This window comes from Anas acuta, chromosome 3, assembly GCF_963932015.1.
Source record: "Anas acuta chromosome 3, bAnaAcu1.1, whole genome shotgun sequence".
Classification (NCBI taxonomy): domain Eukaryota; kingdom Metazoa; phylum Chordata; class Aves; order Anseriformes; family Anatidae; genus Anas; species Anas acuta.
In genome coordinates, this window is record NC_088981.1 from 81,067,295 (window position 1) to 81,203,408 (window position 136,114).

A 136,114-nucleotide genomic window follows, 5' to 3' on the forward strand; every position below is an offset into this window, starting at 1 on the left:
CGAGGCTGGCATTTCCCTGAGAATTCATTAGTTCAGAAGAGATGAGCTATGCTGGTCGGTATCTGAGGGGCAGTCTGTATTTGGGGCTCTTGGTTTCCAGGAAAATTTAGGTGATCAGTCTCAGTGCTGAAGACTTGATGAAGCAGCAGGAGCAGGGACACCTTGAAAGCATCTCTACAGCCCTGCGGTGACAGACCCCAGCATCGTCAGCCTTGTTCTCTCCAGCAATTCAATGAGGCTGCAAGGCCTATTGTGTTAGGTATTCATGAAATATCCTAATGCTTAGGAATAATATTGATGCTTCAAGTGACTGAATGGATTAAATCCCTATAATTTTTCTTCCTTCAAAGCTATGAAAAATCTTTAGAAGCCATGCTGAGTCATTACAGCATTACCTAATGATTTGCCCCAAAATATAACAGGTTCTGAGACAGCCTCAGCCAGGGCTAGTGCCAACAGAGACTATGAGATTTGATGTTGTACTTGTCAGCGGCCACATCCAGAAGAACTGTGAATGCTGAGGCAAAATTAGTAATGCTAGAGCTGCAAGGGTTTGTCACAATGATGTGGAAGAAGCAGCACGGAGTTACGTCCCCTGTTTTGCAGAGGTACATAATCTTTCATTTTTATTTGTTTTTTAACAGCTGCAGGTTCATCTTTTTGAATTTAATTTATTACTCTCTATTTGTGTGTCACCATTCAGTTGAAGTTTAAGCAGTGATCTGGAAATACTGCTCCTGGCTCAACTGCAAGCAGTTTCTCTATTCTTAAGTGAGTACAGTTCCTTTAGGCTCCCTATTATCAACTCAGTCTGGTGGTGCGAGCCTTGTTTTATAGCATTTGAAAGACGGAGTCATTTGTGTTGATTTGATATGCATTAGTTTTCTTTAATCTTGCACACACCAGGTTGAGAACACCCAGAGATTTTACCTGCCACCTCACTGGAAACCATAGCCTGAAGACAATTTAGCATTTAAATATAACTGTGAAGCTCAGGGTTTCACAACTTCTTTTCAAAGTTCAATTAGGGATAGGACGAAATTGAAAATGTAAGTAGCCTGCAGGCTGAGGTTTAGAAGACAACACACTTTGACACAAGTGGATTTCACAGAGGCAGAACTCAGGATCTGACTTACAACCGGCAACGTAGTTGGTTGTATATTTCTAAAAAGGGGCACTTTGAGCAAAGCGAGGGTTTTCATGCCAGCTCCGCCACTAGTGGCTGCACTTGATGCAATTCTTTGCTTCAGAAGATATTCGGCCCTTCCAGCAAGGTCTACTGCTCTGCAAAACAACATCCTGGTTTACTCTATGCTGAAGAATATCCTCTTTCTCCACAAATTTCTGAAGGAAGGCCTCACTGGCATTAAAGACAGCTAATTTCTAACGTTTTTGGACAATTGTGAATGTAGAAAGTGATCTCAGAAACACCTGTGAAACTCTGGAAGGATATTTTGCTGGAAGACCACTGGACATTTCCTTGGGCTCTCGCTTAAACTTCCCAGATAATGGACATCGAAACAGGTAAATAAACACAAAATTCCCAAAGCAAGCATGGAAGTTTACAGGCTGCTGAGATCTGTATCCTCCCTACATCAGCCTTGTAGGAGTGCCTGAACCCCAAACCTTGCGTTAATGACTCCATATCAATGGGCATATCTAGCAGTAAACCTGTTTATGCCTCAGTCAAGCAGAGCGTGCTCAAGCCACACCTTAAAATATGAGCAGCAGATCAAACATTTACACGATACCAGACTGGAATGTTATTGTACTCAGGGCAGGCATGAAATAGCCTCTCGCTTTGTTCCTGCCCTGCACCCCTTGATTCTAATAAAGACAGATATTCCCAGCACCCACATCGGTGGTTATCTAGGGGGTGAGGCAGTCATAGGACTACATTGCTTGTAAAAAATTTCCCATCCTGGTAGCTCAGAGCAGCCTTGCAATGAGCTGCAGAAGGGGCTTCTGACCAGCACGTGAAGGAAAAGGCTCTCTCCATATCCCATGAAAGATTTGGGTCTAGCAGGAGGCCTGCACCTCAGGAAAAGGTGCTTCCCTCTTATCCGTCCTGACAGCAGCAGAGTGAACAATTCCACCACGGGGAGCTGAGAAGAGAAAAATGCAACAGGTAAGAGAAATTGGCTACGCATACCTCTTGGGGTGGGGGTGAAATATGCTAAGAGATGACTGTATATGTGTATTGTAATTCTTCCAAAAGTCTTGTTTGTTAGCTTTCACACTTCTCTGTGCTTGTTCTGCCTTCCCTTGACTCCAGTAGATCAGACAAAACCATGGCAATAGCTTTAAAATTTTAAGTTTTCTCCCTTCTGCGTGAATCTTGTATGCACACAGTGACATTGCAACATGGTCACTTCCAGGAGGAAGGAGAAAGAAACCACTGCCAAGTACTGTTCAAGTTCTTGCCTCCAGCATAGGTTAAAGAAAGTGGCTCTTAGACTGTTATCAACCCTTTTAAAAGCCTCCACAGATCCACCACTTCTCTGGTCCACGCACATCAGATTCATTAGGATAGCTTGCAAGGAAAGGGGAAGGGCAAAGAGTTTTGCCAGCTTCTGTATAAAGTCACACTGATACCAGCTGACATCCAGCTTTTCCAGCACATCGAGGTCAGTATCACATCTGCAAGGCTTTTTACAGGATGGACAATTCCAATTTTTAAAAGGATAGTTCACAAGAAGGTGCTGTGAGAACATAAACGCTACGAGTACTGGAAGGAGGTTTGAGGTCACACGTGGAGTATTGCTCGCAGTGATAAATCCACACAGCATCTTTGAACTTAGACGTGCCTTAATGCCATAAATTGGTTTTACCAAGACTTGGCATCCAAGAGGAAAGAGGTTTGAGAGGAACACGTTGAGATCCAAGTAGAGGTCACCACCTAACACCAGCCACTATCCCCCTGTGGGGTCATGCTGTGTCTCTCAGGTTTTCCATTCTGTGTCCTGTGGCAGCATCTGGGCTGGAACAGGTCAGTAAACTGCAGAAACACAGATCTTTTTCTCCCACATAATGCTGCAAGGCAATTAAAATAAAATGTATACTGAGTTTATGTTCAGGATTACAGTGTTCTAAAGCCAAGTTTTTACTAGAAAAAAATGCAGGTTTAGTATTCGCAGAGGAAAAGCGATTTTAGCAAAGGAAAACAAAACAACAACAACCAAAAAAAAAACAAAACAAAACAAAACAAACAGCAGGAACTTCAGAAGCAGCTTGTAGAGCTGAACCCATACTACTCACTTACAAATGAGCCCAGTTCTTTCAAGCAGTCTTTCAGCAACGTGAATGTCCTCTCCCTCTTCCAGCCTTTCAAGCCCCACTCCAAGTCACTCGGCATATTGCTGCTTAGACAGAACCCAGCACAGGAACAGATGAAGCTAAGGCTTTCAGGCTTTTAATATATGAGGAGGTTTTTGTTCAGGAGAATCCCTGAGCGGCGTACGTTCCAGCATCTTAACCTTGAATGTAAAGCCGCAAAGGCGGGGGGCATGTACTGAAAGACTTCTGCTGGTGTGCACAGAGAATCCCAGGCTATTTTCCTCCTGAATGGAACAAAAGAAAGTTTGGCCGTCTTTTTGGCGGCTCTCCAGGCATCCTCTGGAGGGATCACGCTGGTCCCACGTCACGCTGCCAAAAGGCTGCAGTTCCTCATTGTCCTTGCTGAAAGCCCGGCAGAGTTCGGTCTCCCTGGGGCTCCGTCCAGGACTGGCAAGCCTGCAGGAGCTTGTGTCAGCTTGTGCAGCGTAGGCACGGCTCGAGGTCTCGGTCCCGGGGCTGCACCTCTAATTGACCAGCAGTAATCATGTCAGGCATTACGGGTCGTGCCCCCCATCACACTGGGTGGCTGATGGTGCCTGTAGCAGCGCGGGGTTTTCAGCAGCCAGCCAGGAGCTCTCCAGTAGCCTGCCAACGCAGCCGCTTTTGGCAGCAGAGTTAAAGGCACAAGACCTTTTCCTTGGCAGGAAAATCACTAACTCCGAGCTTCCACTTGCAAAGCTCGGCTCACTGAACCCAACCAAGTGCTGCAGCTTTTTTCATCCAGCCACGCTGTGAAACAGTTTCTGTCACGTGGTTTGTGAGAAGCACGGGAATTTTCTGCTCTTGACTACAGCAATCAGTTTCATCTAGCACGGTGTGCAGCAGAGGGAACTGCTCACGTTTCTCAGCTCATGAGAAAGGTTCTTCTCATCAACAAATAGTTTTCCAAACCATTTAGGAGTCCCTGTCCAGGAGAGGTAAGTGAGTCATGGATAAAGCACTACCAGTTTAATAACCAAGAGATGGCCATTATTCAGTGCATTTGTGTTCTTGAACGTTACTCCATTTCCATTCTCAATTATCTATAGAAAAAAAATACTGTTTCTATTTAAGCAGCCACCAAATGAAATAGCTAATGTAAGCAGGTGATGGAATAACAGCTTAGCAGCTGCTTTCTGATAGTGACTCAGTGCATTGAGGAACGGGAGAGGCAGCTATTTTTCATTTCCTTGAAGAGCCTCCTCTTTCCCATCACAGGGATGGAGTCTCATCTTTACTTTCTGCTTCCTCATTATTAGCATCTCACCGCATTGTTTGCATTAAATGTATTTATAGATCACAGTCAGAAGTCAAACACACTTATAGTTTGTTTTATTTTCTGCTGGGGAATTTAAGAGTTGCCCTTTAAAGGAAGACACCTGAAGCAGTTCGTTTAAACCTAGCCTCATCCATGCTATTACTCTTGAGTGTTCACTGGCGTGACGTAGTTTCTAGTGGAGAAACAAGTTTTGTAAAACAAACAAAACCAAACAAAAAAGAGTCAATCCCGGAGATGAAAGAGTTTAGGAAGAGCTTACCACAAACATTGCCACAGCATCCAGCTCTTCTACATTCTGCACATGGCTGACGATAATGCATAAAACATGCCAGCGAGCGTTTACCTTGTTCTCTGTCGAATCAAGAGCAAAGGTCCTGTTTCATTACAAACGCTGTTACATAAATCTGTGTTGTCTAAACTCTCCGCTCCCCCTTCTCAAGAGGAATCGGGTCCCTGAGTCAGTTCACTGCACCACAGCAAACAGCTGGGCCAAAATAAGAGGATGGGGAGAACAATAATTTAATAGTTTTACCATGGGGTGCTTTGTTCGGTGAAAATTTAGCCTTACTTGAAGATAATGCTAATGCCTGTTTGGCAGGGAGTGGGTACTGTTATCACCTGATTCTGAAAGTGAAGGGGAGAAATGTTTCAAACGTAGCTCCAAGGCCAGAGTTATTTTCCTTGTACAAAACTCATTTTGTGTAAGTGGGGAGAGTCTGTATGAAGAGTTACCCCAAATGATGCTACCTTTAGCGCTCCCTTGTAGCCCCGCAGTACCCTGAATGACATTGACAGCCGAGTTTCAGGGCTGACCCAAGCCAGCGTTGAGATGCTAGCTCTGCCAGTGCTGGGACCTCAAACCTCAAGCCCAGGTCAGAGGTTTGACATACCTGGGACACGTGCACCCTGCCTCTTGTGGATCAGTGAGTTTGCAGGCCTCTGAGATTTTCTGACGCTCTCCTCTTGTGTTTGCCAGCCACTCTTCATAAAGGTACTCTTTATAAGTGCCATAAGCTACACTTTCCTTTTTCTAGGACTGCCCATCTTCAAATAACTTGTGTGCACGTTCAACCATGACAGCTCCTACAGTAGCCTGGCGAGAACCTCCACAAGTTTCTGCTATGGATTCTTCACACCTTCTCTGCTGAAGTACCAGGTGAGCAGTACAGATTATTCATGTCTAACACCTTATCTTGCACACCATCTGTGTTATTGTAAGGACTTCAAAGCAACTTCAGCCTTAGGGTGCCTTAAATATATCGCGAGGCAATGACCAAAAGCAGAAGTGCATTTTTTTTATTTTATTTTTTTTTTTAATCTAGCTAGACAAGAATTGAGAAAACATTGGCTTGGAGAGTGCAGTTACACAAAACCTTCTGTGTTATGGTTTGGTTCCACTAACTAATAAGCTAGTGACAAGACTCAAAGAAGCATTATGATTTTGCAATACCTTTTCAGCATTGTACCTTCCTCTTCCTCAAACACAAAATGACACAGGACTTTTTTCTTGTGTATCGCATTTCATGGACAACTTTGACTTAAAGCAAAATTGGCTTCACACACAGTCTCTTTGTGTATTAGGAGCACCTCCTGAATACCACTGAGCTAAGCTCTGAAACTAGACAAGATGGTTAAGGAGGCCTTCTAGTTAGTTTATCTGAGTTATCAAGTGCTAGCAGCTAAATTCCTCTGTCCTTGCAGCCAGGGAAAGTTGTAAGTCAAGAAGAACAAGTATCTGGCAGTCAGAAATGTTAGACCTTAGAGGAACATTCAAGAAACACGTTCAAGAAACACTTTCCAAGGCTATTTAAAGCTATGTCTGTGAACAACAGCTCGTGCAGATCATTTATCAGCTCAGGCAGGGAACACAGGACAATAGGTGTCCTGAGGGTGTTGAGGCAGGCAGCTCTAAAGGTTTAATGCAATTGGATGCTCTAGCCAGGTTACCTTTCAAAGAACTCAACTCCTCTTATTACAATAACATTTATTTTGAAACTCTCCAGTTCTCCTTCCCGTATAAAAGGAGGTCTTTATAATATGACAATATACGTAGTCATTTTCCTCAAAATATAGGAAAGGATACATGCCAGTAGGGATCATTATCGCTGTTAGAAATGTCCTTCACAACTGAGAAATGAAATGAAATATCTACATGTAGAAAGCTACCAAGGTGAGGTTCTTCAGCTAGGTGAAGGAGGGCAGCAGACACGTTTTATGGGTGAGATGGAACTGTCTAGTCTGTTGACTCAGAAATAAGCATTTTTTTCAGACAGACAGACCTAGTATCTTAGAGGAATGTCACAGAAGGGCATCAGGTGCTCAGTGGAACAGCTAAGTGTCTTGTTATCTGAGTCCTTCAGATATAACAGCATTGCAAGATTTTTCTAGGTGATGTTTCAGGTTGAGGGTCCAGGTCACTGACTTTTAAATCCACACTGAAAATCAGAACTAGGTATAAATCGGGATTATATACCTCATACTAAAGAGGGATAACCAGAAACATATCAAAGTAAAGGGACGGTTAACACCTTCAATACGGAGTCAAAGTAGCTCAGATGCTAGCCTCAGTTAGTCTGTTTGCAGTACTTTACAGGTAAGGAAAACAAAAGAAGAAGAAAAGACAACAGAAAAATCAAGAACAACTGTGGGATGCCATAGATAGCACAGGGAAGGGACTGCACCTTTAGAGGCAGTGGTACCCAGAGCCACACAATTAATCTGGCAGTTTAGAGACTAATCTAGAGACTGATTTAACAAAGACCAAGACAAATTGCTGATGATAACTAGAAAAAGAGCCAAGGTTTGGGCAGGCCACGTCACAGTTGGGGTACAGCAGTTTTATTTACCTTTCTACATGGAATTAGTTCTCTAGCCTTTGTTAGTCGAGCTGCTGATCTGGTTCTTGGTTTGCTCACTGGCCCAAAGCAAGCTCAGGTGATGTGCTAACTGCTAGTCCCACAGTCTACACTCGAGGAGGCACAGGTTTCCTCACCCTCCAGGCTGTTTCTGTCAGTGTTGTTGGCCCATTTCTCCTTCTAGCAGTTGTCCTTTGGTCACTGTTGTCACTTCCACAGCCCAAATCCTGTTCTAAATACCCCCAAAACACTCATATAATATCTCTACTGGCTAGCATTAATGCCAGTTCTTCCAGCATCTGCATCTTCCACAGTCACTTGATGCATTTTGTGCTTAGTCACCCAAGTTCCTTTACTCAACCTGTATTTCAACTAGCAACAAAACTAACGCTGAGCTGTTGCTAACTGTAACTAAACACAACAAAGGAAATCACGCCAGTAACTTAAATCTCAGTTACCCTTTTATGTGTGTGTGCACAGGCTGGGTGCATTCGTTCTGCGGTCTGTCCCCTGGGAGGCCTCCTTTTAAGACACCACAGAGCTCTTCTGCAGACCTTTGAGGGGCTAATGAGCAAGATGTCTCCAGTTTAATAATTAGCTGCTTCTCAGCCATACTCCACAGCTCCCTGCTAGTTCAGCTGCAGCAATTAGACAGCCCACGTTTCAGTCTTTCAGAGCACTGCCACTGACAGAAAGTTTCACTGTTCCCGAGACACAGAAACGATGGGACTTTCTGGCAATTTCAGACACAGCTTGAATGACTAATAGAGATACCCTGCTGCCTGGATTATTCATTGCAGCTCCCCATTCTAGATTTTGTCTTGTGCACTCGGCTGTCAACATGTGCCATCACCAGTACCCCAGTGCCCAGATGTTATCTGAAAGCTTCTTTATTTGCATCACCCAGGCAGTCAAACCCCGTGTATTCATGCCCTCTCTGATTCAGAGTGCAAGTAAAGTGGGCAGTGTGATGTTTCAGTCACTAGTCCTTCTCAAGTAGCAAGAAAAACAGGCCAATGAGCATATGTTCTCTCTGCTTCACACAATAAAAGGCTTCCCTGTGTGTCTGAGCTCCCCGTTTTTACTACTTACCCACAGCTCATGTGCTCACAGATTTCACTAGGTCAGTATCTGACATGCAGAAACCTATGGAGTACGAAAAGGAGGCTTTTATTCCTAGTTTACCAGTCACCCATGATAAATATTGTTCTGTGAGTACAACTAGAAGGGAAAAAATCTCCTTAACCAGGCTTAGTTAGATACTTAATTTTTAAAATATTTCAATTAAATACCAAATAGTGTTAATTGCAAATGGTTCTCCAGGTCCAACGCTGATCCTCCTGCTAGCTACCCTGTCTGTCCATTTATACTGCAAAGCTTGGCACTCATGCCAAGCTGTGGTTCTTTCCATCTCCACACAGTGCAGGCTTAAGAGGACACGTTGCTTCTGAGGAGAGCCATCACAATTTCAACTACACATTTAGAAGCACTAAAAAAAAACACATTTTTTGCCTTTCCCAAAAGCTAATGAGAAGCAACACCACTGCCCAACAGGCAGCGTTGCACATACACTGAGTAAGTTCACCCCCAGGGCCTTGGCCTGGTCTGGATGGCCGAGGCTCCCAGGACTGATGTCCCCCACAGGGTGCTCTGACCACGGTGTAGACAGCCCTGGTCTGTACCACCCAATTCACATATCACTAGATCCCAGACAGAAGTGGGCTAACCCTACAAGACAAGGCGATTTCTCTCCCCCAGCCCCCTGCTTCTCATGCTGCCTCGTGCACAGACATGCAGCAACCAGCGTGCCTGGTAGCTGGACCAGGCTTACAACCTTACCAGCAAACCTCAGACCTCTCACGGTCTCCTCAGGCACTGGCTTCCATCTCCTGGTTCCTCAGTAGCCAACTTTCAGACCCTCTGTTCCTCTTCAGTATCTGGACAAGGTTTGCAGCCTCTTGGTCACTTGGTGCCTGTGCCTCTCATCCTGTTTTTTGGCTAATCTGTCTTGATATTTGCTGGTGATTACGCACTGATTTATGTACCCACACAATATGCACTCCAGTCTCTCCAGCTGCTGGCACACAGCCCCTGTGATCAGAGGTCCAGGACGACCTCCATACACACACATGCACACAGGGAAAATTAGAAAAGGAGTTTAATGAGAAGACAGGGCAGGCTGCACTCATCAGGTGCAGGGCTTGGCCATGCATGACCAACCCTTGTTTATGTGTGCTCAGCCTCATTTTTCCCCTTATCACTCTATTTTCCCAGCACTTTTCTTCCCCAGAACAACTTGATCTTTTGTTTTGTCCTCTAAATGTGCCACAGTAAGCCTTGTACAATCCCGAGATGCTCTTCCCTACATCCTAAGGAGTCCCATAGCTCCTAGGTAGTACCTACCCTCAGTCTGCAAGGTGCTCTAGAAAGCCTCCCCCATTTACTCACGGTGACAGGTCTCACTCCTGGTCCATGGGGATCTGCTGTGTGTGTGAGATGTGCCTCCAGCCAGCTAACCCGCCAGCACTCCCCAGCTTCAGCTATTTCATGGAGCAGCTGCTAGTGCTCCAGTTAGAGTATTTTCGTGGTGCGGTTTCAAAAGACTTGTATGTTTATCACACATGTAAATGTTTTTATAAAATCAGTTGAGAGACTTTATGGAGTGTTTCAGGCTGTTGGAGAACTTTGAGATGTAAACAGGAGTTTTATCTCGGGCTCTGAGCAGTTTATGCATTCGATTAGACAACTGTGAAAGCAAGGCTTGGATTCTTTTCATCTGGATTTCAAGAGGAAAAGTGAGCAGCCAGCATTAGCTGTACGGAAGGAGCTTCCACAGTTCTGTGGGGTAAGGTTTTATAGGCAGCTAGGTTGGAAATAGTATCAGAACATGCCAAACATCTGCTCAAAGTGCTTCATGTGAATTAAGCTGTTCCACAACAAACCAGTGACTTCATTTGTCTTTGCTTCTTGGTTTGGTAGAGCGATGGATTTTCACTCAGATTATTTTTTTGTTTTGTTTTCTGGGGTTGTTTTTGAGCATGAGGAAAAGAAGGCTGCACAGATTAGTCTTTTAAATGTTCTCTTAAACAAGATGCATACAGATTTCACGGTATTACACTTTATGTCACCTGCAGTAAAGGGGAAGACCGGCTTGTTTTCATTCCTCAGCTCACTCTCAAGGAGTTTTACTGAAGTTCTACATTCATAATGTATTTTTTATGACTGCCAGCTTTCTGTCTTCTCTTTATTCATCAACACAACGGAGGCGAGCTCTAAACCTGTCCTACCTCACTTCCCTCTAAGTGACAGCTCAAAAATTGTGCAATAATCCACCTGAACAGACAAGAGGATCCACTTTACAGAAGAAGCATGGGTTGGGTCATCTTGCATAATTAATTACAGAAAATTATCAGATTCTCCCAGTGAACCCTCATTCTCACACTGTACTGCCTCAGGCCGTTTTTACTCCTCCGAATGACCAGGCACGAATGGATCCAGAGATAATGAGTGTTTTTGATTAAAATTGCATAGAATAACCACCATGTAAATCTCATAACAAAAGCCACAGGTGTTCAAAGCTTGTCTGTGTGACTCCGTGCATCAGTATCCAGGGCAGAGCCACCAGTCCTCACAGCCCTAGTGCTGATGCTTTGCTACAAGACAGATTTTCTGGACTCTCTGCAGGAAGGAAGGACTCAGTGGGAACCTCCTCAGGTGCTACATGTTCTAACCTTTCCCCAGCATTTGTAAATGAGAGATTAATGGATAATTTTTAAGGCTTATCACTCCCGATTATTTTTCTCTGAATCATTCCAACCACGCTCACGTAATGCACTGAACTGACATGACTTTATTTTTCAGCATCACCTACTTGAAGTTCTGTTTACCCATGGCTGTGAATCTCACACTTCCAGTACTCCTTCTCTCACATTCCTTGTCACTTCCCTCTGTTTCTTCTAGGGTGTCCCTCTGCTCCAACATTGTTCTGAAAGGCAGAATAAAATCTGCTTGTCCAGGGGACAAGTCAGGAAATGTGGCATCAATATACTTTTGAAAAGCTTCTCTTGTTGCTTGTATTTCATTTTCCAGGCTGTCCTTCCACGCTGTCATCTTTTCCAGCTTTTGCATGAGAGTCTTTACCTGTTCTTCTGCTGCTTTCAGAGTAGCCATCACTTTTTCCAGCTCATCAAGATGTAGGATCTCTGCTTCTTTGAGCTGCTTTTCAATCTCAATCTGATTCTCTTTTTGTTTGATGCTCAGGGCAATATTAATCTCATTACATTTTTCTTTGTTTAATTGATCTATTCTCTTACGATACAGTGCCTCAGCTAACAGGCTTTCTTCTTTGAGTTGCTCTAGGTGCTTTCTATTAAAAAAAAAAAAAAAAAAGGAAGAGAAAAATGGTAGAGAACACCTGCTATTAAATATTATTAAAAATAAAACAACTTAAGTCTATCCTAAAAACCTTTCTTATTCGACTACAAATATACATGAAATCAGAAATTATGTAACAAAACAGTGTAAAAGAAGGACACTGGTAATAGAGAAGGGTAGCTGGTATCCAGATGCAGAATATTCTGTTTCTGCAAGTGTTTCCAGTTATATTTTAATCACGATTGCTTCCAAATGAAAAATATTACTCAAAGGACCAGTATTTCATGCTTCATTCAGGTCTCTCTTTGAGCTGGCATTTAAGTTCACACTAATTTTCATATAGAGATTTAGCAATTCTGCCCCTACGGTAAAAATGCTGTCTTGAAGTGAAATCTGAGAGCTGATTTCTAGACTGCAGATTCATCCACAATTTTTGATTAGGTTGCCCTGACAACATTTTTGTACAAGCAGGTCAGTAATAAAGGGCAGAATGTATAAGCCAAAATATTATGGGTGCTGTTCACCAGAGCTGGCGTTCTACTAACATGAGAAATAAAGAGGCTAGCTAGTTTATGCAGAATGTGATTTCTCTCTGTCAGGAAGGGCAGGTGTTAATAGTGAAAATGCAGGTACTATGAAGGTACTATGTAGTGGATAAAAATTTGAGTGTGACTCTGTCCAGAAAAAGTAAAAAAAAAACAAAAAAAATCTTAAAATGGAACACTCTGGAAGAACCGATCTTTTCACTATGAAACTACAGTTATTTTGTCATTTGTGCTCTCAAAAATGAAATGCATTCATTTTTGTGTATTGGGGTGTATTACTATTACAAAATCAAAACTGTTTGATTCACAAAACTTTTTCTATATTTGTATATCCTGCTCCACCCTGCAGATCTCCTTAGAAACACCTTTTTTTCCTCTCCAGTTTTGCACAGTTGTCATAAATGGCACAACAGGACCATGACCCATTTCCAATTGACTGCAAATGAGCTATAAAAAGAAAAACTTTGGGGTCCTCAATTTGATTTAGGATACTTGCATTTAGGAATAAAAATATGTTTCACTTTTACATGGAGTCAGTGAGGCAGAGGGAGCCTAGGACTCTTGCTAGTCACTTGATATTTCCAAGTAGTTTTTTTTTTCTGAAGAGTCTATTGATCTTTTCCTAGAAGAGCTGCTACACTGATGAATTTTTTGTTGTTTCCTTTAGCACATCCACCAGCCGAGTCAGGAGAAACACTAAGAGCACCTGTGCTGCCAGGCTGCTTCGTTCAGTGCCGCCTCCCGCTCCTGCTTCCTGGCTTCTGCCACCGCTTGAATCTTCTCCTTCGCGCACTCCCTCAGGGCACACTGCAGCCTGTGCGCCATGCGCTGCTCTGCAGCTTCGGCCTCCCTCCTCTGCTGCTCCTCCATGTACTGCTGCATCTCTGCCTTGGCCTTCCTCACCGCTTCCTTGAGCAAAGTGAAAAGTAGGTGTGAGCAACAGGATTGTTCAGTCGTCTTCAAGCAAAGCCCAGCAGAACAACACCCTCCAGGGAAACATTACAGGGCAAGTGCAGTGCCTCGTTGCAGGGTCTTAGCTTACGAGTGGCCAGAGCTTAGTCAGCAGCTCAGGACTGGGGTGTAACAGGGGTAACTGATACCATCACCTGGCAGTTTTGTATGGGAATACCCATAGTAACTAACACACTGAATTATGAGCGCCCCAAATACGATTTTGGAGCTGCTTTTTAAATGTTTTTAAACATTCGGGTATCCTTATGACTGCCTGGTGCCAGATCTGGAAGTGAAAACTGCCATTTTAGTACCGTGCTTTCCACAAAGCTTCCCAGTTGCATGCCCTCTGCTTCCACGCAGCCCCCCTCACCACATCAGTCCCATTGGATATCTGTGTAACGCCTTGCTTGGCATTAAACATGCTTCTCTGCATCTTTGATCTCCAGCAAACAGGGCACTAACGCTCTTGCTCTGTCCTTAAGACATGTCCTTAGGACGATTCCACATCGTCCATGCATTCAGCTTAAGGCACTAAAAGGCACTGATAGATTTTTTGTTTCAGCTGTAGAATTCTGCCTCTGCTCTGTACTTGTACTGTTTGTATGGGGGGGAAAAAAAAAAAGCTCATGTTCAGACCCTGAGCACTCAGGTCTGCAAAGGTATGTAATGGGCTTATGGCAAGTAATTGAATGGTTAAACACGAGGAACCGAGCCTCTGCCAACTATTGTTGGCAAGCGCTGTGACAGCAAAAGACAGAGCTGCCTTGGAAAGCAGCTCCATAAAAAGAACCCTGCCAGAAACTTCAGACCACTGTAAACCTTGCTGCTTTTTCTCTTGAAATGCCAAGCACACTGCTTTGACTGTCTGCAGCATAAACAGCTAGCTGTTTAGAAACTTGCACACGATAAAATTCCGAAGGAAAATGCTCCAGCGAGCAATTCCCTGGGGGCACCTCATCCACTGGCAGGATGGCAGGTGCTGAGCAGTGCCTGGCCGAGGAGCTTGTGGATGCTGTGTCTTTGAGTCTTCTCTCAGACATCCGAAGAGCCATATAAAGCATGTGCTAAGTGTATATAGAAATATAAAGCTGCACTTGGTGTGCTTAATTTAGAAATATACATATGCTAGCAGTTTTCCTTCTCCTCCGCACCATTTAGGCTCCAAGTTCAGTGAATCAGATAAATATCTAGCTTCGTGGGCACAAAGCTTCAGAACAGAGTTAAAGTTAAGCCTGTATTTAATTGCCCTTTAACATGCACCTCATCAGCTTAAGCAGCTAGGGCCGTATGGGGAATTTCCAACAGGGCCCACAAACTTCATTCAATAAAAGAAAAAAGTGGAACATGCTGAAAGTGAACTAAAAATCCAGCCAGCCCAAGCTGGCACAAAGGAAACCCAGTTATCTTTCACACCAACCACTTCACCTGACGCTGGAGTTCAAATCTCAAATGGTCTTGGTTATAGCAGGCATAAGAAAAATACATATTTTAACGTGGAATGACATGCCTGGTTGTCAAAAAAAATGTTTTTTGTCATGATGGCTATTTCAGAGGTAATAAAAGCAAAGCAGTTCATACCCTTATTTCCTTTCCAAGTTTTTGTTTAAGGTCTTGTACAAATGTACTGTGGTTAGCGGCTGCCTCTTTGAGAGCTTTATCCACTGCATCTTCTTTGTGCATTTCAGCCTTTAAAAGAAGTTATTATGTAAGTATAGCTGCTCGTGCCCTACTAATGTCCTATTAAGATAAAGCAGAGGTTATGTAATCAATAGTTCTGTATCTTCTCTTTAAAAAATCAGGGCAAGTTAAATTTAAAGCCAGACAGCAAAGCGCATTTTGGCCCCTCTGGCAATTTAATCAGAGCATCACATTTAACATTTTAACATCTTGTTAAAAATGTGCTCAACAGCAATAGCATTGAGCTGCCACCATACGTACATATAACACAAAGGGCAGTTTCAGAGTCTTACACAGCACTGTGGGGAACGGCGTTACCAACCATTAACTTTCGTGCTTTTTAAAGGCCATTTTCTGGCCAGATGTAGAATTTGGTGTTGATTCAGAGTAGGCTTTGTTGGGATCAGAAACTGGGGAAATATGTGCACAGAGAAATCTGTGAGCAAAAGATGAGCAGAAATTAATGACAGCTCTGTAGGAGTGACCTCAGAGGTCTCTATTAACTGTCTTTATGCTAGAGCAATTATTCCAAAGCATCATTGTAATTTAAATGACAATGGTGCAATTTAATTTACCTGAGACCAAAGTTCAGCTTTCATTTTTTCGATGCGCTCTTGTATCTCTGTTTCCTTCCTTTCATGCTGCTCCTGTTGAATGCTCGCTCCAATCTCTGTACAACCAACAGAAGCAAATCTTGCTCAGTAAACAAACGAATGCTGAAAACTCTGCCCTGGCCCCTTTGGTCCCACAGATAAACACTAAAGCTCTAAAAGGCTAAAACCCAAGCAGTTTCATTTCACATATATTTAAGAACTGGTAAATACATTATTGCTTACGTAGTTCCACAAATGTAATTATAGAAGTTTGGTTTTAACAAAGGGCCTTGCCCATGGAGTTAGGATAGGAAATGCACAAAGATGTAGGTCCTTGGCACAGGTCTTCAGAATAATTCAATTTTCTTTCTGAAGTTGCTGATTTGAACTTTTCAAAGCTGAGGAAGGTGCTCAGGTGCCCTCATGCCACTCTTGGGGCACATGACAAATACTCCTAGGTGGACATTTTTTGGGTGTTTGGAACAGAACGTGCACAAACAAAACTCCTTCTCTGTCTCTGGGGCTGCTGTGCTCATGCAAGACAAGACCCAAGGAAGACCCAGTGCTGTGGGAGCACAGTGAATCCCTTCTGCAAAGGGGGAGTGGAGCAGCATGGAAGCGTGCCAAGGTGCTTCACAGGGTCCAAAACACCAACTGCTTCCTTTAACATGGATGGAGTCTAAATAAAATAAATACCAGCGCCACCATCTCTTGCTGCGGACACACTATGAAAGAAAGTAGGTAGCTCTTCTAACATATTCTAAAGAATGGTCTTCAGCACTGGTGGTTGCCCCCAAGAGGAGAAGTGGGTAATGTTGACTTTCTGCAACCCCAAACTCCCCCCCAAAAGTGGGATTTCAGATTCTCCCCTCCTACTCGGTGCCTGGCCTGAGCACTGCTTTGGATCCCATTCTCCACGCTTGGCGGGGCTAAGAGTCACATATTGTTACCCCATGTTATTAGGAGAACGAAAAAGCACCAGAGCCACGAGACCAAGCTCTCAAACAGCCTCTGGAGGCCTGAGTCTTGACAGTCTTCTTCCCCACTCCACTTCTTGGGCGGGCAGAGCCCTTTTGTGGAGCTCACACGAAGCACACGCGGAATGGCAGCAGGATGGGGCACAGGGGCCAAGTGACTGCAATCAGCAAACTGAACAAGTCCAACAAGGCAGAAACCTTAACGAGCATGCTGGGCCCTGCCTGCATCGCTTTGCCCCGGTCCAATGCGTTAAGCAGCAGCGAGAAAATAATGTAAGAAGACTTTCTGTGGCCTTCTGCATGTGGTTTACGTTGTGTATGTCAACACAGGGCTGAGGATTTGTCTCCTGAGGAATGTCCGGCATTCACCCAGTCCCTGGGGTTCTCAGCACACGGATCGATGATTTCTGGGCATTGTTTAAAGCACAAACCAAGCATACTCCTCGTGCACCACACGGTAATTAAAACACACAATATAATTTCTACAAAACTTTACACCAGTGATCAGAAACCTCTGGGATAATTCGGCGTAGCGTATGAAGGTGCTGCAGGCTCCTTTTAGATCCTCGGACACGGAACTGCTGCCACATGCTTCCCCTCCTCATTGTGTGGTGCCAGAAAAATCAACCCACAGCTCTGGAGAGTGTTCCTATCAGCACAGCACGCTTTGGAGAGGTTTGTCAGCTGCTTACCTCTTTCCAAAAATTAAGACAAAAATTACGCTTATTTTTATTTTTCAAGTTGTGCAATGTGTAACAGAACACAGAGATTTAGGATAACTATGCTAAAACTAGCATGATGAAGGATATTTTTGGTCCTTATTCCATTGAAACTTTGTTGACTTAAATACAGTTTGAACCTGGGCTCTTTAGAGGCTCAAGCTGTGGTCAGCAGCCAGAATCAGGTGTGAGAAGTTAGGAATCGGGTTTAAACATCCCAGCTGTGTCCTATTGAAGGATGAGGGGATGATCTTTGCAAATGCCAGACAGGCGTAGTTCTTTCCAAAGTATGTGAGCTTTGAAAAACATTTGCAAAGTCTTACAGTGAATTCTGTTTTGCACCTCATTATGCACAAATCTGAGTGCGTTCATGCCCCACGGGACAGCTGACCCCGCCTCCCTCTGAACACGCAGCATTTATTTATGTTCAGGAGGTCGGTGCAGTTTCCTTCCCAAGATTCGGGTGCCTTCACGACTCTCAACAACACGTGGATACTGCCACACTTGGAGTTTTCCTAAATCTGAGCTCGCCAGGAAAGGAATTCAGAAAGAAACTCACCCAGTATATCACGATGAGTGTAATACCGTGTCCTGAAGGGCTTATACTCCCGGATCCGATCAAAAGTGGCATTGGAAGGCGGCGGTGGTATTATTTTTGAACATACAGCGCAACAAACAAAGGATTCCAGATCCGGACTTCTAATCATCGTGGTGTTCTAGGATCTTTCCGTAACACACTCACGAAAACGCCAGGACTCTGCTCCAGAGAGATCTCTTGCTCGCAGGCGCAACGCTTCTTGTTGCTACAGACAACACGCAAGCCAGAGAAGGGAGACAGATCACCGCCTGGTGTTTTGTATTATATGAAGCTTTTGCCTTCAGATTCAGTCTCGCACATGCTGAGAGCTCGGTGGCAGGCGGGTGATGCAGGCGGATGATGAGGGAGGCTGGTATGAGGTGACCCCTTTCAGCCCCGAGGCGTAGCAACTGTTACCAGGCGGGACTCGGTGCTCACAAAGCTCCGGCAGCGGGCTCTGGGCTCTGTAGTGCCTTTTTTTTGTTGTCGAATTTCCACGATTCCCGCATAAACCATGTCCTCGGAGGAGGTTTGAGGAGCAGAAGAACAGCCACTGCTTCAGATGTTTTAATCATAGCGTGTTGTTGCCCTTACTGGTAAAGATGTGAAAGCACAGATGATGAGGGACTGGAAAAAGCTGAAAAAGCCTCTGCCCAGGAAATCATTTTGTTGCAGTTCCTGTCAAGCCAGCTATCATGCCTTGTAAATATTTATTGCTATACTGAAAACTAAATTCAGAATCAGGGAGAAAACAGAGAAAACAAGGAGAAAACAGGGAGAAACAGGGCAAAAGAGGCTGTATCAGTGCTGTTTACTTACCCTCCAGATGCATAAAGGGAACTGTCCTGTTAAAGTGAACAAATTGTTACTGATGTAGTTTTGTTTGGTGTATTTTTTTCGCTTAAATCCCAATTCACACACAGTTTTTATGTGCGTAAATAGCGTTAAGAGAGTCACCTGTGCAACAGCTACCACAAATAAATACAGAGAAGATCCTTAAAAATATGAGCAAGTCTCAATATTAATCCTTCCTCCAGGCTGGCCACCAAACATACAAGACTCATGAATTTTAATGATCTGAAGGGAGCTAAAATCCTGTGTAACCCTTTTTACAAGGCTATTTGTAATGATCCATCACATCCTACCCCAAAACAACATATTTTATGGGTTATGCAGAGCATCTGATAGTTCTGAGTATTTAATCAATTTACCAGGAAATTCTTTCACCCATCACAAGGCAGGTAGTCTGCTCACCTGCAAGCCTTTGGATGTGCCCCAGAGCCTTGCTGTTGTGACGTTTCTAGGCTCACGGAGGTGAATATGCTTTTAAAGGCTGCAAAATGCTTTTATATAGCTTCAAAGGCAGAGCTCACTTCCCTTCCTGCAAGGGAAGCAGCTAAACCAGGGCCAAGCTGAACTTTGGATACTGATAATTATAAAACATGGGCAGGAAGAAAAACAGCGAGGCTCAAAACAAAGGATTTAGATGGAGATAGAGAAATCCCACAGAGCTACTGCTGTACCTCAAGGCAGCCAGTCACCTTTTTGTTATCTTCAATTAAAAAAACAAACCACTTTCCAAACAAAACAAAACAGAAACAACTCCCAGAACAGGAAAGCAGATGCCCTTCACATCTTCTTTCTTCTTTGGCCTGACAGAAGCCACCTTGGCCAGAAGGTTCAACAAGGAGGACTCTTGAGTTCTTGGCCACCTGTGGTGACGGTGTAAATAAGAGTTGCTGAACGGAAAAAACGTGACCAGTAAGGGTGTGAGGTGGAAAGGGCCCGGCCTGGCACGCAGCCTCCCATCACGTGCTCTGCCTAGGAAGCTTCTGACACACCGAAGTCGCTGGAGAAGCGGAGGTCAAGAGACCAGCTTTTGCTTTTCACACAGTGCACTATATACTCGTGCTTAAAAAATAAAAGACAAAGCCCCGCTTTCACTTAAAGGAAAGAGAAATGACTTGAACCATTATATGAATTTATGAGGCATTTACCAGTCTAGACTGCACATCCAAGTTAATCGTGTCTCTTCTAACATACCGTAGAGATTGCAGATGACAATTCTTAAAACCAGTTTTATGTGTGTGTATATCATAATTACAATTTATTTGTACAGGCACAGTATTTTATAATGGCACCTAAATTGGATTAAATGCCAACAGAGATATTTAAGCATTATTTTAGTGGGCAGATGAAAAAACAGCAGTTGCCTCGAAAAGTTCTGTGAACGATTTGCTTCTTTCTTTCCTTACGTCATCAGTCCCACTTGGAAGTTTTCCTCCTCATGTATCTGGACCCCTCACTGTCGACTGCTTCATAGAGCTCCTTTTTATTCTCTGCTGTTGCATGCAAGTAACCAAGGTAGGCCACGCAGAGGGTAATTGCTACGAGCCCGAATGCCATCACAGGTTTGTTCTGGCACGAAAAAATAAAAAAAAAGAACACATTTTAAATCAAAACATTTTTCATTCACCGCAAACATTACATTCTTCAATCTTAGCTTACAAAGAGAAGAGTGAATTACTGTGATATCTGCAACAATTACCATGCCTTCCTTCAGACTACTCCAAATGGCTTTGACCAGCAGCAAGAAGAGAGACACAATTTTCACAAGGCACAATGAATTCCCTGTGAAAAAAGAGGGCTCTCCATTTCTGGAACATCCCAGAACATCCCACTGCCACTGCACAGGTCCCTGTGCTGCTTGAGCACGGATGAACTGGCCACAGCCAATTTCTAAGGGTAACTACTACAGACCTCTACCAGAATTTATCTGGATATACTGCTGGGACAATGCGCACTGCTCCTGCCAAGTAACCTTGATTACATTTTTCTAGAACAAATCACTTATCATCACCAGATCTGTTATTATGTGCACAAAATTTCATCAGAGCTAACGATACTAGTAGATTTTCTAACAGCACAGAACCAGGTGACTCAGTCCAACAAAATGTGTGAAATAACTTATGCTACCTCTGGTCAACCAAGATGAAACTGACTATTTTACAAACAGTTAAATTAACTCATTTATTAAATGAAAGAAAAACTGCATATACATAGACGGTAATAGAGTTTTATAAAGGATATAAGAAAGCGCACCAGAATTTTTGGATTCCTGAAACTTTTGGCATATTAAAAACAGAGGAAAAATCCAAAATAATGAAAAGCTACCCAAAAGCCCCTCCCTTCATATCAAAAAGTTTCCATTTTCTAATTTATTCCTTTTCAAATATTAAAGAAGACTCCTGGTACTTAACCTGTGAAATCATGAGTAATGACAAATTACTTTCTTCCTGAAGTAACTCAACGAGGTACAAAATAATCAGACAACCTAACAGTGAAATAAAAGCTGGAATAAACAATGCAAATTCTGGGCTCTTAACAATCAGAGTGGAAAAAAAGCAAAAATATTTTTAGTTATGTTACTGGGTGGTTTGCATAACAAGAGAGTTATATAATGCACAAAGCATTGTGATTATTATTTTAAAGCAAACGTGTCTCTCTAAGCACATTCAGTTTCTCTCCGAATAAGCCTCTTACAGGTTTGATGAAAAGCTCGGGGTTCACAGCTCGGAACAACATAGTTGTCTGAACACCCCTCAGTCCTGGATTCCTCCCTTTGGGTTTTTCATTCTCATTCAGAGGTTTGCTGGAAGACATTGTAATTGATGTTGAACACTTCCTAAAAACAGAACGAAAAATAGACGTCATTTGCATTTTAGAAATAATAACAGAAATACACTGAGCATGACTGCTCAGCTTGTCTTCTTCCACCGTGAATTTTAATTTGTGTACGTAATACTGACTGCTTCTGGTGTTAGGTCTAAGATTCCCTGCTTAAGCACACTGATTTTCAATCTTGTCAAATTTGCACATCCTAAACCACACTTCTGGCAGCGTGTATTTTTATATACTAAACGTGTGCCTGGGCTTGTTTTTGTTTCTTACCTTTGGCTAACGCGTTAGCTACCTGCACCCCTAGCAGCAGCCTACAAAACACAGTCCGAAAGAACCTTGAAAGAGCTTTGCCACGAGAATCAGTGTCATGGCAGATTGTTTTATTTTTTATTTTTTTAATCTCACGGGTGACAGGACAGCCGGTGTGGGGCCACCCCAGCGAGGCAGCCATGCCCCCCCCCCCCAATGAGCCCCCGGTGTCATTTCCAAGCACAAGGGCACGTCAGACTCGGCGAGAGGCCACCACCAGACCCTCGGCCAGGGTCTTCTCAAGAAAAAAAATAAATAAAATAATAAAAACCCTGTTGGAAGCGACGCGCCTCAGCGCCCCCTCACACAGCGGCGGGCGGCCGTTAACGGCCCTCTCCCCCCGCCCTTCCCCCACCGCTCACCTCCCGCCGCTGCCGGGGCCCTCCCGGGGCGGGAGGAGGGGAGCGGGGCGCGCATGCGCGCTCGCGCCCCCTGCTGGGCGGAGGCCGCCCCGCGTCCCCTGAGGGCTGTGGGGGGGGACACAAAATGGCGGCCCCAAACCCAGCCCCAAACCCTCCCCAAATTCCCCTCTGTGTCCGTCCTTACCGCCCCGATCGGGAATCACACGTGCCTCTGGAAGTGCAGTCCGTCTGAGCATAAAAAAAATAAATAATAAAGTTTTGATTAAAGCTTCCCCTTTCTGTTATTTTGGGCACCTCAGTGGTGCGGTGTTTTGTTAAAATAATCCAGATGAAGCCTCCGTGGTGAAAACAGGCAGGCAGGAATGCGGTGCGATGCTTAACATTGAAGCTTTGGTATCAGGAGAGAATTCAGTGGTTAATATCTGTGTTTTCTGTCAACATTTAATTCACAACATACCATCTGCTAATCTCATAGCTATTGTTTTGTCAGCATATGCCGCACAGCTGATTTTGTTCAGACTCCACTGGGTAGAAAAAAAAAAAAGTCACTTCTGGGTGAAGATGATTGCTCTCACTTGTTTTGGTTTGTGTGTAATTTTTTGGTTTGTGTGTAAGCTCATATCAAGTTTTAACATGACCCTTGTTTTTTGGGGGGTATCTTGCTTTCTTGAGGTAAATCAGAGTTTTTACAGTACTGCAGGAAACATTCTGCATAGATCTCCAAAGTAATCGACACGTTTTACGTGGGGACACAAAACTTTTGCATCGCCACGATGAGGCATGCTCCCTTACCAGCACATGCACCCCTTCACAGCAGTTCATGCCATTAACTGACCCCATCCACACAGATAAAACTCCTGCCTCAAAGTCAGCCTGGGCCATTATAATATTTTCCAGGTTGTGGTAGGATGGGTTTATGGCAGAAAGCGCAGCCACTTGGCCATGCAGACAGATTGTTAGGCTGCTGGTACTTCTCCGGCGCTTCCCGTCTTTCCTATAAGGGGAAAACTTACTTTCCTGTAAGTCCCACAGACATCGCTGATGGGGGAAGAAAGCACACACCGTACAAAGAACACCCCTGGCTGGAGGGAAATAGTTCTCCATAGGATGAGTTTTGGGATGAAGCATTACGCATACAAAGAGAGGGGCTGAGAAACGGGGTTGGGCTTCGGTGTGAGTGCTGGTGCTCAGCATGCATTATGCAGGTGCTGAATATCCAAATTAGCTCTGCAGCGGAGGGAAGCTCGGGCTGCTTACTGTTTCTAGTTTTGCTCCATTGGCTGTGGGAAAGTGTTTTATTTTGTCTGCAGTGTGAATATTATGTTGGTGTATGACACTACAGCATGTTGAAAAGCTCGGTCCATCAATGCTTATAAAGTTGTCTGGCATTTTTTTTTTATAGAAGGTGTTCTTTAAAGGGTAGAACTGTAAACATCTGTGGTATTTCTGAATCCTTACAAGTCAGCCATCATCTTATTATCTGAGTATCTCTCCTGTAAAGTCAGCACACACACACACACACAAAACCTTCCTTTTCAAAACCCAAGGCTCTTACTGAGATTTATTTTCCTTTTAAGCGAATTCCTTCGGGATTTCGCTTTCGCTATTGTGCTGTGTGCTGTGGCCATTCAGAACTTAATAGCAGCTCCTGCTTTTCCCGAGACTCGCATCCCCTTATCGTTTGAGCCGCAGAAGTCTCTGCGGAGGACGGAAGGGATCTGATAGCGCAACCCGCAGACATGGTTAGCATGCAGTAGCCAGCCTAATGCAGCACTCGGCACGGCGGCCTGCGCCTTTGCTGATTCACCTCACAGCTCCTGCTCCTTTCAAGTGCCACACAAAGGGGAGAGCTCCGCGCTGTCTTCCGAATGAAGATAGGATGCCTCGAGCTGCCGATAAGCTTCGCCCTGTTTTAGAGACACACGGCTACAGATCTGCCAGGGACACAGAATTATTCCTTCTGTATAAACACTGGGACTTCAGCACGGGTGGGACTTGCAGAGAGAGGCAATTTCCACCATGAATTTGTTAGGATTTTCATACGTGACTGAGTACTGTGCAAATGCATGCCTGTTTTACCTGCTTTTTGCAATGATTTAGACACTGTGAGTTTATATTTTAGAGCTGGCAATTGGGACCTTTTTTTTGGCAGAAAAAGCTAAACAAGTCTGGAGGAAAGGACAGTGGGTGCGAAGGAAAAAAGCAAAAAATTAGGAATTACAGGTACTTCCTCTGCCTTAGTCACTGTTAATGGCAAGGGGAACAATAATTTCACTCATATCGAGGAAATAAATGCTGAAGAAGAAACAAACCGATGTGCAGCTAGACAGAGGTGCCATTGAGAGCCCTCTGTGTGCGCTGCTCAGCTCGTGTCAGTCTCAAGAGCCCTTATGCTGCTTTTCAGCGGCTGCTGCTCATTCGTCTCATCCTCGCTGAAAGAAAGCAGAGTTTTCAGACAGCAGCATGCCTCTGCTGGGCCCCTACCACTGGTGATGCAAAATAGTTTGAAGGCAATAAACTCTTTAAAAATGAGAATCGGTTAAAGGGAATCTTTTGCGTTTCATAGCATTATGTGTGTGTCTGTTAAAACACTTGTTAACCAGCTTTGTCTCTAGGAGACAGAAAAATCCCCCAGCCATGCTTGCCAGCCAAGATTCAAGCAATTGTTATTCTTCAGCTACTGATCAAGGTTATAAGTCTGTTGAACTGAATTGAATACAGAAGAGAAAATGCATTCAGTTGGGTTCTACTTTCATTAAGGAGTGGACAAATTGTTTCCAGTTGGAAACAGAATAAAACAAAAACCCAGACCATCCCCTCTGGAAGGAGAAAGCCAGTTTCTGCTGAAAAGGAGGGGCAGAGGAATATCACAGAGGTGGGATTTCTCTGTTGCTCAGAGCTGGGCACCCTTCAAGTTGGAGTCAGGGAACGCAGCTCCTGGCAGGAATTTCGTAGGTTTAACAGAATAAAATCCATCTGTCTCCGTAATCTGTGTGCTTTTTGACTTTCTGCACCTTAGAGTTGTCTTTTTAAATACAAATATCACCGCATACCGAAATACATCGGGGAGCAGCAGTGCCTAACATTTACGTACTGGTTAGGTTGGAGATACAGCAGCCAGTGGCACGAGACACTTAAACAACTTTGACATTTAAACGACCCGATCACAACCATGCATTTCTGATTAATAAAGAATGGGCTGCCGGGGCTTTTACAGCTTTCTTTTCCATCTCTGTAATTGCTCAGGTGCCTTTAATGCTGTAATAAAGTCTAGCTTTAAAGTTAAATTCTAACTTTCTCGCTCCCGCAGCGACTGCCCTTCAGGTAATGACGATATTCGTGCCATCGCTCTGGCCTTTCAATCACTGATGTGAATGAAACTCGGCTTGGCTGGTTGTGGCTTTTGTCGGGCACTGAGCTGCGTGCCCGGAGGCTTTTTTGGGGCCAGGAGCATGATGCTAAAAGGCACATGTGTTAGTTAGTGACACCCTGCCTCCGCCAGCCTAAAAACACGAGGTGTGCAGCCAGAGAGAGCGCTCAAAGGATGAAAATAAAGTTAAACAAATGCCTGGGTTTCCTGGCATCTCTCTGCTGATAGCGGCCGCGTTAGGGCTCCGGGGTGAAGGGTGTGCTGGAGGAGGCGATCACGTTTCACTGGGTTAGTTTGCATTGCCCGGGAGACGGGTGGTTTCCCTTCTCAAGGCTTAGAGCAGCGACTCCCTTTCTGGGAAATGAACTGCTGCTGGTTAATGCCACTAGAAAACGGGGATCCAGCTGCAATCGCTCACAGCCACACAGGTGAGTTCGGGTTTCTTGCTATGAAATATAGTCTTACCAAACCAGAAGTTGTTGTGTGTTTTTTTTTTTTGTTTTTTTGTTTTTTGTTTTGTTTTGTTTTGTTTTGTTTTGTTTTTTGTTTGTTTGTTTTTTTTGTTTTTTTTTAAGGTTGAACAGGTTTGATAACAGCCTCATGGCAGTGTCCCATCTGCCAGCATGAGACACCGATCAAATCCCAGTTTTGGTGCCTTGCTTGTACCTACTAACGAGTTGCAAACTCAGTGTAGCCACGGACAAATGACTTCATTTCTAACACTTGCTGGTTATCTGTTTGGCATGAAGTTGATGGAAAATGCTCTACCAGTTGCACGGGTGAAATATGGGTGCCATTTCTTTTAAAGTCCTTTTGGCTTCTTCTGAGTTTCTATTTTTAAATTATATGATTTACCCAAGTAACAAAGGCAAGAGTGAACTGCGTCTGCCCTCTCTCAAAAAACATTCATCTGCTGTGGAGGAGAGACCACAGCAATTAGCAGCTGGCACAGCAGCGCTCTCAGCAGCTGCTGGGTTATTAAGTGGGGTTTGTGGTTTTCCCAAGCACAAAACAAGATGGGATTTTGCCACTGCTGGCTGTGAAAAAGAATGCCACACATTCTTAAGGTTACGGAGCCTACTGAAGACGTAATTTATATGGGATGCTTTCAGAGAAGTGAGTGTTTGGCAGCTAAGGTAGTGAAGCCCAGAAAGGAAAGGGATTTGTCCCAAGCCACTCGGAAAGCCTGTGCCAAAGTCAGATGTAAATCTCCAGTCAACCAGATGAACTCTCTTCCATCTAGCCTTTTCTTTTCCTTTTGTAGTCACTTGGCAAATAAATATCTAGGCTGATGTTTTTACACACCACGTCTATTTTAAGCAGGATTTAATTGTTTACAGAATTCTGCATTTAGTATAACTTATTGCAGTACCCCGAGGCTTACATAGGGACACATTTCTTGTTCTGAGGAGTTAAAAGTTAATAATAGGCATGAAATAGCAAGAGCCTAAAATCAGTAAGCTAAGGAAGATGAAGGCAATGTGTCGGGTGATGTTGGATAAACCCCATCACCTCCCTTATGGACATCTCCTCCACAGCACGGGTTTTCCCTGTCTGTATTCTTGACGTTTTGAGCAGAGGACTCAATTTTTTATCAAGTTAATGAAGGATTTATGCCCGGGAAGTTCAGTCCAAAGAACCTACAGATTGATCTTAAGTTGATCTGTGAGAGGAAGCAGACGGGTTATCCAAACCACCAAAGGCTAGGTTTTCTAACCTCTATATTTTTTCATTGTCTCTTTCATAAGGACCTGGAAAACCACTCACGTCGGCGCGCTGACTGTTAAGCAAGAAGCAAAGGCGCTGCAAGGTGAGTGACCTGCAGCAGTAGTTCTTCAGCTCCTGCTGCTGATGCTCAGCACCGTGAATAGCTGGTGCAGGCCCAGCTTGGCGGGGTGGCTTTGGAGCTGCGCTGTCCCTCTGCGTTCCCAGGAGGTTTCCTGCTGCCTCTTCTCCTGCAGCAGAGAGCTGGAATAGATGCACCATGGTAGGGTGGGAGCGGAGCTTCCATAAATTTCAGGGCAGGCTGAACAAACACCTGTCAGCAAGAGTTATAAGCGTGACAAAGCCTTCTTAGGGGAACTGGTGAATCGGTGCTGCTCAGCCTGCGGACCTCAGTAAGGAAGCAGTGGGTAGTCCACGAAACAAGCACAAAGGATCAGCAACAGTAAAACTTCCTTATACCACCAAACAAAGAAAATAAAGGGAAAGTGAAATTACAAAACGAGAATCTGAAGTTAAGTTTCATTATTTGTATGGTCATTTATAGGAATCATCATGCCAATGCTTTTATTCCTTTTCTCAAAATGCAGAACTGACAGCTGTTTTAAAAGAAAAGGGCTGAGATTACGTTTTGTTTATATATATATATATATGTATATTTATATATATATATATAAACCCTACATATATAAAAGCTCCAGAGGATGACCTCTCAAGATCGCTACCAAGTCTGCTTTATTATGATCCCCTACTCTGTGATCCTCTACTACTGTTCTCTGATTTATTTTACACTATTTATGATTCTTTCCTTACCAAAAAAAAAAAAAAAAAAAAAAAAAAAGACAAGGTTAAGTCATAGGTGCACCAGAAAGCTCCCATTAGCAATGTTTGTATCAGAAGAAGGAATTGACTTTCCATCTCTCAGCCCGCAAGGCTGGTTGTGTCCGCCTGCGCGAGCGCTAGACCCGCAGTGCCCAGACCCATCCTTTCTGCTCTTTCTCACCCTTCCATTTCCATTTTCACTAATGCAGCACCTTCGACCTGTGATGTGCCTGCTTGCTCCGAGCTGCCTGCCCCCTGTGTGCCTTTAACGGTGTGGATGCTTTCCCCTCTTCCTCTCTTTCTGAGTAGGTGGTTTTTGCATTTTCATACTTTTTCCCCCAATTCTCCTCTACACAGAGATACCTTTTCTGCTTTTAACGTCATTAAAGTAGCAGAGCTGACAGAAATCTAGATGAACTCATTCTCTGAATGCTCTTCAGCGGATGCATTACTCCATGCACATTAGCCAACCTTCCGTAGACCTCACTGAAGGATGGAAAGGATTATTGGGTATGTTCAGCAGCAGTGGCGTTACCAAACACTTTACACAATGAATTCAGTTCCTCACTCCTGGAGCTGATGGAGCACTCGGCGTGCTCTGTCTGCTCAGCAGGGCAGGCTTGAGGCAGAACTGAAATGATGTCCATATCTGAGGGAAACAAGGTGTGCAAGAGGTCTTCTGGTCACCTGTGTCTCACCAGGGGTGTCCAAGTCACATCCAGGACACACATTTTGTATGTGAAGAGGAGATAGATGTGAAGAGAGGGGATTACCTGCTCCAGTTCCTGGCAGGGAGCAGAAGCTGCCCAGGAATTTGTTTTCATTCTCATCCCTGCTACATCAGGCAGAAGTGAGCAGAGCATGTCAAGGTATCTCTAGCCTTCAGCTTTTGTCCAAGCTGGGGTGTGTGTATGTGCACGGAGAGTTTGAGGTAAATCTAACCTCAAATTCCTGCTCCCCTTGCCACATTCATCTTCTTCTTGAGCACTTGGAGCAAATGATCTGACTGGTTTAGACTCTCTAGTGTCTCCTTTGCAACTTCCAATAGAAGCTTTTCTATTTTTGGTGGTGGTCTTTATTTCCTTTGTGCCAAACAGATTCCCCTATGACCCATTTGTTGCTGTCTTTCTTGAACCTTTGACTCATTGAAGGGCCGGATTTCTAGGTGCCAGCCTCTGTTGCTGTATTTCTCAATAGCTCTGAAGCAATCCCACCCAACCCATCTTCCATGGAATAATAAAATTCAGTCTTCCCTTCTGCAGCGCCTGTGCACATCTAAAAATCCCAGAAAAAGGCCTTTGAGGCTTTCCTTCAGCAAGAAATCCATTCAGGAGGACAGCTTGTTTGTGAGTATTGATGTGTATGAATGCTTGTACTTGCTCGTGTGAACGCTTTGTTTCCTGGCCCGTGCTTTATCGAATAGCAGGGTCGGTAGCATCTTCACCCTTTGCTACTCAGCCCCTTCGAGGCTAATACACATATTACCTGCCTAGAAATCGTTACAGGCATAGTGCTCATACCTCAGAGGGCTTGATTTAAACATCTGCTTGAGCTCTAATTGCAGATGTAGAGGATAGAAATAGCTCCTTAATGAAGTCACCAGTCTGCCAAATATATTTAAAAGCATATGTCTGATAGGATACAAGCCAAACGGTATTCCTGTTACTCCTTTACACCTACAGCATAAAAGAGTAGTCTGGTAACAAGTCTTGGTGAGAACATCTTTTCAGCATCCTTCCCAGTGTGAATTGGCCATTCCTCAGCTCCTCCAGGAAGTCCCCAGCTCTAATGGTGCAAATTATGGTGCTCCAAATTTGCGCCTACAGCACCGGCAGGGGGGTTCCCAAACGCTGGGGCAGCCATAGGTGGGTGCATTTTCTCTCAGTAGATGGGACGAGGCCATTAAGATCTAAAATATGGATCTGAAGGCTTCTCAAAATCCCCTCCTGATGTTTCCCAGCCATTCTGCCTCCCGTGAATGGATCTACTTCTTGCTCATACGCAGGGGCTTGGTGTCCTCCGTGCAGATCCCAGGGGTGGGAAGGGGACCATGCGCTTGCTCTTGGTGCCTCTCTTGGATCCTCGCTTGACTTTCAGCAGAGTCTGGCTGCCAGTGGCTCCTTGAAGTATCCCTTTGCAAAAGAAAAGCTCCAGAGCTAGGGCAGGGGAAGACTCACATTGAAAAAAACCTATTATTATATATATACATATATATAAAATCTATAAATTCTGGGAATAAAGTTGTGCATTTCTTAAACGATAAGAAATTGAAAACAAAGCAACAACAAAACAGCAGTGCAGCAGTACAGGACTTAAAATACTGCATAAATTTACTGAGACAAAAAGAAAACAATTTGCATCCTGGTAGTCAATTTATTCTGGGATACTTGGCTCCTATGCATAAATCTGAAAGTTAAATGGGATTTGGTGATGCCTACTGTTTGCAAAATGGATGGTGCTACATGGAGCGTGCCTTGGTGGTGGAGCACTCGTCTGAAATTCAGCCAGGGATGCTCTGCCTGGTGCTCAGGAGGCCCTTGCTAAGAACAGGCACATCTACCTGCAGAGAGGACAGCCTGACAGAACAATTAGGCTTCAGCCTAATTGACAAGAGCCTACTTTAACAGCAAACAGTTTTCATATGATAGCCTCAGAAGGTACAAGTTATTAGAGGTAGGAGAAGATTGGCTGTTTATTTTTTCCCTTTTTTTCCCCTTCCTTATTAGCTGCTTAGTCAGTTTAAATTGCTTCAACTCCTGGCTGCATTTCACCTTGAACACACTTCCCATTCTCTTCAGCCAAGAGGAAGCATCTCTGATCTTGTGCTTCTTTTATACAGCACTTCCTTCCTCCCCCGAGGAGAAAGATGAGCTGGGCATTCCTGTGTGACCTGCTGAGTGGAGTGAATAAATATTCAACAGGAATCGGAAGAATCTGGGTAGCAGTTGTGTTCATATTCCGCTTGCTGGTTTACGTTGCGGCTGCAGAAAACATCTGGAAGTACGAACACGATGAATTTGAATGCAACATCAAGCAGCCTGGCTGTGAAAATGTTTGCTTTGACCATTTTTTCCCTGTCTCTCACATCAGGCTCTGGGCTTTGCAGTTAATCCTGGTCTCCACCCCCTCGCTCTTGGTTGTTTTCCATGTTGCTTATCGAGAGAACAGAGAAAAAAAGCACAACCAGACACTTTACAAAAGCCCAGGTGAGATAGACGGTGGGTTGCTGTGCACTTACCTCATCAGTCTTGTTTTAAAAACAGGATTTGAAATAGTTTTTCTCATTCTGTTTTACAAATTGTACAACGGATTCAAAATACCACATCTCGTCAAATGCGACGTGAGACCGTGTCCTAATACTGTTGACTGCTATATCTCCAAGCCGACTGAGAAGATGATTTTCCTCTACTTTCTGGTGGCAACTTCATGTCTGTGCATTGTATTAAATTTAAGTGAACTGAGTTACCTCCTTTGCAAATACTCTGTGAAGCGTTATCTGAAGAGGTACACCAAGGAACATCGAGGCTCAGCAAGCGGCTGCCACAAATCGGGAACCATCAGTCACAGGAGAGCAGCAGCTGCAGGACCAATCCACGACAGCCCCCCGTCCTTGCCTCTGAATGAACAAGATGGACAGGAAAATATCTCCCCACTGACTTGAAAGGTCGGACAACACCTTCCTGTTACACCTGCTGTATCTCGTGAATCGCTCTGTTCCCATCAGTTCTTCACAGAAGCAAACGGAGAGTTATCTAGGAAGTATTTTTCCTCTCTTAGTTCCCGCCCTTCGTTATACAAGCAAATAAATCCACTTGCATTATGTATGTCACGCATAGAATTACCTAGATCTGTTCATGTTGAAGAGGCCTGAAAATTCCACGGGGTTTTAATATCTACGCAAATGTTTATGATAAATCACACTGAAACAATTGCTCAAACACCTGTGTTTTGCGTATTACACGGAATTGTTTTGGTACAAGCAAAAAGGGGATTTTTATATCCAGAGATGGAAGAACCTGGAATTAAGATACCATTATTATTAGAGAACCTGGAATTAAGATATTGGACGGTGAGTGGATTTAGAGCGTTTCCCAGGTAGGTGGATCTGATAAACATTGAGATAGTGACCAGAAGGTGTTGGCGTACAACAGCTACTCGTGTCTCAAAGCGGGCTGGATGATCCCAAGCCCATCCCAGCTGTCCTCCTATGAAGCATTTCAAAAAAAAAAAATAATAAGGGGTAAATACATCTAGCTACGCCAATGGCGATAAAGGCAGAGCAGGTAATTTAGCTATTTGTGGAACACCTCCTCCTGTAGGTACTTGAGCCCTTCGCAGTCTGTAGGACCTTTATCAGCAGAACACATCCCACAAGGAAAGGTCCTCACTCACACAGGCATTGCATCCTGGCGCATGGATTTAACTCCGAGCAGCACCCCAGCCACCACACACCTCATCTGCCTGGTGGTTGCAGTGGGTGAAGGAAAAAAATCTTCCACAATTCTCTAGGATCCAAGCAGAGAAATGTAGACTCCACATGCAGCAAAACGTGGGCCAGCGGTCCTAGAATTCAGTAGCCCCAAACCCGGTCCCTTTGGTAGGGCTGAAAACACCACTGCTCCTTCAGCACATACCTGCTGTTGAAGAAGATGTGCAATGTAAAGACACTCGCAGCCTCCCATGGAAGTTAAGTAGACAATAACGACTTCCTGCCCCCCAAATTTCAGAACGTCTCTTGAACACTGCACATCCCCGCTCTTTGTTACAGTTGTAACATGGGCTAACAGGGAAGGGACAGAAATGAGTCTTCTTTTGAACTCAAGGTTCGGAGATGATAGAAATCATTCCTAAAAAGACTTATTTCAGGCTAGTGTTCTCCTTCCTTTGCCATGATCAAAGACCTGACATCAGTGCTGAGTCTGATCAAAACACACACTTTTAGAGAAAAAGCTGCCTGCAATAAGCAGAGCTGCCAGGATGTTGCACCGATTTCATTCCAGGATAGAGGAGGAAACAGTAGCGAAAGCACGTTAACTGTTTTTTCTCTCCAGAAACGCCAGCTGTGGTTACAAAGAATTACTTTTATGAGTACTGAGGCAGCAATTACACAAGTAAATTTAGGAAATATTGAAAAAATTATGTACTTTTGACCATGACTTTCAAGCTCATGCGAGTTGGCTTTTTTTTTTTTTTTCCTTTCTATAAACCTGATTTTATAACAGGTGAAAATACATTGCCTCTGCTGATCTTGCAACAGCAGTGTGTCAGATACGACTAGCTTGCCAGCTTGCGGCCAGTTAAAGTTTTACATCTCGCACGGCGCGGTAGCAGTGTGTCTGTCGAGACAACGTGCTTTACAGCTCCAAACGTCTTCTGTTGAGTCTCTACATAGGCAGAGTGGCTCAGGAGAGGGAAGCAATTACAACGTCTTTTACAACTACTGCACAAACCCCGTCAAGCACTGCGTGAAGCAAAACCATTGCTGGTCTGCTCCGTGTAACGGTACTGCCACCCTTTCGGTAACTGAGAAAGGAAACCAGAATTATCTCGTCCTTCTTGTACCTTAATGCATCATCTCTTAAGACAATGGAACACTATCCAAATGAAAAATGCTGCCATAAAGACTATTTTGTAATTATCGAGGACAGATTTGAAGATAGCACGTTAATGAAAAAGCTCTTTATTTTTTAAAGCAGGGTTTATTTGAGAGCAGAAGAAGCAAATGCAGCTTAACTAACAGGTTTCTGATTAAATTTGTCATAGCTGCTCTCTAATACAAAAAAATACGTAAAGTCAGGGCTTGAAGGGCTTCAGAGCATCCCTCCAAACTCTGCAGCTGGCCAGAACTTCCTGCTTGGACCAAAAATTTTCATGTGATACAAGAACTTCTTTTAATGCATATACAAGTTTTTATTTCTCGCTAATTCCTATCCTCAACAATCATGAAATAATAAATTGTATTCCAGATTATAGCGTTTCAAGTCTTGGAAGATATTTCAGGTTTGATACAACTAGAAATTATTTCTCACGTAAACCACTTTATTCTGACAAAGTATTACAGGCCAGCTGCGTAAGCCCGGACTCCCTGGTAGCAAACACCCAAGTGGCTTTTGCATCAAGCTGCAAAATTAGGAGTATTTAGCAGAGCCATTAAAGTAAAGGAAATGAGCATCACACAAGTCAGCTCTGCCAGATTTTACTTAACATATGAGAGCAGGAACTCCTCTACTTTCCGAAACCTTGCTCTTGCCCAACATTTGGTCTTTTACTGGTTCCTTTCCTACCCCAGCCCGTTCCCCACCCCTATCACATTTACATTCCTTCCTCTCTAGGTTAAATCTTCCTCATCCACCCATCTCTGAAGTCACTCATCCTTGTGTTTTTGGTTCAAATGAGTTTGTAGACTTGAAGCCTAAACTCAAAGGGCTTTTTTTCCCCTTCATATATCAAACTTCCATGCTACCCAGACAAAAATACTTTTTTTTTTTTTTTTTTTTTTTTCCCCATTCTAGTGCTGTATTTCTCTTTTTAAAAGCTAAAAGAACTGTCTCCTTTAACACACAGCAACTGGTAGGAAGCTGACCTCAGCCCTTACCGTAATGGAAAAATACCACAATCCCTCCATACACATTCACACAGAAATATTTACCTCATGCCTTTTTTTAAAGCTTCTCCTCAAACATTGAGAAGTTCCAAACCTTTTGTAAACCCTTGTGTCCTTTAAAACCCAAGAAATCTTGTCTTGTGAGAGATAAGTTTTAAAAAAGTAATAGGGGAAAAAAACATCTCCCTATGTGCTGGTAGTTTCAGCACCCGCAGCCTCCTCACGCCCTGCGGCTCCCTGGGGCCTGGTGCCCGTGGGACCCAGGCCTGGGGGCTCCTGTGGCACAGAACCCAAATACAGGAGTATGGCCACTTGCTTCTCCTTACCTGAGCTGAAATCTGCTTTTGGTGTTTCTTAAAAGCTTCTCTCCCTGACCTCATAACAGCCGTGGGCAGGACGTGCCTCCAGAACATCAATGTCAGCCATCCCAAAACACGTGAGGACCTGCACTGCACTCGATTAGGGCTCAGACAGTGCAAGAATTTCTTTTTAGGAACACAGTTAACCACAAGAGAGGCTAAAGGAGAGAGCAAGAGGGATAAGGAGAGAGAAAGAGGTGGGAGAAGAATGGCGAGAGAGGGAGAAGCAGCAAGAGACAGGGATGGAGCGGGGAGAAGAGAGATGCTGAGGTAGAGAGGAGGCGAGGGGGAAGCAGGGAGCGCTCTGGGCACCCCACAGGCTGAGGAGGCATCAATGGGGTCGGCCTCGGCCACCCCCAGAGCCCTGTCCTGTCCCACAGGCAGGGGTAAGGCCTGTTGGAGCCCTGAGGGGCTGCCAGCACGCTCGAGCAGGAGGCATGATACATCACTCACGGGGAAAGGCCTAGATGTGAGCACCAGAGAAATTTATTTCATCAGCAACTTTTGCAGGTGGCTTTAGCAAACTACAGTACCCTCTGCAGTCTGTGACATCTCATACCAAACCCTCCTTTCTGTCCCTGTTAAAATTATATATATATATATATTTAAAAAAGGAAAAAAATACCATACTAGATTGCCTGCTGGACAGGCTGTCAGTACCTGTCTAACAGGGAATGTGCCATGAAGCTGGCTATGCTGGTCCTCAGAAGTGTGGATTATTGGGCTAAGAGAACGTTAAAAATTTACTTCTCAGAAATTCAGGTCCTACATTCAGATCAGAATTTATTTTTTGGATGTTTATGACATTGGATTTTTTTTCCTTTTTTTTTTTTTTGTTCTGTTTTATAGCATCGTAGTGTAACACTATGTACCTAAATACTTTTACGCTATTCTCAGTCTAAAAAGTGCAAATGGTGCAGTAACTCTAACAGGGAACGTTATGGTTGGAAGTATTTTACTTACAGAACAAAAAAAGGGATTAACATCTAAAAAAATTAACAACTGTGAGGTCTGTCGACAGCGCCCAGCCAACTGCCTGACAGCAGCGGGTCTCACGAGAGGCTCCGGGATCCCTCTCCGGAGGTGCTCTGCCCTCTCCTCCTGCAGATCCTCTCTTCTCCACACCCAGCTGCTGCCATCCAGCAGGAGCCTGCTCCTGAAGTCCATGTACCTACAACCATCTCTCCTAGAGAGAAAACCCAAGCGTTTGTTTCACCTCTATCGTTCTCAGATGGCACTTCTGATTTACTGACTTGTTGGAGCCAGCAGGTCAGTCGCTCGGGAGGGACTGAAAGTTGCAGCAGCAAACGGGCCCTGCTCGAAAGGAAGCCTGTGCTTTGTGGGAAGGCGAGCAAGTTAGCACCGACAAACAGGAGCTACTCCCGAGGCTGAAACGCTGCCGCCTTTCTGCTTTCAGAGGTAATTTTCACTCTCCAAACAAGTCACTTCGTGTTGTCGGAGGAATGTGCCCTCTGAACTGGTATGCAAGTCAGCTGTCAAGGACTCCAGGTGAATAGCTTACAAGCAACGAAGCGTGGCATTTAATGCAAAGCGTTACACGGCAAGACAAGTTGATAGAAAAAAAAAGCAAGCCGATCTCTCCCAAGATAAAGACTATTTTATATTACTGAAGGTAGGTCACATCCAGTAACGAGAACAATCCAACAAAAAATTTTTGGTACCGCACAATCCAGCTGGCTTGTCCCACGGGAGTTAAGCATAATCCTGTCCTAAAACCAGAATCCTGGATACCGACAGCTCCCACTACCGCCTTCGCTCTCTGGCTTACTCAGCCAACTGGACGCCTGTCGTTTCGGTCAGCAGCAAACAGAGAAATCACTCCAAACCCGGGTGCTTGCTACGCGCGGCGCTGTTTCTGGGGCTCCTTCCAGTGTGGGAAACACCGAGGTGGCAGAAGGGCTGCCGAGCGCAGCCAGCGAGAGGAAAAGGAGTGCAGGGAGAGCCCGTGCCATCGATAGAGCACAAGCACCTCGGTTATCTGTAAGATCACAATCTCACTTCCCTTTCAGAAAGTGCCTCGTTTATTCAGTTTGTAACGGTATGGCATAGGACTCATGTATTTTATAGATAGATAGATACCAAAGTGGTATTATCAAAATAAACCATCTGTTTTATAAACCCACTATTTACAGAAACGGTTTCTGAAGGTTTTTTTCTTCTTTCTTTTTTTCTTTTTTTTAACAAAAATTAAACTATACACCAATCTAAGTTACAGAAACAAAAATAACCTTTATAAGATCACATGTATAAAACAAGAAATGAAATGTGATTTTATTTAAGGCAATACTGGGCTACTTCACAAATCACCACCTCAAATATATACACTGCTCCACACTACTAATTTTCTATCACATTCACAACGGATTCTTTAATACCAAATATTGTTTTAAATCTCCAATGTAGCAAACTATTTTTATTCACATTTCCATTTTTATTATGGAATCATAAATGCTTTGTATCCAATTAAAAGCAATGAAAAATGTAGCTATAAGAAAACTATTATATTTATGAGTTAACTACATATGAGTATCATCCATAGATACTGGATGTTAAATTTACAAAAATGAGTGTGTCAGTACGTTTAACCTATGAAATGTTATCTTATCCAGCTCCTCTCCTGTAAAGAAATGCTTTATGCAAAATAAACTGGATATGGCAGACTTACCTAGCTTTAGTTCAAAAGGTCTTAATTTAAAATGACTAAAGGACAGTTTTAAAAACTCGATCACTTAGTTACAAATTAAAATTCCGAATATAAATGTGTCATTTAATAGTTTAGACTTACAGACTGCTGGTGGCAGCAAATGATTTACAATAATAAATATATACAAAAAAAATGTATCTACAAATAAAGAGTACTGTTATACATGAGCAGTGACCTGGTGAAAGATACCAATCACAGACAATTCACAAAGATTTAGTTCATGGAAAGGACAATTTGATAGAAAGTTGAGGTTTTGATCAACTATTTACAAAGCTGAAGCAATTATTCTGTTCTTCAAGTCCCATAGGGATAAAAACAAATAAGAAATTTACATGACTGATGCCATGTTTTTTGCTAGATTAGATCACTTCAAAATAAAAAGAGCTCCACAGTTACTAGCATGCTTGATGGCTTCCTATTCAAAATAAACTTTATTACAGATCACGGATAAACACACTAGGTTTTCAGTTTTGATTCCCCTTCCTCGTTACCCATAGCAGTTTCTTTTGCAGCTGTAACATCTGGATTATTCTCCCAGCGTCCATCAAGTTTTCTCAAGCTGACGGTAGGTCTCATTTCCTGAAGCTGCTTCAACACGCGCTCAGTGCAGTCTTTAAGAGCCTTGTCCAAAACAATTTTTACATTTTCACTACACTGAAGCTGGGATGGATTGGCAAACTGTACAAGGGTTTCAGTTTCCGAACACGACCAAGTGACATTATTACTTGCTAGGGAGGAGGTCTTCTCGGTAGATTTCCGTAAGTTTGAATGAGATCCTTTTTTGGTTCCGCTGCCATGGTAGTCTCTTTCAGTGTTTTTCTTTTGCTTCACAGCAGACTCTTCCAGGAACTTGAGGAAGGAAACTTCAAAACCCATAGGCTTAAATGAACTCCAGTCGAAAGCTGCAGGTTGCTCTTCAGCTGTTTGAATAGCGACAGCAGTCTCTTCCTCCCTGTGCGTGCTACTCACTTCGACTGGTGGTACTTCCTCTGTTTTTTCGGTTCTCCTCCTCTTACTCTGAGACACATTTTTCTCTTTGCTTGCTCTTTTTAAGTTGTTTGATTTTTGCTTCTCTGCCGGGCAGGAGTTGGTCTCCTGTGAGTCACTATTTACACTGGAAGAGATTTTTGCTTGGTTTTCAGCACTAGAACAATCCTCATTAATCAGTTTAGTAATGAAGAGTTCTGTCAGTTCGTCCACCTCGTCCTTCTCACCTTTCTCACTTTCATTTTGTGGTAACGTAGATGTGCTTGAATCATTATTGCTTGCTAACGGAGCCGGTTCTGCCTCTTTCACATCGCTTTTTTTATCAGTCTCCTCTTGCTCACACGGTGTTTCCTTTACTGGTGACACAGGGTGCTTTTTAGATACAATAAGAAGATTTCTGTGCTGCGAAGTAAATGCCTTGGACAATTTGTGACATTTATAATGCCGTATGATGTTACTTTCACTCGTAACCACAGACGAACAGCCCTTAATCATACACGGGTACTGAGTTAGAAACCTGCTCGTACATTCCGATAAGGCATCGTTCCTCGCCTTTATTGAAAACACGTGCTTGCCACGTTTCAGTGAATACGCCTTATTTTCTTGAATTTGCATTCCTTTGGAGTTTTTGTTTTCTAAGTTAATGTTTTTCTTTCGTTTTGTTTTCACCGACAGCCTGCTACTTTCTTTCCCCGATCTGTTTTTCAACCCTCTCTGTTTGGACTTCAATGGTTTCTCCTGATTTGCTTTGCTGGAGATGTTTTCCTGACCTGGCGTCAGCCTCCTGGGTCTTATGAGGTGATCTTTATGCCTGTCATTATGTTTATTAAAAATATGCCGGAGGAGGTTAGATCTAGTAGCATAAATACGGTCACAGCCTTCGCAGTCACACTTGAACACGCCATCATCTTCTACCTTGTTTGGCCTTATCTTAACACCGTGTTCTGTCTCAAGATGCACGATGTAGTTAAAATATGCTGTAAACGAGGACTTGCATTGAGACTGATCGCAAGAAAACCTTCCCACCTCTGGAGCCGCTTTCATGCTTCTGATTTCCTCGGGGGTCATGTTATGAAGCTTCATGTAATGCTGTATCAAGCTGGGCACCTCCTGGAATATCCGAGAGCAGTCGTTCACCTCACACCTGAATTCCCTGACGGCGGGTTTGGTTTCAGCCTCTTCCCGGTCCTCCTTGCCCGGATCGTTCTCCTCCTCCACTTCAGCAGAGAAGGCAGGGAGGTCTGACTTGTGCACAGCTTGGTAATGAAGGATCAGGTTTTGCTGAATCGTAAACGCCGCGAAGCAGCCCTGATGGACGCATCGGTATGGTCTGTAGGGGCTGTATCTGGTAGGAAACTCCAGAGATTTTGCTACGGGCTTCCGACGTTTCCTCTCCTCTTTTTCCTTCCTGTGCCTCCTCGCTTTGCGCACTTTTGACTGTGCCTGGGAATTACCAAAAGCAGCTGCGTTAGGCTGCTCAGGCTGAATGGAAACCACCTGGGGAGGTTTTTCCAGTCTTTCGGGAATACTTTTTTCTGGTAGTAATTTTTCTAAGACCTTCACAGGCTCTACAGCTTCCTTTATCTGAGCTTCTTTCACCAAGGGAGCCGGAGTTTTGTTTTCTATTATTAGTGTCTGCACATTTTTTATTTCAACAGGGCGCGGGGCTGCATTTGCAGTTTCATTTTGAGATCTTCTGCCATAAGGCCTTTTAATTTTTAATTTGACCATCTCCTCTGTTGTAAAGTGATGTACAAGCTGGCAGTGTGCTCGGAGGTTAGAGTTTCTTGTGAATGTTTTTGGACAGCTAGCGACAACACATTTAAAGGGAGCGTACTTCAGTTGATGTTTCTTAATTTCGAGTATCATTTCTGCAGTGTACTGATGAACCTTGCCATAGTGTTTAAATAATGCATCTTTTGTCATAGCACTATAGTTGCAGCCTTGGTCCTGACATACAAAAGGCTTATTAACTTTATCACTGAAGTGAATGTGAGTTGTCTCTGAAGCTGTCTGGACCAGGGGTTTACTTTCAGTTGATACAACAGGAACTGCTGGTGCTAGTGTATCTGCTGGAGGACACTGGGAAACACTCTCAGAGACCTGGATGGATGAATCATTTTCTAGTTTCAGTTTCTGCAAGCCCTCCAAGATTTCCAGTATTTGAGTATCATCTTTCTGAGATGTTTCAGACTGAGCAGAGTTGCTCTTTGCAGCAGTGGCATTGCCTGCATGCACTGCAAACTGTGCGTGAGTGGGCAGCATTACATTATTGGAAGAGTTTCCTGAAGAAGCCTGTGCGTTACTTACTTGCGAGTTCTGTCCCGAAGCAGTGCCAGCATCCTGAAATTCCGTTTTCACCTCGAGTATCTGTGAGTTCATGGCAGTTTTAATTATTTCGAGGGTTTTTTCAAAATTCTGAATAACGTTGTCTTCTGAAATTTGTTCCTCCGAATTTGTCTGCGTACACGAATTTACAGCCACCATTTGGGAATCCCCATTTTCAGTTTTTACTGTTAATGGGGTATGAGCCTCGAGATTTGTTTTGAAGTTCTCTTTGATACTGGCCATGAACAACTGATTGTCAGCATTACCGAGTTTCTGCGTGAGATTTTCCACCACTGCTTGAGAGTCACAATTTGCCAGCAAGTTGGACTGAAAATTATCTCCCTGTATTTGCACATTTCCGTCAGTGCTTTTGGTTACAAGTCCCATCGTTGTGATATTATTTACTGCTACTTTCTGTGCTGTGTTAGGTGCAAGCAAGGGTGTAGTTGCTTTTCTCTTCCTCTTTGAAGCACTGGTTCCCTTCTTATTTGAGTTACTCGATCCTGAATTATTGGGACTATTTATAACCGTAACTCGTGAAGTGTTCCCTGCAAAGGTTTGTGCTGCTGCAACAGCATTAGGAAGCGAGCTAGGACATAAGCCATTTTCAATTGTCTTTAGCATTAAGTCATCTGTTGCAAAACCAGGCAAATTCTTGCACTCGTTTATTGAAGGTATTTTGGCATTGAGGGTCCTGTTTTGGTCTGTTAGCAGGGTGCTGGGGTTGCAGACTGTCTGCAACAGAGGTGACGCGGTTGAATTGGGGAGAACAGCTGCATTTATTTGCGTTGTACCGGTGACACAACTTGTGGTCACTACATGTGGAAGTACTTCTGTGTTATCAAACGTACTTGAGATGCCTGCAGTTTCCAAGGCCTGTTTTATGATTTGATTCCCTTCCTCATTTCCACCGGTATTAAAGTTAGTCACGTTGGCCCGCGGAAACATCGTCTGCAATAAGGCTGTGGAACGATTTTCAGCTGCAAGCAACTGCAGGAAGGATGGGTCCTTAAAACACGACTCTGGATTGAAGGCTGACTCCTGGGGCTGCTGCAAGCTTAACGAATTTGAGGAAAGAATCATACTGGCGAGCAAAGACTGTCCATTAGCCTGCAGAGCTTCCGCAGAGATTTCTGACCCTTCCAGAGGCTTACAGTAAGACCTTTTGGATAAGTGACCACCAAGTGATCTAGGATTAGTAAAAACTCTGAAGCACCTACTACAGATAAATTTGCCATCCCTAATTATTGCTGGCCATTTTGCCCGCTTGTTATGTTTTGGCTTCCTTTCTTTCCCATTTGGGCCCCGGCCACGGTCCTTTTTTACCTTGTCTGAGGTTGGATGTTGAGAACCAGTTTCATTAAAGTTATTTTCATTGCTCACTCGCAAGGGAAACATTTGATCAACAGTTTCTTCTTTTGGGAAAGCAGAGCTCGTGTTTCCTTCTAGCTGAGACGGAAAGTTACTTGAACTATTTTCCAGTTGTGAGAAGACTGAAGTTGGGGCAGTCTCTGCTGGTGAAGGAAAGAGAGACATAGAACCATTTTCCGCGGGCAAAGGAAGAAAAGGATCTGAACCACCGTCAATATTCAGAGGCATGACTGTTTTTGCCAGATCTTCCAACTGGGAAGGTAAAGTTGCACCCGACAGATTTTCCATTTGCGAACACAAAACACTTTCAGGCTCACTTTTAATACGAGTAGACAAACTTGGATTCATCACGCTCTCCACTACAGGCAGCATAGGATTAGCCAGATTTTCTAAGTGGGTTGGGAACAGCGGACTTGAGACATGCTGCACTTGACTGGAACAGGTGGGATTCACATTGGTTTTGTTCTGCGCAGTAAAAGCAGCACCACTGGGATTGCCTGCTTGCGGTGGCATCAGATAGACGATCTTCCCATCATTTGCCACGGTTGGTAAATTGCTGGATTTCCGTGGTTTCTTGTTTTTCCGCTGCATTTTAAAAGCAGCGTACTGATCAGGGTGTGCTGCCTTCATATGCTTGCCAATGCTCTGCGATGAGTTGTATGTTCGAGTGCACCCCTCGACCTGACAATTAAATTTCTGAACTGGGGCTGCTGGTGAGGCAGCTGGAACTAACGAGCTATTTATGTTAGGCTGCGATGGAATGAACGTAATACTTTCTAAAGTTTTTAGAGGCAGGTTATACAGATTAGCTGCAGCTTTAATACTGTCTTCAATTTCAAGCTTGGAAATGGGTACGCTGTTTCGGTACCCGGCCTGATTCTGCACGCTGAAGGGATTTACAATGCTCACTTGCCTTTCTAAGCTTTTGGATTCAAGGGCTTCTGGTTTTAGTGTGTCTGCACTCACAGAAATATTTTGACTATTTTGGGACTGACTGAGACAATTCTCTTCCTTTCTCTCCTGGAAAACTGGAAGACAAGAATCAACTGGTGAGCACAACTGCTGGGCTCCAGGTTTAGTGGTATCTACTTTACTGGTAGCAGCAGCCAATTTACCTCTTTTTACAAAGTTTTCTCGGACCTTCTGGTTAACAGCAGGCACCTTAACACTGCCTGCTGGAGCTGCTACTTCTGTCTTCACCGAACCTGCAGCAGACTGCTCTGGACCAGCATTTGGCAAGGAATCACTCTGCCGCAGAGCGCTTGCAGGTGCGCTTACGCTTCCATTCCCCATGGGTTCTGCTTTGATTGGATTCCAGATGTTGTTTTCTCCTTCAGTGAAACCGCTGCGGTTGTCAGCCGGAGCAGATGTCAACTCCTCTTTAACAGCAACTCCAACAGTACTTTCATTAGCATTACAAGGTTGACCAAGATCAGACGGATTAGTCTGGCCTTCGGGCTGCTGCACTTTTTCAGGCTGCTTGCTGTGATCTTCAACGTGCTTTTCCAGTTCGTTCTGGGAACGGTACACTTTTCCGCAGCCTGTGAATTTGCAGGTATAGGTATTATAGTGTTGTGCTTCATGATCATACAGTAAATAGGCTTCAGAAAACACTCTGCCACATTTAGGAAACATACACTTGGCTCTGAAGACTTGATGCTCCTTCCTGTGAGTCAGCAGCTCAGCGTAACTGTTGAAACCAGCCTTACATTTCATCTGTATGCAGATGTAAGGCTTGCTGCCACAGTGCATTTGTAAATGATCATTCAGGTGAGTAACACTTACAAAATGTCGCCTACAGTACTGGCAAATCACTTTTTTGCTTTGCATTTCAAGAAAACGCTTAGCCTCCTCATTATCTTTATGCCCCTTTGCATGTGCTATTAGGTTTTTAAAATACTTAAAGCCTTTTTTGCAAAACGTTACAGGGCAAGTGAATTCATTAACAGGTAGTGGCTTTTGAACTGGCACTATCTCTGGTACATAAGGTTTATCTTTGTCATCGTTTTCATCATCGGAGCCGTCATTATCATTGAACACAATGAAGTCTGTTGAATAGAGACTGTTCTTTTTAATGGGTCGCTGCTCCTGTTTGGATACAGAATCAGTTTTCTGATTCTCGTTGGCAGTTGCTACTTTTGGAGGCCTTCCCAACCTTCTCAGTGGTTTCATAGCAGCCAGTCTCTCTTTGCTGGATTTTTTAACATGCAAAGTTACGTGGGGAACAAAGTTTTCTTTAGAATTAAAATTTTGGGCACAAATAGGGCAACTGTAAATTCCATCTTTATAATGTTTCTGTGCATGCCGAACTATTCTATGACCTAGGAATTCTTTGTCGCATAACACACAATACTGCATATAAGCTTGCCAATTCCTAAATCTAGCTGATATGAACCCCCTCTCTCTGAGTTTTTTAATTTCTCTCTTTTTCTGCTTTTCGTCTCTGATACCCTTAAGAAGGCTTGTAGCATCATCAAAAGTGCCAGCAAGCCCATTCACAGAAGTTTCCTTAGTCTCTTCTTGGCAATCCTCAACCTTCTCATAAACTTCGCTGTCGTTAAGTTCGTCTATTGATGACACGATCGATGCCTCCTCTCCCATCAATGCCAGACACTGACGCTTTAGAGTTTTCCAGTCCCAGAATTCGGGATCAAAAGGCCACTGAGTTTTCAGTACAAGTAAGAGCTCACAGCGCAAGGAATTTGGTATTGGAAGATTCTCTTCATCGTACTTCTGGTCAGGCTGATTATAAAGCATTTCAACAGCATAATATGCATCCACAGTGGGTTCGAGAAGAAATTCGCTCAGCTGACAAGCACGTTTAACCTCCAAATCATCTGGAAGCAGACAGGAGATAGTCTTGCAAATAGATATCTTGACATCCGCATTTTCACTGGATTCCAAGCGCAAGGCTTTCACGCACAGCTCAATGCAGGTTGCAAGTCCAGCACCATCAATCTGTAAAGCAAGATTAAACTTAGTAAGTCAGCTTATCATGACCCTTCTTATATTTGTAAGTAAAAGGTATCATTATTCAATCCTCAGTGTCAGGAAAATACACTTATAGAATACTTTTTACTTTAAAAAACACGGTGGTTTATCTTTAGATGCTATTCTTTTAAGTTATGTCATTTGTCTTCATGCTGCTAAAAACCGTGGAAGTTTTCATACAACTAAAATACTTATCAGTTTTATGCTCTGCCTAGTTTGATGACTTTTGGCTTGCATGGTAAAGGTGTTCAGTTTATATTAGAGCAGTACTGAGACTTTTCAGTAACATAAAACCTGCCAGTTTTGTTACAGTTATTTGAGATAAGCTTCTATGGAGCACTAAGTTACTACTAGGTAGAATTAAATGATTAAAAGTGCTACAGCTACAGGAAGAGAAGCACATCATTTTCAAAAAGCTCTACAATTTGGAAATCCTTTAAGGTGTAAGGGTTTATTTTTGTTTTTAAAGATTATACCACTTCAAAATCAACTGACTATAACTGAACACAAGGGCTCATTCCAACTGAAAGTAGTAAGTATAGGTAAATGTTCCATCACTTAAGTGTTTCAAAGCTCATGTAGATAGCCCTTTATCATTTATGCCCTCCAGCAAAGAAAATTACATTTATGTTCACTTTACACTTCCTCTATGCTGCCAAGGATGCATAGAGAGGCCACAGTATACATGAGAATAAAGACAAGTGAATTTATGAATGCATATGGCTTCTACACATATGGCTTCAAATTTCAGCCATCAGTAAAATAACCTACAGTTCACTAGGGAAAAATCAGTATGGCATGGAGCAGGCAGCTCTTAATATCACAAGCCTTTGCAAAAATCATCTCCCCCCCTCTGATTTAGTTCAGGTCTTGAGGAAAAATCATCTTTAAGATTAGAAGCCCATGATGAGCCGTGCCAGAGCACTACAAAAAGAAAAAGCAACTTTCACACTTAAACTGTATGGACTTACAGAAATCCTCCAACTAAAAACTTTTGGAAGAGTTAAACTTAGCTATAAACCTGAAATAATGCAACTACTGATAAGAAACTAGGAAAATGAGATAAAAAGGTAACTGAGATATATGAACTGAGTTTTTAATGCAACACTGGATCTAAGTCCACAAAAGGTAAGTACTGCATTTATCAAAACAAACTGTATTCTTTGTGGCTTTGGCTTTTGTGGGATTGACTTTTTTTTTTCCCTCTTTCAACGATTTTCTTATATATTAATACAGAGCCTTCATTTAGTCTCCATCTTTTAAAATATTTGAAATATGGAAAATAATGAAGGGGAATATTAGGACCTGGCAAAAAAAAAAAAAAACGGATATAGACAATTGCAGAAGTATACAACTTCACCTTTACATTTTATTTCATCTCAGTTGTGGCATCCAGATCTTTTGTTTATCCTTTTTTTTTTTTTTTCATTCCACTGGAACGAAGAGTTCTAATGATTTAAAATGAATCAACTTAAGAGTTTACCTATGCAAAGAGGTTGCTATGGTCTTTCCTAAAACCAATTATGATTGCTCCACAGCTGATTCTATACAAAGAGACTGCATGTCTAAAAGCAGCTATCATTAATTTTCCTGCTTACAGTTCCATTTAAAGTCCCATCAAAATATTCTTTCAGGATTGTCCTTACCTCTGAATTAATTACTTTAATCAGGAAGAAAATGTGATAAACAGTCTTAGTTAACACAGAAAGTTGACGACATCTCTCTAGATACACTTGAATAGAAGGCTCTACCCTTTGCTGCAGTTTACTCCAGAAAAGAGTCAGTTCCCTAGAACAAGAGAACAATATTTCAAGGCCAGCAACACAACCACTAATCTGATCAGAAGAAATGCAAGGTTGAGAACAGTATCTGTTTTGTGTTTGGGAAAATAATAATATGAATTTATTCACACCTTATCATATAGAGAAAAGCTTTTATACTCACATGATTAATATTTAACTTTCAAAACTATCACAATGGCTCAATTCCAGAAGAACAGATCAGAAGAAAAGCAGTAATGCCACATATTATGCTACAGAATTTGCAGACTCATGATGTTGTCTTGAAAAACATCTTGCAAAGTAGTTTATTCTTTACTAACTGGAATTTTATGTTTCTGTATTCTTAGTAATAACTAATAGCTATAAGAGGATGGCTTTTCTCTGTGGTACCAACATTTTTCTTGATCTGCTCTGCTTTAAGAGCTGAATTTTACTCTTTTTTAGTGAGAAATTAGTCAGAAAAGACAAACAGTAATACTGTAGCTACATTAACACACTACTTCACCCCTTATATTAGACATTTCCTAAATAAAAGGCCCTCCTTAGGTGCAAACAGCAAGGAGTGCTTAGTATCCTACAGAATGGTGTAACCCACAAATATTTATTATTATCTGTTAATGCAAAATCCTGCATGAACAGGTGCTCTGCTGCTGCTGCACAAGGAAAAGAGGTGCACAAACGGAGCACAGCAAATCCTTCAGGAACTGTACAGGTTTGGAAGCACAACCACGCTGTGAGCAGATGGGAGCTCAGACTAGCAGCTCCAGTATCTGCCAACAAAGACCAGTTATTTGTTCCCACATCACTGAAAGCAAGCCCTAAACAATAAATATTTTAATCTAGCTGCTTACTCCAGTTATAGAGTGAACAGCACCTCCTTTTCCAGAAGTTTGACAGAGGAAGAAATATTGTGTTATGAAATAAGGACAGAAGGGAAAAGTACTTATGCGTTGAATTCATCATAATGCTGACTAGCTGCCTGCAGATATTAAATTCCTCATTTCTACAACACAAGATTATTGTCAAGAAAAATGATTAGTCAGCTACTAGTATTTGTTAATGCCTCCTCATACAGTACAGCCTTCAACCTCCCATAGTGGAAGCTAATCTGATCAAAATCTTTTATTTTTTTATTATTTTTTAATCATAGACTGGTTTGGATCGTAAGGGACCTTAGAGGTCATTTAATTCCAACTCCCCTGGCATGGGCAGGGACACCTCCCACCAGCCCAGGTTGCCCAAAGCCCCATCCAGCTTGGACTTGAGCACCTCCAGGGATGGGGCATCCACAGCTTCTCTGGGCAGCCTGTGCCAGGGCCTCACCACCCTCTGAGTAAAAAATTCTTCCTAACATCTAATCTAAACATACCCTCTTTTTAGTTTAAAACCATTACTCCTTATCCTATCCTTACACTCCCTGACAGAGTCCCTCAACACTCTCCTGTGGGCCCCCTTCAGGTATTGCAAAGTTGCTCTAAGCTGCCCTGAAGCCTTCTCCTCTCCAAGCATTTTTTTTTTTTTTAAATTCAAACTTTCCAACAGCATTATCTCCTTCCTGTTTAGCTCAGATTTTATCAAATAAAGAATGTTAACCTATGGCTTAAGCATCAGTGCTATCTTCGCAAAATATTTTTTGTTGTTGCACTAGACATAAAACAATACCCAAACTCACCAGGCACAGTACATCTCTCCTTGCTGCAGTTGGCGAGACAAAAATGCTGCACATAAAATTAGAGCACTTTTCTCATCTCCATCAGATTCTAGGTTACAGATCATTTCTAGAGCATCTTTGCAATCTACTTCTGCAATCTGGGAGGAAAGAAAACAAGACCAAGACTAAGCAAGTGGTTTCATTTACAGACATACATGAAACTAAACCTTTACCAAAAAAAATTTAGAACTTGGTGGACAGTAAACTATCAAATTGAGATACATTTGAAAGCAAATCAGAGTGTTTCTAGACAGCATCAAAATTCATTATGCTAAGAGAATTTTTTTTTTTTTCCCTGAATTGAATACAAACTTGTTTCTCAAAGACATTAGTCGTATGTCTGATGTCCCAGTTACTTAAACTTTTTGAAGTACAGCATTAGTTTTTCATACATACTACATGCATATGGTAAACATAATAATAAGCAGATTTAGAACATTAAATCGCAGCCTAACACAGAAAGAGTACTATTACCTGAAGTTCTAACCCAGTCACTGATGTTACTACTGTTTGAATACAGCAGGTGGTCGATAAATGAAGTTTAATGTGAGCATTCCAGCATTTTTTAAAAATGAAAGACAAAAAGAAAAGGGAAGCTATACAGCAAGGAGCAGATCAAGTGAATGCTTTCCTACAGGAATACCGCAGTCTGTGCCATGTAATTTAAGCCACAATGTAAGCACTTAGTTTCATAGCACAACAAAGCAAAAACCAGTCACTCAGTAGTACTAGGCAATTGCATCAATAATGAATCAGCATCGTTGTTGTAACTACTACTGTCTATTTTGATTCTCAGCAGACTGATTTGATTACATCAATTAGCACATCTGGCAGGACATGCTGGTATTTATTCTTCGATGTTGGCAGCTGAAATTAAACTTGGCCATTCCAACAGCACTACTGAAAGTCTCTTTTGAGTAATCAGAAGAAATCCCAAAGCAAGAAACAAAAGCCCCAACCCAAATAACAAGATACTTTAGTACTTTGGATATGGTGACAGCCCAGCTTGGTTCGGCATGATGGTTATCTAGCTATTTCCCCAGCAATTAAGCTACCATTCTGAAGAGTACAGCAACTCATTTTTTTCCTCTAAATTGACACTGTAAATCTGCTAATAACCCTTCACTGAACATCATCTGAGGCTTAACAATCTCAAATTCATCTTCTAAAGAAAACCGTTTCTCTCAAAACCTCAGAGAGGATGGATAAACATAATTGTCATACCAATTCAGACTGAAGGTCTGCTTCACTCAGCACCCTCTCTCAGACAGAGACTTTCAGTTAAAAGCTTAGGGAAGAATACATGAAGCTGGTTTTAAAAATAAAATGATGTTTGTTTGTTTGTTTTTTTCTGATATGTTTTTCCAGCCTCTCTGGATTTATATGGACCCAGCTTCTAGCAACAGTCTGTACAGATCAAGCCACTAAATCTGTCAGTCTAAGCACTTCAACGTCCTGCAGATTAGAATTCTCCACGTTTTTTAGCAATTTAAGCTGAAAATGATTGCAAATGCAACTTTTCTGCCTATTCCGAATTGATATCAAAAGCTCTATAATGTTTCAGAGTGATCTGTGCTTTTTGTATTTACCTTGAATTTCCATTTTCTCCTACCATTCTCAGGCTACGGAAGGGCTATGAGCCCTTTCAGTTCAGAAGCCCACTTTGACACATTAATAGTGTACCTGCCTTCTGTTTGTAATACGTGAACTTCCCCAAAGAATTAGTACTACTGCAAACAATGCTGCCACTGAAGCTTCAAAGCTAAGCAAGCCAAGCTAAGCAAGCCAAGGTTTGGAAATACCTGCATTAGGTTATCTGGGATACCTCAGTTCTAACTCTTCTGTGTGCTAAGAAACACGAGATTCACGATTCATTCACTGAGCCCAGTCTGCTTTGGGAGCGTGGCAGGGCTGAGTAATGAAGGAAGCATGTTTGCAGGGTCACACATTCCAAGTTTAGCACGCTAACACAAGTACAGTCCTGTCACAGCCTCTCCTACGGAGTTCCTGCTGGGATCCCTGAGCCTGTTCTGAAATGGCCCCCTGCAGCCAGAGGTGGGAGTGTAAGACCGATCCTACCTCCGTCAGAAGAACATGCCCAGGGAGATGCTGTCATCTTAGAATTTAGTCTATATCTCGGGTAGGAAGCTCTTCCAACTCTAATCATTGCATAATTTTCATCCCTTTAAGACCAATTTCAACATGCTTAATACTTATTATTAACATAAAAGATGATAGAGACAAAAAACAGCAAAGAGATGCAGACAGACAAAAAAAAAAAAAACCCTGACAACTGAAGTTAGTTTTCCTTTATTTTCCTTTAAGAAGGAAAAAAAAAAAGCTCCAGTAAAATTTTGGGGTTGAGTGAGAAATGGAGATGTCACCTGAAAGAATGCAGAATAGCAAAGCTGTCATCTCTTTTTTGACTTTTGCATTTAAAAATGAAAAGAATTTTGTATTTCAAAACAGATCAAATATCTAATTTCACCTTCAATTTCACCTTCTATTAGAAGTAAATTGTGATCTCCTGACATGGGTCAAAACCATTCAATTCAGAGGAAGAACGTACAGTAGCACCTAAAGGGCTCCATTCTACGTGCTAGATATTATGCAGAAAGTTACAGTTAAATCGGTAAGAGTAGAAAAATCATTATCTCCACTTCAGGAACAGGAACTGAGGTACAGATTTAAAATACTCTACGCAAAATTAAACGTAACGTTGTGGCAGAGGCAGAAAATGCCTTGTAGTGACCTAATACTGCACCTCCACAAGCGTTCCAGTCAGGAATTATTTCTGATCAGTTTAGAAGTGCCTCAAACACAAAGAAAAGCAGAACACCCAAAGTATGTTAGATCATATTTTAAAACTAAACATCTTCTACATAAAAAACAGCCTAACTATATCTAGTGAGTTTATTACTATTAAAGAAATAAGTCTAAAAAAAAAAGTTCTTTCAGTTTTTACTTACTTCTTCCATTAGCTTTTCATTTGGTGATCCTGAACAAAGACAGACCAGGTAGGTTTGCTTGAAATTGCCTTTTGCACTAATTTCTGGATGATCAGAGCACAGTTTTGCCAGGGCAGTAGCTTGCATTAATTGCTTTGTTTTCATTAGGTGCTTAATACGCATATCCAGCAGGACAGGGCCTTCAAACACTAAAAATTCATTCACTTCAAAGAAAAACAAGCCAAAATGTTACATACACGTTTCATAGCAGATTACAGAATTAACAGATCACATTTACTCATTTGTGGTTAGCCCAGAAATTCTATGCAAATCATAACAGGTACAAAAGGTACGAAGCACAGACGATAGAAAATCTGAGAACTGTACTTGTTTATTTATTACAAGGACTCCCTGCTACAGCAGACTTTTTATCTACCTGCAGGTTCCAATTCATTCTAATTTCTTGGTAAACAGCTGCACACAAAACAGATTTAGGAAGCATTTAAAAATTAAAATGATTAGGTACCATTTAATTATAGCTCTACAGAAAGACAACAGAAAGTCCCAGCTCTCACATCCTTCTTCATGCTTTTCTGCCATGCCATTACTAAAAGTTGCTTTTCAAAGACCTTGATAGAAGGATAAAGGTGACAAATTATCTGAAATGCTGTTAAATACTGCATGTTAAGCACTTACACAGTGCAGTCAAATTCTCTTTTTTTCAGTCAGGTTTTTTACAAAAAGAGGCATGTCTTGGATGCATACATTTGACTGTATATAGGTTAAAATTCAAAGAGACACGAAGGGCTAGATTTCATTCAACTGTATCGTGTAGATACTCTGTTACCAGAGTTAAAACTCCAGTGTGCTGCTCATACAATCCAAAGCTAAGTGCTTCAGTGAAAGGCTTATGAATCCTACAGAAAAGGAGAGCACAGAGCACGGGTTGTTCCAACTCTTTATGAATACAGCTTGCCATCAAGGTCTTCAAGATCAAAATTACTCGAGCTCTGAAGCTTAAAATATAATACTACTTCCAAAATATTTAAAGCTAATTATTTAATCTAGATAGACACAATCAGTTTTATTTAATCCTTTTGACATCAACCACTACCCTGTGACAACTGTTTCCACAAGCCAGTTATGTACCGCATGATTTTTTTTTCAATTTCCCATATCTTAATTTAATGAAACAGCATTTTAAACAATAAACACATGCTTTCCCTAAATACCTCCTCTGTACCATTCTTTTGTGAAAAATATATGATTCATGATATTCTCCCAATGTTAGGGTAAACTCTTGGTCTTTACTAAATAGGACTTTTTCCAGCCTTTGAGTATTTGCATCACCCCTTCCCGAAACCTTCTGGGCATTTGCAATGCTCATTTTTTGATACATATTGGTAGAAACATTCATTATATTCTCCTGAATTTACTTGCATTGAATTTCACTTGCATCGTGTAGCCCATTCACCTAATTTATTATATTCTCTTGATTTCCAATGTCCTGTTTGGTCTTGATGAAATAATTAAATAATTTCAGCATCTGTAACATTGATTGATTCAGTCTAGTATTTGAAATTTTAGTATATTGAACATGATGTTTACTGAAAGGAAAAACGATCCATCTTTTATTCTTTACTTCTTCCCATCCTAGTCAGCTTTTGATTCACGACCGTCTTTCATTTTATCTCATGGTTTCTCCTTTGTCTAGCTGCTTATACAGGATATTACTGAAAGACTATCTTGCAATCAAAATTAGGTCAACTATTTTTTTTAATCATTTTAGTGCACAAAATTTTAGGGCAGGAAATACTGCCTTTTGCAAAGAGCAGGCCTGCTACACCCCTTCATTATTTTTACGCATGAAGATTTCTGGTTGAATTATCTCAACCAACTTGGTAGTTATTTGTTCAGGATTCTTGTGCAACATGACAAATGATCATCCAGGGCTCACTGATGCATAAGAACATTCAATCAAAAGTAAGACTTCTTTCTTCCCTTCTCTCTGTTGACGAAGATATAGCCAGTTTTTGAAGATATAGCCAGTTTTTTATCCACATAGAAACAAAGTAAGACTACATAGCACACAACAGACAATTGACAGATGGTAACCATTTTCGTGTTTATTATAGGGCATTTCTGTTTTAAACAGCAGAAGTGTTCTTTCAGTGTCCTTTCAGGTACCTTATTACAAACATTCACACTCTTGTCAACCCACACCTGACCTACTGATTAATTACAGCTGATAGGCTTCGCTTTGCTCTTCCTCCTACCAGGTAGGACCCGTAATCCCTTCACCCACAGTGTTTACGGTCAGCTAGTCTGCTTGGAATAACACTGGAACATTTTACCTTATTTCTGTAACACAAGACAGGAAGACCATAGAGACTTTAAGCTAGGTTGGTAACGCAGGACATTTCATTCTGATTTAATTACTACACTTAATATTTTAGAGACTTTGTTCTATCTACTAATCCTCAGTAATCCTTTCCTTTAGTGTTTACTGCTTCAGTTAGCTTACCTTACGTAATCATTAGAACATTTTCTGTTATCTCCTCAACAAGACACAGGAAGACCTCAGGGTTAAAGCTACATATTAGCTCTTAAGTCTTTATTCTAATCCAACTGATTATAATCATTACAGTTAACGTTTGACAGCTCACTCAAAACATAAGTTTTAATTATATTTATTTCGTAACTGAACTACGTGGTGTATTTAAAGACAAAAGACAGGACCAAGGTTGAGGGAATAAGTCCATGGTGGTGAACAGCCTCAAGTGTAAGATTTTATTTGTTCCTGGATTTATTTTTTGCATTTTATAAATGTGTTTTATAGTATGACGTCTTGTTTAAAAGTTATTGCAGACAAATTGCTAGTTTACTGTAACAAATATAACTTTATAAAAATACTCTGCTTTACATCTTTACAGGTCAAGGCAGTTAATCTGTGAGTACAGAACTTGAAGTATTTAGTAAGAATGACAGTTTAATGATAGCATCATTCTTTGAAGAATTATTAAATGCTGTTTCTGAGCACTGTTCACTGAAATTCACAAACTTGTTTGTACAAGCCACGTGAAACATTCATTTAAAATATCCAGTTAACAGGAGAAGAAAAAAAACAAGCAGGTGACATTTGATGGATGGTACTCTGACCTGGGAACTCTGTCAAACCCGGAGATGCTGGAATCTAACCTTTTAGGGCAGTTTCCCCGTTATTCCCTTGCATGCCACAGTTGCTGTCTCAGGTCATACTACCAAGTGATTCTACAGTAAGTTCACAAGAGCTACTATGAGCTTTTATTACAGGTAATGCTTATAGCATACACACAAAAAAAGAGAAGAGGTAATCCTGAGATTAGTAGCACACAAGAGCACACTAGCTGTGAGCACAGTTTTGTAAGTAAGAAGTTCTCCATGTGGACAGTCCACATGTATGTCACATTTTGGCTGACTGGAAGACTTGTAGAACACAAAGCAATGAACATCTGCCTTAATCAAAGCACTCATAATCCTACTATCCTACCCTTCACCAATTCTCGAGTAGATGTAAGTTGATCTACCAGAGACCTTTATTTCTTCTCAACTTTGCTCTGGCCAAGAAGGATGAAGGCAAGAGGTGAACGTACATGAGGACTATCCATCTCAAAGCACTTCAGTTTCTAGGGAAGTAACCTTCTTAGTCATCTTCACGCATTAGCCCACGTGTGCATTCACACTGGGGGTGACTCTGATCTGTACTTGATGCTTTGTTAATTACCTGGAGCTGAGTCTCAGAATCCTTCATGCAAACAACACCTCAGCACAATTCTGCTGAATGCAGCACCCATCCAGACAGTGTGCCCTCGTAGAAGCATCCTGGTGAAAGGGTAGAAGTTCCAGGTGGCTGCTTTGCATATACCCGGGATGAAAACACTTTTTTTTTTTTTTTTTAATTTTAAGTGATGCTGTTGGTATCATTTGACTTCTGGTAGCAGCGCTCTGATTACCCAAAATAGTTCCGTGCTGGCTATTTAAATTCTAGCCTGCCCTTTATCCACCTTGATATTCTCCGAATAGTGATGGTTGTGTCCTTGAACATCTCTTCAGTGGGCTGTACTTCAGAAGTCTGCCTACTACATTTGAATCTATGAAAAATTCAATAATTTCATTCTTGACATCAAGGTTTAAATCTCTAAGGATAATCAGAATGAGATTTAATAAATGCGGCTGCTTCACTTTCTGTACTGTTATCTCAGATCATTTTCCTCTGGACAATTCTTCCACTCACCCTCAGTACCAGATGAGGCGATACCAATGACAGCACAGCCTTAGGTTTTGGAGGATTTCATGATCACTGCAAGGAAATGACAACCTCTAGGATGGAAAGAAAGTTCATGCTGAAGAGCACAAGTCACACTGACAGAAACTGGTAGCGGAAGTGTAATAGTAGAGCATTTTTAGCCATTGTAAAGGTTATTACATAACTCAAAATACTTAAGCCATATTTCAATTTTCAGTCTTTCGGACACTAAGCATTAAGACCAACCAGATCAAACACACACGTACAACTTCAAGAAAGGTAAATTCTGGTTGTGTAAATTCTAATTGTCATGAATTCAGGTGAGTTTTGATTCAAGATCAAAATCAGTATTGACCTCAAATTAAAATCAGTAGTTCATTCAAAATTAAAATGGTAGTTCAGGAGGCAGTAAGACAAAGGACTCACTATCACATGAAGAATTACTACTGGACTGGTTAGGTAAGATAATGAAGCAGGGAAACAAGAAAAATTCCTTACTCCAGATATAAACACTGGTTGCTCATCAGCATTCTGATGCAATCTCAAAAAAAAAAAAAAGCCTTGCAGTTGAAACCTGAAGTAGTGACAGGTCCAGTCATCTTGAATTTCATGATGTGGAGGAGATTATATTTTCACATCTAGTATGTATCTCCCAATTTCTTCCTGCTTTGGTGCTGGGACTGGTTACTCCCATTATCTGAGGGATATGGGAACTGGTTGAGCGTTGGTCCACAGCAAAGACTGTTAGCAACACATTCACAAGGGATCCCTGAAATGTTGTATGAGAACACTGGTACTTTGCTATTGTCATGGCCCAATGGGTTCATGTAACTCTGAGTGATCTCCAAAGCGTCCACTTTAGAGATTATATGTATGTATGGTGCTACATAACCAAAACATAAATTTGACGCATTCTTTAAAGGCACAGGAGACAGGTTTAGGTAGAAAAAGAACAAGAAAATTTGCATGAGGAATTTACAGATCCCAAGCACACTTTTAAGAAGTAATTCTCTTGAAGAACCACAATTTGAATCAAGAAGTTGCAGGGCTGGTCACATAATTGTTGTGCATCCGCAAGGCTCAGGAAAGAGAAGAAATTCATGGAACTGATGGGAGAATCTCTTTTTGAGCACTGAACTGCTCTGAGGGCAGTGGAAGATTGTGTGGGTGTTCTCCAAATGACTGTAGGTTGATTCATGACAGACCATTCCAAGCAGATTCAGGAAACTCAAAAGGAGATTCTCACAGCAAATCTCATGTGGCAGCCAAAAGCAGTGCTATCAACTCAGACATCCACCTAAGGGGCCCCACAAATGACATCCCAAGTCCCTGTTGACACTTCAGTTTCTGAAAATAAGTTACCTTTAGAGTCAGTGGTCAACAATAACAAAAAAATATACCCCTCAGCTCATTAGGAATCCAAACTCCCATTTCCAGCCTAGGACTCAAAGGCATAAACAGAAAGCAAAAAGACAGTGCTGATGTTCCAGTTGTAGGAGGAGAGATTTGTTTTCTTCAGAAACAACTCAAGTGGGATTTCAGCATTGTAGGGCTTCACTAAGAGGAAATTCTTTTTTATTTGGTAACATCTATCACACAGAGTATGGTAACTTAAGCCAAATTTGCCAACATTCGTAATCACCAATGGACTAATAAATTAGGGCAATTCCAATGTTTGTCACTCAAACAGGTGACAAATCAAGCACCTAGAGAATATTTACAGTTTGCAAAGATTTTATACTCATATACACACAAATTTATGTCCATATCTCTTTTCCCAAGTGACAGGGCACAATAAAACTGTCTCAAATTGCATCAGGGAATTGGACACTAGAATTTCTTTGTGGAGAGGGTGCTCAAGCATTGGAGCAGGCCACCCAGGGAAATGGCAGTCTCCTTGCCTGCAGGTATTTAAAAACATGTGGCCATGGCCCTCAGGGATGTGCTTTGGTGATGGGACTCGGTAGGTCCAACTCATGGTTGGACTTGATGATCTCAAAGGTCTTTTCCAACCTATATGATTCTACAATACCGAACAAATAAATGCGTACACTAATTGTTACTTAAAGGCTGAACTGATCAAACTTGACAAATGATAACATCTCAGTGTAACAACACTTGGGTACTTCTGTAATGTTCCCTTTACTGTTTGGTATTAAGAACAAAAACAAGATCTTGTAAAGAAAGTTTACAAATATTCTGAAGATTGTTATACAGAAATTAATGTTGAAAACTGCTGAGAAGCAGCTGTCCAGTGAAAGAGTGCTAATTGGTACCCAGTGGGAGTGCTGGATTACAGACAAGGAAGAAAACTCCCTGTGTTTTTATATTACTAAAATATCCTTCAAATTACCAAGAGAGCACAAAACAATGCAGCATTACAGAACAGCAGTAGCTAGAGAACAGCTTATCCATATTCTTGATATTCAGTTGATATGTAATATTACAATCTTGCCACTGATAGAAGAGATTTAAAAAAGCATAGCAACAGGACCAAATGGTTCACATTGGTTAAATAGATGAGAACATACTGTAAAATGATGGGAGGCAGGCTGACAATCGCCAGACTACAAACCTACCAACCTGGACCTTCAAGTTGAACAGAATGAGGTTACAACATGAAAATAACTTGGAGTCACTAACTCTTCTTTAAAGCATTGTTCACCCTCACTCAGATGATGGTTCCTTCACGTGGCCTTCTCTTAGAAAAATAAGCCAGCAAGATTTAATCATTTATTTTAAAAAGAAAAAAAAAAATATTCTATGCACTTGTGTCTTCAGTTCTTTCACACAAGAGCCCTGGTAACTACAGCTAGGAGTCAGCACTGGTCCAAGTGAGATTAACAGCACACCTAGGCAGCTAATTCATTCTAAGTGAGTTATACTTGCATCCAGGCTTAATGATCTCAAAGCCACAAAAACTACTAGTACAGATGTCAAAAATGTTTTGCACATTGGAACCATTCCCTGAATGCGGATGCAAACACCCTCCAGTACAAAAAGTCAGAGAAACTCATAATCACTAAGCACACTGCTATCAATGGCTTTTTTTAAAAAAATAAATAAAATCAATTTTAACACTGAACAGAATTCAGAAACAGAAAACTCATCAGTAGCTTCAGAATTCTCCCTCTCCTGAACGTCATGTACACTGCTGTTTGGCTCTTTGTGGAAGGGGTAACTCTTTCTTTTGATGAGATTTTATCATGACATGTAATCTTTTGTAATTTAGGTAGGTACCATTTTCTACCATCAAGACAAGTAACGACTAACAGGAGTTGCTCAAAAGAGCAGTCAGTCGTAGGAAGCGATGTCCTTGAGCAAAAAACGTTCAGGACTAAAAGGAATCCAGAAACGTCAGGAGAAGTCTTTATAGGAAAACACTGATAAAACAAATACTCATCACAAGATTCACAAGCGAGTTCTAAAGGAACTCGAATATAAGACAAATATACACTAATTCCACATCTCTCATAGAAGTACCCTATTGTTGCTGAAAGACTCTTGACACGAAGCTAGTAGAACAGTATCCTAGGGGATTCTGAGAACTGTGTAACAATCCAACAACTGTATGAGGTACACAATAAATAATTAAGTGGCAAAATGCAAATCCTGCAGAAGACTAAATACAAGCTTTTTTTTTTTTTTAAACAATCGTGCTATACATTTATTGTATTTATCTGAGGGAGTTAGGAGAATGAGGATAAGGGAGATCCAATTAATTTTCTAAGGGCATTAAAAGAAGTCCCTCAGAACCTGTAAATATACCAAGAAATTAGAAATTAGTTACTAGAAAAATTAGAAATCAGATTGTTATATGGATAAACTATTAGTGAAATGAAAAACAAGAAAAACTCTCAGTGGGTTCTATGAGGATCTATACCAGGACCTCTGCTGTCCAGCATTTTTTGTAAGTATTTGGAAAAGGGGGAAGAGTACAAGCTGATAAAATCTGCTGATAAAGTTTATTTAAAAAGTCAATTGTAGAAGACCGGAGGACCACAGTACATTAAGTGACATAATGCAAAACGCACAGAACCACAGTATGTTTTGTGTTGAAAAGGACCTTGAAGACCATCTACTTCTATCCCCCCTGCCATGGACAAGGAGACCTTCCATCAGACCAGGTTCACCAGAACCAGACCAGGTTGCTCAGAGCCCCATCCAGCCTGGCCTTGAGCACCTCCAGGGATGGGGCATCCACAGCTTCTCTGGGCAGCCTGTGCCAGGGCCTCACTGCCCTCTGAGTAAAGAGCTTCTTCCTAATATCTAAGCTAAATCTTGCCTCTTTTAGTTTAAAGCCATTCCCCCTTGTTCTATCACTATACTTTTTGATGAAAAGTCCCTCCCCAGCTTTCCTGTAGCCCCCTCTAGATACTGGAAGGCCACTATAAGGTCTCTCCAAAGCCTTTTCTTCACCAGGCCTAACAACCTCAACTCCTTCAGCCTCTCTTCACAGGAGAGGTACTCCAGGCCCCTTGACCATCCTTGTGGTTCTTCTCTGGACTAGTTCTAACAACTTGTTCTATCAACATTCAAATGTTAATAAAACGCTAAAGTGATTTTTGTAGGGTAAAAAACACAGTAACAACTTTACATGCAGAAAAATAGGCTGTGTGTCAGGGAAAAAATCTAATACTGTAAATTAAATACTCAAGAAACAAAGTGGTACTAAACCATTCAGTTCTAAGAAAAAACTGGTCTCTTGTATCTCAAGCAAAAAGCCAGTCTAAAGTTAGGAAATAACATGATAAGAACACAGAATGAAGCAGGAATTCACTACGTGTACATGTTGACTTATTTCAGAAATGGGACAGTAGAAGACAGTGTGAAAGACTAAAGAAACTACAGGAGAAACAGAAGCATAGGGATATGATAGCAGTTTAATGAATCATGTCTTACTAACAGGATGCATTCATTAGAAGATCTGAGTAACAGTTCACTTTTTTTTTGTCAGTAAAGAATACCACACAAAATAAGCAAGTGTCGGGCTAAAAGGAGGCTGACAGTAAGAGGAACTGCTTCACTTGATGTGAGAACTGTGCAACTCTGCCACAGACACTTCTGTACGCCAGTTCATACAGATTCTAAACCAATTAGGCAGCCTCAAAGAATCAAACCAATCAGCCAAGACTCATTAACACAAGGACACCAACTCTGAATTGCAAATCTCTGGCACCTGAAATAAAACATTGGGAAAATATCATTGTACACCTAACACTGTTCCTATACCTTTCTCTTTTCAACTGCTGGGAGCTGATCTCAGAACTGTGCTGTAAATTAATTTTCAGTGCTATCCCACTTTGCATTTCATAGCTCAGTAAATGCCACCTATCTTAAATATATTTTATGTAAAATAGTTTTTGAATACCAATACTGAACTAATCCCATCACAGAATAACCTATATGCAACCTCCCTTTCACGTACGTTATAAAGAAAATGGCAAGAGATACCCATCTATTATTACATTTTATGCAAATTACTAACATGAAATTATTCGTACATTCTTAGGAACATACTGTTTTAATAATTCAAAGAGTCATACAAGTGTATTTTATTTAAAAAGCTTATAAATTATCACAAGCTATGTTGAAGACTAATTTAACAAAATAATATTCCAGAGTATTATAATAACAAGGCATATTTTTTTCTAATCATTTAAAATTTTACCTTTATCTGGATCCAACTGTTCCTGGGAAAGAATGCCACACAATATTGGGTTCTTCCACACTCCCTTCTCTTGAGTAAGTGTAGTTAAAATATGCAGTTCCCGGCTGCCATTTTCCATCAAATTTTTATGAGCCACCTGAAGGATACATTTTACAAAATGAAATATTGTTAAAAAAAAGTTAAGAGCATGTCTTTAATATTCCTTTATACCTTACGTTGATAACAAAACATCCACCCAGCTACCAGATAAAGACTTGAATGTATATCAAAACCACCTTAACATTTAGCCTATCAGCGTTACTTCTGCCTCCGTCTCCTAAGATTTAGGCAGAAAACCAAAGAGATGGCGCATCCCAAACTCACAGTCATTTATAAACTAGAGATGCTACTTACATTTCTGAAACTAACTTTTGAAATATGCCCCCCTTTTGAAAATGGAGGTTGAGAAATCTCTTGCCCACATCTTTGTGTGGCATCAGCTGCCTCAGCTCTTCAGCACTTGACTGTTTTTATGCACTGGGCACACCGAACAAAGTATTTTTGTAAAGGCAAAGTCTTAAGCTGTAAGACTTCACTCGATGGTTCTATACAAGGCAGACTGAATTCCTGAATTCAACCAAAATACTTTTTACTTCACATAGATAGCAGGATTGATTCTGGAACCAGAGTTGCATTTGGGAGCAAAATAAATAGCCTAAATACTCCGTGGATCAAATAGAAATGTGCAACTAACACTGGTCCTAGAATGAAGGGCTCAATTCAAGCTCTTCATTTTTCTTTTACTTCAAACTCAATCAGAAAGCTACAGAGCTTCCTGGCTCAAGCACAGCTCTTAAGAATTAATTTACATTAGGCAGATGCTAGTAAAAAGAATTGTTCTGAAAATCACTTTGATTTTTTCTGCATTATTTAGGCTGAGAATCCTGTGGTAACCGTATCTCATCTTTTTCACTGTCATTATTTCATTCTCCTTACATCTCCCAGCCCCCGTATTTCCAGCAAATTGCAGAACACCTCGAGTTGGAAAGGACCCACAAAACCGCCTGAACCCCTCTCTGCAGGGCTGTGCTCCAGCCACTTGTACCCCAACCTACAGGTACACATCCAGGATTGCACACCACCTCTGGTGCAGCATCTGGTATTTGTTCTTGTCTATTTTCATACAATTTGTTATTGCTCAGTGTTTTTATCTATCAAGATGTCACTGTGAGGCTTCTTTACCCTCAAGGGAATTAACAACTCTTCCTAATTCAGTACCTCCTAACTTAGGCACTCAAACCCAGTATCCAGGTCACTGATAGTGACATCAGCCAGTACTGATGAGTACTGGCTCTAAAACTGAGCCCCGGAGAACACACTGACTGTCTGCAAGCCTGATCTTACCCCATTTACCACAACTCTGTGAGCCCTACCCATAAGCTAATTGTTCACCCGTCACACCGCGTACATGTCTAGCTGTACCTTGGACATTTTGTCCAAAAGGATACTGTGAGAGACAGTATCAGAAGCTTTGCTAAAATCCCCCCAGATCCATGTCCACTGCCTTCCCTTTGCCCACTAAGTGGGATAGTAAGATAGTAAGGCATGACTTTCCCTTCATGAACCCATATTGTCTTTAACTGATGAATTCATTGTTGTTCAAGTATTTTGCAATAACTCCCAGAATAATCTTTCCCATAATTTTGCCGGGCACCAAAGTGAGACTGACAGGCCTATAATTACCAGGGTCATCTTTCTTGCCTTTCTTGAAAATTGGAATAACATTTTCTAGCTCCCAGTCGACAAAAAAGCAGAACTTGCTTCAACGCCCTTCTCTGAAAGCAGAGCTCTAATCATTAACCAACTACTGCCCTGTGGAAGATCTAAAAATCCTGAAGCATCTTTCATTCATAAAATAAACCTCAAATGAACAACAGCAAACAGTAAAAAAAAAAAAAAAACAACTTCCACAACATTCAATTTCTAACAGCATTAAAAGACAAGTAGCTTTTAAAACATGACTTCCTTTGAAGCATCTAAAAATATTTTTTCTCCAAAGCTGCTACATGAACTATGACATAGAGAAGTGATATGATTGACAGCAATTGCTTTGGAGTACATTGAATTTATAGCTGAAGGGCTTGATCTTTGTCATCCAACAGGAAACAAGTCTTCAGCCATATTACATAATGTTATTTCATGACCAAAACTCACCTGTACAAAAGCCTGAAATTCTTCCCATTTAGTTTCAGGTAAATCAAGAGGCAGACACAGTAGAAGTTCAATACAGCTTCTGGAATGCAAATGTAAATATTATTTGAGGCATCTTTTTTTAAATGGATACTAAAATAAAGAATTGTTTATTATACAAAATGTCAAAGTCGCAAAAGAATTGTCTGAACACATAAGAGAAGAAGGTCCTGCGTACTCTTGCAGAACCTATAAAAGCAGGTTCTCTAAAAAACTAATTCCAACAAAAAAAAATGGATTTGTCACTGAATTCCAACCCTGTAATAACCTTTGTAAATTGATGCATTTTCAGACCGCAGGTGGATCAGTAGTGACAAAAATGCTTCAAGCTAGAGATGCTGGCTTTTCCTACATCAGGGGAGTCCTTCTGAAGACAGCTCCATTTCTAACAACCAGAGACATTCTTTCTCAGATACACCATTCACCATGAGGAATGTTTTTCCAACTGTTGTTGTGCTGGCTGGGATAGAGTTAATTTTCTTCACAGCCACTTGTATGGTGCTGTGTTTTAAGAGCTGTGACCAAAACAGTGCTGATAACACAGCCATGTTTTAACTATTGCTCAATGATGTTTGCACAGCATCAAGGCCCTCTCTGTTTCTCACTCTGCCTCCCATGAAGAGACCGGGAGGTGTGCACAAGGTTGAGAGGGGACACTGCCAGGCAGATGGAATGTTCCATGCCATATAATGTCATGCTCAGCAATACAATAGGAAAAAAAGGAGATTTACGGAGGCTAGTTGTCTTTTGCTGAGAAACTGGCCAGGCATCAGTCTACCAGGGGGAAGTAGTGAGTGACTGCCTTTACATCGCTTGATTTCTTCTGTTTTCTTTCTCTCATTCAGCTTTTCCTTTGCTTATTAAACAATTATCTTGACACACAAGTTTTCTTGCTTTTATTCTTTTCTTCTTCTCCTGTTACATTGGGAGTGTGTGTGGGGGGGAAGTCAGCAAGTAGCTGTGTGGTTCTCAGCTGTCCAACAGGGTTAACCCACACCACCAACCTATTTAGATTTTTTATAGATTGCAAACTGAACTGAGAGTATTTAGGCAGTGCAAAGTTAATACTATACAGGTTGGTATTAGTAACTGAAAAGAATACTCACAGTGCTAAACGTTCAAGCACAAAGGCTACATTTTCACACTCAGAGGTAAGATAAGGTCGTGCTTTGACATAGCTTCGGATAGCCACTGTATACACCTCTAAGAGGGGCAGAGGATCTTCTGATGTTTTCCATTTTTCTGCATATTCCAGCAAAGTCTGTTTAGGAAGAGAAACAAACACACAAAATTCAGGAACAATTAGAGGTTTTTAATTTCATACTCCTCCCTAATAAAAAGTAACCATCAAGAAAGGTTATCCATCTCCTTAATATGAATTACATGTTCTCAAAACTTACTTTTTGCTTAAAATGTATTGTTTCATTAAAGATTGAAACTTAACCCCCACACCCCCTAAAAATCATTCTCTGATAATCCAATAATATTATGTCTGACACTTCCCCCAGTTGTATCACCGTGTAATTCAGTTTACATTCATTTTTGTCCAAATATGAAGCCTAAAGAGCACACCTGGGAACGATATTCCCGTCCTACCCTCTTCAAAATTCACAATTGACGGACTGAAAAAAAAATATTTTTTAAAGACACTCATCTCTACAGTTCAGCTTCTAAAGCAAGTAAATAACTTCTACATTTTTGGTAAGTTTTAATTTTCTTCTCTATTGCCATTTTGTTAATATAGGTATTTTCAGGATACTGCTTTTTATGAACTAAGCATTTTAAAGACAGCATATACACCCGAAACTCAGTCAAAAAGCTGTTTTCCTATTTGCCACGTGAATACCTACAAAGGATGACTTAGAAATAAAACTAATTAGAGTGATGCATACCAAACTGCAAGAGATGGAATAAGCACCACCACCAGAAGTACAAAAGGCTTCCATTTGTTTCAGACACACGTTAAGTTGAATTAGGCAAGCCTCAGGCAGTGCCATCTGACTGCAAGCCAATTCCTATGCTGTTGCATGTTGCCAACTGATGTAGTAAGATGATCAATGTTGCTGTATGCTTCTTGGGGGTGTAACAGGTAGAAAAATCACAATTTAGGTTGTCTAACAACCTGCTCAAATCAAAGCTATTAGAGTAAGATGTCTGGAGTAACATCCAATGGATCTGTGAGTATCCTGAAGGACATGATCCTACAGCCTCTGCGGGCAACCTGCTCCTGTGCAGGACTAACATTTACTGTGATTCTTCCCCACCAGTACCCAGACGCAGCACCACAAGTGCTGAGTAAAGGGATTATTTCTCTCAACATGCTGGCTGTGGTGCTGTTAACACAGCTCAGGGTGCAGCAGCAGCTGTGCGGGCACACCGCTGGCTGTTCAGCTTTCTGTGCACCACCACTCCTGGGGCTGTCCCCTCCTGCACGCAGGGCTCTGTATCAGCCATTCCTCCAGGCTGCTGAGGTCCCTCTCGAACAATATCCTTGACCTGTAGCATACTGAGTGCTTCCACCTAGTTGGTATCACCTGCAAGCCTGCTGTCAGCATACTGGTGAACTGGCTGAGGGGGCACAGCAAGTCAGTGGGACAGGATTTTCACCAGTGTTGAGCCTTGACAGGACGCCACAAGTAGCCTGCTGCCATCTGGACTTCGTACTACTAATTACAAGTCCTGGAGACCCACAGTTCAGCCACCTCATTATATTGCCTGGGTGAGTGGACTATTTCACAGTTTATAAGGAGACTGTGGGAGACAAAGTCCAAGGCATTGCTGATGTCAGGTAAAAAAAAAAACATCTGCTGCTGTCCCCCCATCCGCAGAACCAGCTGGTTCAGTGTGGAAAGAAATAAGGTTTGCCAGTGTGAAAGCATTTTACATAGCTCCTACCATCAAGGCCATTTACCAAAATTCATGCTTTCCCTTTTTTTATTAAGGTCTCCTGTAATTAAAGCTTTTCTAGACAATATTGGTTCAACTCTTACAAGGTTTCTTCTGGCAAAGAAAATCAGCAATCTTGTCAGAGCCCTCTGCACAATAAAGCTCTTCTGCTACAAAAAATTTCCCATATACCTGAATAAAAACCAGAACCAAGTGTTCCTCAGCCAATTTGAAATATGCAAATATTACATTTTTATTTTAGCATGCAAATATAACAATCTTAATGAACTCTTTATGCCTGGGATATGATGCAATTCAAACTATAAAATCCAACTTCGAGCAGGCTGAATCTGGCGTTACGTGTTAGGAAGAGAGCAGAACATTAATTCTTCAGCAGAGACAAGTCCATCACTTTAAGAGACAGGACAAAACAAAACTAGGTTTATTCCAGTCTTCAATTCTACTAAATTGAGCATGAGTTACATTCAGTATTGCCTTGTCTACGTTATACATCTGCCCTCAGTTAGCTAGCAGTACTACTCAGAACATGCTTAAAATTCTTATTTGGTGGTATCCAAAACAAGCTCTCTCAATAAAAACTTTATTTGTATTAAATTAAATCAAAAAAAAAAAATGTTTAATGTGGTTATTTGCAGTCATAGTACCAAAGCCTGGTTACAGCACAGACAAAACATAGACCCAGGGTATTCCAGTCAAGGATATAACAGAGAAAAACATGCATTTTTTGGCAAACAGCTGCATTAAAACTGATTTTATCTTAAAAGGAAGCCTCAATACAAAGCCACCTTTAGGAGAAGTCACACACTCTACCTTCTGCTGCAGCAGAAGATAGCTTCTGCAGCACCTAGTACTCCCTGCTGGAGCCCTGGATGCTACCAGAATATTGTCTGCTTTGCGATAGCAAACAATCTGATCCTCTTACAACAGCAGCTAAAAAGCACCACAGACCATGGCAGAGCAATCAAGGGAAAGCAAAACACAGCAGAAGCAAGGAAGAGGCAGCAGCAGCAGAGGAGGACAGGATAAACGAGCCACCAGTGCTAGCAAATGCCTATTCCTGCATCATTTGGCAAATCTGATCAATGTACTAGAACAACAAGATCATAAGAAGTCAGCTTCAAGGAATCAGAAAATCACAGAACAGTTTGGGTTGGAAGGGATCTGAAAGATCACCTACTTCCAGCCCTCTGCAGTGGGCAGGTCCCACTTGCCCGGGTGCTCACAGCCCCAGGCAGCCTGTTCAAGGCCAGGAAGCCTGCACATCCTTGGAGGCATTCAGCCTCCTGGGATCCACAGGATGGGTGCTGCAACCATCCACAGCTTCTCTGGGCAACCTGTGCCAGGGCCTCACCACCCTCTGAGTAAACAATTTCTTCCTTTTAGCTACACTGTCTCCTTCTTGTGCTGGGGCCCCAGAGCTGAATGCAAGGCTCCAGGTAGTCTCACAAGAGCAGAGCAGAGGGGGAGAATCACCTCCCTTGACCTGCTGGCCACCTGCTTTTGATGCAGCCCAGGATATGGTTGGCTTTCTGGGCTGCAAGTGCACACTGACAGCTTCAAACTTCTCATCAACCAACACCCCCAGGTCCTGCTCCTCAGGGCTGCTCTCAATCCATTCCCTGCCCAGCCTGTATTTGTGCTTGGGATTGCCCTGGCCCAGATGCAGGACCTTGCACTTGGCCTTGTTGAACCTCATGAGGTTTGCACATGCCCACCTCTCAGGCCTGTCCAGGTCCCTCAGGATGGCAGCCCTTCCCTCCTGTGTGTTGGCCACACCACACGGCATGGTGTCATCGGCAAGCTTGGTAAGGGTGCACTTGATCCCACTGTCTGCGTCACCAACAAAGATCTTAAATAGCATCAGCCCCAATACTGAACCCCAAGGCACACCTCTTGTTACTGATCTCCACCTGCATCTTCTAAGAAACTCCAGCAAAGAGTCTCCCTCTTCCCAAATACTCACGCAGCCAGACGTATTGTGATTTCTATTACTGATTTGTCCTAGGTGACACGTTTAAGGATACAAGTGGTAAAATTGCAAACCTGAAGAACAAGAACTGTAAGAATATCTTTGCATCATTCACTTTTTGGGTCAAGGAGCAACTGTTTGGACAGTATGCACAACATTACATCCACCTAGTTGAGTTGATAGAAGCATCCACATTAAAAGAATGAACTGGATCTGAAGCTTTATATGAATGCCACAGTCTTGCAGAAGAAAATGTTTTCTCATTAACCTGTTTCTTTCTTAAGAACACATCAGAGAAATCAATGCAGTATCTTTCACAGAGTATTACATTATAGCATACAATGCACAAAATTTAGAAAAAGCATAACTGTGTAATCCTTTTTTGAAAAGGAATAAACTTCTCCTTTTAAGCACTCAGCGATGCCATTTTTGCACTAGAAAAAACACGCAAGCACTTTGCATTAAAAACGAACAATATGGCTTAACTAATTCTACACTTTTTTGAAAGAAGTGAATCTCCCTCTCTGGTGAAAACGTGAAAGTTGTTGGTGACATTATGAGTAAATGAGGAACAAACATGGTAATAAAGCATCCAGCACTGCTTACTGTTCACATGGATTCTTAAATTAGCCAGGAAATTTGCCTGCATTAGCACCGAATGCAACCTCGCTGAAACACTGAGGCAGCTTCATAATTAGGGATGAATTATTAAAGCTAATGTTGTCATGAATTACATTCCATTTTGATTAATTTGAAACAAGCTATTTCTCCTTTGTTTTGACTTAGAGTAAACAACAACAAAATACAGCTTGGTGGTAATCACCATATCAGATCACAGCAGTAGCAGGTTGTTGTACCACTGCCCTTTACTTTTATTCAGCTGATAGTTTAAACCCTTTACAGCCAACTTGGCCGTTTTAAATCTGCCAAATAGTCTCTGCCTGCAAGATAAGTTTGTCTTTAGGCATTTGATACATCAAGTTTGGAATCCTGTTTAATACCAGAAACATTAGGTGTACCTGCTAAACATCGATCTGACTTTGAATGTATGGCCCATCTGCATCTTCAGCAGCCCACAGCAAGCACCAAGATTAACACAGGCTTTGACATAGGAAAGAAGAAAGGGAGTGAGGAAGCAGGGAGATGTAACTTAAGCAACTGGTCATCTGAGAAGCACGACTGGAGAGGATTCTGGCCAGCTGCTGCGAAGAGACAGCAACACCTAGAAGAAGAAATTAACTGTGCTGGTAGACAGAAACTGAAGCAAGCTGTGAAAAGCGACCACGCAGACAGCCCCGTAACAACTAGATCAGATCTCAAGTTTCATGAGGCAGGAAAGAGCGAGCTTGTAGGTAATCAGGATGCTGACAGATCTCCAGTAGGCACTATCACAGTCTGATCTGAGTCAGGGAGGGTATTTAAGACAGCAGGCCTATTATGACAGAGCCCAGCTGGGATTCTCCCAGGTAATTAGGAACTTCACAGAAATATCATGTAGTCATTAACACCAGAAAACTGGACTGAGGAGGAATCACTGAAGCACTTGCAGGACCTATGAAAGTCCTACCAACGCTATTCCAGTCCAAGTGCAGCTTAATAAATTGAAGTAAAGTTTTATTTTGAAAAAATGAGGTTTATAAGTAATCAACCAAATTAGAAGTAGACTTCATCAACAAATTGGCAAGGTCCAAAAATTATTTGGCATATTGGCCATCTGTTACTACCGCTACTGTTCTTTAAAAGCAGCATAGACAGATGCACACACACTGCATAAAGTGAGCAGGGAGGCTTGCACTCTAACATAGCGACACTGATTTCAGCATTAAATAGTGTTATTTGTATCTCGCGTATATAGATCACCACTTCCAAGCCATTACATGAACTATATTAAGCACTTACGCCCACCACGCCCTTCAAAAGTATTCTTCAGGATGACAGATTTCCTTGTCTGGATGTCCCCAGACTATACAGCACTGCCACTGTACAAAGAAAATCAAATACATTCTGCTTTGCTAATGAATCATTGTTGTGTTCCGTTTACAACCATAAAAAGAAAGAATTTTACCCCCAGCCCTGGGCCTCATTAAGTTATTTATCTCCCTAGTCAGGACATGCTTGTTAATCAAGCCAAGTGCTGTATTCAGAGCACAGCAGCAAAGTTTTGTTCCTCTGTGAGACCCAAACTGCATTTTATTTCAGCTCCAGCTTACACACGAGAATGCTCAAAAAATGGAAGCATTTCAATTTGTGCAATTAAAAAAAAAACAGAAATGTCCTATCTGTGATTTAAGCTGTGGAAAATATTTAGCCACGGGTAACGTTCAGACAATACATTTTTTATGTTTTCCAACCTTTATCAGAGTGCTTACATAAATGCTTGCAGTAGCAGTGCACCTACCAGAGGATGTGTTTCTACTTCCAAACGTGACACTGGGCAACCTCCTCTGCTGAGAGCAGCCCTACAGTACTGCAGCTGTGCGAAAAATCCGTCCCATACAAAAGGAAGGGATTATTTGCTATTAACTGGGGTTCCACATGTGCAGTCCACACCTACATGTTTCTTCAGCTCCTCAGCTCAGATTCTTTCCCCTTGTAGACAGCTGAGTAAAGGCAAGCTTGCCCCGGTATGCAGGGACGTGCCTGGAGCTGCTGCCTCCATACCTGCCCAAGCCCAGGGGACTAACCAGTGGGGACACCAGCACATCCTCGCTGGAAAAAGAGCACAAGCAACAAGCCCAAGCAAACAGCCAGGCTGAAGGGTGACAGCAGCACTCCCTGAGATGCCCCTGACACCTTCCCACCACGGCAGGGCTCGCCCTTAGCTGGCACACCACCACTGACCTCTCCTCCAGCACGTGTCAGTCACTGGCTGATCCAAAACCACAGCTATCTTTACAAGAAGCATCAGAAGGGGCTGATTCAAGAAATAGGGCAAGCTTTATTCAGTCACAGCTTGTGTTGATCCCAAGGAATTAGAATGAAGCATGCTGCAGCTGTAAGCGTGTGGTCACGGCCCGCCAGGTCCCACTGCTAGGCAGAAAGCTGATACACGTGGGGCTTGGTACAAGAAGGTACCAAGAGCTGGATTTCACCAAAGATTGCCAGCAGCGATGCCAGAGATGCAGCAGCTCGAGCAGGGAACCTAAGGCACTGCAGCAGTGACTCCAGAACAGTCTACCTTGATGTACCCCTTAGGAACAGCAAGGCCAGGTGAATTCTCCTTCATGTACCCAAATACCCAACTGGATGGGGCAGGGGAACAACCTCTAGCAACACTTCAAGGGTAAAGAAGTTTCTCTCTTCCATCAATGTGTATCTAAATCCACACACATGCAAATACACATGCAGGTGATCATATTAAGACAAGTTGCCTTTCAGTTACATTTTTCTTCATTTGGGACTATAATAAATCTGCTATTCTCAAGCCAGGCAAATTTATTTGTTACCTGAAAATAAATGAATTTTACAAATGAGCTTAAACAACCACAGAAAGTATAAGTAAATTTAAGAAATTAGAATCGTTTCCAAGATAGAAGTCATAAAAGTGTGTTTTCTGTAAAGTATTTCTGTAATAACTCAAAAAGACTTGAGTCTGAGAGCTCCCCTACAAGCAAACTCCACTCCTCTAAATCTCACAGTACCAATTACTTTGACAGATCAAGACAACCACATCTGAACATTTCTGGCTAACATACCACGTGAGCAAAGCTCAGAACTACACTACTCGGCATCTGAAAATTTTATACAGCAAAATACATACTCTGTGGTATGTAAGAAGCTAAGTTCAGCAATAAGGAAGAAGCCAAGCTAAACACGGAACCATTTATTATTTGAAACGGTGCATACTGCTTTGGTGGGTGAAGAAGAGGACTTGAGATGTTTATTGGTGGTGGAGACTGTAGGGATAAAGTATCTATAATAAGAGCGTAAGAGAAATTTCAAGTTCTAAACTCTCTCATGGACTCCTATCCAATTGGTATGTGCTGGAGTTATGCGACTCAGGGAATTCTTGCGAAGTGTTATATGAATGCAAGCAAAAAAATCACATTTCATCTTCAAGCTGCTTTGCCAGCGCTCCTCCTCTCTCAGGTACGACCGCTGTGCTTGCCCTCGATGTGGCAGGAAACAATTTAAACCTCAAAACAATAAATGTAAGGAATGCTGCTGCTTTTATGTGCATGGCCAAACCTATAGACACCACCACGGGATCCAGCGGGGAACACCTCCACTTATAAACGCAAACCCCACCATATCCACGCGTTATCTAAGTAGCTAAGGCAAGTAACGTTACATAATTATAAAAATGATTAAGATAAGGGGGGTGTGACACCCTAGGGTGTTCACTGACACACAGACACCTAGCAGATCTGTGATGTACATAAGCCAAACTCACAAACTTTAGCTTTGAACCCACTCAAATGGAAACTCAACCATAATTTTTAAGTTTTTAAACAATGTTTTTCCACCTGTCAGTGGGACCAGCAAGTAGCTCAGTACAGGAACAAATCTTCCAGATGTAAAAAGTATCAGCACCACAAAACTTACAGCAGTTTTGATTTTTTACACTATTCAGCTGGCAATTGAACGAACATGGGGTACACAACATTTTAAAATGGGACTATTTAGTGCTTAATTTCTGATGTTGCAGCACTTCATACTTGAACAAAAAGTTTTGGTTGACTGTCCAACTCAAAAGCCACCCAGACTTTGGGTATCTCGATAAATTTCCAGCTTCACGGGACTTCTACCATTACAGCATTTAAAGTTTATTATAAAGAATGTCTTGATTTAAGGATTAGCAAGTCCTGAAAATATTTGTTTTGCCACCGCTCATATTTTCTTGAAGCTCTAGACTTGGAAAAGACTTAGGATTATATAAAACACAGTGTTATCTCAGAGAGGTATATAACAAGACATAGGCATTAGTAGAACAGATCTGATTTTTAACATGCATGTACACAAAAATATATGTAAATCCAGGTCTCAATACAAGGATCCAACCCACAAAATTAACTCCGGAACCCGATCTGTGGGCTGTAAGCCCACAACCTCTTGGCTTCTATTTAAAAGAAAACCATTTCTATGTCTGATTTTTTTCCTGATGTTAGCTGATATAGTGATGGCTATTTAACTCTTCAAATGGCATACAAGGTGTCCCTCCCCACAAAACACCCGTACTGATCAAGGTCCTTGAGGCAACACTTTGAATTCAATGAGCTCATTGCCCCTCTCTTGTTCTGTGGTGTCATCATGGTTTCAAAAACAAAAAACCCAAGAAGTAGTGGGAAGGAGTACAGGGTATAGGTCTAAGCCAATAAATCCAGTTTGCTGCACAGGGGAACATCACAGTCCTCCTCACTTGGTTTCCAGCTCTCAGGGGGTGAACACAAAAACAAACCACCAAAAATCACCACCATGGCCAGCTCCCAGTACAGACCAAGTTACAGAGCAGAGGTGACCTCAATTCTCCGCCCTGTCTCCGTCTCCTCCAGTTTAAGGGCAACATTTTTCTTTTTTTTTTTTCCTTTTTTTCAGTATCACTGACACTACTGACAATTTACACAAGCAGCGATTCTGTGCTTACTAGCACTAGCAAGCTTTACTTGCACTCTGTGTAGCCCTTTACTTTCCTAACGTTCACTTGTTATCATCTCTTAAATACCATTTATAGGGTAAGGGTTGTTTGGACCTTGAGGAAATCTGTGACCAGAGCTAATCCTTAATCAGCGAGAAACAGAACAAGATTTAATTCCTATCAGCTCCCCAAATACATTCAGTGTGTAGATTCAAGTGCTTGTGGCAGCACAAAGCAAAGAATGCAGTATTATTTCTTTGGAGGAAAGCGTTGTCTTAGGATTCTTAAACTACTGCATGAAATCAGTAGGACAACGTGGACAGATATATCTGATTTCTCCTCTGAAGAACACTAATGCCAACTAACAGGCAGTGAGTTTCACGGTAACTGCCTTGCAGACTTGCACACTGCATGCTTTCTGAAACTAGTGACCAGAATTTGCTCTGAAATTGAATGAAAATTAAGAACTGGCCACAGAATTTTCACTGGCCACAAAGTTAAAGCTCTCCTTTTGTTTTCTTTTAGGAGTCTTCTGAATTAATTTTTTAATTCCCTTCCGTATCCTTCTCCCACCTCAGCGTGTGACTGTGCAGCTGGGCTGAAGACAAGCCACAGTTGTACAGAAACCGCATGCTATCCAGAGCGACGCTCTCAGGCATTATTTGCAAAGCAACAAGCCTAGATACAAACACCAAAGAATTAATTCTCGTTGCACTGTACAGGCCCATTCTGGTTTTGTAGTCTTTTTCTCGTACCTGCTTTAATTTCTCCATTTTTAATCCAATCATGTACTGATAGTGTTACATTCAAACCACTCCGATAAATTTTAATTTCTCTTGATTTAGTGAAACAATACGTAACATTGACCCGTGAGATTCTTTTTCCTCCCTAAAAGATTACAACTTAGGGAGCATAAATTAAAGTGCACGGGAAGATGGGAAGCAACATATCCATGATTTTCCTTCTGTATTTGAACCTCTGAAGTTTGCCTTTGTAAGGCTTTGAGTTCACAAGACTGCTTTGAAAAAAAAATCTCAATTATTTTTGCCTTAGAGTTAGTTCAAAAACATCAACTGCCACAATCTTTATCCTTCTTTGTACTTTTTGTAAAAGGAGTTTCCTGTCAAAATCCTACATTTCAGATAGTGGGAAAAACAGACAATCCTCTTTATTTAGCTTGGAGTGCCAGAGACACATACCTCATACAGAAACGCGTGAACCATCAGTCAGAAGCCTGAAAAAATTCTTTTCATTTGAAGGCTAAATCACCTTACTGTGGTGCTACTATTATCTGGCTACAAGAGCAGCAGAGCAAGACATGCAGATGTATATGATTTAAATACATATTCGTTGGAAACTGCTGCCTTCTGTATTAGCTCTTGGTATAAACTCATATTCGTTGGCAGACACTGACTTTTGGAAACGCACAGCAAAAGTGAGCGGGAATATTGAAGTGCTGTGAACTGTTTGCTCCGGGTAAGTACTGCTCAAATGGTACTCACCAGCCGAGGCACTTTCTTTTTCCATACAAACCGGGGAAGGATAAAGGCTGCGGTATTTACTTCTTTCAGGTCATGAAATGTATTGGCTGTGGTCAGCTACTGAACTACGCAAAAAGAGTTTTAGTAACTTTAATACTCTGACCTCCAGGAACTCCACATTACTATCTGCCTGCAATTATTTCACCTCTCGGCCTTAAATTTCATGTGTACTACCTCAATTGAGCAAGAACTGCCTTTTGAATTGACAAAGCTGCATTTTTAAGAACATAATGCACAATAAGGAGGCTAAAATGCCTCCTGCTTGTCAGTCTCCAAGTTCCTAAAGCATGCAATGATGTGCCAGGAGAACCAGGCAATGCCAGATGACACAGCAGCTCTAAGGACATGAAAATACTTGTCGTGTCTTTTTGGAGTCTTCCTATCCTAAGTGACTGCTGCTGGATGTGCCAAACACTGACAACGTAGCCATACTGACCTCTGGAGAAAGGTGAAAGGAAGGGATGATGCCAACCAACTCCATATTACCAGGACAACCCACTCTTTTGGATTACAAAGTTAAAATGTAGTCTTGAAAGCAAGCTTTAACACTTCTGCCAGAACTTCAACTGAAAACAAATGTTACCTGCTATATCCCTATATCCATATCCTATGTGTCCTCATTCTAGCACTAACTGCCATCTTTTTGGCTTTGATACTTCAAAAATAATTTTACTGCAGCTCAGACAAGTGAGATTTACCATGTCTGTTTTAAAAAAATCATTTCTTCCCCTTCAAGTATCAGTATTTCATTTTATTGCCTTTTTCATCCATCTCTGTACCTTGCAGATGATCATTAACAGAACGTAAGGATTTAGAAGTCTGACTAGGTCATTCCTGTGATGTATTTCTTCTCCTACAAAGGAACTGCCTATTATTCAGAAACAAAAAATAGCCCAGTTAGTACATTAAAGACCCCCAATACCAACTCCAAGAGTCTGCAACGTTAGGGCAGTTTTCAGTCCCCAAACCCAAATCTGCTTCTCTTTGAAACAGTATTTTCCTACATGTATGTTTCACGCTGGTGACTTCCCTTTAGGTGCAGTAGTTATGAGCTCCAACTAATTGGCTGTTTAACTCTGGTTCAAAAGAAAAGAGACCAGTATTTCAGACAGGGCAGCTGGAGCAGATGATCGTTGTAGGTCCCTTCCGAATAACTCTCCTAAAGATTTTATTTATAGTAACACTTCCAGAAGTGAGCTATTTGTGCAGCAGGGAGTAAGAACGCCACAAACCATTTGCTACACGGGTCTGCGAGATGAATTGTTCGCCAGTGCTGGAAACACACGTACAGGCACATGTCCATGCTCAGCCTTCAAAGTCTCTGCCAGCCACTTCTTACATGGTACACGTGGTCACTGAAAGCTCCTACATTCGGGACCAGCACCATAAACGAAAGACACTGATACATCTCAGAGGTACAGCACAGAGAAGGAAGCAGGGTGGGTAACTGAGCACAAACAACAGAGAACATCGTAGTGCACATATAGGGATTCTGTGGACACCACAGCATTTTGAGATCTCAAGAAACTGGCAATTGAATTTCAATTTCAGCAGTTAAGCCATCATATAAAGAAGCTTCAAGAACTGTCTCATGAACGTACAGGCTTATATGCTTGCTCCAAGATGAGATTAACATGTTTCTTTAAAAAATAAATAGAATGGTGCTTTTTAATACGGATAGATTCATTAGCACAACACCTACAGGAAATCCATATAAACCCAAAGTACTTCACAGATCAATGAGTTAGAATATTTCAAACTATTCTATAGCATGTGAACAGCAATATGAAAATAAAGCTATTATACGCAACAAACCAATTGCTTAGATCAGGGGCAGAGCAACATGGTGAGAAATAAAATGCCTTTATCAAAGGAGTGGAAAAACACTGAATGGCTGTTGTAAGAAAGACTTCTCTTTATGGGAATAAGTACAGCAGGAGGAAACACTCTCTATTCTTTTTAAGGATATTTTTTCCTCCCTCTTCAAGAGGGAATTTCTCAATGTGCAAGCAGAGGTGACAAGTCCTTGAACAGCATCAGAGCAGGGTAATCAAGTGCTACAAATTGCAAGACAGCCTAATTCCTGACAGAGCTCCTGAACCTAGGTGATAAAACATGAGGAACATAACTACATCTGAATTGATCTGCATTCGGATCGAGTAGGCAGCTGCTGATGTCTCCTTCAACAGTGGGATAAAAACTTTTTCGGGTAACAAAGCTGGTATCATCTTGCTGGTTCTTCCAAAGAACCTGAAGTTCACCAGAACCTTAAGTTCTTCCTTTCACCTAAAGGGACAACAGAACCATCTTTATAGGTGTTTAAATATCATCACTCTCAGCCTCAGTGATGTACAGCTCCTTAAAGCTGAAGACCACCTTTCTTGTGAGCTGCTTTCTCTCCTCCTTGTTGTTCAGTGTTTTACCAGAAGATGGAGAACAAACCTTTCACCATGTATAAGAAGTCTTGAGAAGTGCTTAAACTTGCCTATAATTTGCAACTTGGGAGAAATAGAAGGAGTTGATGCTTTTAAAAGCATTCTTCAGTTGCAGTTCCCATGCGTTTGGGTTTGCTGCTATGAGAAGGAAGCTAGAGGCGGCTAAGGAACTACTGGGATGCAACAAGCATGAAGGTGCACATTGTGTGAGGACAGACTACTGAAGTGAGATGTCAGTCAAATGGAATATTTAAGGAGAAATTTGAATAGTTCTTGAACTAGTTCCACACGTTGAAGAAAACTTAATAAACTAATATCTAATTCAAACAAAGTCTACCTCAGATTTCCTGTGAGACTTCAATATCGAAGACATTTAAACAAGTACTATGGCTGAGATGATTTTCAAGGAGTTTTAAAGAGCAAACTACACCTCTACATTATCTTGCCTACCTATCACATCTCTGTAATGCATTAACCCTCTGGATCAAGGTATTTTTCCCCTACCACCATCATTGCAATCCCCCTTTCCTTTCATTTCACATTGCCTCCAACACAGAAGCTCACACAAACAGCCTGTTCTCCCTTTGCTTTTTCAGTTGGCATGCTTTATATGCGAAGGGATTCTAAGCCTAGCACAAAAATTACACAGAAAGCCATAGACATTCACAAAAGCTTCAGACAGAACGGAAACCTCTGACATGACCCAGCCCTCACAGATATGTATAAATAAAGAACCAGATCATATCAAGAAGACGACAACATTAGTTTTTATCTTCATTATTTAGATCTGTGCACAGAGAGGTTGTTTTTACAACAAGTCAACAGAGAACTGCACTTCTAATTCATTTCCAAACCAGCTTAATTATGGAAATTAAGACTGATACCAGTTAACTGATTCCGTATTTGTTTACCAATATGTTTACCACTGTTATCTTAATTTTGTAGCTAAACAAACACTGTGAGAGTATTAGCTCTTACCTGTTTGGTATTATCATGCCATATAATCCAGAACAGAACACAACTGCAGCAGGTATGGAACACAAGACTGCATTTATAAAATAAAGGATTACATCACCAAATATGATCACCTCTTCTACTGTACAGGTACTATCTAAATTACAGTTAGGATTAACACATGATGGAAGAACATCAATTCCAATTCTTACTCAGTTTTAGTTTTCAAAACCTTTCAAAATTAAGCTGCCAATGAACTATTTTTATTTTGAGTGCTGCTTTTGAATTGTTTCACAGTAAAGTTAAGCAAAGCACAGCTCTAGAAAGTCAAGATGTCCTTGGCTGAAGAGTCAGCTGATGTTGCTTTAATTCTTGTGGTGATATTGACTTGTGCCCAGAAGGGAGGGCTGAAGCCAGACTCAATTCTATCACTTACTATGAGATTGCATTTAGGCAATTATTTTCATTCTCAGTTTCTGCAGGCATCGTACAGAACTATCTAATTTTTTTCCCATTACTATTCCTCTTCTCCACTGAAAGGCAGCAGTTCCAACACTCCCTGTTTTTACCTTTTCCTTCAAACAAAAAATTCCAGCTGCTCTACACCCCCATCCTTACACCATCAGCTGCTCTATCCTGCAATTAAAAGCAAAGCAAAGCAAAGCCAAGATTACTAAGCACTGAATTAGCGAATCCAAACACTACTCAGCAAAGCCGAGAGACTCATTCAGAAATGCAGGTTAGCAGCAAAAACTTCAAAACTACACACCGTGGGAGTTTGCAGGTAACTGCTGGTCCACAAAGAGCTCACAGTGACTTCAGCACGATGCGTTGCAATGAAGACGGAGCCACACAGCAGAAGAGCTGGCACTGAGCCCACAACACATCCACCTGTGGCTGACTAAGCCCCTCGGGGTGGAACGTGACTGACCAATAAATCCCTACGACAGAAAAAGGCTCCACAGAGATGGGCAAGGACGATGTGCCCGTGCAGCTCAGGGAATAACGCCGGGTGTGACTGAGCACTGCTGTTGCAAAGAAGCTGATTTTACCTCAGCACAAGGGGGACTGGAGAGCGGCCTTGGTTTTAGATAAACAGCTATGAGCAGTTGAGTGGACCAACTGGCGGAATAAATCTTTCTCCCTATGTTCATTAAGGAAGTGTGAATGTCTCCCTGAGTTAGCCAGGGTGGCAGGGGGAGAGAATACACAGCTCAGCCCAAAGCATAGGATAATGTCTGAACAACTAGAAGAGCTCTGAACAGAGCAGTGGGCTTGAGCTGGCTTCAACCCACACTCCTCCCCAGCATCTGGGACACCCAAAATTGTGAAAGCAAAGCACAGAGACCAGTAACGGGCACATTTGTGTTAAGATCCTACCATCTACTGCAGTTGCTCTCGTGTTTGTATAGTTATTTCAGTGCACCGCTGTATCACTTTTCTAAATCAAATCCCTGTGTAACATCATACATCTTCCAAGAAGTACACCTGGTATTAAGCAACCCACCTTCCATGCAGGGGATACCTGAAAGAACCTGGTCAGAGAGCACTGGACTCTGACAGCACCACCAGAGATCCCACCTGGGGCTGGCTTCTAGCTGGTTCCAGTTGCTAGATAACCTTGTAGTGGCTGAATTAGACTGCCTGCAATCACTTCTGAGGCACAGCTCCTGGTTTAGTTTCACCCCAAACGCAGCCAATTTCCACACTGCCAGAATGCTCCACGCTGTGAAATAACGTATGGTAAGCAGGGCTGCTGAGAGCACCACTTGCAAAACAAAGTTCTGGTCTGAGCCACACTGTTAACATATAGGCACCTGCTATTTTGGTGCACACAGCCTTTATGGATATGCTACATTATCTGGAAGCTGCTCTTTCAACCATTTACTTTCTCATTCATCTACTGAACACAGATGTTCACGACAATATTTTTGTTAGTGTGTAAACACGTTTACATGCTCTTGCCTCTATTAATGTTTCTCCTTCTGGAATGCAAACAGTCTGCTCTGTACTCGGTGTGAAGTACCACATACATGTAGGTGATGGCACTGAGATGTTGTATGGTATCTGCTGTACCCAGACACGGAGGTATCCACGCTCTGCTGTAAATGACTGTCACTTCTCAAGAACTAATATTGGTTAGGTGTTAGCTCAAACACTTTCTACTTGCAGTTTTCTGAGCAGTTTTAAAGGTAATCTGCAAAATTCCATACATCTGCAAGCCTCGGGCAATATACAAAATATACATTTTAAATAAGCATTCTCTCCTCACCACCCTCTTCGTTTTTCTTCAGTCTGAGTTTCCAGAACAACCACGTAAAGCTGAATCGTTGTTGTCTATCACACCAGAACACAAAGAACACATTGCATTACAATGGCACAATTTTCTTGCTGCAGAACTGCAGAAATAAGACACAGACCTAAGGTTTATGCTCAAGCCTTGCCATAAAGGGAAAAGGAGATGCACTGAAACAGCAGGAAATCAAGCCCTGTATGCTTATCTTGCAGTAACTCATTTGTATACCCATACTGAAGGAAAGCTCTCCTTCTGGAGATTTTCAAAGGCAACAGTTAGTTCAGAAAAATAACTTTTCCAGGAGAAGGTACCTGCTGAAGAACTAACTTCTAATTAATTTTCATGTAATACAGAGAATTAGAATATACCTGAAATCCAGTAAAGTCTATCAATTACCCTGCAATGAATGATTCACCTTCTCATTGTATTCAACCCCTTCATACATCCCTATGTACAAAATATATATTATATATAATGTATATGTACATCCACTATATATGGTAGTTAATTATACAAAATACGTTTCTTGAGTATCATCCTATGAAAATTAAAAAACACAGAAATTGAGGAAGAAGATAAAAAGTCAATAATCACAGAATCACCATGGGGTTGGAAGGGACCCTTAAGGCCCACCCAGTCCCACCCCCTGCCATGGGCAGGGACACCTCCCACCAGCCCAGGTTGCCCAAAGCCCCATCCAGCCTGGCCTTGAGCACCTCCAGGGATGGGGCATCCATAGCTCCTCTGGGCAGCCTGTGCCAGGGCCTCACCGCCCGCTGAGTGAAGAATTTCTTCCTAACCTCTAATCTAAATCTCCCCTCTTTTAGTTTAAAACCATATCCTCTTGTCCTGTCGTTATCTGACTGAGCAAAAAGTTGCTCTCCATCTTTTTTATAAGCCCCCTTTAAATACTGAAAAGCTGCAATGAGGTCACCCTGGAGCCTTCTCTTCTCCAGGCTGAACAAGCCCAACTCCCTCAGCCTGTCCTCAAAGGTGTTTCAGCCCCTTGATCCCTCACGGCCCTCCCTCGCCCTGCTGGCCACACTGCTTTTGAGGCAGCCCATTATGCTGTTGGCTTTCTGGGCTGCAAGTGCACACTGACAGCTCATGGAGAGCTTCTCATCAACCAAACACCCCCAGGTCCTGCTCCTCAGGGCTGCTCTCAATCCATTCCCTGCCCAGCCTGTATTTGTCCTTGGGATTGCCCCAGCTCAGGTGCAGGACCTTGTACTTGGCCTTGTTGAACCTCGTGAGGTTCGCACAGTCCCACCTCTCAGGCCTGTCCAGGTCCCTCAGGTTGGCAGCCCTTCTCTCTTGCATATTGGCCACATCACACAGCTTGGTGTTGTCTGCACGATAACGGTAACTGTCACAAGCTACTTTTGTTTGTTTTTCCCCTAAAAATGTTCTCACAGATCTATTTAGGTCTTCTTCATGGAAATCTTTTACAAATCTCACTGCAGCTCTAGTTACCATGATCACGTACTAACTGAACAGCTTTCATTACTCCCGAAGATGCAGGAGTACAATCATTATTTGAACTCCCTCCTTCTTTCCCCACATTCGTTTCCATCATGTTATTTAATGATCTTGGTGGTTCTCTACAACTACGTGATTATAGCTCACATCTCAAGGTTGCACATCTCCGTGAAGGAGACTTAAGACTAATTGCAGGAAGAATCCATGCAATGATGATTGACAAAGAAACTCACACTATGATTAATTTAATTTTAAATTCTTCTTACAAGTCTATTTGTAAGGACACAAGTGCCTTAAGTCTTCGGTGCACAAGCATATGTAGTTAACCAGGCCTCTTATCCACCTATTTCTACTTCACTGTGCAGGTCAAGTAATTGCTGTAACAAAGGAAAAAAATATCCAGGTGCATTTTCCAATGTGTGCAACTTAGCAAAGTACCGCTGCCCCCAAATCACCGATGCTAAACCAGGATAGATACAAGAACGCCACCCGAAGACATATTTACATTTCTAAGGCAGAGCCTGCACTGGAGCAGGGGCTGACAGAAGCACCTCAGCTGCCACAGACGCAGAAACAGAAGAAAGGCTTGAGGGGCTCAAGGCTGCCACAACTCTCAGAGCCATAATTAGGCCGCCTACCATCACCAAGAAAATATCACAAATAAAGACAGCAAGGAACGGAGACGACTCTCTCTGGAAAGTTAATTAGCAAACACAGAACTTGCTGTTAATTGATAGAGAGATGCTTTTCTCCCCAGATATACGTCAAAGGAGCAAGCACGCTGTATGTTTTTCATCAGGGCATGCTGCACATACTTCATGAGCTCAGACTACTAATTATTAAATTGAGAGAGGCAAAATAAAAGGTGCCTTTCTTCCCATTGATTTTTAGTCACTATTTTGATTATGATTTGAAACCCAGCTCGTTTTAGAAACAGAAGTAGAATTACCTACAAAATGAATGGCCAGTCTCTGCTTAAATCCATAAACTGCTTCAAAAAAAAGAAGTAATTACTTAAAATATCAGGAAATGACTTCATTAAGTCTCATCCTTTGTCACACACAGTAGCAGAAAGCAGAAATTATCCTTCCTTAGGCTTGCCTTTAATCTTTTAGCATTTTGCATTCAATACGCTCTTTCTGATCTTGTCAGCGGTTATGATTTCTCTCTTGCGTCCTTACATAAGGGGAGAAGTTACAATAGTGCCAGGCTACATTTCTCTCTACTCGAGTTCTCATCCAGGCCTCAGATTAATGTTGTCCTCCCAACCTTCATGTTTTGGTGTGTTTAGTTAAAAACAACATTCAGCAGTTGGCTATTAAACAGGCGTTTCAGGAATGTGGTGGGATGTTCATTACAGTAAACTTTTATCCACTGCCAGGAAATGCAATTTACCTATTCTTTTAATTATCAGACTGGCATATGGGCAGATTAAAAATAGGAAGACAGCCAAAAATAACTATTACTAATCTGAAAAGATGTGCATTTCCTAGAATATAGATGACTTGAACCTGTTCTGGTGGGTCAAGTGAAATGAGATGTTACAAATATTTCTGTAGTTCATCTGCTTAACATATTTGCATTAGCCGTGAATCAGCCGTATGCAACTTCTTCCAGCACTATTTCAAACCTTTTTTAAATTCTGATGAGAACCTAATTGATGATCTCCTCCTCCGCAGAAAGGTTACTTGTCATTTTAGCTTGCCTGTTCGGTACGGTCAAACTGGCATCCCAGAGGATGCTTCCATCTGATCCAAATTTCCTGTGCAAGAACAAGGCAACGTCTGCCTGATTCACAGGGAGTCCAATAACCAAGCGTGTCCTTACATCAGTGCCAAGGTACAGCCACTACATCCACGTGTGAGGAAGGAGAGGAGCCAAGTTTACACTCTATCCCATTAACAAACAGCCCATAGCAGAACCGGGAGCTCCTGCATCACACCGGTAGGATTTGTAAAGTCCGCCTGGGTATCCAGAAGCAGGATTTAATTGCCACACCAGTTTCAACTAGGTTGGTATGTAAGTTCCAGGGCTGCAGGACGTGGAGATGAAAAAAATGTACATCTTCACTATTATGAACTCACACAGATTTTTATCCCAGCTCTTCCCTTCATAACTATTGTCCCCCAACGATAAAAGAAACAAGTTCAGATTTTGTCTTCTGAGTTTCTAAATATTTTCTCTGCTCGTCCTCTTCCTTGTGTTCCTTCTGTTACAAAACAGTGTAAAAACAGTGTACTATCACAAATTCCTGAGGCAAGCAGCAATCACAGGACGGAGGAACTCCTCATTCATAATTTGATTTAACGCCTGGTCACTGGACGTACTTCACTGCTTCATGGAAGTGATATTCAGTGCATTGGACGCATAAATATCCAACGTGATTTACCTGCTCCCCAGAATAAATAGCTCCAGACAGGGAATCATCAAGCCAGAAATATACTAGTACATACTACAAGACTACATAACCGCTATAGAAGAGAAGATAGAGAAAAAAATTGATTGGAATAAACCCGCAAAATTTACAGCCACGGTGTTTTTGCAGGTTTAGTCCTATTTCCTACTGGATGAGACTTATTGTCATGGAATAATTGTATAAAGTCCCATCACCTTTTTGATGTCACATATGCCTTTCTTTGTGAATGCCTTTGTTCTGCCGAGTACTAGGTATTATTAGATTAACTCTTCCCAAATGAAAGCAGTGCAGTTCATCCTTAGAGATGAAAGATCCCAGAAGCAATACCACAGAGTTGTCTTTAATGCATATTTGGAAAGGCAAATAGAATAGAAAAAAAGCATTCCACGCCTCAGAAAAACACCTGCATGCTTCTTAAAACACATTAAGTTCTTAACATGTACAAAGACACAGACCTAATAAACAGGGCTTACTATTTTACAAGGCAGTTCTAACCCACATTTTTACCTATTAACTTTCCAAGTCATTATACATCTCTATTTAAGAGCTGCTGATGACACAAGAACGTCACGCCAGCTTCCCTCACAAAAACTGAAGCACGGTAACACCCTGTACTGTAACTGCTCAAGGATTTTCAGAGACCTTTATAAGCAGTACTAGGATAATAAAGATATAAAATCAATGCCTGGAGCACTATTTTCTGACGATATGCTTTGTACATACACAAATTTCCAATAGCATCTGTGGCTTGTGTAAGACTTCAGACACAACACCTTGCTGCCTCCTACTCGTGGTACCAGTTTGAACCCTAATCCAACAAAGTCTTATAGAGAATCACCTGCTATATAGACCATGTATGTATGAAGTCTTCACTGAATACATACACACACACGTATATATCATTTAAATGGCAAAGCAAGTGGAAAAGGCCACATGAAACTCCTTGTTTCTCAGTCACAGTGGAAGTAAAGATTCTCCAAAAGAGCATTTTTTTTTTTGCTGCCTTCCCTGAAGTTTTACAGTCACGAGCTGTTCATTCTCTAACGAAATAATAAAAAGTTTCAGAAAACGTCCTGAACAAAGAGATACATGCCTTCCTTACAAGAAACACAACATGGGTGTTTTGATATTATGAGATACCTTACTGAACATATTATCAAAAATATACTCCTTATACAGTCCTGCACAATAAAGATATTCAACATTCATTATTTTGTGTTTTTTTAAGCAGTGAAGGCTAAACAGTAAAGCTTAGATAATTGCCCTTTTACAAAGCAACCTAAACATTATTGATATTGCTTCAAAAGCGGGGTAAAAAAGTCTGGATTTGAGTAAAAAAAATTAATGGCAGAAATACATTTGCCAGTACACAAGTACCTTGTATGCTTAATTATAGTAGTATAGATGCAAACGCCGCCACCTACTATGATTAAATTGAAGTCTACAGTAAGGTCTTCAGATTTTTATTTTTAAGTAGCTGAAGGGTTAGGTAAAGCAAGATCCCTATTTTTTTTTTTAAATCTCCCCATCTTTGTAGGATCAGAGTCAAAGATGCTATAGAGCAAAACTAGCTAATCTACGCTTCATACCCAGGAAGTATTCATTTTTGGTTGAAAGTATTTCCTCTTCAAGAAATGGCAGTTTGCTGATAGGAAGGATTTTCTTAACTTCAGTAAAAACATCACGTAACTTTAATCCAGCAAAAAATCTGCATCAGGGTAACTATGAGGCAGCCTTACATGGATAGTCACCGTCTTACTGAATTGCTTGTTCAGAACTGCGATGATTGGAGAAGGACTGAGAACTAGCTTTGAAAACATAAATGGTGCTTCCATCAGGAAAGGAATATGCTACTTTCCATGTCTATTAGGGATGGGATAAATCATAATAGTCTTAAATTCCCCCAAGAGATTAGAGATTAAATTCGGAAGCAAGGGAAACAAAACCTTTACAGACAAGCGTAACTGAACCAAAACGTATGATCTATAGGGTTTGGGAAATCTTTCTTACCAGAATTTTCCGAGAAAAGGTTAAACAAGCATTTATAGTATTCACACCAAAAACTAATCCTACTTTTGAATCACGGTCTATATGACTGAGATCTCTTCCAGATGCGTGTTCCATGTTGGGAGTGCACTGCCAAACCCAGCTAGTTCAAAAGGCAAGTTTCCAAAACTTGAACACGGAATTATCGTGACCGTTTTGGCTTAACTTCTACCTTTATTTGAAGAGTTTTAAGTAAAGAAGAAAATTTTATTCCTGGTTTTGAATAAATTGTTATTCATTTTTACACTGACAGCAAGTAAAAGGAACAATAATGAAAATACAATTCCTATTGCAGTAGATCTTAAACTCGTTTTAGTGGCAGTTTTGAGGTAGAGTCCCTGCCACCTGCCCAACAACACTATTAGAAGGCTGCTATTAAAGATTCGGCTCTTTTCAGATGCAGTTTATAAAACACACACACACATCTAAAACTAACTGCTCAAGTTCTAGTTGTCCAAGTAAGCTAATAAGTAACTGGGTAATAATTCAAATAAACTACAGAAAACTACGTTTTATAAAGTGATCAGACTTGAGCTACAGCACAAATAAGTTAAGACATGAGTGAAATACACATTGAACTGAATGCACCACCTGAACGTGTTGTCTATCCCAAGAAGTCCATGTGTATCACATCCCAGAACTTCACACTCAAACATATTTGACCGAAATCATCATCAAGACAGAAAAAAGGACTGACAGCATAGCAGAAGGTTTAGCATGAGTAAGAAAGCAAATTAATGTGATTCTGATTTTCAGAGATTCACAGGTAGGAAAAAAATAACTGTTTCAATCACATCCACTTACTTTGATACACAAAATTCTTATTAATTAAGAAAACACCTTATTGGACAGAACTCAGAAGTTCTGGTGAAAATCAGCTCCTATCTGGCACAATGCTAAGTAGCTCTGCCACTACTGAGGACAAAAACTAAGAACAATCAAGGTGATTGGTTAGACTTTCCCTAAACTGTGAGGGTGCTTTTCCTAAGCACAGACACATGATGCCCAGATAAGCACACATACCAAGTTTATCTGGAACGATGACAATTCCCTTGACTCTTACAGTTTAACATAAAAACCAGGGGGTGTCTTTTTTCCAGGTCAGTAAGGTAGTATGTGACTTAACGTGGCAGGTCCGATAGTGATGAAGGAACAGAAATGTGCCTGAAGCAGCTCAAAGTCTGAACAAGGTTTTGCAGTGCTTACAGGTGCTTTTCTTTGCACACTTGGGAATGTGTGTGATATGCTGCCGGTTAGAGGATTCACTGCGATTTCTGGAAGATGTCTCTCCTGAATGGCAGATGACCTAGAGGTCACAGGGACTATTGTAAAACAGAGAAGTATTAGAAGTCACGATGTGAATCTTACGCCCACAGTGGTACTGTACGTAAAGAAAAAAATCTACTGTGAGATCAGGAAGAAACAGCATGGTAGAATTAAAAGCGCAGAGATGGAGACATCAAAACAGAAGCCCATAAGGGTTAGCTCAGTGCAGAAATCACTCACTGGACTCTAAGGAAAACACTTTTCACATGAAAAATGGAAGAAAGCTGTAGAATTTGTGCATACTCAAAAGAAGAGACAGAGACCTGATTACGCAGGAAATCATTAAACTGAAAGCTCAAGAAATAGCAAGAGCACAAACCATTCCACTGAAAATACTCTAGGCCACCGATGGTTAATACATAATAATGCGTCTTCATAGATTCTGCTTACAAGTGAAGAGCTTTACCTTGCCAGCATTCATCACCTGATTTCACCAAAGTCACTTTATTCCAGCAGAAAGTGACAGTATCATCCAAAGATCACGATTAGCTGTTGAGCCAAGCAAAATCAGGGCGGGATGCCGCATTTAACGAGGAGTTTGGTGAATGTTGTCTGGAGTAAGCAACTGGGAGTGCTATTAAGAAACAGAGGAAACGTCTTGTACTAGAAGAGCACCTGAAGTTTTGCTGATGGTGCTTTTCACTGCCAGTGAATACTGATCATATGGTCTCATCAGGAGGAAGGACATCACACAGGTGCTTGATGAAACAGCAAACAAGTCCTTCAAAGGCTGCTGAGGTCTTCATACACACAATGACTCATTGCACAGGATCGTACCCTAACTCTGACAAGAAAAATAAAGATGCCTTCTGAAACACTCCTTTGCCATTAGATTGAGACAGTCTGGGTTTGGATAAATCCAAAAGTTGCAGCCGAAGGATTTAAGAAAGGCTTTATTTCCAACTTCTATGGACAGAACTGAAGATTATTTCAGTCACTTTGGGTCTGAAGGGAAAGCTGAGAATGTAGATACTAAAAGCACGGAAGATGACAACAGTGAAGAACGTGACAGCATCATAACATTGTGAAGAGCCCGAGATATAAAAACCAAACAACAATTCAGGCGCAAGAAGAAAACCAGAGTAACCTCCAATACAGACAAATCACTGGTGATTACCTGTAATCAGTACGCAATAAAGTAATAAAGTTTTCGCTAATGATTATCAGATTAGTATTTCCCAACATTATCAAGACCTAACCTAGCACGTTAAGACATGAGCGGAGAGGAAAAGAAGGCAGGTAGGACCTGAAGGTATCAAGGTAGTTTTCTCATAACAGGCAGAAAACAGTGACAAGATAACCAACAGATGAGGCAAAAAAAGCACAGGCAGAGTTCTTGAGGAAGGACAGCACAGCAGCCCAGATTATTTTCATAGTTTTAATGTAACTCACTAGTTGTTGACAACTTGCACATCAGTACAACAAACCTGACAACCTCTTATTCGGGAGAGCTTGTACCACAAAGTACAGCAGGAGAAAAAAAAAAATCCTCTGTAGGAGATTCAGAAAATAGATGAGAAGTCAAAACTAGTAACAGAGGGAAGACTGCTAATATCAAAGATGTAACACACCAACTACAGAAAGATACTCAGGGTAAGCAGAGGTACCCTCAAAGACCTCACAACTAATTATCTAGAAAAGAAATTTTGTTACCGATTTGGCATTTAAGAAAATAAAGATTACCATGGTCAGGGAGCAGTGGAAAGGAGCGCAGCCCTCATTGAATATGCCCCCTGGCATCATGTTCCCCTAGCTCTCAGGGGAAAAACAGATAAAAGTCATTTTGCTCTTCTGTAACTAAATACAATCAACAGATACCCTTGAAGAGCAAAGCCTGGGAAGAATCTAACCAGCTACGGCATGGCAACAAGAAAAATCCCTCCTTGGACCACTCTGAACTCTTGCAAAATTCACACTCTCAATTTCTAGTCCCTACAGCTGAAGATGCTTGTTTTGTCTGCCCGTCTGCACACACTGTTGACAACATAACTGTTTGCCGTGAATTTGCTAATTACGAAATTGCAACACAAGAGCATGAACCACAATTAAAAAGTCATTCTACATATATCCGTAACAATGAATTTGGCTTGATAACAATTAAAAATAATGCTCTCTACCGCATACTGACAAGGGAGAAGACAACAATTATGCAGATATGGTACGAGATCAAGGTACAGTCTATAATCCACTTAAAATTTAAGAATAATTGTAATGTTTCACTGTGCAGTCAGCAGCAAGGACAGAACCCAAATATTTATAGCTAATGGAACGCTTCATATAAAATTCATCAAAGTAAACTTTATTCTTCGAAGAGAAAAAAAATGTTCTGGAATAACATTATTTTCCATCAAGGTGCAAGGTTTTCTAGTGTAAGGATGCTGTTTTTCTGTGCTTCCAACAACTAATCTACAATGCTGGGTTACAACAGTTGGAATAATTTAAACAGATTTCTAAAATCTAGATAAGGGATTTGGCTGCACATCTCCCACTTCATTTAATGAGAGTAGGACAGTTAAATCTCTCATTTCCCTTTGAATCCAAGTCTCTTTCAGTGCTCTACTGCAGATTCTTTAGCTTCCTCCAGTATGTAAATATGCTTATTTCTCACACATTATGCTACCTACTTTATTAATAAAAAAATCAATTTATGGCTACAAGCTATGTGGTTGCTGGTCTCCAGGGTCAACACCTGGCAAAATCAAATAAGGACACGAGATTTCCAAGTAGTTCTGTGTAGTTAGTTCACGCCTAGGAACTAAGCATTGAAAATAAAGAAAAACAACAACCCCAAAACGTGCACGTGAAGTCACACTGAGATAAACACTAAAATGCTTCTTCAGCACAACACTTCCAGACCGTTAAGAGATGCTTGGTTTTGTACATATGGTCAGACCAATTATTATTCTTTTACGTATACACATTAAAAGACTTTATCCTAGAAATCACGACAGGTGCACTTAGACTTATTTAAAACACAGACTTCCGAGATGGCTTTTACCATTACATGAATCTTCTCTAGCCTCTGTCACGTAGTACATGCTCGGTAGCTAAGCCTACTACCTAGATCACAAATGCAGTTTTGTGTTAGCTCCAATGAAGCATTAAAACCATCAAAGAGGCTGAAGAGGTATTTTGGCACTACCAACACAGGTGAAAAGATTAAAAAAACAAAAACACCTCAGTTGAACCAGCAGAAAAAGCCCCCACCCCTTTACCACTCGTTACATTGAGCATCTGTTTAGACCTCAGCTTGAAGTGTGAAAAGCAGAATCTTTCAATACTGCCTGGCACGTCTCCACTCTCAGTGTTACACATCAGTCTCCAGCCTGCAGAAACACACACAGCCTTCCCACTAACCTTGGTATAGAAGTGACGGTAACACATCTCCAGATAGCATAGATTTTTATCTAAGTCAATGTCTACGTAACTTTTTGGTCCAGAAGACTTGTTCGGAAAAGGTGTGAGTTTCAGAAAGAATTAACGAATTCGGGCCTTACAATGGACCTCTATTAGCAGCCGCTAAAATTATAACCATAATAATTAGTTTTTGCTCAACTTCAAAGTCAAGTAACTACTATGTCTCTCACTAAGCACACACAAGCATAATTCAAGCGACAGATCTGCTTTTGACATTAGTGATCTACTCGGTAGCAGCCACAAACGATGTCTTCATTCCCACTTACCAACCCCATCAGATCACGAACAGCTCATTCAAAAGTCAGAAGCGGGCCAGAGGCAGGAACAGGAAAGCCAGATCCCCACCTCAGCACACATGAATTTAAGAAAGTGGTCACAAAGCTTGAGCAGGCTGAGAACAAACCCAGCGATCTGAGCCAACCTAAACCCATCTTGTTCCCGTGCATCTATGCAGGCATCCTACCCCAGTGCAGCGTGATAAATTTTGGTGAAAGAGAACCTAAAACACAACTGCTGTATATGTGACATGAAATATGAGAATGGTGCATGCTCAAAATATTTAGTAGTGAATCTCCCTGGTTACCAAAAAGTAGTGCCCAGTTTAATCCAGAAGTGACAGACATGCAAATGAGCACGCTACAATGGCTACCACCAGGAATAAACTCTTTAGAACTGGAGATATAAAATCACAAATGAGACAGGAGTAAAACCGATCTTTGAATTGCCTCCTGGCCACTCCACCTTTTAGAAAGTTGTCTATGGTCCACGAAGGGTTGGCCGCAGCACGTAAATAGATGTTACCACTGTTATTGGATATGCTGGCTGTGAAAATTGAGATTGAAGCTGAAGCAGTTTTTGCAAATTTCAGTGCTTCAGGAGTAAAATACGTAAGAATTTGTTGTATAGGTTGTGCCGTACCCAATGCTGGCTGGAGAAGGATACATAAGAGAAATGAGGATGATGTTTAGGATGACCAAATGGGAGCAGCCTGCCCTAGCAGCAGGCAACGCCATGAAGTTTGCTCAGCCAGGGATGCTCGGCGGGGTCACCAGTTCAGCAGAGGCACCTGCCGAGGGCCCTGCCCGGGGCCTGGCCATGCCCAGGCACCCACACAATGGTGCTGAGCCTCGTCCCCCAGGCGGGACCCGGCTCCCTTGACAGGGCGAGAGGCAGCCCCATAAACCTTGTGCTGTCCCCAGGGGCTCCAATTCAGCCCCCTGCCCAGGGGGGCGAGACAGGGAAGGGGAGGAAGCAGCAAGGGGGGGGGCTCCCCGTGGCTCCTCGCCCCCAAACCCCAGCCTGGGGAGGAGGAGGAGGAGGCAGGCGGGGAGGGGGGGCCGGGAACAAAGGGCCCTGGGATAAAGCCGAGCGGCGGAGCTCAACAAAGGGGCCTGCAGCCCGCCGGGGGGAGGCAGGGAGGCGGCCCGGAACCCCCGGGGGGGGGATGAGGGGATGAGAAAAGGGGGGGGGGGGGGGGAGAAAAGAACCGTTGGGAGCCAGCCGTTGGGAGCCAACGGTTGGGAGCCAACCGTTCGGAGCCAACCGCCACCCCCCCCCCACACACACACACTGAGGGGAGCAGGGAGGGGAAGGAGGGGAAGGAGCCGGCCCCGCTGACCTGGCAGAGCTGCTGGCAGTACTCGCTGGCCGCCTGCACGGCGGGCTGGCCGCTCTCCCGCAGCCCGGTCTCCAGCTCCAGCAGCCGCTCCCGCAGGCGCCGCAGCTCGGGCAGGCCCCGCCGCCCGCTCTCCGCCGCCTCGGCCTCCTCGTCCGCCATCTTCGCGCCCCGCTCCGGCGCGTACGCAGCGCCCCCCCCCCCCCCGTGCTGCACCTCCCCCCCCTTCGTCCTCCTCCTCCTCCCTCTCGGCCTTCCCGGCCCCCTCCTTCCTCCTCCTCCTCCTCCTCCTCCTCCTCCCCCCGCGCCGCGTCACGTGATTACACAATGCCACGTTCCGGGGAGGGGTCACGTGCCGCGAGGGGAGGGGAGGGGGGGGGGAGGGAGCGCGCTCCCGTCTGCCCGCCCCCGCGCGCGGTCACGTGGCGCCGCTCCCCGCCTCTGCCGCCGACGGGTTTTGGCGGCAAATGGCGCCTCCTCCTCCTCCTCCTCCTCCTCCTCCAACACCAGGCTGTGCCTGCCATTTTGTGCGCCCCAGGGAGCCCCCGGGGGTGGGGAGGGTGCTGCGTCTGCCCCAACAGCCCAGGGAACACCCTCGCCTCTCATGTGGTTATGGCATTGGGTCAGGCGAGGAGGAGAAGGTGGATCCGTGGTCCCCAAGCTTGTGTGGATGTGTCAGAGTCACAGAATCACAGAATTTCTAGGTTGGAAGAGACCTCCAAGATCATCGAGTCCAACCTCTGACCTAACGCTAACAGTCCCCACTAAACCATATCACTCAGCTCTACATCCAAACGGCTTTTAAAGACTTCCAGGGATGGTGACTCCACCACCTCCCTGGGCAGCCCATTCCAATGCCTCACAACCCTCTCAGTAAAGAAGTTCTTCCTAACATCCAACCTAAAACTCCCCTGGCGCAACTTAAGCCCATTCCCCCTCGTCCTGTCACCAATTAGCGTTGGAGTCATTAGGGTTGGAGGAGACCTCCAAGCCCATCTGGTCTAACCATCCCCTACCACCAATGTCACCCACTGACCATGTCCCCAAGCACCACGTCCAACCTTTCCTTGAACACCCCCAGGGACAGTGACACCACCACCTCCCTGGGCAACCCATCCCAGTGCCTGACTGCTCTTTCTGAGCAGAAATGTCTCTTTATTCCCACCCTAAATCTCCCCTGGTGCAACTTGAGGCCATTCTCTCTTCTCCTATCACTACTTGCCCATGGGATGTCTTTATAGGACATCGTTCACAGTGTTTCATACTCCATGGGTTGACTGCGTGATGGATGGCTTTGTGCTCTTCGCACTGCTGGTGTTACATGCGGGAAGGGAGGCAGGAATGTGTTCCTGCAGGGAGAGCGCAGGCTGACACAATCGGGTGGCTTCTCCCAGCCAGCCAGCAGTGAGAGAAGGTGCACGAGCTAACCTGGGCATGTCACCTCATTGGGAAAAAAAGGAATGCTCTGGTATTTTGCACTAGCTTAAATCAGGCTTCACATTTTTTGTCTGAAAGAGACCATTACCTGCAGGTCCCTTGGCACTTTGTCCAGTCTTGCTCAGGCTCCAGTTTATTATGGCCTTCTACTAACCTCCCTTGTATGGCCATCACACTGATTTGGTGATTGCGTTCTCTTTTTCCAGTCATGAAAGGAAAACAGCACTACCTATCTCTTGCATGCTGTTGAAAGCTGAGGCGTTTGATGGAATGAACACTAATAAGAGTTGGAAAGAAAAGAGGTTTGTAAGAGATTGTAGAAACTCTGGCCTGTAAGTGTACACATTCACAGTGATGGTATTGAATATGCAGAACTTTGGAGAGAGCCCTGGGGGTCATGCTCAAAATAGACCCCGTCTCAAGTCGCAACAGTAAACCCGAAGTGGTATGTTTCCAATTTCCAAGATAAGTATCTTATCTGTGGTTATAAGCCTGAAAGTCTTGAACGCTTAGTATACACAACGGCCATTCAGTCCCAAGTGGAAGGGAAAACTTTCAGCTTTCACATTTTAGACTTACTGTGGTAGCAGAAAAATCTAGCAGCATGTATTCCTCACCGCCAAGCTATGTATTGCACCACTACTAATGAGTGATGCAAATACTAGTAACAACTGTACAAAAGCCTACGTACTCTTTCTAAATCACTTAATTTCTCTGTGAGAGCTAGAAGAATATCTCTTCTGGATAGCTCTTTCAGTCCTATATTGCCCTATTTGTAGTTATTTTCACTTATGGGTAAACCACATTAGCCAAGTTCATATTCATAGTCTGTCATTGTTCTAGCTTGCTGTCTTGTTTCCTCTTTGCCCAGAGGGTTTTCTGAATTGAGCCCAGGCCAGGATGGGAGGAGAAACAGAGAACATGAGTTTCTTGCTTATACAAAAGATTAGCGCTCAGAGAGGGTAGAGTAAGCATCGTTTATTTTGTTCTCATCAGGATCAAGTGGAAAGGAGCCTGTCCTTCAGCTGTCCTGCTCTGAAGAGGACTTGCGTAAAGGCCTCCAGGGGCCTTATGTAAGGGAGGACTCCTGTCTTTAGTCGTGGTTCAGAGGCTGTTAATTGCTAAGCTTACACCTAAGGGACCAAAGGAGGAGTTACTAGAAGGAAAGACCCCAAGCAGCTGTGAATGAAGGAGGGATTCTCCTTTTTTCCTCTTTGACAACAATAAGAATATGATGGCAGCTACTGAGGCAAGTGTATCAGTGGCCTGAAGAAGAGGTACAAAGACCAGGTACAAAGCTGTGATGTTCATCCAGTCTTTGAATCCTGACAGAATCTACAGTGTGGTAAGCAGAGCTTGTGGAAGCGAATAGCAGCTGCCTCAAGATGGCAGGAGTGACAGAGACTCTACAGAGAAGAATGGCTTTTCGGGTACTCATTTTCTCCATGGACTTGGGGGTAGACTACAAGACAGTAACAAAAAGGGGAATATAAGACAGAGGAGACTGGCTATTGCAGGGGACGTACGGTCAAGGAATGGACTTGTTACACTGTAAAATACACAGAAGAGACAAACAGAAGAGGCAGAAGACCGTGGAGGGGGAAGGTACAATGAAATCCCATGGGGGAGTGGGTTGAGAAGAGTCAACCCCCAAAAAGGAGATGGAGACTGTTGGAAAGAACAGAGTAAAGATGGAATACTGAAAAGGGAAGAACCTGAGTTTTGCACCGGCACAAAGATGGAATTTCTTGTTAAGAGGAATCGACAGGCTTATTACTAGGGTGTGCCAGAAATAAAGATTTAAAATAAGGACTTGTAAAGATTCTTCATCATCAAAAATTCATTTGGGATTCAGATACGCTCTTCCCCACTCTTGCCACTTCCTTGACCGAGTCAATATATGCACAGTGTGGTGTTTTCCTGGCTCCATGTTTCAGTTATTGCGTCTCAGATAAAGAGACACAAAGGAGGCATGCCTTACGGCTTTTCAGGTACTTTGGTTGTATGTTTTGGGACTCCTGATCTAAGCTCTCCTGCGTGTGGATTATTTACTGATCAGTGTTTTGAAATAGCTTTAAAAAAGGAAGCAAGTTGTGTAATATCATAGAATCATTAAGATTGGAAGATACCTCCAAACTCATCTGGTCCAACTGTCCCCCTACCACCAATGTCATCCACTAAACCGTGTCCCTAAGCACCACGTCCAACCTTTCCTTGAACACCCCCAGGGACAGTGACTCCACCACCTCCCTGGGCAACCTGTCCCAATGCCTGACTGCTCTTTCTGAGAAGAAATATCTCCTAATTTCCAACCTGAATGTCCCACTATTGGTTTTAAAATGCTGGAAGAGGAAAAAGCCAAGTGAACAGGAGTACCAGAGGTGAAGACAATGGACAGCAAGGAGAGAAAGTTGTTTTATACAAAATAGCAACAAGAGTGCTTCTTAGATTGTATGTAGCTGACACTTGAGAGGAGAACTGTCAACTTTCCTAGGGAGAATGTCATATTGGCAAGGAACAACTACGATGTTTGTCTGTCACTGGAGCCCAGGAAACAACATTGGAGTGATTAAAACTGATTCTTAAACTAGGTCCTTTAGGGATACCAGAAGATAGGACAGACTAGAAATTGGGACAGGAGCACAAATAATAAGACACGATGTTTTGGAGGCAGAAGAAATTGTTAGAGGAATAGAATTTGCAGTGTGATAGGTGTTAAAGAAAGAAGCTGTGATAAAAAAAATATATATATATATAAAGTCAAACTTGTTTGAATCACTGTTGGGGGAAGCTGGCAAAGACCTTCTGTTAGTATTAAGATGTGCCAAAGATGTTTCAGTTCAAGTCTGGAGATGAATAGTTTTCATGAGATTATTAGGAAAAATACCTACCTGGAGCAAAAGTAGGTTGATAACTAAAGTTCTTAATTTCAAAGTTCAGACATTGAGAAATGAAGGGAATGAGTTAAGGATGACAACTGCATTTAGGTGGTTGAGGACTTGTGTGTGGAGAAGGCTTGGCGTCTGTCAAGTCCCTGCAAAGCAGTATCTGCAATTCATATCTCAAACAAGAGGGATGGCTGCTCCCAGCTGGATAAATAGCCACTTCAGAAGAGTTATTGGAAACAATCAAAAGCTTGAAGGGAATGGAACAAAATTATTGCTTAAAAATATGAAGAAGGGCAAGAATAAAGTGAGAATTGTCAGAAGCCCAGCTGAGTTTTCTTACAAAGGAAATTAAAGCAGGGGCTAATGAGAAAGAAGATATGGAAATGAATGTTTCCACATTTGAGATGAAAGCAAAAAACCTATCGCATACCCATCTGAAACATCAGAAGATATTTATTCAGCCAGAAACTGACATTAATGATGTAGGTACAAAAATACGAGCTGTAATAATGAAATTTGCTGATGACGTGAAATAGTGAGACACTTTCAATAAGAGAGCGATCAAGACTGGATGACCTTGAAAACCTAAATAATAGTATGGGATTAATTTTAATAACACAAGGTACAAGGAGACTGATAGCAATACTTTCTGCTACGGGAAAACTGATCAGTTGGGAATGGCTGGATAGAAAGTGCTCATTGTGTTAGTTGAGAATGACTAAGTCATAGATATGATCCATCTGAAAAGAAAAACAATCCCCCTCAAAAAAAAAAAAAAACAACCTCCACCAAAGCTAAAATCATACGAGATGACGGGCCACACATTTCCATTAGATATTGCAGATAAAAATAAAACAAAAACGTTGGTCTCATCTCATGCGAAACAGTTTGTGCAATCGTGGTCAATATTGTTCAGAAAAGATTAGATTGCACTGCAGGAGGTGCAGAGAAGGACTCTGAGGATGACAAATAGAATGGAGAATGTGTTTTGTGGGAGAAGAATAAAAACAGTTCTTTAGGCTCACTGAAATAAAAGGCGAAAAGTATGATTTTCGTCTGGGAATACTAAGCCATTAGGACAAAAGGCTTTTCAAGCAAAGGATGGTACTGGGTGAAGAAAACTTGCCGTTAAGTTCTGAATGCGTTGGAACAGACATAACTATCATGTTAGACAATACACACTGCTGTTTCCAAGGAGCTTAATGTGATCCTCCACAGTGTTATAAAGGAAACTTTGTGAAAGAGTCAAAAGGCAGATCTGCGCGAGGCAGCAATGTAAAGGATCTGATGATGAGAATCGATTGCAAATAAATTCCAAACGGGGAACAAAATTCATCCCTTGTATTCACATCTTCCTTACTGCTGCCAGCTGGGGCTGTTTTCACCTGTATTCAAAATCACCTGTGTAGGTGTGTGTATTTCTCAGTGATCAAAGCAGCCTAAAAGTCCCTCAGGAGGAAGAAAACAAGTGTGCAGAGTCTGGTCTGTAGGTTGTCTCCAGCGTGAGCTGAGAAAGGAGAATGAGGATGTTGCAAAACCTTTATGATTGCCTGGAGAGTCCAACTTTCCAGAGGGAGCAAATTATTGATGAGAGAGGACAGCGCATGTAAAAGCACAGCTGGACCGAGCTGTTTTCTCAAAAGGGAACCTCTCAAAACAGTTTCGGAGCTGTCTGAGAAGAAGGGGAGTGGTTATGTTCTCATTTTAAGTAATGTAATAGAAACCGCAGTACTGTTACCTGGAATTAAAGGTGCTTTTCTAGCTTTCCATTGTCTTTTCTGTTTCTCATTGCTCACTAACCGATGCACACTGCCTGCATGCTCAATAGGTGCTTGCTGCTCTAATGCATCTAACAGAGTTCTAGCTGTACTTGAAGAAATTACTGAAAGAAAGAAACAGTGTCCTGGAGACTGGTGTGTTTTCCCATCATTGCACGCTCCTTCGTTCCCTTCCCTGTTTTGCAAAATAAACATTTAAATTTAGCGGGCTCCACAGAAACGCCTTTTTTTTTTTTTTTTTTTTTTTTTTTTTTTTCTAATTGTTGTCTGTAAGAAATGGATCTTTTTTCATGAGCACAGGAACAAAAGCTTCGCTGAGCATCAGGATGCGGCAGCTCTTGTGAACAACTTCGGGGAGGAGGAGTGAATGGGGAGTTTAAAATAATGACTGCCAATATCCTGCTGAAGGTAAAGGAAGCCTTTGCTGGCAGGTGTGAGGTCAATTAAAAGGTGTGACAGGTGTGAGGTCAATTACAAGAAGGTTTATTTCTTTATTTTGCTCTGCTTTTTGTATTCCTGACTTTGCAATTTAGCTCTTTTATAATCAGCTTAGTACCTAGCAGTGGCACACAGCTCTTTGCTGTCATAAAGCATAAAAACGCTTCTCGAAAGAGCATTTTACAGCAACGTTTGTATTTTAAGGAAGAATATTTGATTTTTTTTTTTCCAGCAAATTAATAAGTGAAAGTCTCTGGTGTAGTACAGATCCAAATGTCAACAGAAGGAAAAAAGAGGTACAGCCTGCAAAGGGCAGGAAGAGGAGGCAGAGGGATGGATTTTAAACAAGGGTAGTATAAATGCCCTGTAATCCCTTACCATTCTCTTACTGATGATGAAGTACATGTACTGCCTGTTACAGCAATATTGATTGCAATCAGATGATAAAACCATTGCACAGAGAAAGAAACCACTGCAGTGAAAATGAAAAGATGGAAATGTAATGAATTCTTGATTCAGAAATGATTTATTGGAATCAAATGAAAAAGTCATTCTTAGAGCTGAGAGGTAGTCATGGGAATAACAAAATGCTGAAAGAATATAGCCATTTTTAAATAAAATTCATTTCAAACTACGTATTTATCTTCAACAGCCATCCCACACTTTTCATCAACATTCCTTATGCTGCAAATTTTCCTCTCACAGCCTTAGCTTTACTTACAATTAATCCACTGGTATTATAGTGATGGAGATTCTTGCTGGAATGCATTAACTTCCTCCTTTAAATCCCCCCTGAGGCAAACCACTTGAAAAATATTTCCTTTGTCTAGGACACACAGTTTAGTAGCTCTCTTCTTACAGGGAGATAGCAGTTCTTTTGCAGTGATTTATGCATACTATTCAAATACAAAAACTGCATTAAATTATGTTACATTAAAAGATCTGAGACACGCATGCCATTACTTAGGCACAGTTGCAGGAGGAAAAATGTAGGGCTGATCCCGTTGCCGCTCAAGCTCACGGAAACATTGAATGGTCGAGACACGAGCTTTCTGGGAGTTGAGTAACTTTTACCTACAGAGGCCAAACAATTATCTTTCAGACTCAGTGATGACCTGTGATGTACACAAATACACCTTTAGTATTTTTAGTAGTCATACATACGAGGTTGCTGCGTGCTCTTTCGGAAGATTTAGGATCAGGACTTCGGGAAGGAGGATTTCACAGTCTCTGAAGTAGCCTGGTTCAGTGCTTAGCAATTCTGCTTGAATGTGTTGAATACCCAACTTAAACCTCGCCTGCAAATTGATCTGATCTTTGTCCTGCCTTTAGTTGTCCCGGTGGAACAATGGCTGCCAAATCTTTTATGGCTGCTATCCACACTTTGAAGTGCTTCTACAGTGCTCCACCTTGATCTCATCATTTCCAAGTTTCCTGCTTTATTCCTAAGCCAGCTAAACCTCATTCCTTCGGCTCTCCTCACAGTTAGTATTTCCTAAGCTTTCCTTGCCCTCCTTGGAAGTGGGTTGTCCCCCTGTGGGTTGTCATTACCCTCCTCGGGGTGCAGTGACCAGTTCTGGACCAAGTACTGCTCCTGCTGGGACTTTGCCAGAGCTGAGTAAAGCGGAGTGATTACTTTTTGTGTCACACATTACATTGTCGATGCCTTAGTTTCTGATCTCCCACGTTGTTTTCTGCCTACACAGCCATTTCCTATTCTATATTTAATTTTCGTTCCTCGTTAGATTTCCTTTTGCGGAGTGGACCACTTTGTAATTGCCTGGCTTGTATCTGGTCTGGTCGGTTTTAAGCTGCCTCTTGAATTTCTGGGGCTTGTTTTCAGTGCTCTTTCCATCCTTCAAAGCACTTTGCACCTTTTCCCAACCTGATGTCGTCACCAAGCCATGGAAGCACACCCATGGTCTGTCATCCAAGGTGTACAGGGAAGTGGTGAATAAAACTGGCCCCAGGATGAACACCTGGGGCTGTCCTCTGGAGAAACCTTCCCATATTGACAGCAAACCATCAGTTACTGCACTTGGAGAAGATTTTTTCATATGTTGCACCTACTGATTGCCTGTGAACATGCTGCCTTAGCAGACTTAGGAAGATGCTGTGCGGAACAGCATCAAAAGCTCGTCATTGTCAAGATGCATCATATCTGCTACTTCCCACTTATTTGCTAGGGCAATTATCCTGTCAGAGAAAGAGCTTAGCTTCAACTGATATAATTCTTTTCTTGACAAACCCATTTCAACTATTTTTTTTTAAATGATTATCATCATCTTCCAGGTATTTACAAATTTTGTAATACTTTGTTTTGTTTCAAGGAGTAAAAGTTAGATTGACAGGTGTAAAATACTCTGAGTCCTCTATCCTCTCTTTTAAAAGTAAGTATTGGATTTCTACTTTTCTAGGGTTCGATCCTTTCTTGCTTACTCTTATTTCTTGAAAATGATCATTAACAGTGCAAAGATTACTGCAGAGAGTTCTCTGAACACTTACTGGGAATTTTGTCATAGCCTGCTAACTTAAGCACTGATAACATTTTAGTTTCTTTCCTCTTTCCAGCATCACGGGACCAAGGCTGGGCTGCCTAAACTTATACTCAACGATTCTGATGCGATTGGCCTGATTCTCGAGTGTGTGTGGTTAGTGTCAAAAAAATCGTGGTAATCAGCAAAGCATGTGTGCTTGTGTACACCCCTGCTCAGCCGGCTTGTAAGTACGTGATTAAGTGCTGCTGAAATCCCTGGGACTTACTACATTAGTGAAGTTAATGAGACTTCACACCAGTAACTGCTCTGCAAACAATCACAGGCTGCTAAACTAGGGACCTGGTGTGATCCCATGCCCTAGGTCACGTTTGAATGTCTTCTCGTTGGAAATTATTTCTCTGCTTGCCCAGATGAAAGGAAAGAGTGTGTCAGTGGGGAAAGAGAGCAGAGGTGAGCACAGTCCCAGGTGAGTGCAAGCCAGTTGTGTGCAGAGGTGTTAAATTAGGGTGTGCATCTGCCTACCCTCAAACACTGCATCTGTGCTTCAGCCCTTGAGCAGATGGATGTGACAAGCTCCGTGCCAGATGGGAAAGCACGTGCAGAGGCACCCATGTGGTGCTGGCTCCACGTATAGACATGGTATAGATGCACCAGGACATCTCTGTGCCTCTGATGATAAGCCTTACGTCTCAGCTGAGCTTAGTAATTCCAGGTGGGCATCACGCTGCTGTACCTGCTTCTTTTGGGGCCAAGCTGGCGTGTTTGTATGGACACACCACTCCAGTGGACGTGCTGATGCAGTTCAGTGCTGGCTGGATGCGTCTAGATCCTGGGCTGATGCGCTCCTTGGCCTTTTTTATATCTGCTTTCAGAATCTCAGTATGTTTACTGAGAAAAGTTGTTGTGGTTGAAATAGGGAATAGGCAAAGAAGATTCAGGCAGGATGTTAAAAAATGAGTTTGGGGGCTCCTGGGGCTTGCTGTGAGCTCTGTCTGGCCAGATGTAAGAATCTGCAGTGCAGCTGTAGATACCTACATCTGAGCTAGTTGTCTAGTTTCCCCTTAAAACCAAGGAGAGTGGTCAATTCATCTTGTCATGACAGAGCTGTCAAAAAGAGGTTTAAAAATGCCTTTTTTTTTCTCATTTGATTCTGAGGGAATCTAGAGAGTTAACTCAGGTGTCTCTATGGCATTGCAGTTGCCCTCATCTGATCAGACAAATCCCAGCCTTATTCAAGTCAGTTTTGCAGAATGTGTAGCCATACCCTCAAGGATATATCTCAAATATGGTAAACATGAAAGTATCTGTTCATTTTTTTTCTTTTAAACTTCTGAGCCCTAGTCTTTCATCTGCATCCAATTTGATTTTGTTAGGCTTTAATTTGCTAGACTGATGAATCACTTTCTCAGTGGTTAGTGCTTGCTCATTCCTCATTTGTAGATGGTGCTGATTGCAACTTTGTACGTAGGATTTGGTTGAGTGCTGGGAAGCATATGCACAGCATTTAAACTTCTTGCAGACGTTTTCTAGACCACCATCCAGATGCCTTGTGGCCCACCAGCGGTTCACAGACGGCAGGGTAAGTAACTCTGATGTAAATTAAAGGCAGGCTCAGAGGACTCTTTTGCAGGGCCATTGGTACAGCCCAGGAAATTGGACCCGTTGTTTGCTACATTCCCTGTCCAGCCAGGCTGCGCAGAGCAATTCTGTAAGCTGTGCTCTGAGGAGTACTGATCATATCTGTGCATGTGAGCCCTAATTCACAGTTTCCTCAGGACAGCCACTGGTGCTTTTTAAAGCTCTCTGTTATGGGTATCAGGGCTGAGAAGTTCCCAAGGACACCTCTTCCTCTATTCCCCCACTCATTAAAGCAGGAAGAGCTACAGCAGTTAGGAAACTGTTAAAACAAAGACGTGGGCACCGACCTTTACTTTTCCCTGTCAGAGTGAGCTGATTTCACACATGCAACCCTTTAAACCAATAAATCAATGGCAAACTTGTGACCTTATTTGCTGTAATGAATCAGTTGTATTGCCATGTTCTGCACCGTATCAAAGAGCAGCAAATCTGGTTTAAATGGCCAGTGTGCTCTGCCTGCTTCAGTGTTGCAGTAAAGTACCATTTAAAGTAAAAAAAAAATAAAAATATATATATATATTTACTTTTAGCTCACTAAGGCATATCAAATGTTAACATTTGTTACCTACTGGTACTTTACTTGGTAGTGCTTGTTTATAGCTAGTGGGAGTGATAAACTTATGCTCTCTCTGAATTTCCTATCTAACATTTAGATACGGCATTTTAAATGTTTAAAAAGTATGGAGAAAAAACTCTAAAGGGCATCCCAGGAAAAAATGCAGTCGGCTAATGAATGGTGGTTAAAATACTAAGACGTTTTTATTGCTAGCCAAAAGCTCTGGCTACATGCTTGGAATAGTGTGCAGCACACTCCTGAGAAAGAAATCAACACCCCGAATCTGGAACTGAGGCTTTGTTTGCAGAGGCTTTTGTGGCACTTAGGAGACTTGGTTTTCTCCAGTCACTGCGTTTAACTGCCTGTCCCAAACGCTCTAAAAGCTGAAGGAGCTCAATACGTATTTCTGTGACATCAAAACAAGTACCATTAGCTGCATTTTGTATTAGTCTGTGGGCTTCTGTATGCCTGCTGGGTCTCTGGGAAGTCAACCCTACATAGCAATAGCTCTGGGAAGGCTGTTATGCTCCTGAAAGTCTGCCTACTGTCATCACAGAAGCTGTCCTTGCAGCACTGTCCATTAAAAACAAGTGGTGCATTCCCTTCTTGGTATCCTGAGTGTTGGTATCTGATAGTTAAATGTTCTAGGAGCTGTAGTTATGGAGAAAGATAGTTTGAATGAGAAGATAGCCTTTGCTTCAGAGAATTTTCAGACCAACTGGCAAATAAGAGATGACAAATGAACACAGGCAAAGGGAAAGAACATAGGAAGCAATTAATAGATAAAGATCAATTCTAAACTTCCTCCCCTTCCTAGCCTCCTGGCTGGGCTGTAGGAAGTTTCAGAGAACCTGGGAAACAGCATGGACCCCAAATTGTCTAAGTGTGAAAAAAGCATGATTATCTCTATTCCTTGCACAGTAGCGATAAAATGAAAGAATCCTTGGGATGGATTCATCTGGTCAAGTGCAGACAGCTAAAAAGTGGGTATGACTGAGCCAGTTTTCTTGACCCTGTGGCTAGTTGTAAGGCATCACTGATTTCATGCTAAAGAGGGTGCTAAGATAAGTTAGATAAAGTGCAGTCTGAAAATGCCTGTTTCTTTGCATTGACTGTGGAGGTAGTCAGAGCAACCAGCTTGGACATTCACCGTCAGATGGATGACACCACAGATGTCTGAAGTTGGAGGAATTGAATCTGACGGCGTTATCCTTTCTCCTCCTGCACACTTCTGCAAGCGTCAAATATAAATGACCTGTACTTCTTGACAGATAGCACGTATTGAACATGCAGGCGATGAAATACATGATAACAACCCTTTTGGGAAGAAAGATGAACGGCTAAAAAGTTGAATCTGGCTGGGCATTGGTATAATTTTGTCGTGGCTTTGTCCTAGCCCAGTAAAATGGCCGTTTCAAGTCAGAGTCTGTTTCGGACTTTCCTAACCACCAAATTTCTTACTGAAGCACATGTAGAAGTTTAAATAAATGAACTAATTCTTGAGTGCTGAAGCGGCGAGTGGTCTCCTGAAACATTTTGCACTGTTTTTGTTGGTTTTTTTTTGTGTGCGTATTTTTGTATCTGGAAGGAGGATGCAAGCATCATCTAGACCATTTCCAACAGGAGATTTTATTTAGTCCTATTTCATTTCTTTCATTTATAATCTAAGCTTAGCTTAAGAAATAGGATGGACCGCAAAATAGTATCTTTTATATTTTTTGCTGGGTTTTGGATCTCATTCCCTGGCCTGTCTCTCCCCCAGGATGTATGGCTTAGACCTGTCTGGTCTATTTAGATAGGGACTTAGTTTACATATGAGACATTGCTGTGGTTCATTGCTGTCCCTCTGATGACAGCCACGTAATGTTGCAGGCAGAGAATGGCTGCTGTTCTGCCTCTTGATAGCAGTTAAATTTCAACAACATGGAAAATCAACTTCCAAAGCAGCTTTCTGAAGATACAGCCAAGTATCCAGCATTAATGCACCTTAAGGTCTCTGCTGCAGTCTTATTATATAAATGTAAACCCTTTTCATTTCTGAAAGGTAGCTGTATGGAGACAGGCAATATTGGCCTGCTTTGCTTTCCAGTATGGCCTTAATTATAATGCACTAGACCATTTTCCATGCACTAAATCACTAACACTGATAACCAAATGCCTTGTATAATTCCTTTCATTTGTTGCTCTGAAAGTCTGGCACAAACATAAAGCATATGCAATGCAGAGCTCCTCAGGAGGGGTTGGTGGCTGCAGAAAGGGATTGCTTAGACGTGTTGAAGAGACCACTGTGGGTATAGAAACTGACTTTCTGCACTACATAGACCTAAAATCTCGTCTGGAAATTTTGGTGAAGCCAAAAGGACTTCAGGATATTTCAGATCTGTTGTCTTCAGCCAATACCCAGGTGTCACCTGCACCTGAGTGGAACAGGAGTTGGAGGGAATGGCTTTATTCCTCCAAACATTAAATGAGACTGAATTCTCCGGGGGGGGGGGGACATCTTTTCCTGACTTTTGTGCACAGGAGCATCATGAGATTGGCTGGATCTCTGGGACAAGCCTGCTGCCATCTCAGGCAGTGCTGGGCAGACCCATGACTGCTAGATCTCAGTGTGGGTTTCCTAAGTGCTGCTGGAATAGGGATCTAAGCAAAGCGAGTTTGTTATTCAGCTGGATGACCTGACAGTCAGGTTTCTGTGTGCAGTGACAGCAGAGAGGCTAACGGCAACCTGGTAACAAGTCTCTTGGTAATGTGATAGAAATAAGCTGTTTTCTTCAGTCTATTTTCAAGTTACGTTTTCTATGTCAGAGCATTTTTTTAAATATTATTATCAGCGCTCTAGGCTACTTCTTGCTTGCCACAATTTGATTGGAATTTGGTGGACTTAAGCATTTTTTTGCTTTCATCTGTAAAAAGCAAGAAATACAGCTCTATGAAACGGGAAAGCAATTTGTAATAGAAATTTCTCCTAGTAGAAGTGATGCAGCGAGCATTTGAGAGTGTTCAGATTTGGGGCTATAGAGAGCTACTACATAATTGTATGAACAATTATTTTTTGTATTAGATGATGTGAGTCGCTGAAATTGCTAGTTGTATAAATGAGACATCCTGCATTATTGATCAGGCTTCTTTTCATTGGACGGGAAGTGTACATTTCCCTTTTACACGGATACTTATCTGATCTGAACCCGACATGCAATGATTCATTCATACGTTTAGGGTTTTGTTTCTGTTTTCATTAAGAAAAGCTAAGTACTGAAGTGTGTTTAAAATAAAACTGCATTATCTGTCTCTCATGGACTACCCTTGTTTTGCAGGAGCATAGTCACTGACACAATCAGATCAGTAGTCTGTCAAATTTAGTGTTTTCCCTCTGAATAATAGTGAGCACTTAATGTTTCAGAAGTCTAACAAATCTAGTCAAATCTTCAACAGAGCAATGCTATACGTAAAAGCTATAGTCCTTTCTGACCTTGTAAGCTGGTTTAGTCACTATATGAGGCATAGTTACTTCTATTAATTAAAAGCAGAGAAAAAGAATATTGAAATACAATCTTTAAAGGCCTTGAAGTCAAACCTGCATGTTAATGACATTTTGTTTGCTGTTCCACAATACTGTGACAGTTGTAATATTATCCATTTTAATTTTGCTCAGAGGAGTTGGATTTCAAATAAACCTATTTCAAAAAGAAGCATGAGAAAAGAGCTAAACAGAAGCCATCATCCTATTAGTACCATAAGTTGTCTAATAAGGTGCCATGAATAAACATTTTGACCTTGACAAGTTACAGAAGAAAGGAGAAAAAAATGTAGGTATTGCTTATAATCTTACCATTTTTCTTCAGAGACAGAATTCTTCGTTAGCTTTGGTGAAATCCATCACCTGTAATATTAATTACTTTAAAAAGCAAAAAGATGCATATTAGTGAAGTCTCTTTCCGCTATGGTTTTAGAATTGAGGAGTCTCTGAAGTCAATAATTTATGTGGAATAAATACTAAAAGCCTTATTATCTCGGAATAATCAATGTTTGGCTGAAGCTTGAGAACACTAATAGCTAATCTTAAAAGTCCAGATCCAGTTTCATTTGAAAAAATGGCAGAACTCTCATTGATTTTAAAGGAAGGAGGAAGAGGCCAAAAAACATTGCTATGAGAGGTAATTTTAGATAATCTGTTGAAGACATCTGTAAAATTGCAGAAAACTTGACTTTGACTCTCTGCATAATGCTATATGATACATTTCAGTGGACAGGAGGTCTTTGTGTTACAATGCCATATATCTGTGTTTTCCACTGCCTTGGGGCATCTTCAGCTTCTGTCCTCCAGGGTCTCTTGGAAGAGAGACCTTTCCTTTCCTTATCCTTTCTGCTGGGGGTAAGGCATAGCAAACCTTGTATTGCCCTTACTAAATCAATTCTGTTTTACAGTGCTTATCTTTGATCACAGTTTCTTTGGGGGAGTAGGGTCTATTTATGCATAGTGTGGATTGTCATTGCTGAGTGGAAGAATTTTTGTACTGAAGCCCTTTCTTTTGTACCGGATCCCTTTCCCTTTCTTTTACTGATGGAGCAGGAGGATACCCTGCAACTCCACAGAGTAGCAAAGAAGAAAAGCTTTCCTCTAGCGGGGAAAAGGCAGCATCAGGAAACAGCCTCTTGATAAGCAGATATCGCTAAGTAGGGAAGTAGGACAGATACCCTGAGACAGCATCTGGCAGAGACAGGGAGGAGATGTGAACCCTCCTTTCCAGAGAAAGCCTGAGAAGGAGCTGTAGGGATCCAGCTCCTAAAAAGAGCCTGAAGTTCTGAAACTCAGTAACACTTAAGTGCTGAGCTCACACTGATTTCAGTCTTAACGAGTGCTAAATTTAGTGTAACTTATGCTCTTTAATAGAGTCCTAGTCTAATTTAGGAGTATAGCAGCCTCGAAGAAGCTTGGAAATTTAAGCAGTTTGCTGCCTTTTTCCACCTCAGAATTACTTTTTTTACTCCTAAAAATAGAAAACAAAATACTGATCTTGGCAAAGCACATTTGACGGTCAGTTTGGCAGATAGACTTAGCTGTCTTTTCATCCATGCACTTATATAGGCCATCAGATGGTAATATCAGTGAAACAAAAACTGTGATGATATTGCTAAGTGATTTAAGAATACCCTCTTTAATAAACTACAGTTTATTTTCTTCATACATTTAAAATAGTGAGCGACGTTCTCTCATTTCTCATTCAGTGGCACATTAAGACAGATCTGACCAAGTATTTTTAGTTGGAGATTTGGAGCAGCTAAAGTCAGAAATCCTCTTAATAAAAATAGGAGCTTTTTTTAAACTATCTTTTATACCAGTGTAATTCCATTGACTCCACAAGATTTATTTCTAATACATTCTGATAAGAAAGGAGTAGCAGGTTGTAGGCACTTTTATTTTTCTTCATGCTTTGAGGGTAACGTCATCAGTGTTCCCGAATCATTCTAACGAAAACACTATTTTGTACCACATTTATTTTTTTCCTATTTTGATGGTATACTGCAATACATACGTAAATGAGTACCAAATATATACAACACTTATTTATTTTCCTGATTATGGGGATAGTTTTATGCTTTTTTTCTGACCATCACAAGTCAAACTGGGCTTCCCATAAGACTACAAGCTGAGCTAGAGTATGAAATGGGCAGGTTAGAGACAAGTCAGAGGTACTCTGTAACCTTCAGCAATTTTCATCAAATTTGCTTTGAATGACAAGAAATATTAAGCTTCTGTCTTCCAAGGGAATATTTCTCAGTAAACTGTGTTTACCAGCAGCTTTCGGATTTCAGCCTTATGCTTTTTTTTTTTTTTTTTTTTTTTTTTTTTTATTAAATGAAGCAAGGTTGTAGGAAGAGAGACCATCTTTTATTAGACCAGCTCACACTTCTGGATGAAAAACAGAATAAAAATCCATCTTCAGTTTTGAAACAGAAGTGAATTTCAAGCCAAATGTAGGCTGGGGACGATTGTTTTGGGTTTAGGCCTATGTCTCTCCGTTGACTACAGAGGCAGACTAGAGTCAGCAACTCAGATTTAGGCAGGTAACTTTTAGATATCTGAAGTGAATCTTCCTCAAGACTCCGTGACTAGCCGTGTGACCCAGGGCTGTCTGCATTGCCAGGGCATGTTCCCAGGAGCTGCTTGGACATACACCTCTGCTTTGGGATGGGGAAGAGAAGAGCTCAGTGGATGCAGGCCCTGCCATTCTACTTGGTCTCAGTGCCAGCAGGCAGAGTGGGACCTGTCTTGTTTAGCCAATGTCGACACAGGCTCTGTCACTTGGGAGTGGGGACTTGCGAGTCCCTAAGCCTTAAAAATCTGCACCTGGATGCCGTCTTCAAAAGTGCCTCCTTTGCTCTAGCTTGACTCTGAAAACAAGATGAGATCTTGCCAGACATCTGACCTTTAAAAGAAGTAATCGTTCTGTATCTATCTATCCATGAATTTGTTCTCTGGGCATTAAATTCAAACAGAGATTATACTCTTAAATGTTTGTATGGATCTCTGCTGTTCTTTGTTATTCTCTGCTAAAACAATGCCATTGCTATAGATTTTTTCCCCTCTGGTTTAAGAAGCATTGGGAAACCTTAGTAGCTCTACCTTGTTTTAAAATGAGATTCTGTTCACTGCAGCAAATAACTAGATGCTGAATATTTGAGTTCCCCAGGAAACTTACGTGGCATTGAGTTTGTGCTTGCAAGCTGCCCTTTCTTTCATTATATAAGGAAATAATGGTCTCTATGAAAGTCAAGTGGAAGATAAGATCAGCATGGTGGGCTGGTAATTACATAAAGTGATGTTCAGTCATTAGACAAAATGTACAGTTGATCCTATGGCTTAGATGTGGGCGAGGAATATGATCTAACTTCGCTGGTATAAAAGAAAGATGCAGCTTTTTCGTGCATCAGTTTCAGGAAGGTACATCCACACATCAAGGACAGCTTACATTGAACACCATCCTGCAGTTTCTCAGCTGATTCATTCTTGGTGAACAAGGGAGGTAATATATTTTTATTTTTCTGCTAAAGAGGAACAATTACAGGCTTTTGACATCCTCTTCCCTCTCTCTACAAAACTTTTCTTCTCCTTCCATTCTGTCAAAGTTCTTGCTCGGAAAACTAGCTGAAAAGGTTGTATTGGAGCTAAGACATCAGTACTTGGGGTTAAACTAATTTTGTAAGTAATAGAAAACAAGGTTGTAGGATTGCATGACAGCTAAATGGTGATATTTTGTGATTTCTGATTGCATCTGGTAATGCTTGATTAATAACCTGTTTTTCCCCTGGTCAACAGTACTGCTGTCAGATGTCAAATGTTATGCAGTTTCTGGTAATAACACATCTTTTAGAGTCTTTGAATTTCGAGTCATGACTAAACATTAAGGGGATAAAATACTAGTCAAGATTTCTTAGTCTTCAGTGGTTTCCTAACAGGTTGCTGCATACAAGTTGCAGCCACAAGCGAGGCACTGGCACTTCATCATTGCTGTGGCACAACAATATGTCACTGCTGAGCGCTTTGGGAAGAAATGAACACAACGTGCAGAGTGTTTCGGTCTTGTTGGGCACAACATCACCACAGTCAGAATATACAAAAAAAATATAGAGGGACATCTCAAGTTTATGCTGAAGATTTGAGATTATTTCATACAGTCAGTACAAAGCAGGCCCATCTAACAAAGCTCTCTGGCATGTCTTTGCAAGGATGCAGAGCACAGAATTTGAGTAGGAATTCTGGTACCAGGGAGCATGATATGACTGTAAAGACATCCACAGAGTCCCAAATGCACGTGACAAGAAGACCTGTTTGCAGTCACTGATGATCAGCTGTCCTTGTTGTGATAAATGGTAATTTGATAACATTTTTTTTTTTTTTTTACAGAAAAATACAAGTTATTGTAAATAGTGAGGTGAGACTACCTGCTGGAGAACATTTAAAATTACCATCTTTCCAAAGAGCTGCTAGAATTCACACCTTACATAGCATTCCAATAGCTTAAGACAATTAATAGAGCAAAGTAAAAGCTTACTTTGATTTGATGGTGAAGTGGTGTGGCTGTTAACTGGGTTAGCAGCATGGGCACAGTCAGGAAAGCAAAGGGGTTGAAGAGCAGATGTGTTCCACAGAGCAGAATAAGACCATCAGGCAAAATTGCTGTCACACTGGAAGAGCAGAGAAGATCATGTCTGGGTTTTATTGACATGTGTCTTTGTTGGTTTTAGTGTGAGCCTGACAGTCGAACTCAATAGAGGAAGTGCAAAACTGCAATTTCAATTCCCTTTTTGGTTAATGTAATTTAAACAACTTCCCTCTGGGATGGCCTCAAACCCTGATAATGTACCAAAATCATAATGCTCTGCATTCTTAGCAAAATGAGGATGAAGAACGCCACCTTTATGGTGTGGGCACAGGTGACTTTTGTCCAGGGAGGAAAGCGCAGAGAGCTGGCAGCTGCCTTTCAGGAACCTGAGAGCCCTGCTGAAAGCTCCTGTGAGGCTATCCTGTCACCCACCCTTGACCGTCCTGCACATTCTCAGCATGGCCACCTCAAATTCATTGGGTGGACACGGTCAGATCAAGCTGATTTGGGTCTGCCTCAATGATCTGAAAGGAGGAAGGGGAGCAGAAAGCTTGTCTCGTCAGAAAACCTGGACAAAAATCAGGACAAGTGCTGGATATGTTAAAATAAAAGCTGAGCCTGAAAACAAAAGCTGAAGCAGAGATTCTCACCTCACAGATTTGGTGGGCACTACCCTAGCCTGCCGTGGCTGTCCCTTGGGATGCAATGTTGTGTCATGCAGGTTTTTTATTTTTGATTGTTTAAACATGCATCCCCAGTTTCCCATGGAAACTTCGTTTCCTGTGATTTTGCTAAGCCTGGTCAGGCAAAGGCTGTGTTCTTCTCCTCCTTCCTTTGGTCTCAGCCTCATCTGCCTGGGCGTGAGCTCTCTCTGACTGCTGGAAGCATGACGCTCTCCTTGATTTTGTTTCCTTCATTGTCCTGACTTCAAAGCTACATTTTATGATCGGTGCTCCACTGCAGGCTGACTGCTTCCTTTGATGACTATCTTGCAGCCTGTTTGCTCAGAGAACCAAGACATGCTGACCTGTGCCTAGCAGCCTCACATCCCCACATATCTCTGGGGATTTGTGGGGTGATGGGGCATCCCCCTGTTAATCCATATGCTCTTTACACACACCCCAGTGCTCCAGGTTTACTCAGTTAGGTGATCATATCAGGCAAGTAGCTTTACTCCTTGGACCCACTCAGGTTTGCATCTCCCTCCAGACATGAGCTGGCATTATTTGAATCACACTTTCCCTTCCTGACTTTCTACTCTCTACTTCTTAAGGATGTCAGTGTCTTCTCCAATAGTTTGGTGTGCTTAAATAACCTCTACACCAAATCTCAGGATCAATGTCTTTGTTGTTGGCATGATTGTCCTTTTCATTTTCGGGGTGCTGCGGAGCCTGCCGTTCAGACACAACCCAAACCAGCACTCAGTTGGCTTCCAGCACGGGCTGGGGCTGTGACTGCAGGAGCGGAGAGACCTGCACGATCAGATAAGGTTTCTGAGGAGGCAGGTGAACAGGTCGGTGGTTGGGAGCTGTGGGCTCTGTGGTGCCGCGGGCTGCTTGGGATCACTGCCTGGGGCACGTTGCTGAAGCCAGGTTGGAGCAAGTGCATGCACTGCTGCACGGTCACAGCAAAACACCTCTTTAGGGTGGATGAAAAGAGTGATGAGCATAGAGACCCTCAGGGGATAATCTGCAAGGGAATGATCTGTTGTGAGGCACTCTGTCTCAGCAATCGAAAGACCTTGTAACTAAATCCTCCAGGAGAAAGCTGTCCCAGGGCAGGCTGGTTGGACAAAGGGGTGCTGCCTGGCTCCTCGCTCTGCTGTGCAACTGAGTACTGCAGCGTCCTTTCTGCGGTGCTTTTTCTCTGTGCACCCAATTGGTTCCTCGTGGGATGTGAGTAATGCCTGCTCACTTCTGAAGGAAGGGCTCAGGTCTGTGGTTTGGAAGAAAAGTCATTTTTAAGTGGGAAGTTCTTTTTTCTGAATGAGAGACTGGGCAAAAACAGTCTGATTGGACACTGAAATTGCCAGTCCAATTGCTCAGAGAGAACTGAGGCTTTGTGTCCTCCTCCATGAAATCTTATTGGGAATAACAATAATAAAAATACAAGAACATTCATTTTAAAAAATTGAGCATAGAAACTGAGATGATATTCATATGGCCATAGCTTATATGCACTACATCTTTAATGTTATTGTCCCCCATTTATTCTTATCAGAGGGATGCATAATTCTGTGGCACAGATTTGATCTGGATCAAATACAGCCACACAACTGCATGTCTGTTTGAATGACGCAGAGAACATGTGATACGATATGTATGGCCACTTCATCTCGGGTGCTAGCTGTACAAGAACAGATGTGCTATGCAGGAGATATTGCCATCTTGCACAAAAATTAATCTACTGAAAAGATTTTTAAAAGTTTGTGCCAAGCAAGGTGTTTATACCAAACCAGCTTTCTGTACTTTTGATCTGTCATTCAGAACTGAAAACCCAATTTGGTGTGTCAGTAAGACAAAGCCTGACAGAAATCTCAGTCCCGAAGATGACGGTGACTCTGAACTCCCTGTGACTCTCCTGACAAGGCCACCATACCACAGAGGTGGCTCTGGAGCTATTCAAAGCCCTTCTGAGCTCCCCCTGGGCACCCTGTCCCCTTGGGCTTTCTAGTTTTCTGTCATTGCAGCGGTCAGAGGAGCTTTTTTCCACCAAGGGACAGGGCTGTGTAAATCTGTTCGTGAGGACTCGGGTACTAAAGAGGTCGGTATTTGGACAAATAATCTGACTCTTGGCTCAGGAAATTACGATCTAATGTGAAATTATTTCCCTGAAATGAGTCTTTCCATGGCACAGGTGCTGCAGATTCTGTTGTCTTCTCCATAAGCATTTGATGTCTTTCTCCACTGTACCATAAATATTAGGCAGTTATGATACTTGAAGTTGATGTGCTATGGTTTATGTTAATATTCAGAAAAGATTGTTAAGGCCAGAAGGAAAGGCACATTCTTGTTATGATGGTGGTGATGAAATCAATTTTCTGAGGCTATAAAATGCACATCAGTATAGCACGTTTTCAGTTTCTGATCCTGTTTCTAAATTGTCTCTGTGACTTGCACTGAATGCTGTATTAGTGTGTAGCTTAGATCCTGGTACCATACCCAGCGTGAAATAGTCCTTTAAAATGTGTTTACTTGTATTTCCAGGAAGATCATGGATTGCTACGGGAAGTATGCAGCTGTCACTTTGACCATTTTGTCTGTATTTCTGCATCTTCTTCATTCTTTCCCTGATGGAGAGTTTCTCATGCAGGGTAAGCTGCTCTCAGTGTTCAGAAATAGGACAATTACGAAGAGTAGTAATTAAACTTGTTTTATAGATGTGGTCATAAATCTCATCATTCTGTTGCATTTATTGATGCTGAGGTACGAAAATTTAATTAACCAAAATAATTTTGCTGTAAGTATCCTTCCTATTCCTTCTTTAAACGTGGTTTCTCCAGGTCGCAAGTCTCCCAAATGACAGTGTCCTCATCTTGATGTGTGTGATCTTAATCCTTGAAACATTAGTAAATAGGAATGTTTCATTTTGTTGTACTTCTGACATCAAAATGGCAACGTGACACCAGGAATAGCAAAACAATAGCTCCTCATCATATATTTCCTCAGTAGAGGAATATATTTCCTCAGTAGATCCCAGAATATGGGATGTTGGGACTGTAGCATTCTGTAAAAGAGGCATATTAGGGATATTTTGGGGTGTCTGAGGGTTTGTTTTTCACTTCCTTGTATGCTCTGTGCTAACACATGTAGCACTCTGTTCAGCTCTGGGGCCCCCAGCACAAGAAGGACATTCACCTATTAAAACGAATCCAGAGGAGGGCCACGAAGATGATCAAGGGGCTGGAGCACCTCGCCTGTGAAGAGAGGCTGAGGGAGTTGGGGTTGTTCAGCCTGGAGAAGAGAAGGCTCTGGGGAGACCTTATAGCAGCCTGCCAGTTCCTAATGGGGCCTACAGGAAAGCTGGGGAGGGACTTGTCAGGGAGTGGAGTGATAGAACAAGGGGGAATGGCTTTAAACTAAAAGAGGGTAGATTTAGCTTAGCTATATGGAAGAAGTTCTTCACTCACAGAGAGGTGAGGCCCTGGCACAGGCTGCCCAGAGAAGCTGTGGATGCCCCATCCCTGGAGGTGTTCAAGGCCAGGCTGGATGAGGCTTTGGGCAACCTGGTCTGGTGGGAGGTGTCCCTGCCCATGGCAAGGGGTGGAACTGGATGGGCTTTAAGGTCCCTTCCAACCCTAACTATTCTATGATTCTGCAATTCTGTGAAATTGGTCTCAAGCTTACAAATACCCTAGAAGTATGACCTTTATCCCTCTAGAACCTCTCACTGGATTCAAGGGTTAGGAACACTGTGGTGCAACCACAGAAAGCTCTGCGTCACAGAAGTCACCCAGTACAGACCGTAGTTACAAGGGGATTTGGCTCTGAAAGACCCAAATGGGTTTAGTGGGACAAAGTTATGGTGTACAATAGTATATCATAGGGATTTCCAGCATTATGGAGGCTTCAGTCTAGCCTCTAATTCACACAATATGCTGAGCACCTCTTCCCAGTAGGGACACGTGCACACTCCTCACTAACAAGGCCAGTGCCATAGAGCAACACAGAAAGTGCCTTTACTAGCACCCACTCGTAAACAAACAATCATCATACAAACATAAACACAACTTGATCCTGATTGTCCTCTCTGGCTGACCAGGACAGAGGTTTGTAGTGTTCATACATGTGGACACAGTATGGGTCCCTCCAGTAGCTGGGCTTAGACCCTTGCTTTAAGCTCACCTCCATGTAGTAGCAGGTATCAAAATCTTGGTCTCCTCCAGTTGCACCTGAACCTACTTCCCACCAGGGCCATCAGACTACGGCTTTTCCTTTGCTGGTATTGAGAACTGAGTGCTCAACTTTCAATGATTAGGTTAGGAGGAGTTCCTCTGCCTGTCATTATTCCTCTCCATCACCAAGTCTCTGTGTTCAACCTTTAGTCTCATAATTTAACATGCAAATACTCTGATAAAAAACATTTTCACACTTTAAATGATTTAATCTTGTAATAGTGTTGAGCATTTGCCTCCTGCCAATTGGGTTTCTTTAATTAGACTTGAACTGAATATAGAAAAATGCAAGCTAAAAAAAATCTTGGGATCAGTAGGCATTTTAAAAATTCTAGATAATAAAGCCTTGTCTGAAGACAAGTGATGTCTGAGAAGCACTAGTTCTTAATCTTGCTGTTGCTAGCTAACTACCATTAGCTAGTAGGTTTTTTAGGAAGAGCAAGTGTAGTAGAAATGCCAAAAAAAAAGAGTTGTCAACAAAATTAAATCGGAAGAATAGAAATAAAGCAATGCTTGTGCCTTAGCTGGAAAGCCACACTCTAGTTTTACAAATAGTGGATGTTGCAGAGTTGAAGGACCCTGAGGAGGAGAGCTTTTGTTTCTGTGCCTTTCTGTTTTGCACACATCAAACCGCAGAATGCAGCCAGTAATTCCTCTCAATGCTTGCACTTTCCCTTTCTTTTTGAAAATGAAAATACAGCTGGCCATCAAATAAAAGTCTTTTCTGTATATTTTTATGGCAGGTTGTCCAGAGTGCAAGCTAGGGGAGAACAGATTCTTTTCCAAACCAGGAGCACCCATTTACCAGTGCACTGGGTGCTGTTTCTCCCGGGCCTATCCCACTCCAATGAGGTCCAAGAAGACCATGCTTGTTCCAAAGAACATTACATCAGAAGCCACGTGCTGTGTAGCAAAGGCTTTCACCAAGGTGAGGATGTAGATGAGACCATTTAAGCTTGTTTTAGATTGCAATTTTTAGCTGAAGTAGTGAATAGAAATTAATATGTTTTTGCTGAAGAACACTGAACAGCTATTTGAAGGAAACATCTTTAGCATTATATCATCTGTGCTTGGGTTCATGCTTTTTTTCTAAAGTGTTGGCCAGTACCAAGTCTGATATTCAGCTGGGATGTGGAAACCGGTGCAGCGCCACTGATTTCAGTGAAACTACTGTGACTTATAATGTGTGAAGGGCTGGTGGTGGATTTGTTGTCCCCTCATTTTTAACTCTCCTGGAGGTGTACCCTGTCCTTAAATGTCATACAGTGTGGATTTTATTTTAATTAGTCATTTTCCTTGTTTCTTTCCTGCATAGGCAGGAGTCCTCTGGGAAGGTGGCTGGTCAATACTATCAATTGCATACATGGGAATGAGGGACCCAAATCATCTGTACTCATTAGGTTAATTGTGATTGTGTTTACTTTTAATAGTATAACCAGGAGGGAACTGTAAACATGTGCAACTACTTTCAGCATCTAACAGTCCCATCTGGAAGGTTCTGCTAAAGTTGATTTTTTTTGGGAGTGATTCAGCTCCAGGTGAAGAAACCTTAAATTTGATGTAATCGATGGTGAGCTAGGTGATAGAAGCTAAGGTATCTATCACTGTGGTGATCTGACTCAGGATCAATGAGTGTGTTGACTAGACACTCAGTTCAGTTACCCACTCACAGATTTGGTGCTATTTGAGATACCCTGGGGTACCCAAAACATCTGTGTATGGCTGGCAGACACAGGACCCATAAAAGACCTTCTGGAGTGGCAGCTGGAGGCTTGGTGGGATCCTCTCTCCCATCTCAAATGTCAGTCAACCTCTTGGTATGCGTACCTGGACAAAGCCCTGGGTCTCCACTGTCTGCAATGAGAGCTAAATACCTGACTTACCTATACACCCCTACAGCTGAACCCATCCTGCCTCATCATCTGAGTAGAGCACATATCTTTTTCTAGGCCACCAACATTATACCTGCCCTGAAACAGCAAGCAGAATTTGGTTGAGCTTAAAAATAACTCACAGTGTTTTGTGGTCTCTGTTTTTATATTCTCCATGGGAAGTATTCTAAGGGCAGTTCCTGATTTTTCATAGATTGGTTACTTGACATTTTTTGAAAGATAGATGCATGAAGAAGTGCCAAATTAAGGACACCAGGCTGCATGTCGCTGCTGAAAACCATCTCATTACGGCTCCGAAAGCCACTGATGATGCAGCTTCAGCACTGGTGTTCAGAGGCCATTCTAGTTTGTGTGCTCCAAAGAGCCTGCATACTACTTGGGGTTAAGAAAAAGGTTTCAGAAATCTTTTGCTTGAGAATGTGGTTTTAACTGTGTAGCTAATCCTAATTATTTTTTTACATGTGTGTGTTTTCTTTTTTTTAAGATTACCCTTAAGGACAATGTGAAGATAGAGAACCACACAGACTGTCACTGCAGTACCTGCTACTACCATAAATCCTAAAGCCTGTCCCTTTGTTAATGATCAAGGACAACGGTGAATGGAATATTTGTTTTTCAGCTTTTATAGCACTGCTGTGTAAAGTCTTATGTTTTCTGGTCAAGACACTGAGTAGGCCCTCGAATAAGATGGATGGCTGTTTTATTTCCTCTTTGCTTCTTCATGCATTTAAGTAAGTTTAACTATTTCTATTAGGGATAAAATATGGCACTTGCATGACAACCAAAGGCTCAATTTATTTTTAAAATAAACTGTCAGTTAAATTATCAATGTTTCTTGAGGAAAAATGATGATTTAATAGCTTAAAACAAAAAAAAAATGCTGGAGTTAAATTCTAGATTTTTTTTTGAGGGGGGAGAGAGGGAAAGAAGGAGGAAGAGAGGGATGGAATAGTGGGCGGACAAAGAAACAGTAATTTCCCCTTATTCATTTAGTGATGTTTGGATTTTTTTGGAAGACTCAACATTTTGTTTTTGCTGGATCTCTGTTGTTTTTTTATTCTTTACCTTGTGGGTAGAAAGCTTAACAGTAGCTCATCTGCGTATCTTGCCCTGTCTTTCTGTGCCATCCTTGATTTTTCTTTGAATGAATCTCCTCCCGTATAGATAAATAGGTGCAGAATGATATGTTAGAAAGAACCGCGCAGTTTGGTTTAGCAATGGTGGAAGAGAGGCATAGTGCAACTGTATTAGCTATTTAATGTGTGGCTGAGCAGCATGGAATTGGGCTTTAGTAATTCCCAAATGCAATGTGTCAGACCGAGATATACAAATAGGAAGGCAAGAGGCTGTGTTAGGTCAGAAGTGGACCACAGAATATGTATTCAGAACACACGACCTTAAAATTGTAGACAGGGATTTTAGAGATAGCATTTGTTCAGTTGCAATGGGTTGGAGCAGGGCCTCTGCTTGTGAGTCTGGTGCCTGCCCATAGGAACTGAAGTAAATTAATTCCACTCCCTTAGCCCAAATATCTGGGATGCGAACATCAGTCCTGCAGCGATTGCTGGATGCAAGGATTTAAATGTGCTTTCTGAAAAAGCCTCAGATGTATTTGCAGGGTATTTTGCTGCAGCAGGTGCTGTGAGGGTAGCAGTAAGGATCCATCACAGAGTTTCTGATGGAGAAAGGGGAGGCTGCCTTGGGGTGACGGTGGCTGCTCAGTCCGGGGGCATGGTCATGGCTGATTTCTGCTGCAGTCCTGAGTGACTGCAGTGCTTTAGATAGACCTCTGGGGCTGAGCTGTGATGGGGCCCTGGAGCAGCCCAGGACTGGCAGAATCTAACGATGGTTTAAATCCACAGTACACCCACCCTTCTGTCTACCAGAGTGTAAATTCACTGCTGTTTTCTAATACAATCACAGGGCTTTGTGGCGAAGACTTCTCATAGATAGAGGAGATCAGATTCTCAAAGGTAAATTATTTAGCATATGTCCAGTAAATCCCATCAGCCTGATCCCCATGCCTTACCCCTTCTGATTCAGTCTCGCAGAACCACCAGTGTGATCCAGTCCCATGTCTTAGCACAGAATCAGCTGTACTGAGCTGTTCTTGGGAGCTGTTTTGCCTAACTTGCTCTTGAGCAAACTTCCAGTGGTTATTCCTGAAACTGCCAAAGAGGCTGACCCTGTTGCTTCACAGTTGTTGCTATGCCAGAAAATATCCCTCTCCAGGAAAGTTTTTTGTATTTGTTAATGTTTTATCTATGACTTGTTTGCTTCAATATTACTTTTGGTCAAAGGGGAGGCAGTCCAGTAGGGTGGTCTTCAGGACGAGTTTAGTAACATCAGCAGAATAAGTTTTCATACAGAGAAGTCTAATTTCTCATTCTGGATCATCGCTCAAGACATTACAGGAATACATGTCAAGCAGCTGCTAAAGCTGACTCACAATTCCAACCTGTTGTGCGATTTTATTAAATGTGATTGATGCAGATACTTCTGCAGGGGAGCCAGGTCCCGCCTGGGATTTCCAGGCAACGAGAGAGGAGTCATCTGAAGCTGCAAGCCAACTGCCTTTGGGAATGGTATTGCTTTCTCTCATAACTTTGACAGGAGTGAGATGGAGAGCAGGGAGACGCGTTCTCTGAAGTCGTGGTGGAGATGTGCCTTTTTGCCCTGCCAAACTTCTCCTTGGACGGCCTCTTGCTCAAGTGAGCTCCTCTGGCAGCATCTTTTACTTGCTTGTCTGTCCATTCCTGTGCTGTCCACGATAGCAGGTTGGTGATGCGATAAACTTCTGCTTGCATGTTCTGAAAAAAAAAAAAAGTTCACATTTTTCATTGTAAAACCATAGAAATACTCAGAAAAAGCAACAAATTGGAGTGAGACACATGATTTAGAGAAGACACGGGATGGTGTAGCCCCGAGAAGATGGTGCAGCCCTGTGTCATTCTAGGATGCCTGCTTTATTTTTCACGGCCTTTCTCTCCTGCTTGTACAAAAACTGCTTACTCCTGAACTTCTCAACTCCCGGGTCCCTCTCCCCCCTACAGGGACCTCATGCATCAAGGGCTGGCCAAGTGTTTATTGTGGGGGCGCGTGGAATGTGCGCGCATCCACTTCATTATCTGGTTAAAGCCCTGCAGTTTAAAAGAAACCCCGCATAACAAGGAGGGTGATAAATTAAACATGCAGATCCACAACCCTAACAGCAGGTGATAACGGAGACAATAACAGAGACCAGACCTCTTTCAGCCACTGCCTGATGGACCATTGCCTCTGCCGTGGAGGGGGTGGTGGTGGTGGTGGAGGGAACAAGCCTGACCTGAGCATGGGAGATATCTGAGGGAGGCTTGCCAGCGAAAAGCTGTCTATGGGGTGTCAGGAAGGGCAAAATTTATTGTGGAGAAGTGTGGGTGTTACGAGTCGTAAGAAAGCTCATGTGGCTGACTGTAATAGAGAACAAGTGGTTGAGAAGCTGCTTGGGATGTGAGCAGGGCTATAGGCTGGAAGGCAGTCTACTCATGCATGTAGAGATTAAATACCAAATTTCCAGGAGGAATGGAAAAGAAAAGTATAATACAGCTTCCTCACATGAGAAGATGGCTGGGGCAGAGGCTAGATCACTCATATATATTCAGGAGGGCGCGGAGAGACAACATCACAAGATCAGAAGAGAGACTAATCTCTTGTTTACGCCAGTAGCCAAAGTGCATTTCTGTATTTCAGGCACAGGGTGTTTGAGGATGGAGATAAAATGAAGTCCTTGTCAGTGTGGTTTATAAGTAGCAATAAATCAGTCAGGCTAATACTGCAGATTAAAAATGCTGGAGATCAAACTGGCTGAAGATATAAATGATACATTTTTACTGTCACAGTGACCTACATAAACCTACATCACCATCGCCCTAATAACAAATTCATTCAGTGCGGAGAGAAGCAAGCTAGCCAAGCTATTTCCTGAGGGTTTGTGCCCAGCCTCACTGAAGACCCATTTTGCCATGTCCTCAGCACACCTGCCTCCCTGCAGAGGTCTGAGGTATTTACCCACCGCCGAAAAATGCTCAAAACCGATCAAAGGGTTACACAATTACTGAGAAGCAGATGTGCGGATGGACAGACGGCGTGAGTGCCTCCATGCTGTAAGGTACTGGGCGAAAAATCCTCCCAATGATTCAGAGAGATTGCAATTTCCAGTCCCCAGCTGGCAAGATCAGGAAGGGTGAGCTCTCAGTAGGAAGATAAAGCTCTCGAGCTGTAGGGATTTTAATGAAATGAAATTTCTGACAGGCGTTCTTACTCTTAGGAAGTCTGAGAAGCTGCAAATTAGCAGTAGCCTTCCATTCCTCATCCTGTCACCCTGTCTAAACAATGATTTTAAACAGTGGAGAGGGGGAAAGAAAAGCTTATCCCAGGACCTGTGCTGGCTAAGTACAGACTACAAGCTGGGTGAAAGAAGGCTGCTCTTTCTAGTTTGGAAGAGAGCTGAATGTATTTGTATATAGCAGGAGCCTCCTGCAGTGGGGAGAAGGCTGTTCGGCTATGTAAAAGAGCATCGCCGTGAAGAAAGAGAGATTTGAAAATAACTTTAGTAAATGTGTAAACACATGTGAGCAGTAAATGTCACAGTCACCGTCTTGCCAGACCATTCAGGGTGTTGAGGTATGATAGAAACCAGTATTCATTTGGTTGAGGGTAACAAAAAAAGCCAGCAAATTTGCTTTGTGAGAGGGCTTCAGCTCACGGCAGTTTCTTGGGAATTTGTTTTTTATTTATTTAGTAATTTGTTCTTGAAAACATCTTTCTCCACAGTTTGATTTTTCTAAAAGCATGAGAAATGCCTTTCAGGTCAACGCTTTCATCCGTCAAGCCCAAGGACTCTGTTTCTGACTCCGGCCATATCAGATGCTGCTAAAGGGTACACTTGAGGCTGGCCACTTCTTGCAGGCAGTTCCCCTTGTGTCACCCCCAGTGTCCACATTTGTCTGATGGGGGTATTAGAGGGTATTTCTCTTCCTTGTCCTTTTTGTAGCTACCTGTGGACTTCTTTTCTATCTAGTCCTGTTTGAAGCTGCTGCTATTATCTACCTCCATAACCTCCTGTCACAAGTTACAGAATTGTAAAAAGCAAAACAAAACAGAAACACACTTTAATCTGTTTTAAACCAAATATTGCCTTCATGATTTTGTAATCCTCAAATGTTTCTTTGCTCAGTGTTTTCCTCTCCATGACAGAGAGCCCAACATTTCTAGGTTCTCCACTGTCAGGCAGCTGCTTGATCATTTTGGTTGTTTTTCTCTGTACCTGCTTTAACTTTCTGCATCCTTGCTCAGGTGCAGAGAGCAGACCATGAACTGTGCTCAAGTGTGGTTAATCCAAAGTTATAAGTAGCAGCAAAATGATGCACTCAGACCTGTTCTTGGGACTGTTTTTCTTGATATTGTTTTGGCTTTTGTTGATGACCAGGGACCTGTTAATGATGATTTTTAAGATCTTTTTCTTTTTTGACATACTGCTGCTAGTTTTGGATCCAGCATCACGTAGTTGTGGCCTTGATTATTTTTCCCTGCTTGCATTACCTTACATTTGTCTCCTCCCAAGCTAATCTGCCGTATGGTTGCCCATTTAGTTGTGTGTGGTCTTTCTGGAGTTCTTCATCAGCATGACATTTGGCTGCCTGAAAGACTTGAGTATAATCTGGAAATTTCACTGTGGGTTTTCTTCACCAGATCTCTTACGAATATGTTGAACAAAACTGGTTCCAGCATTTTACTTGAAAAGTGAAAAGCCATGTTAAGCCCTATCCATCATTTTCCATCCTTTAGCCAGCTCTCACATCATAAGAGAAGCCTTTCTTCCAACCCTGTGGCAACCTAAGTTTCTTTAACAATGCTCTTCCAGCATTATTTTGGCATGTCTCCATTCTCTGTATTGTTATGACTGTAAAACACCCCAAATCTTAGCATCCAGATCAAGCTGCCTCAAAGTGCTACTTGATACAGACCGAACAGCTGCCTTTACTCTGCCACTGGGTTTGGGGTCAGGTTTGCTCGCAATGGAGCCTGTTTTTCTTTCCTGAAAAATCGGTGTGGGTATGTTCTTCTGGACCAAGCCTAGCTGTAATTAGGCTCAGGGAAAGCAGGATCCAAGTTTCCTGGCTGCATCTCCACTTCCAGCACCTCTGCATGGAGCGAGCCCAGAGAAGAATGGGGCCAGAAACAAAACCACTGCTCCGACCACAGCTCCTGTCCCTGCTTCTCCTCCTTCCAGAAATGATTATAGTAAGTTACTGTTAGCCTGTATCAACATAAGAACTTCCACCGCACAGTCGCAGCTAACTAGTGCTGAAAGAGGAAGAGCCAGTATGCTCTTTCTCTTTTTTTATTCTTCTTTCTTTTCCATTTTTTTCCCCTTTTGCCGTTCTCCGCCCATCTTTTCCACAGTGATACTTTGGTGAGTGCAGAGGCCCATCAGCTCTCATCCTCAGCAGACAAGGCTCGAGGTTGTTCTTCCTTGTTCTCACTCCTTTACAAGAGTGTACAGTCAGTAATTTGCCAAGTAAGATAAGGCCAGGCGAGGGAATGAAGGGAGAATTATTATTTTTTTTTTTTCCCTGAAAGTTTTTGCGTTAGCTTGATTTGGAATAGTTATGTTTTAACATGTGTTTGTCATTTCAGTTGTTTTATATCTTTATCCTAAGCGGTTCATAATGTTCTTTTCATGCAAATATCCTCCCAGAGGAGGATATAACAACAAAGCAATTCCAAAAAGTCACCAAATAAATTAAAGTGCAAAACATTGGACCGTGTATTTTTTGAAAAGACATAAAGGGAGCTTAGGAGCCCGGGGGAAGGGGTTCCAGCTGACAGGGCCTCACAGTGGAGGGCTGGAGGTGGGCGTCTGAAACTGCTCTAATTTAACGTTTAAAAGAAATGCGTAATTGCATGGCCATTAGTAACATTTGCAGCTATGAATGCAAAGATAATAGCAGGCATAAACAAATCCAGCACTTTAAGAAGGAAGTTGGCCCTGTAGGCATTAGCAACAATGTTTTTCTTTGTGCATTTTTTGGTCAGCCCAAATGCTATTTCATGGCCATTTTTCTTTATTTTGCCATTTACTTATATATTTATTTACCTTTCCTTGGAGATATTATCCATTCCTGGGGCGATGATACAGCGGTTCCTAGTGATACAGGGTTCCTAACAAGGATCTTTTCTAGTTTCTTAGTCTTACTGAATATTTTCTGTCCCAAACAGAGCAGAAAACACGATCTTACTCTGGATATATTGTCAGGTATCGGGAAGCAAAAGGAGGCTGGAAAAAAAGCTGGGTGCTCACAATAATAAGGTAGCCTGTGGAGACAATGTTAAGCTTTATCATGATGACTGCCCTTTCTGGTTCTTGGGGTTGTCTCCTCAACCTTGGGCACCATCAGCCTGTTGGATATTTGTTGGTGTCATGAGTCTAATAGATTTCTATGAAGGGCTTGGAAACAGGAAAGGTGGTGACGTTATGGGTCGGCCCGTGGTTGTGTTGTGGATCAGCTCATCAGGAGTTGGTGCTCCTGACTTTTGGAGTGGGTTTTTGGTGCTGCAAGCAGAAGCTGATGACCATGGGACAACGTTTCTTAGTAGCTGACATGACGCACTATGTCCGTGTAGCCATAAACTCAGCACAGGTAACAACAAAGCTTTTTTTTTCCTTTTGGGCTGCTTGATTACAGAGTGGCTAAGGGGCGAAGAAAACACCAGGAATCTTAAATGAGGAATGTGCTAAACTATAACACCTTTCTTTGTTGTATACATAATGTCTGTTGGGAAATGATCGTATATTTGGACTGTGCTTTGTAGATTCTAAAACCCAATTTGCAGTCATTGTTTTGATACTTATAGATGAAACTCTGCCCTTGATATTTCCCATTTCTTCTGTTTTATATTACACTGTAGTATAAAATATCAAGTAAAATTGTTACTGTTTTCTTCCAGTAAATAAGCGTGTTTTTCTGCTTTTGCTATTTTAAAACATCATTTCAATGAGCTGGGCAAAAAACCTTGTGCGTGGTAGATTGTAGCTTAAGGCTAGAAACCACAGCACCCGCTTCTACCTCTTCAGGTGACACAAAACTGGCCTTAAGGGACAGGTTTGGACAAGTTCTGTATCTGATAGAGTCCTCTTATCACATGGTGTAAAATCCCCAAAGATTGCACCCTGAAGACATTTCCCTACCCTTAAGCCCAGTTGTGGAAAAAAAAAAAAAAAAAGGCAAAGGGTGGAAGAACAAGGTAGAACGTGCAGGACTGTTGTAACTCCATCATCTTCTTTTTAGACATCATAATCTGTATCAGAGAGGTCACTACTTGTGATCGTGTATCAAAGACCAACATGATCCTCTCCAGAAAACCAGCAACCAGGCACCCCTGAAAGCTGTGCATTGCTGGGCTTTGAGATAACATCAGCATGTTGTGAGGGGAGCATGCCATGCACCACTGGGGATGTTCTCTGAGCAAAGGACACATCCAGGGACATGAATATGGATAGATAGGTAAGTAGACAGATGGATGGATGGATGGATGAACTGCCTGACTACACATTTACTGCAGTACAAATATGAAGCCCCATCAACTGTACACCTCTCCTTGTTATAAAGTGCCCTATATTATAACTGGAGAAGATCCCATTTTAACTTATTTATCGTCACATTCCCCCTTTTTATCCTGAGGCAGCTATCCCCTGGGCCATGACAAGGCTGAGTTGCAGAAATTAAAGTGGGAACTGAAGTTCATAGTTAGGCTCTTTAACAAAGATGACAGACTTGGCAGAGACACTGTTTTCCTAGAACACCACGGCTTTCCCTGGTGAGACTTCATTGCTGCGACCCTGTCTTTACACCACAGAAGCTGTGACTGTCACCTCTCCTCATTCGAGCCGTTCTTTGTACTAACAGAGGTGCAAAATATCCTCTTATTTAACAGGCTTTAATTTGAGGAAACTCAGCAAACACTCCTTGCCTGTGGTTAGCATGTAGTTTGCTGTGCTCTTTCAGACGTAAAGTCTTGGCGACCCATGGTGTTCCCTTGGGCTCAGTCTTGGGGCCGGTTTTGTTTAGCATTTTTATCAACGATCTTGATGAGGGGATCGAGTGCACCCTCAGTAAGTTTGCAGGAGATACCAGGTTAGGCAGGACTGCCCATCTGCCTTGAGGGTAGGAGGGCTCTGCAGAGGGATCTGGATAGAAGGACATTTTGGTGCTTGAGTGTGTGCAGAGGAGCAACAAAACTGGTGAAGCAACTAGAAAACAAGAGTTATGAGGAGCGTCTGAGGGCATTGGGGTTGCTTAGTCTGGAGAAGAGGAGGCTGAGGGGAGACCTCATTGCTCTCTACGACTACCTGAAAGGAAATTGTAACAAGGAGGGTGTCAGTCTCTATTCTCAGGTGACAAGTGACAGGATGCAAGGCAACAATGGCCTGAAGTGGCACCATAGGAGGTCTAGACTGGGTATCAGGAAGAATTTCCTCAGGGATAGGGTGGCCAAGCATTGCAACAGGCTGCCCAGGGAGGTGGTGGGGTTCCCATGCCTGGAGGTATTTCAGAGATTTTTGGCTGTGGCACTAAGGGACACAGGTTAGTGATGGCTCTAAATGCTTATCTGTTGCCAAGTTCACCCCTCGCTCCTGGTTGTGATCTCACTCATGGTCTCAGATGCACAAATGCTGTTACCTCAGTGGGTGCTCTTCTGTTTTATAAAAAAAAATTACAGTGTCTTTATTCTGAAAAGCTATGTTGTTTGGGTGAGAAGGATCCCAGGAGGCCCCCAGCTCAGGCTCCTGCTCACAGCAGGCTTGTGTGAGATCAATTAACATCTCATCTTTTCTCTCTCCCTTGTGTCCATATCTGGAAGAGAGAAGAAAAGCCCCGTCCAGTTACCTCCTGCCAACCCCTACGGATGCTGACATAGGTGGAGTCAGCAGAATTTATGTGGTGAATTCTCCTAAATGAAATACTGCTTTCAGAGCTGATCCCTCAGCTCTCCCATCCCGCAGCCTACATGTGTATTCAGTTGTGTCTCAGAGAAAAGCTCCTTTCTCCTCAGATTTATTTTTCTTCCTTTTTTTTTTCCAGATTTATTTTCTTGGGATTTTGAAAATATGAATATATATTATGGAAGCATTGCTGAGGATCCAAAGGCTTCAGGCGTTTTATGATTTAATTTTTCTAAGAGGCATTTTCTTTTGCTGCGGTTGCTGATGTGAGAGTATTTATGGCCCTTGAATGCCATCCAGTGGTGGGAAGGCATCTTCCAGCCTGCTGGTAACTGTGTCCAGCCTGGCCAAGTTCACACGTAAAATTACTTTGAAATTAGCAGCAGATCATTCTCGTGCCCTATTTGTGGCGAAATCAGAAAGTGTTAAAAATGTATTTTACATGGCAGGTCACACCAACAGAGAAGCCATCTGGTGTTTTACAGCTTTTTAAAGTCTAAGGCAAAAATACATCCTATTTATCGTTTGAATTTGTCTAGCTTTAAAGCCCAGCATTCATGAGTACAACTGCAGGGACTGGCTTTTACATCTTTGTGATTTTTTTTTAAGGCAGAATTTTCTATTGGGATTTTCCAGGTAGTTCAGGAGAGCTAAAAAGTGAGGTAAGGGAAACCACTTCATTCACCATTTCCATGCAGGGCTTTGGAATAACAGTGAATTTTAGAAACTTGACACACAGATATTGCAAAATATGCCTTCTATTTATTTATTTATTTTGAATCTGATAAGGATTCCGTTCCATAGTCACAAATATGTAACACACAGATTGTAGGTAGCAACTTCCCATTTTTCACTTGGGACTTCTTGCAAATTCAGTTGAGCCTCTTTGATAAAAAGCAGGTTTGCGTAGAAGTTAAAAACATACCATCTTTTTTTTTTTTTAAAAAAAGTTTGTTTTTGATTAAAAAATGCATAGAATAGTAGCAGTTCTTCAAATAGCTGTGATTGTTCAGTTCTTAAATGACAATTTAAAACTAGAGTTGTCTCTTTTTTCTCTGCCATTTTCCACTCCTGCAACTCAATGATGGCAAAATAGAATGAGGAAAAATAAGGGAAGAGGTAAGCAACCAGAAAACAATAAGAAAGAAAAAAGGAAAAAAAAAAAAAAGAACAATCCCTTATTTTTGTCATTTCTTCTTACAAAGAAATGCATCGTTTTTATCTCTCTGCCGAATTTTGATTTTTCAGTCTTTCAAAACTCATGTTATCTGGGGAAAATTTTCCTGTTTAAAATGTTTTCTGCACAGTCACCTCTGCTTTTGAGTGAGATTCATGGCAAACTGCACTTTTCTTGCCTGCCAGCAAGATTACTCCATAGTGCTCTGAGCAGGGACCCCTTAAGCTGCCCAGTTCGAGACCACCAAATTGCAAGGGTCAGACCTCATGCTGAGCCTCCTTTGTGGACCCTTCCTCACAGGTTGCCTGCAAGGATTTGGGGTGCAGAGATGGAGAGATGCCCATGCTGCCTCCACCTAACAGCTCCTGTCCCCCTGACAGTGCCAGGGGACATCCCAGCTGCTTGGTCATTCGTTCTGGTGACCCATCAGCATGGTCCGTGGCACTGAGCTGGTTTATGACACCTAGCACAAATCCCAAACCTGGTTCAATAATGAATATCAGAGACTATTCCAGTATAGCCACAGTTTTGGAGGATAAGTTTGGGCAAGGACAGACTGTGCCAGCTGGCCTCAGGGAGCAGAGAGCAGGGGTTTGTACTGTCAGCTGGCTGGGTGTCTCCAGCTTTCATTTACAAGTCCTAGGCAGAATTTATTGTAAATATCTCTTATAGTTATGTTTGACATTAGCATTAATGGCCTCTCAGTCCTTAGCCTTTGTGGTAGCTAAGGAGTGGTACCTACACCTGTTTTCATTTCATCCAGAGTGTTTAAATAATTTGTGTCTTTGGGAGGACTGGTGTGGGACGGGGACTGCAGGATAAGCGCTGCCAGTGGTTTCTCCAGGTATATTTTTCAGGGAAGTTATTGCAAGAAGAGTGGCATACGTTTTGGGACTGACACTCCAAGTCTTTCTGTCTCTGAACACTGATTCCTGGAAACAAATACCATTTGCTTCTGTTGGGGTTGTTTTTCTTGCTCTTTCCTTTCACAGGCATATTCCCAATGACTTTTTTTTTTATAATGTTCCTACATACTCTTCTCTTGATGAGGCAAATCACATCTCTCTTTTATCTGCTGCATAATTCAAGGAACAAAGTGCTCTTAGCAGCCAATATTCGTAGCAGTTCTTTTTCTCCAAGTGTTGCAAAACAAGCACAGATGACCAAGCCTAAGAGCTTAGCATAAAAAAATGAAAATATTAGCATCCATTGCTTTTTAGGGGTACCATGCTTCCGAGTTTCCCTGCCTTCCCCGTGTCCCCGTGGAGGGACAGAGGAAGCAGTCCCTGTCCTTAGACTTATTTCTTACTTTGCTTTCTACCACTGAGAGTGCAAACATTCCTGCTGACAGCCCGTGCCTGTGCACTAATTCCTCTCTACCTTGCGGTGGCATATCCCATATCTGCCAGCAGATGCCATCAAAAGTAACAAAAAGCAAGAAGCTACAGGTTCGCAGGGGAGGACAGCCCTGCTGCTTTCCTGCCGTCTCCTTTGTTCGCCACGGCAAGGCCAGAGAGGGGAAAGAAATATTAAAGAACAGACTAAAAATAATGCAAAGAACAGCTTAAAGAGCATGTTAAGTTTGATGTCTTCAGACTGACCACATCTGGTTAAACAAGTACCAAAAGAACAAGTCGAAGCCACCTCTGCATAATTAGCAACTATCACAGTGAATTAAAAGAGCATGGGGAGGTTTAATGTGTCTTTGCACTTAGAAAAGTGCAAATAGTGCTTGAATAATATAATTCCTGAAAAAGAAAAGCCTTCTGCAAGACTGGCCAGACTAACTCTGCCACCCGAGAAGATGTAGGACACGCTTTTAAGCAACCAATCTGTACAGAACTCCTCGGTTCATGAGAAATAGTCAGCATGGATTTGCTGAAAATAAATCATGTCAAAGAAAACAAGTTTCATTCTTTGACAGGGTAATGGCCTACTGTATACGGGGAAGCGAGAAATATAATTTACCTTGCATTTAAGTCAAACTTCTGGCACAGCCATTCGATATATTATTTGCAAACCATGGCAGGGGCTAAGAGTATTTTTTCCTTCCTAGAGCAGTGTGCAACTAGCTGAAAGACTACACTCATAAATAATTATCAGGGGTTCACTGTCAAATAAGAAGGACCTTGCAAATGCAGTCCTGTGGGACCAGACCCGAGGGCAGCTCTAATCATTGTTTTTATTAATGACTCGGAGGATAAACTAGATGGAGTGCTTGCAAAGTCTGTGGATAACGTTAAGCAGTCAGTGCCTGTATGTACCCTGGGGGATAAGAGTTCAAGCTGATTTTGATAAATCGGGCAAATGTTCCAAAATTAAGGAAATGAAGTAAAAACAAATGCAAGTGAAAGTGCAACGCTCAGGAAGTCTGATAGTGAAGCACGTATCTAAAAATAACTACCTACAAAAAAGCATTGCAGCAGCGCAGAATAGAAGCCTGTTGTCACAAGCTGCACAGAAGTAAAACAAGCATTGCTAACAAAAAAAAAAAAAAAAAAAAAAAAAAAAAAAGAAGACAAATGACACCTTTTGCTGAACCAGCTGTACAGGAATCCATGAGGAGAGCACCTCCTTGCCAGCAAACATGTGAGTAGAGGCAACCCCGTGCCACCTGGGAGCTGCTCAGCCCTGTCCCACTTATATTCCCAGAAGTGGGAGTGAGAAGTTGCATGAGAAGTTACTGTTTTGTGGCTGCCTGCTAGAATTTTACCTCGGAAACCTTCCCTGCTGCCTTGCTAGAAAGGGCCTCAATAGCCTCACCTAGAAAACATCTGCGAAACTTTCCCAGCAAGTGCTGCTTGTCAGTGCTCCACTGCACTGCACACGAATCCAAACTTTAGGTGACACTTCATGAAGTCATTTGTTTCCCTGTTGCCACAAACGAAGCCCGGACTTTGATTTTCTGGGGACTCTGCCAGTTTGGAAAGCATATTTTCACAGTGTTTCTACCATTTGTTTCGCAGAAACTCTTTTCAAGGAACTGCTAAGATCTGACAAATAAACATCAGTGATTTATCGCTGGGGTTAATTGGGAATACTGCTGTTTCAAGATGCTCACAGCACAAGTGGCTGAGGGCCATACTGCCTGTTTGTTTTGAAAAATCTTCTGAAATACATTCCTTTTTGTTTTCTTTCTTTGAGGGAGAGATTAAATGTTTGAAAATGGATGTTAGGAAATGTGGCTGTTCTCGGCTGTCTTTGATATCCTTTTAAATTCCCACTCACTGCAGCTACCACCGCACTGTGCTGTCATGTAAGGTAGAGGGAAATTTATATAGTTGCATTAATGCTACGTTACACACTTTATTAATTCACTAACTGTAAGCCACAACTCCTCAAGAGCAGAAAGTTGTCTTCTTAAGATGTCCCTGCATCAGGAGTAGTAACCTGTGGATGAGAGGTGAGAAACGCATATAGGGGCCACAGCTGTGCCAGCTGAATTCACCACCCAAAATCAGTCTCTGGTGAGAGGTTTAGGAGATGAGTGGAGCTGGTTTGTTCAGGCTGAGATTTTGTTTGTCACACTGGTATCTTATCTGTGGTAGCCCAGGCTATGCATAAGCAAGTGCTGCTGTACTTGGAGCCAGACCTGCTAGATGGGGTTTGTCATCCCATCTGCTAGATGAGCAGGGAACCACTTGTGCTCTCCTTCCACAGTCAGTGCCCACCAGGGATATCTGAGAATGCCACAGGAGGATAAAAGGTTATTTTATTTACAAGGATGATGTACTTCTTTGAAAAGAAACTTTTTTCATGTATGTATGTGAGGCATATGAAAAGCAATCAGCTGTAAAGCCTGTAGCTCAGAGAGACACTTTAGAGATTTCTCTTGCTGCTAAAGGTCATTTTATTTTTTTATTATTTTTTTTTTTTCTGATAAACACACACTTGTTTAAGTGATGTGCTTCCTGGAATACTTTGCTCCTGAGATAAGAGTTGCTGAAGAGTATTCTGATAGTTAAATGTACACTGTATGGATCATTTCATACTTACAAGTACTTTTTGTAATAGACACTTAGCTAAAGAGGAGTAAAAGATCTGAATTGTAGATTGAATAAAGGCTTGTTCTTTGCCATCTTCTGCTCCTATTTACTTCAAGGGATGCTGATTGGTTCTCTTTTTCGCTTAAGAGGGGCTTATGACTCAGTGGTCTCAGCCTCCTCGTGGACTGAAAGCTGCAGAAAAACAAGCATCTTAAGAAAAGGTCTGTGCAGTGGGGTTTGGGTACTGACCTCGACCTCATCACTATTAGGCATGAGATAGTCGTATTTTATTTAAACCCCAGTCCTTGCTGGAGTTTTGTTGGAAACCATGTGAAATCAAATGTCTTTGCCATTGATGATGGAAACTATTTTCCTTCACTGGGAGTGAAATTTGTTTAACATGCCTTGATACCAGGGCTACCTCTACCTCTCAGAGAGACAGGTCCCTGGCTGGGGCTCATTTGTCTCCTCGTTGCATCATGATGAAGACTACACAAGTCACTCAGGTGTCTCATTTCTGGATGGCCAGATCTGGGTGAAACAACCCCCTCCTGTGTGTTTCCTACAGCACCAGTCGCTAACTGGTGAGGTGAACCTCAAAAACACTGCTGCTGGGACAGCAGAGCAGCAAGCACCCTGTTGAGTTGTGCTCAGCTTGCTAGTTGGAGCTCTGCAGTAGCACTGCTGGGGCTTGAGGCCAAGAGGAGGACACCAAGGAAGACAAGGTGGTTGGTGGTGCCCA

At 42.2% G+C, this 136,114-nt stretch overlaps 5 protein-coding genes across 10 annotated transcripts; 2 read left to right on the forward strand and 3 right to left on the reverse strand.

Moving 5' to 3' along the window:
• The first annotated feature begins 5,626 nt into the window (after nt 1-5,626).
• On the forward strand, nt 5,627-31,953 carry GJB7 (gap junction protein beta 7). 4 transcript variants are annotated; one of them, XM_068678008.1, is made up of 4 exons: nt 5,627-5,750; nt 27,336-27,397; nt 29,394-29,477; nt 30,971-31,953. In XM_068678008.1, exon 4 carries the CDS (start codon nt 30,998-31,000, stop codon nt 31,790-31,792), a length of 795 nt encoding a protein of 264 aa, XP_068534109.1. In that variant the 5' UTR covers nt 5,627-5,750; nt 27,336-27,397; nt 29,394-29,477; nt 30,971-30,997; the 3' UTR covers nt 31,793-31,953. The 4 variants fall into 4 exon arrangements, with proteins under 4 accessions (XP_068534109.1, XP_068534111.1, XP_068534110.1 ...); XM_068678007.1 differs by lacking the exon at nt 5,627-5,750 and adding an exon at nt 25,603-26,015; XM_068678010.1 differs by lacking the exon at nt 29,394-29,477.
• On the reverse strand, nt 11,080-19,790 carry C3H6orf163 (chromosome 3 C6orf163 homolog). Its single transcript, XM_068678005.1, has 5 exons — nt 17,848-19,790; nt 15,575-15,669; nt 14,901-15,008; nt 13,075-13,277; nt 11,080-11,815 (listed from the first exon to the last, which is right to left on the reverse strand). The coding sequence occupies exons 1-5, from the start codon at nt 17,993-17,995 to the stop codon at nt 11,317-11,319; spliced, it is 1,053 nt and encodes a 350-aa protein (XP_068534106.1). The 5' UTR covers nt 17,996-19,790; the 3' UTR covers nt 11,080-11,316.
• On the reverse strand, nt 19,943-22,371 carry SMIM8 (small integral membrane protein 8). 2 transcript variants are annotated; one of them, XM_068678015.1, is made up of 3 exons: nt 22,218-22,371; nt 21,409-21,550; nt 19,943-20,283 (listed from the first exon to the last, which is right to left on the reverse strand). In XM_068678015.1, the coding sequence occupies exons 2-3, from the start codon at nt 21,526-21,528 to the stop codon at nt 20,125-20,127; spliced, it is 279 nt and encodes a 92-aa protein (XP_068534116.1). In that variant the 5' UTR covers nt 21,529-21,550; nt 22,218-22,371; the 3' UTR covers nt 19,943-20,124. The 2 variants fall into 2 exon arrangements, with proteins under 2 accessions (XP_068534116.1, XP_068534117.1); XM_068678016.1 differs by lacking the exon at nt 22,218-22,371 and adding an exon at nt 21,817-21,954.
• A 4,741-nt stretch (nt 31,954-36,694) lies between the features above and the next one.
• ZNF292 (zinc finger protein 292) lies at nt 36,695-94,343 on the reverse strand. Of its 2 annotated transcripts, XM_068677992.1 has the most exons (8): nt 94,101-94,343; nt 65,228-65,382; nt 64,086-64,164; nt 61,893-62,028; nt 51,958-52,160; nt 48,950-49,086; nt 47,143-47,284; nt 36,695-45,463 (listed from the first exon to the last, which is right to left on the reverse strand). In XM_068677992.1, the coding sequence occupies exons 1-8, from the start codon at nt 94,257-94,259 to the stop codon at nt 38,276-38,278; spliced, it is 8,199 nt and encodes a 2,732-aa protein (XP_068534093.1). In that variant the 5' UTR covers nt 94,260-94,343; the 3' UTR covers nt 36,695-38,275. The 2 variants fall into 2 exon arrangements, with proteins under 2 accessions (XP_068534093.1, XP_068534094.1); XM_068677993.1 differs by lacking the exons at nt 47,143-47,284; nt 61,893-62,028; nt 64,086-64,164; nt 65,228-65,382; nt 94,101-94,343 and having other exon boundaries at nt 51,958-52,098.
• Nucleotides 94,344-116,585: 22,242 nt separating this feature from the next.
• Nucleotides 116,586-120,940, forward strand: CGA (glycoprotein hormones, alpha polypeptide). The gene is made up of 3 exons (XM_068675115.1): nt 116,586-116,751; nt 119,076-119,260; nt 120,709-120,940. The coding sequence occupies exons 1-3, from the start codon at nt 116,652-116,654 to the stop codon at nt 120,784-120,786; spliced, it is 363 nt and encodes a 120-aa protein (XP_068531216.1). The 5' UTR covers nt 116,586-116,651; the 3' UTR covers nt 120,787-120,940.
• Nucleotides 120,941-136,114: the final 15,174 nt, after the last annotated feature.

What these genes read in the sequence shown, in the direction of transcription:
- C3H6orf163 (XM_068678005.1), bottom strand. Translation starts at nt 17,995, where the DNA reads ATGATTAGAAGTCCGGATCTGGAATCCTTTGTTTGTTGCGCTGTATGT. An exon ending in CACTCATCGTGATATACTGG is followed by an intron (nt 15,670 to 17,847) that starts GTGAGTTTCTTT and finishes TTGGTTGTACAG; the next exon opens with AGATTGGAGCGAGCATTCAA. An exon ending in GAAGCAGCCTGGCAGCACAG is followed by an intron (nt 11,816 to 13,074) that starts GTGCTCTTAGTG and finishes TTTTTTTAATAG; the next exon opens with AAAGCACCTAGAGCAACTCA.
- SMIM8 (XM_068678015.1), bottom strand. Translation starts at nt 21,528, where the DNA reads ATGTCTTCCAGCAAACCTCTGAATGAGAATGAAAAACCCAAAGGGAGG. An exon ending in CCGAGCTTTTCATCAAACCT is followed by an intron (nt 20,284 to 21,408) that starts GTAAGAGGCTTA and finishes TTTTCGTGCCAG; the next exon opens with AACAAACCTGTGATGGCATT.
- GJB7 (XM_068678008.1), top strand. Translation starts at nt 30,998, where the DNA reads ATGAGCTGGGCATTCCTGTGTGACCTGCTGAGTGGAGTGAATAAATAT.
- ZNF292 (XM_068677992.1), bottom strand. Translation starts at nt 94,259, where the DNA reads ATGGCGGACGAGGAGGCCGAGGCGGCGGAGAGCGGGCGGCGGGGCCTG. An exon ending in GGAGAGATGTACTGTGCCTG is followed by an intron (nt 47,285 to 48,949) that starts GTGAGTTTGGGT and finishes CTCTTGTTCTAG; the next exon opens with GGAACTGACTCTTTTCTGGA. An exon ending in TTAAAGTAATTAATTCAGAG is followed by an intron (nt 45,464 to 47,142) that starts GTAAGGACAATC and finishes CTTGCTTTACAG; the next exon opens with ATTGATGGTGCTGGACTTGC.
- CGA (XM_068675115.1), top strand. Translation starts at nt 116,652, where the DNA reads ATGGATTGCTACGGGAAGTATGCAGCTGTCACTTTGACCATTTTGTCT. An exon ending in TGGAGAGTTTCTCATGCAGG is followed by an intron (nt 116,752 to 119,075) that starts GTAAGCTGCTCT and finishes TTTTTATGGCAG; the next exon opens with GTTGTCCAGAGTGCAAGCTA. An exon ending in TAGCAAAGGCTTTCACCAAG is followed by an intron (nt 119,261 to 120,708) that starts GTGAGGATGTAG and finishes CTTTTTTTTAAG; the next exon opens with ATTACCCTTAAGGACAATGT.